The sequence below is a fragment of the Sturnira hondurensis genome, unplaced genomic scaffold (genome assembly GCF_014824575.4).
Source record: "Sturnira hondurensis isolate 20B ecotype Veracruz unplaced genomic scaffold, ASM1482457v3 Scaffold0002638, whole genome shotgun sequence".
Classification (NCBI taxonomy): domain Eukaryota; kingdom Metazoa; phylum Chordata; class Mammalia; order Chiroptera; family Phyllostomidae; genus Sturnira; species Sturnira hondurensis.
Window position 1 is genome coordinate 12,768,716 of NW_028075269.1, and position 128,089 is coordinate 12,896,804.

The following is a 128,089-nucleotide window of genomic DNA, read 5'->3' on the forward strand; positions in this document are numbered from 1 at the left end:
TTTAAATCCTAGTGCTCTCTGGATTTAGCCGTGTGGCCTTGGGCAAGCTTTTCTACCCTCTGAGACCATCTGCGTCATTGGGATGCTAGAACCTGTCTCAGAGTTGTGAGGACTAAATGAACTTTGTTATTTAAACTGGGTAGCACACTTTAAATAGTAGACATGGTGTGTTATGGGCAGTTTAAGGAACATTCGAGAGTAATTTTGCCTTCTGAGGATTTTTTTTCCTTTTACCTCTTCTACTTTAGAGTGCGACTCCCAGTCAACTGGGTCTGTGTTATTTGACTCGGTCCACGATGTACCCAGGAGTGGGATGCTGAGTCAGAGGTTTTACACATTCAGCTTTCGTAGATACTGAACTGCTTGGTAACAGTAACTGGTTTTCCAGAATGGTTATACTGTATGCATTCATGTGAGTTGTGTTACGAGCGTTCTGCGCTGATTCTGGTTTCTGGTGGCTTTCACTTGCATCTTGCAAGGGAGTGATGACCTTGGACACATCTTCATGTGCTTCTCAGCCATGGGAATACCCCTTCTGGGGAGTGCCTGCCTTGGCAACAGGCTTCGTTATTGATTTGTAGCAGTTACAGGCACTTTCTGATAAACACAAGTGCCTGATTTTAACTCAGTTCTATTTATCAATCTTAGTTCTACTTTTTTAAGTTCAACGATTTAGTATATTATTTGATGCTATTTATACCACACCCCTTGTAACACAGCTGGTCAATACACACCAGTTAGATCATTGCATAAGCTAGCTAGTTTCCTTCTAGTCCTGAGACTTGGTGAATCCACAAAACCTGGCCAGGTGGTTTTTGGGGGGTTCATTTTCAACACACCTCAAGAGGATGGATACGGATGTGTGGAGCTGCCGACACCTACGGATCTTTATGTAGCCCTGAAGGTGGAAGCTTTGGAGTGCACAGCCTGCACTAGGACAACGTTTCAGGGTCAAGGCTAAGTGGTGTGGTGACACAGAGGTGTGAGAAACCGTGGGGTATCGCCAGTGGAGGGTCCTGGGTGGCTGAAGTAGTGAACATGGATGAAGGTGGGTCACAGGATCGGTAGTAAGGGAAGGGAGACGAGGGAAAGGCAGAAAAGAAGGTTTAAATCTGCTAGCAAATGTCAAAGACTCAAATGCAACAAAAGAAGGTGTTTACGGGATTTTAACCCGATGACAAGTAGTTTCCTTGACTTCTCCCATTTTTTACTACTCATAGGCCAAATCTCATACCAACATTTTTCTTTGTAATAGAGGCACATAATACCTACCACATTTTTTCTCCTGATAGGAAATAAAATGGACTATTAACTTTTGAATAAGTATTATGTAAAATAAAGGGAATAAAGAAAACTTAGAACTGGAAGCAAGCACTGTGAAAAGTATATATCCCATGTCACGATTATAGAATTAGTCTAGCCTAAATTTCTCCTTTTCTTTGAGGGTTCTGTGTAGCTCATAGTGAAAGGTTCATTTTTTCAGGTAGAAATCTTGTTTGTAAATGACTGAAAACCCAACTTGGAGGCCTCAATGATAAAAGGACATTTTTGACTCATAACGGAAAACTCTAGAAAGAACATTGGCCTCGGGTTAGGCTTTTTCCAGCAGCTCAGATGGTATCACCAAGGACCGGGATTTTTTCCATCTCTTCCCCCTGCCTTCAGTACCATTTACTCCATCCTTCATTTATGTGCATGGTACACCTCCGTCTTGTGGCAGCTTCTCCATCTCCCTTCATGGGAATGAAATAGCTAAAGCAAGTGGCTGGTTGTCCTCGGCCACACTGGACACAGGAATACAGGGAATCTCTTCTACTGTCTCCTGCTGAAAACCTGGTGTTCACAACCTCTCATTGGCCCATATTGGGTCATGTGCTTGTGCCTCACTCAGTCACGTGACCAAGAGAGAGTCAGGGTCCAGCAGAGAGCGGGGTGTGGAATTGGTCTTGCCCAATCTGCCGGACTGAGAAGGGGGGAGGAGGGAATTCTCCAACTCAAGGAAAGGTGCTGGTGCCGAAGAGGCATCCAACGCCGGGAGACCTTGGAAGCTGGGGAGCATCCGGGAAGCTTCCATGAACGAAGAACAACCTGTGACTTAGGAGCCAAAATGCTAACACAGTGCAGTTCCGGAGGCAGCCGCCGGCGTCAGAAAGCCTGGCTGGGCGGTGGCTCCAGTGCTTGTCAAGTTAGCCAAACTTTCTGCGTCTCAGGTTCCTTCCGTCCAGTGCAGAAATGATTCCAGTCCTCTTGTGACTGGACGAGTAAATGAGGGAGTATTTTCAGAAAGGCTTTGGGCAATATAAAAAACGCGGACATGAATGTATGTTGTGTTTACTAGTAAAGACCATAGCAGGAATAAACACATCCCAAATGTGGCACTTCCCTTTAAAGTTTGACTTCTGAAGCTAGCATTTGGGCAAAGTAAAATTCTGGTGGAGCCCTCAGTAATAATGGTCGAGATTACAGTGTTGAGTGTAATACAAGTATTAACCACCACCATCTACCAAGGGCTAGAACATGCCAGGCGCCGTTCTACACATTTTTCACATATAATTTCATTTCATCTTCAAATAACTTCATGAGGTAAGCACCGTAATTATACCAATTTTATAGATGAGGACGCTAAGCTGTAGAGAGAGGTTAAGCAACTTGCCCAACATCCCCCAGGTAGCAATGAGAGAGCTGAGGTTCAAATTCAGGCAGCCCTGGATTTGAATTCCAGGTTCAAATCCAGATTCTAGAACCTGGGCTCCAAACCACTATGTGATCCACAGCTGAGAGAGTGGAAATCTGCCACTTTGCAAGTCAAGTGACAGAGCCAAGTTCACTGCCACCTTTGCATGCACTAACATATCAGTTAATGCAAGATATGTCAATAGACTCATTAGCCTGTGAAAATAAATACATGAATAAAGCGTTTATTCATGTTGGCATTTTTTTTCTTCTGGTGACTTGGTTCTTCAGCTTTGATCTGTGGGTGTGTGGACACGTCCCAAGCCAAAAGCATACTCGCGGGATTACAGTTTGTAGAATAGAAAGAGTTTGGAATCAACAGGTGAGAACGAGAGACCCAACCCAGTGACCAGCTATAACCGTTTCGTATTTCTGTTTTCTAATCTGTGAGGCAGAGATGGCGTCTTCTCCAGAGGGAGCATGGGGCCCAAATCAGATGGCAGCCAGGGCTGTCCTTGGAGAGTTGTCAAGCATTCTATAGATCTAAGACATTTATTTTCCTATTAATAATGCTCCCAGAGGCCATTTGTGTAGTCAGTGAATTATGGTCTATAAGGAACAGCTTTTAATATTGTCTGTATCCAAGGGATCGTGCTTTTAAATTTCCTTGGAGTCTGACCCTCCTCGGTGGCCTGATTTCCGTCTACGGAGATGTCTGGTCCAGCTGTCAGTACGAGGTAATCGGTCCCCTTCCCTGCTTGGGGGTCTACCTGGTGAGCATAAACTACTGTTTCATGGAGGTCCTTGAGGGCGAGGGCAGCCTGTCTAAGGGCACCCACACACCTCTAGGCTCTCACCCACGGGTGTACCTATTTTACTCCTGTAAAACCACCTGGTGTATTGTTAGTGTTCCATAATGGACGTTTGTCTGGGGGTGGGGGTTGTCTGTTTCCTTTGCTTTACTACCACCTAATATCTGTTATTTTTGCCACAGTAAAAGAAGGCTCTGTAATGGTTTGGGTGAGTTTAACCCACTTCTCTGCCAGAGGTGGTGAATGAGATTTGACTCTTAAGTGTAAGGCTATCGTCAAATATGGCCACTATGAAAAGTTACATAAATGTGCAATTCAGTAACATACTAAGAGAAAAATAAATTCTTGAAGTTCATCCCTTCCTAGTTATTTTGCTGCCTTTTGTTATTATCTATGCCCTTGAGACTATTTACGTCTGTTTTCTCTGGTGGAAATACTTTATAAGGCATGCTCTGTGTAACTTCGTGATCAGTGACATGTGCATGGCTGGAAATCAGCCATGGTAACAGGGTATTTAACGCTGGAGAACTGAGGAAATGGAGCAAATCAGGGCTTTGTCTCCCAGAATCCTTATATAGACCCCTCTCGGCTCAGGGGGTAAGGCCTGATTTACTGAAACCAATGAGTACGTTCCACCTAAGCCCAGAATTGGCAAACTTTACCCGAAATGGGCTGGACAGGAAAGGTTTTAGGCTTTGCAGGCCATATTGTTTGCCTCGGATACTCATCTCTGCTATTGCAGCACAAAGGCGGGGACGACACATACACCAATGGGCCGTGCTCAGTACAACTGCTTACAAAGGCCGATGATGGGCAGGATTTGGCCCACGAGGAATGGGTCCCCCGAGTTTATGGGGCCCCCATCTAAGGCACTAAATTCCCAAACTCCTCCCCCATCCCCCTTTTTTTCCTTAAGCATATCTAGCCTGAGTTTTCTAATACTTGTAACTAAAGAAGCCTTAACTCATCCAGGTTCTCAGTTTGTGAACAACTGACTCTGAATTTGTGAAAGGAAAACAGATCTATTACCAAAATAAGGGGTAACCCAAGTTTAGAATGCCAGGACAGAGAGCCTCCATTCACATGTCTGGGGCGGGGGCCGTTTACCGGTCCTTCCAAGGCCGTGCACCGGGGAAGCGGTTGTTTCTATAGGGAAAACCAGGGGACCCTGGGGCCTGGATCTACTCCGTTAAGACAGGGCAGAGTTCCCAAATCAAGCGTAGGCAGCAGGCACCCTGCACAGGAGGCTCATCAAAGGCTGTTTTGTGTGTCAGAGAAAAGCTCTCTTTGACAGAAGACCTGCATCCTGGTTGTACCCCTGCCACTAACGTGCTGTGTTGTCCTGGGCAAGAGAAGAAACTTCTCTGGGCCCTAGTTCTTCCAGGTCAGAAAGAAAGTGATTAATGAGGGATCTTTAAGGCACCACAGAGTGCCTAGTTTCGGAGGTTCTTTCCATGTGTAATTACCTTGCCTATTAATATCTAAGATGTAATGCTTTGTGCCCTGTGTGAGGGTCGCCTTTTCGTGCAGTCACCAACTGTGGGAGCTCCCTGCTTTACTCAGTTTCTGTGGGTATGAATTTCCACGCCCGTTACGGGTCCTACCCTGGAAAGTGGTGTGAGAGTCAGAAGTATGCACCCTACATACTTAGAAAGGCAGTTGTTTCCGAGTTAGATCAGCAGGACTGGATCCTTGTTTTGCCTGTTTCTTACTGGACCATCGAGCAGATTATTTAAACTCTTGGAATCTCGGTTTCTTCCTGTATAAAATGGGGATATTCATAGACCCCTCTCCATGGGATTGTTGTGTAGATTGATTGAGATACTGCATACAATAGGCTTAGTACAGGGCTTGGCACATGGTAGATAATCTGTAAGGGTAACTGTTTATTATTATTGCTTGCAATGATTTTATTTGGCTTTTAGAAATAGGTTCTTGATAGAAAGATCCTCCTATTTTTTTACTATTTTCATTATGAAATTTTTCAAAAGAAATTCTTTGGATTTTGATGCTATTGGCCCCTTTTAGTCATTTCTCTAAAACTGTTAGAGTAATATATGCCTATAGTTAAAATATTTGATTTTATAACCATTATAGTCAGATACTTTCAGTTACAGTAACAGATTTATAGTAGAAAGGGCATTTATTGGCCCATTAATGGCAATGTCATCTGAAATTTAACACAGCACCCAAAAGTGTCACAGAAGATTGTTTTCTTCCTCTCTCTGTACTCCGCCCTCTGTGGTGACCATTTCATTGTAAAACCATCCCCAGTCATGGCCACAGATGGTTGCTGACGGATTTAGGGCTAATGGTTTCTCTTCCACATTCTGCAGAAAGAGAAAAGGTCTTTCCCACAGCTCTCTCAGAAAAGCAAGAAAGTCGCTTCCCCATAGGCCTCTCACAAATGTCTTTCCGAGACTAATTTGCCCAGATTAGGCCATGAACTCCTTCCTGAAAGAAGCGATGCCCACAAAGGTTGGGCATTGCCGATGTGTGAACTCTCTGAGTGGCCCATGTCGTCTCAGAGAGCCACAGAAAGAACCGCGACAGGCACCCTCAGGCATGAGCTTCTGATGACATCGCCTAAATAACTTTAAGATCATCCCACTGGACTGAGTAAGGACTTCCAGAACTAGTGGAGAAGCTGACAGAGGGGCTGCAGCTGAAGCTGTGGTACTTGCCAGCTGTCTTTCATATGACGTGGACAGCTGGGGGCAAAGAGAAGAGTAGCTGGGAATACACCCTGGCATTAAATGAGCCTGGGTCTGAGACTCAGCCCCCTGGCTGTGTCATCTGAGTGATTTTCTTAACCTTCCATACTTAACTTGTTACTGACTCTAAATCCATTACCTCCTGAGCATCTTGCCAACCCCTCCATCTCCCTGGCCCCCTCTGACTTCATTCCACCGACTCTTATCTAAACCACAGGAGCCTTCTGGTTGGTCTTCTTCCTTCCACTCTTGTTCTCTGTTTTCAGTGGCATTAGCTCTGCCAAAGAGTTACAGAAAATCCAAAATAATGTGGCCTAAACACAACTAAAAAGGTAATCTTTTCTCCTATAAAACCTAAGTAACCCACTGCATACCCACTAGAATTCTTAAAAGTTTAAAGACTAAGCACTGACGAGGCTGTGGAATAACCGGCACTCTCATTCACGGCTCGTGGGAGTGTAAAACCCCAAACCCACTCTGAATAATGGGCTGTTTCTTATGTTGTCAAACAGACACCTGCCATATGACTCAGCTATTCCATTCCCAGGTATGTACCTGGAGAAATGAATCATATGTCTATAAAAATATTGGTGCATACATTTCCATAGCATCTTAGTTCCTAATGACCCAAGCAGTGAGCCACCCAAACATCCATCAGCTGGTGAATGGATTAAACAACTGGCCGTATATCCATAGGCTAGAACACTACTCAGCAATAAAAAGGAAGGAACTATTGGTACAACAACATGGGTGAATCTCCATATAATTATGCTGAATGAAAGGAGCTAGACAAAAAGAGTGTCTACTGTATGATTCCATTTACATCAAGTCCTAGAAGATTAAAACTAGTCTCTGGGGACAGAAAGCAGGTGAGGGGATGTCTCATGCTGGGAGCACAGGGAGAGATGACTTGCAAAGGGGCAGGGAAATCTTTGGGAGGCACAGAAACGATCTGAATCTTCATTATGTTGGTAGTTGCATAGATGTATACAGCTATCTGAACACACCAAATTGTGTACTTTCAATGCGTGCTGGGTGTGTAGAAAAACTGTGTATAAATTATACTTCAGTTAATTAAAAAGTGGAAGGACAGTCCAGGGCTGGATCCTTTTTTCCCATCGCTCCATCATACTCGACTTTGTCCTCCTGGTCTAAGACGGCAGCATGTGGTTTCTAGGCCGTAGAATGGAAGAAGGGACAAAGAAAAGAGCTAGGAATACAAGCAGTTTGCCTCTTAAGAGGGGGCCTTAAAAGGCCGTCCCATCTGACGGTTCTGCTTGTATGGCATTGGCCATAATTTAGTCACATGGACAGACTTAGATGCAAAGAAGTCTGGAAAATGCAGTCTTTGTCCCAGATGGTCAATGTCCATAGACCAAGGGGAAAATAGATATTGAGGGACAATCAGTTGACTTTAAGCTCTTCAGTGGCTTTCATTGCTTGGAGAAAAAAGTCCAAACTAACTCCCTGCCATGGCCTCCAAAATCCTGCCTAATTTGGCCCCAGCTTGTAGTTATACCTTACTTTCTTCTATTTCAGAGTTACGGCCTCTAGCCCCACTGGCCCATCAGCAGGCAGGGGTGCATTCATCGTTTCCCTCTGCTTTGAACACTTTTCCTTCCCTCTTTGCCTCGTTAATCCCTCTTTACCCTTCAGCTGTCCATTCATCCTGACTCCTCAGCTGAGGTCAGATCGCTTGTTTGTTTTACATTTACCTTCCCCATATAACACTCCTTACAGTTTGGAATTTTGTTTTTGTATGATTTTGTGATCACTGTCTTTCTCACACAGTAGATGGTAAGCCCCTCTTTGTTCATCCTTCTATCCAGGGTCTCACCCAAGACAAAACAAGCGGAGGGAGCTAAATACACCTTTACTGGGGGAGTGAATGAGTGAATGCATGTGCTTTATCTAGTACTGCTGATTGAAGAGGGGGCTAAGGAACAGTTTTGTAGTTCCCCTGAGCCCTGACTGCAAAACGACTCACTCACTAATGACCTCTGTTAGGTGTCAGTTTGGAAAGACTCATTAGCATTTCATTAGATCATTTGCTCTGTATCTCCATCTGAATTTGTGTTTTATTTTCATGTATACCTTGAGATCGTTTTATGAATATTGTCTGCTCAGATGGCAGGGTTGAGGAGTAGTGTTATGAAATGAGTAAAGTGTGAGGAAATAAAAGTTACTCTACAGTTCATTCCCTCCTGTTTTCCTCGGGGGGAAATCTGAGTTATTTAGGATGGGAACAGGCATGGTGTGCACAAGGCTCAGAGGAGGGCAGCAACATGTTGTCGTGTGCTTATGTTGCTCATTCACCTCGGAGGTGAGGCTCTGCTGATCTACTCGAGGGGCAGATTATTCTCAAGTTCATGGCATTTCTTTAGAGGCAGGTGCAGCATGGTCTGCCTCAGTGGGAGCTTTAAGAGGACAATTACAGGATATTGATAGATTCTGAAAAACAGGTTCTCTATAGTGCAACTCGTGGTTAGCCAAATATGTAATATGCAAAAGGGAAAACCACTGTTCTCTATGGATATTTTCTCATTCAAAGTTTCCTTGATTTATAAAGCTTTACCAGGATTAAGGTAAACCCCATTGGTGGATTTTCCTGTAATTTCCAAGTGCAAATACTCTGCCTTTAGCTTACACGCATCACACAACATAGTTCAAGAAACGAACGGAAGACATGAGAGAGAAGCAGAGGAGGAGGTTGCGGTTGAGCTTGGGGTTGGGGATGTACCTGAGCAGTTCTTGGTGAGCGTACCGGTCTGGAAACTCCTTGCTGAGGGCTCTAAATAAGCTGCCTCTGGCCCAAGGCATCCCAGGTGTGGCTCATTTTGTGCCACCCCTGTGGTTTTGGCAACGTCAGCCAACCAACCACTCGTTGCTTATTTAATAATGGATTCTTAAATTTACTTAGAAAGGCAAGCTCACTTAACTGTAAAATAAAAAAAAGTATAATGTCAGCTTCAGTGCATCAGGGATTTCTCTGTCCTGCTCTCTGGTGTTTTTCCTTAATGCCTAATACGGTACCTTATAGGGACTCAGAGAATGCATGTTGAATGAAGAAATATCATTGTCCTCAAGAGAGAAGCAACTATTTCTCTAAGATATGTTGTCAATATACAGCTATTAAAAATCTTTAAAAATGGTCATCTGCTTCCCACATAAAGTCCCCTCGCATGCCACCAGGCGTGTGTACCATGCACCACACGTTTCCAGGCCACAGAACAATGGTCACTGCAAAAATGATCTCACTCCACCATTTACTTATGGTCTTCCTCACTCGCCAGAGAGGTGTCATTGGAAATGGCCATCCAAAATGTGGGCGTCGCCTGCAGCCTGTCCCAACAGGAAGCTCTCCTAGGCTGGGCTGCCCTTTTCCTACGGGGTACCCCGAGGCTGGGCACTGCCACCCGGCGGCTTCCCACCTGAGTCTCAGCTGCCTCCCCGTGTCCCTCTCTTCCCTTTTGACCATCAAATCCTACTTCGCAGACCATCTCACCCACCCCTGTATTTCGTGGCCACAGGGACAGGAGGGAGTAACTGGGCAGACACTGCTGCTTGGTGACATGTGGCTGGATCGGGACCACCCACTTGCATTGTTTTGCCCAGTGTTTAATTTTTTTTTTTAAATTTGTGTGTCAGAACTTACAAGTTAGCAGATGTCCTATAAAAGTCTGGATTTTTGGCTTCTTAGGGGAAAACTGGAAGATTTTGGAAACACGGAGCCTGAGCGGCCACGGGCTCGGGCTGTGAAGTCCAGATGGGACGTGTTCTGGCCGCGCTGACACCGTGCCCTCCTGCCCGTCACCCAGTCACCCACGGCCACCTTCAGCGAAAAATGATAATAACAATACATGATGCCTATGAACACAGCCCTGCGTGTCAGGCAGCACTCTAAGTGCTTCCGTGGCCTTTCATTGTCATGGTCGGCCTTCGGAAGAGGTGCTGTTACTGCCCACTTTCCAGGTGAGAAAATTAAGGCCAGCACTAATAGTAGTGGAAGGGCCAGGACTCAGCCTCAGGTGTTGTGGCTCCTCAATCTTTGCTTTTAAGTACCATTCTACATCTCAGTCCGGCATTGGAATTTGTGTCCCTGGTCTAAAGGGAGAGGGAAGCAGGGTCCTGGTCCCTTGTGCTGCCTAAAGTTGACTCACTGGAAACACAACCCCACAGAGCTGAGTTCCTACACAAATGGCCTGGGAGCAGGGAAAGGCTGATTTTTCTCTTTGCTCTGATCAAAGTTGAACCTGCACCAGAGGGAATCGGGGCAGTGAAGGGAACCTGGGTGACTACCTAGGTAGTCACTACCTAGGGGTGACTTTGGAGCCGTCTCAGAGCCAGGTGTGGTGGAGCATTTCCCCTCTGGGAACAGAGGGAATTAATTCTACGGAGCCTGCATCCGACTCTCACTTGAAACACTAGCCCATAAACAATTGTGACCCCTCTCAATCCCAATTCTCTCCCAGGGTGGTGGGTGGGGATGAAACATGATGCCAGGCTGAGCAAGCATCTCAGCCTTCACCCTGGTGCCCAAGGTGGTCGCCCAGCCTGCCTGACCACCTCCCTGGGCTATGGCGTGAGTCCACGGGGAGATAAATGGAGCCTGCCGCACAGAGAGATTCTCGGGGTGGGGCGACGTGCCTGTGCCTCAGGGAGCTGAGCCCTTTCACTGGACCCAAGGAAGAGGCAGGGACAGTAAAGCCAGTTCAGGTGGGTGACGTCTGTGTCAAGATCCAGTGGGGAGAAGTGAGTGTCTCTGAAGCTATTCACTGAGCACTTCCCTGTGCCAGGTGTTGTGGATGCAAAGATGAACAAGCCTATGACATAGGATGGTCAGAAGACTCCAGACCAGGGTGCTTTGGAGAGTGAGGAACACAGGCTTAAACTGGGACCGTCTGGGCCTAACAGGGACATTTGGTCACAACAAGACCACTCACGACTCTGGAACTCCTGATTCTGAATCGGGCTGAGTGACCATAAACAAGTTCATCCGTGAGCCTGTATCTTGCTTGTCAAATGGAGGTGCTAACAGTCCAGAGTTCTTACCTCTCAGAAATGTTGTGAGAATTGTGTCAGATAATGTAGTGGCTGGAGGGAGCTGAGAACCCCCTGCCCACAGGGACTAACCTGTTTTATAAGCTGAGATGCCGGGTGGGCTTTGCAAAGTGAGAGGTGGTGCCCAATGGCTCTGGGAAGTCCAGGAAATGATACAGGCTTAGGGTGGGGAAGGAGAAATGAAAAGACAACTGGAGGAGGAAAGAAATTCTGGAGTAGCGATGGGAGGAGACAGTGAACAGAAAGTTTTAAGTTACCGCTGAGCGGTATACGCTGGGACTCAAGTCTACATGCCCATGTCTGCACAGGCCTTCAGCGGAAGAGCCAGTGCTCATGGAAGCCTTCTAGAGGTCCTGGAGGGTGCAACACACTCGAGGTGGCTGGTTGGTGAGAGCTGAGCCCCCCTGGTGAAGGCTCATTCTGTGGAGTTCCTGAATGCCAAGTGCTTAGCTTCCTGCTGGTCCCCAGGGAAGGCTCCACAAATCTTAGTTCCTGCTCTTATGTCCCATTGTTCTAATGTAGGCCAGGCTCTCTCTATCATCACTGACCTGGAAGTACAAAGCTGAAAACCAGTGGGGCAGACAGGACAGAAAAAATGCCCCATGAGGACAAGGGGGAGTGTTATAACGCTCCATTCCTAGAGCCGTCGAGGATTCGGCAGAACTGGCTTCCAAATCCCAGGCCAGCCTTGGGCAGCTCTGGAACTGGCTGGGCCAACTTCAGTAAGACAAGGGTGGTGTTCCCCCCAGACGGGTCGTTTGCAGAATGAGAGGAATGTTCATTAATCCTGTTACCTGAGCTGAACACTTTCTGGTTCAATTCCTCTGATAAAACCACCCTGAAGGGAGAGTTCTCAGAATACCAAAGGAGGCCTTTCTTTGGAATTCCTGAGGCGCAGTGAGACCTGGAAAGGGTGGGGTGGGGAGGGTGACCTCTCTGGCCCAGGAAACCCTGGATTCAATGCTAACTCTTCTCAGTATTCTGACTGCAGACCCTTATCATCCAGTCTTCTTGCCCCATTGAACAGGGCTGCATTTCAGAAAGGAATGGGAAGTTATAAATCCAAAAGAAGGAAGGGAGGAAGGAAGGAAGGAAGGAAGGAAGGAAGGAAGGAAGGAAGGAAGGGAGGAAGGGAGGGAAGGAAGGAAGGAAGGAAAGAGAAAAAGAAAGAAAGTCAGCTCAAATCTATAAGGAGGTACATGTAAAAATTTCAGAAGTCAGAATATGGAGTTAACTAGAATTTTTGCACCAGATTTAATAATCATGTCATTGCTGTGTGCCTACGTGCACCAGGTGCTATCTTTCTTGCTTTACAGGTACCCTGTTTGTGATTTACTCCGGAACACTCCCATGGCGACTGCGATATTTAGGTACAGTATTTGAAGTGACAGCCAATCAGCTGTCTGTCTGTTCTCGGGGGTGGTCGGCTGGACTCATGGCAGAAAAGCCTCAGTCTGGAAGGCAGTGCTTCGGCCCCCTTAGCCTCTGAGAAACACCACATTTACACGGTTGGCAAACTCCGTGTGAGGAATGGGCTTTCAACCGTGACGTTAACGGCATGTTGATAGGCGCAGTGCATATTAGAAAAAGGTTCTCAGGTACTGTTGGTAAGTGGTATTTGGGATTATAGATTGGCTAAAATGTTTTAGTATTTCGATCCCCACCCTCATGTAAAAAGTATGTAAGAATTCAAGTCTCGACTGTAAGTGGCCCTTCATCTAACCATTTGGAGAACGTCTTGGTTGTCTAAGCCCGGATATAAGGGTGACACAGGTGCTATCTTGCTTGCTTGCTTATCTTTCTTTCTACCTCTGACTTACTGGGGACCCTTACACGTGTGAAAAACGAGACAACAGGCCCCAAATTGAATGGCCATCAAACCATATCATCAAACCAAACCTTAATTACAGCTCCGGCTCTCCCAGAAATGGAATCTGAAGTCAATCAGTCGATCAGGAATCGCTTGATCAGCACTAGAGAGACCCCTTCAAGCCCCTGAAGGAAAGTGACCTTGAAATAACCAAGCGACTTCTTTGCCTGGCGTCACCTCCTTGTACCCGCACCCTTCCTTCTGCCTGCCAGAGTTTTTCATTTTGTACAGAGTCTCACAGCTCCTTTCTCTCTGCCAAATGGGATTCTTTGTGATCTGAGTCAATTTTTGCTCCAATACGCTCTTACAATTTTTAATATGCCTCAGTTCACCTTTTCACATGGGCAAGGTGGATAGTCTGAGCAGCTAAGATGGCAACGAGAAGGGACTTCAGCCGAGCGTACAGCACGGGTTGTCGAAGTGACACTATTCCTGTTCCCTTGTGAGTGTTCAGCAGATGTCGACAGTGTAGGGGGGGAACCCCTGTCCTCTATTATGTTAGCTTCAGGAGCTGGGTTATGTGAATTAAAGTGAGCAAAGACAAATTAACCAGAAAAAAAGTTTTATTTTATAGGTACACAAGGGATTTCACAAACAAGAATCGAAACTCCCCCAAAGTGCTTGGGCCTGAGAGCTTACACACCGTTTGAACAAGGCGGCGAGCTGTGGAGAAGCGGCCGGGCGGAGGGAAGCGGGTTTGGGCTTCTCCGGTTGTGAATTGTTGGAAGGCGAACATACGGGGAAACTAATGGGAGAGAAGGGGTGTTAAGCAGACAGAAGTCTTAGTATAACGCTGTGATGCAGGCATTATTCTCACCTCCACCCGCTGCCGAGGAAACACGTGTGGAGAGATAGAGACGCTCGTCCGAGGAGACGGGGTCTGAGTATAAACCTAGGTCATTTGATTATAAAGCCTGTGATTTTTCAGCATGTGGAAACAAGTTTTATGGTTTTTTCCTTATTTTTAAAAATATGTGGTAGTAGGAAAATTGGAAAACATGAATATGTAAAGTAGCCTCATTCGATCACTTGGAGAAAACCATGTTAGACTTTGGTGTTTTGCTTCCAGGCGTTTTAGATGCAAGTTTTATTGTTGACATTGTGCAGTGCTTATGGTTCTGTCTTGCTCATGATGTTAATTATAATGTTTCTTTATATCCTTAACAATTCTTTGTTAACATCTTTTCTTAGTTGTATGAATTTTTATTTTAAATTTATTGATTTTTAGAGAGAGAGAGAAAAAGGGAGAGAGGGAAAGAGAAACAGTGAGAGACATGGATTTGTTGCTCTACTTACTGACACATTCATTGGTTGATTCCTGTATGTGCCCTGACCGGGGATCGAACCCCCACATGTGGCGTACTGGGACAAGGCCCTGACCGCTGCGCAGCCTGGCCAGGGCATTCCGTAACACCATGTTCAGGTGAACATGATATTCCATCCTGTGGCTGTGTCATGCCACTCGTGGTCAGACGTGTACCTTCGTCCCGACTTTCTACTGCCATCAATAACAAGACGGCCATCTCTAAAGGTAGTCTCTGGTTTACATTTCTTACAATTTCTTCAGGACAGATTCCTGGAAAGGAAATTCCTGGGTTAAAAGGCAAGAATGTTTAATGGACATAATGAAACATTGAACTAGACAACCGCGTGCTCCGCCTTTGTAAATAGCAAAGACCAACATTACTTTCTGAGTCATTTAAAATCAAGATAAATTAAAACTGAGCATTTTGATTAAGAATGGGCTGACCAGCTGTTTCCTTAGTGGTATATTTAGTGCTACTTTTCTAACCAGTAGGGGGCAGCACAAACAAATACCATCAGAGATCCTCTTTGGCCATGGAACTTGACATTTTTGTAGCTTTTTTTTCTTGTTTTTTTTTTTTTTTAACAAACTTCCTTTGTTAAAATTTAGTAACAACGAAGTCATCAAATTTACAGGCAAGGGCCAAAGAGGAAAATCTAGTTGATTTGAAAGATTTACACTTTTCAGGAATGTTCTGGAAAACTGATCCAGAGGACACAGGGCTAAAGAGAAAAAGGTCTTTCTAATGCAGACTCGCACCAGAGGCTAGGAAAGCAGGCCCGGGTGAGAGCACCGGGGTGGGGGGAAAGAGTGCGGCTGGGCAGTGTGATTGAAGGTGGTGTTCTGCGTCCAGCGAGGGGCGGTTCAGGGCTGGGAAGTGAGTTTATCATCCCAAACAGGACAGCCAGCAGAAGGAGTCTCATGGCAGCCAGCCTGAGGAAGACCTGTGGAATGGCATGCACAAGGTCAATGATGCAAGGAAAGGAAACGTTGCTGAATCAGAGAGAGGCATGCTGTGCCTAAACTAATGCCAAAGAGCTGGCAAGCCTCTCAATGAGAAACATGACTGCAAAGTGCCTGGAGCCGGGTCACTGGCCTGAGAACTGTGTGCCACAGGCAGTGTCTTTAGGAAGGCTGTGCATACCCTGACTTCATGCAGAATTCATACAGAAAAACAGCCCCGGTTTTCTGGGGGAGAGATCTACCACTTTCAGGAGTCTGTGGCCCCCAAAAGATTAGGACCGAGTGATCCGTGTACACTCCCTCTACCTCCAGGATCAGAAGCACTCTCTGCCCTGCCCTGACTGGTGTGGCTCAGTGGGTTGGGCGTTGTCCTGCAAACCCAGAGGTTGCCGGTTCGACCTCTGGGCAGGGCCCATGCCTGGGTTATGGGCCAGGTCCTCAGCTGGGGGCAAGTGAGAGGCAACCAATTGATATTTCTCTGGCACATCAATGTTTCTTCCCCCCTCTCTCTCCCTCTCTTCCCCTCTCTCTAAAAAATTAATACACAAAATCCTTTGAAAAAGCCAACCCCCTTCTGCCCTCTTTCTCTACAAGTGGCAGAAAACCTTGCCTCGCTAGAGTGGTGGGCGCAGCAGCCTAAGGCCTGGCGGATGGGGGGCTTAGCAAGAGGAGTGGATGGGTCGGGGGACAGAGACTGGCTGCTCAGGGGAAACACTCGGGCACAGCAGAAAGCTGGGAAGCAGCCAGGGGCATCTTCCAGGACGAGACTTCCACTTGGAGACACGCGCTCTTTTCTAAAAGTTGAATTTCTCTCCCAGGAGTGTGGCAGCAGCCAGGCTGGCTCCAACGGCAGCCTGATGAGGCCTGTTGGCAAAGTGGGGGCTTCACGCTGGAACCCTGAGGATCTCTTCATTATTTCCAGTTTCTTCTGAAGGATTTAAAAAGCAGACATTTATTACTGTGCTGAGCTTAGTGGCAGAAACCCCAAAAAACAATCCGAGGGGTGTTTTTTCACCCACACTCCACTTCTGACAGCAACCATGCTAAGCAAGCTATTCTCCAGTTCTCAGCGGATAACACCTGGGTGTCCTACAAGTCAGTGCAATTCTGACACTAATTACCTGGAGTTAATTACCTGCAGTTGCCCATACCTCAGGTTAAGGGCTGAGTCCCACCAGATGACTCCCTCACTTCAGCTTACCAGTCACAGGTACCTACTGGGTTCCTGTGTTACCCAGACATCTGTCTGAGCTGGCTACACATTGGGTATTCTCACAACCCCTACCTTAGGTTCAGTAATTTGCTGTACAGGATCACAGAACCCAAGAAAGCACATCTTTACTTGCTATTACCAGCTGCTTACTAAGGACCAGCCCGATGGAGAGGTATGCAGGGTCTGGAAGGATCCCGTCCCTGTGGAGTTTGGGGTGTGCCCCCCTCCCAGAATGTGGGTATACTTACCAACCCCGTGCTCTCCAAAGCCCTTCATTTTGGGTTTTCACGAAGGTTCCATTACGTTGGCATGATTGATTAAAGCATTGGTCATTGGTGATTAACTCAGTTCCCAGCCCCCTTGCCCCCTCCGTGGAGGTCAGGGGGTAGGAGTGAATGTTCCAACCCTCTGATCAATCACATAGTTGGTTCCTCGGGGAGCCAACCCCCACCCCGAAGCTGCCTAGGGGCCCACCTATGGCGGTGCAGGGCCTGAGCCTTGGGGTGGGCAGCTTTGGGGTGGAGAGACTTGGGTTTGCATCTATCTCCTGCCGACCTTGGGGAACGTTTCTGAACCAGCCCAAGCCCCCATTTTCCCCTGGAAAGGAAAATATATAATAATATCTATTTCATAAAGTAATTATGAGAACCAAAGAAGTCAATACACATTTAACACTTTCTACAATGTCTGGCACAATAAATAAGTGCTTAGTAATGTTAATAGTCTGTCATTGTGGTTATTCTCATTATTTTTAAAAGATTTTATTTATTTATTTTTAGAGAGAGGGGAAGGGAGGGAAAAAGAGAGGGAGACAAACATCAGTGTGTGGTTGCCTCTCATGTGGCCCCCGCTGGGACCTGGCCCACAACCCAGGCATGTGCCCTGACTGGGAATCAAACTGGCAACCCTTTGGTTCTCAGCCCGTGCTCAATCCCCTGAGCCACACCAGCCAGGGCTATCATGATTATTATCGTAGTGGTTGTTACTACAGTAACTGCCAGGTTCCTCTTTTGGATATTCCTGAAGTTGTGTTTGATAGCCCCCCCCCCCCCTTAACCTTACAACTTTTTGCTCCATGGTCTTTTCTGACAAAATCATGGGTGTCAGTTTTTACATCTAGAAGACCGACTTTATCTTACCCATTGTCCGTATCTTATCTGGTAGATGATCCATGAAAGACCCCAGGCTGGGCACTAGGAGGGTTCCCTGCAGATCAGCCCTGGGAGGCGGCAAGGTTCGCAAAGCCTGGAGCTCCCCACCTCACCTTTCTTCGTGCCCACATCCTGCTCCTCCTTCAAGCCACTCAAGTCCTGCCTCTGCTGGCCTCTCCGATCTCTCCCTTCTCGGGACTTCTGGGTGCGTTTGTCATTGTTACCCTCTTGGGCCGGTGGTGCTATGCCCGACAGCCTTGCATCATAAAGGAATCGTTTCCTGTGTGTATGTTATAGCCACGGCAGAAAGTGAGACCTCAGAGAATTGGGGCTTTGTTTCCTGTGTGTTCAACTGAATACTTGTTAATAAGAAATTCATTGAAAACTAATAATAGATGCTAAATTCAAAGAGATTGCTGTGTGTCAGATACGGTGCTAGATGCCTGCATGTAGAATTACAAGGTAATGACATTACGACATCCTTATGAAGTAGGTACCAATGTTCCCAGTTCACCGGTGAGAAATGGGGTTCAGGAAGATAATTAAGTAGCTCTGGTAATTAAGTAATTCAGTACTACCCAAATATTTTAAAGGGCTGATTCTTTTCTCAGTCGGTGCCAAAGACACAGTAAGTTCGGAGTAAATATGAAGTAAAGTACCTCGGCATCCCTCTCTAATGAATTTGAGGTTTTAAAAATTCTTATATCTAGAAGCAACGAAGTTAAAATTAAAAACAGACCAAAACCACCCCCCCCCCCATCCCATGCCAACAAACCGTATGAACTTGTACTTGGCCCTTTTGGGCATCTGGTTACCAAACAGGCAGAAAGCCCACCTGGAACTGAACCAGGGTCAGTGAGGGAGGGGGGAGCAGGAGGCCTCAGTTGGCTCGGGTTTCCTGCAGGGAAATTCAGGCACTGAGTGTCCCGCTTCCTTCTGTCTATTGTTCGTAGGAAGGAAGGACAGGGGCCTTCTGTTCTTTCCCCAGAATCCCGTGATGCCCGCTCAGGCAGGCAAGAATATTGATTCCTGCCCCACCCCCCAAGACGCTCTCCGCATCTTCCCCCTCCCTGGGGGCTCCTGAAGGGGAGTGTGGGGTGGTGGCGGGGTGCAGCTTCCTTTATTTCCTCCTTGGTATGTATATGCAGTTTTAGTTTATCACTTAAAAAAAAAAACCTCATCATTTCTCCCCTGGCTGGTGTGGCTCAGTGGATTGAGCGCCAGCCTGTGCCACCGGTTCAATTCCCAGTCAGGGCACATGGCTGGGTTGCGGGCCAGGTCCTAAGTAGGGGGTGCACAAGAGGCAACCACACATGGATGTTTCTTTCCATCTATTTCTCTTTCCCCTCTCCTCTGTCTAAAAATAAAGAAATGAAAATATTTTTTAAAAACTCATCATTTTCGAACCCTACTCTATACAAGGCATCTTGGGGTCGTCCAGATGAAACGGGCTCACTCTTTCATTTAATAACAAGGGTAAAATACAGTGAGACCGGCCCATCCCCACAGAGGGTTTAGCAAGAGAGAGAGACAAAACCATTTCTGGCTCTGACCTCCTGCCCCCTGCTTTCTCGCCCTCACCCCCAGCCCATCCTGACCGATAGTGGGGGCTGCTTTTGGCTCTCTGCACCATTTAGCCCCCAGGGCAATGAGGTTCTATGGAGCGCTCTCCATATCGTTTTCCGTGTTTGGGGGTGGCTAACGGAATTAACTTCATCACGGGGCAAGCACACTCACCTGCAATGTAATAAAGTGGTTAAAAGCATACGTTTTCGCGTCAGACTGCTGAGGTACAAATCCGGGGCGTGCCTCCTACCCGCTGTGTGGTGTTAAGTCAATCACTTAACTTCTCTGTGCCTCAGTGTCCTCATCTGCAAAATGGAGATAATAAATAACACCAAGGGGATTGTTGCAGGGATGAACTGACCTAGGTGGAAAGCGCTTAGAACTGTGCCTGGCACGTAGTAAGCACTAGATGATCAGTTATTAGGTACCCGCCACAGACTCTAGGACACCTCTGCCTTTGACCGGGTCAGCATCGGCGCCTCTGGGGCCTGCCCCCGGCCTTACCTTGAAGAACAGCTGCTTTCATTTCCCTCCCGTATGTGATTACCGGGCTCCTGCAAAATGCGTATGGCTCAGGTTGCGAAGGAAAAATGAATTCTTGCTCCTTAATTATGGAAAACCCTGGAAGCTTCCTTTATTTCTGCTTTCTCATCCCAGTGTGAGGCAGACAACGTTTTACACCTAAAAGCTTATCACCGCATTTTTCTACACAAAGGATCCTACCGCTCCTCCCTGCTTCCCCATCGTTGGGACAATGGACAATGCCCCTGCCTGTGCTCGGAATGCAGAAAGAGCTGTGGTCAGTCGTATTTTAATAATACCTTTGCCTCTCTAGGGCAGGAAAAACTTCCTCTCTACCCTCTCAGGTCCTCAGGCTCAGAACTGACTGTACATTCAGCTGACGAATGACAGACTAACAAGAGAAAAGCCTACACGTTTTTGTTTGATATTGATATTTTTACATGGCAGGGGCTTTATAGAAAAGAAGTGATCATCTCAAAGAAACAGGTTCAGGGCCTGAAACTCCGTTTTATTTTTATTTTTTTTATATTTTATTTATTTATCTTTAGAGGGGAAGGGAAGGAGAGAGGGAGAGAAATATCAATGTATGGTTGCCTCTGCCGAGGACACACAATGTATCGTGTGTCCCCTGCCAGGAACTGGCCTGCAACCCAGGCATGTGCCCTGATTGGGAATCGAACCGAGATCCTCTGGTTCGCAGGCCTGTGCTCAATCCACTGAGCTACACCAGCCAGGACTGAAACTCCGTTTTAACAAAGGCGAGAAATTGTGGTGAAGGAGCTAGACAAAGGAAAGGGGTGCGGGCTTCTGGGTGGTACATTGTGAGAAAGTGACTAGGAGCTGCAGGGGGGACGCGAAGGGAAGGCAAGGGTGATGTCATCAAGGTCTGTTTGCACAGGCTCGTCTGGTTGTCAACTGTCTGTTGGGTAATAAGAACGTCTATTTCTCCCTGGTACCAGGAGGGCACCTTGCTCCTGGGAAATTTATGCTCTGTTTTTAGGCAGAAAGGGGGAAGTAGAGGGTGAGCAAAAAAGAGGCAATTCTGCTGACTTTGAGGGAACCCTCGTGAAGAAGGGTTCTGAAGCACCAGATGGTCCCCGAGGAAGGTGGAGAGAGCAGGAAGAGGAGAGAAAACACGCCTCAGGTCACATAGCACAGGCTGCTGGGAATCCAGGTCAAGCTCCGGAATCTCTCAAGGATTTAGCCCTGGAGAAAAGGAGGTGGAATTTCGTCCTGTAATTCAGGTGGCGATAAAGAGGGCCTAGGTGAAGAGAGAGAAAGAGAGAGAGAGAGAGAGGTGAGAGGTGACAGAAATTGCAGAGTAAAAGTAAAAAGAGGCAGTTGCAAAAGATTTTTGTAGGTAAACATAAAGCTTTACTTGGGATTGGACGTGAATCAGAAGGGTAAGAGAGGAAGGGAGGGAGTTCAGTTTTAGACTTTGTTAAAACTAGAGAATTGTAGAGCTACAAGAGCAGCTCACCCCGCTGAACATGCCTCTTTTACAGATGAGAAGTTGAGCCCAATCACTGCCTACAGCAAGTCAGATCTGTTCCAGGTCTCAGGGTCAGAAGTTACACCTCTGGATCCCCCAGCTGCACCCCCAGTTTTCCCCTCGTTCTTCCATGTGAACAACAAGGCAGTGCTAACTGTAAAGCAAATCATCCCTGGCCTGTTTCAGCCACCAAGACTCCAGTTTTAGGAAGACCAAACCCTTCTATGAGGTTTCCCAACCTCAGTGCTATTGACATGTTGGGCCAAGTAGTTCTTTGCTGTGGGTTGCTGTCCTGCATGTTGTAGGATGTTTAGCAGCATCTTTGCTACTAGATGTGTAGTGCCATCAGCATCCCCCTGCCCCTGGGTATAAGAATTAAAAATGTTCCTAGACAGTGCTACACATCCCCAGTGGGGTGGCGGTGGGTGTACCAAATCACTCCTGGTTGAGAACCAATATCTTATATCAATGTGCTTATTAGGAGTTCCACCATGGCTTGGGCCAAAATCCCATACAGTCTTAGAGGTTGAAGGTCTTCATTCATCAAGAATTAAATAGCTAATATTTTCCAAATACTCTTTAGACGGGTCATTTGTTCATTCCTTCAACAAACGTGTATTGCCATGGCTGGTGTGGCTCAGCGCAGTGAGTACGGGCCTGCAAACCAAAGAGTCACTGGTTTGATCCCCAGTCAGGGCACACACTTGGATTGCTGCCCAGGTACCCAGTGGGGGGCATGTGACAAGCAGCCTCACATTGAGGTTTCTCTCCCTCTTTCCCCCTGTCTCTATAAATAAATAAATAAAGTCTTTTTAAAAGAAAACATGTATTATTTAAGAACTAGGTGCAGGAGCTGTGGGTATCTTCAGAGAGGCAGGCGGATGAGAAAGCTTTCAAGGGTTCATAGAGCAAGTGACATGACAATGAATGATCATCCCTAAGATTTACAGAGTGTCACAGGGAATGGGAGAAGCCAGAGAAGGGCTCAACAGTTTGATGACACAGACAGAAAACCAGAGAACGTACTGCCACAGAGGTCCACCTAGGATTGAGCTGCTCAGAGCATGGACTTCAAAGTCAGGTGCACCTGGGTCTGAATCTTGGCTTAAGATGACTTGGGCAAATGATTTGCTTAACCTCAGTTTCCTTATCTGTAGAATGAAGGTAATAACAACACTCAGCTCATGGCTGTTTTGAAGATTCAGTAAGATAATGCATGTAGAGCTCTTTGCACAGAGCCTGGGCCTAGTAAACACCCAACAATCCTACAGAAGCTTCTCTAATCATCTCTCAGCTTATTCTACTGTTTTATAGTTAAGAACAAAGTCATACTCTCTGCAAAAGCACACCCACCACCACCAAAGAGAAGAGTAAGTCATGGGGTATTTATCTTAGTTTCAGCCAACTGATTGTCCCTTATCTGTGGCTTGTTGGTTGTATAAGTGCTTGGTTTTGAGGTGCCTTGTGAATATTACTAAATCCTTTCCTATGTGCACAAAAGCGATGAGAGTTTGAACGTGTTACTTATGAGAGATGTTTGCTCATAAAGGAAATGAAAGTAGAGGTCACTTTTTGAAATCGAAAGTCAGAACATGCAGAATTTTGCATGTGTATTTGAGGCAAAGCATTGGACACTGGGGACAATGATACATATAAAGTTCTTAGAAACATGCTTGGCACATAGTAGGCACTCAAGTAGTATTTCCAACATCATCTTCATCATCATTATCATGCAGAACAAAGAAGGACTCCTAGGGTATGTGAAAAACTTTGAGCTTATGCATTCTACGGTTACCAGCCGGAGGCAAGGAACAGCGACAAGCAAATTGGAAAAAAATCCCAAATATGTGGCTAGAGCTGAACATCAGCCTCAGAAGCCTCATGCAAATTTAGGAGCTGGCTGGGGGTTGGAGATGCAAGGGCTCAGCTTGCAGAAAGTGGAAGCTGCCTTGGAGATGTTTGTTGCAAGCCATGGGTGTTCCACGAATTTAAGGTTTGTTTTAATCTGTTCCTCATTAACATGATTCTCTGAGACCCTTATGGAAACCATCTGGGAAGGGAGTGTCATCATTTGCCTCAACAGATTTCCAAATTGATCTATTTTAAGGAAATACGCCCAAGAGAGGGGTGTATGACTGCAGCAAGGAGAAACATTGACTTCAGAGCATAAACTAACACCTTCTGTTCCGTGGATGGATATGTGAAGGGTGCTGCAAAATTAATTCTTCATGGTGAACTTAGATTTGCAACAACTCAAATTTATTGGCCATGTAATAGGTGCCAGATAACGTTCTTAACATATTTATGGACTTTCATCAAAACCCTATGAGCTGGGTACTTGGTATGTCCCCATTTGGTATATGTGGACGCTGAGGTACAACTTGCTTAAGGGATCCATCTAGTCAATTGTGCAGGTAAGAGGTGATCCAAGTGGCCTGGCTCCGAAGCCCTTGCTGTTAACAACTGAACTTCCAAATGGCCTTTAAACCCCTGACCTGTTTTTAAGTCTAAAAGCTTCTGCATTACGTCATCATATTGCGATCAGGGAAGCATGGTCACTGACATCAAGAAGAATTGCAACCAAGTCGAAGCCATTTGATTTCGAAACAAGCACATCGTTGACCCTTGAGTGGGTGATTTTGGAGAGCTCTGGGGAGGCTCGTGGAAGTCAAGGGGGGTGAGGAAAGGGAGGCCCCAGTGTATACACCACTTCCAGGAGTTTGGCAGTAACAGGCGATAAAGAAATAGAATTATAACTACTGGGTTAGCCAAAAGTTTCTTTGTTTTCTTTCCGTAAGATGGCTCTTAGTAGCTCTTAGCTGCCTTTAACTTCATTTGAAACAATTTTGTTAGATTGTATTGTGACAGCTGTCATATCAGTGTGTATTTTTTAAAAAATTAAAAATTGGTGAATTTTTGTGTAGCCAGTTTAATATGGAAGATGTAAGAGAATAACACAACATTTGCAGCATATCATATATTATTACTTCAAGAAAAGTAAAAACATGACTGAAATGCAAAACCAGATTTGTGCCGTGTATTAGAAAAGGTGCTGTAATGGATCACGTGTAACGAAAGTGGTTTGCGAAGTTTTGTGCTGGGGATTTCTCGCTCAACCATGCTCCATGGTCAGGTAGACCAGCTGAAGTTGAGAGCAATCAAATCGAGACATTCGCTGAGAACAATCAACATTATACCACACAGGAGGTAGCCAACATACTCCCAATGTCCAAATCAGTAAAGTTATTGGTGAAAATGAAAAATGTCTCTTTTATGTTATGGAAGAAAACGAAATAGACTTTGTTTGGCCAACCCGAGCAGCCAGCCACGTGAACGCTGCTTCTTCTCCCCGAGGTGATGAATACACATTGGAAGGAAGGAAAGGGGGCCTGGGAGAGGGAGGAGGGTGAGATGCTGAAAAGGGAGGGAAGGTGTTTCACAGGAACCTCGGGGAGGGGTGGCCTTTGGGGCACTTTTCAGGGGGTTGACGTCGGCTGGGTTTGGAGATGTTGGGGATTTACTTGTTAGCAATCCACCAATGAATCAGTGGTTACATTTTTAGTGATCTGGACCCACCCTGAACTGAAAGCCCATACTCTCCCAGTGTGGGTGGTTCATTATCTAGGTATTAGAAGAACTGGGTGTGCCCCCTCAGAGCTGCTTTATTGCATAGCTCTGTGATCTGGACACATACTTTTTATCTTGAGCCTCAATTTCTCCATCTGTGAAACCACAGATATAGAGGAAGGATCTTGGATCCTGTGCACTTGCAAAGTGGTAACTTTGAATATGAGTAGAAGAATGTCCTGCCATCTTAGATGAAGGATTAATACCCGTATTGTGTGGTTTTTATCATCGAGTAGGAGAGAGGCCACTGTCACTTCCCTCTATGCTAGAGATATTATTTGACCAGAATCGTAAACGGATCTGCTCTATATTTACAAACCTGTATTATGTTCACCGAAATTGTCTGATTTGTTACCAAGATTCTAAAGGCGTCATTTTAAATACTATAAAACCTTTAGCAGCCCCGTGCACATACCTGAGGTTCGGGAACATCGTGAGACACGGCTAGCTTGTTGCTGGAGAATGATGCATTGCCACCCAAATATGCAAGTGCACCCATGGGTAGCGAGATTATTGACCTCCCTAACAGCCTAGTTCTCAGGAAGGAGAACCAGATGGCATATTTGCATTGCCAACCATCAGTCATTAACAGCATCTAATAAGTAACCCCCTGGCTACCAGAACAATAAAACTCAACCCAGCACATGCAGAGAGTACCTACTATGTGTCAGATACCCAACAGGAAGGTGGGGACTCTAGAGATCAGTTTTGCTGATCAAAGCCTGTGACCACAATAAAAACGCAAAACAGGAAACTATGACAAGTATCTGACTATCTGGTGTGCGACCATTAGGAACACAGGGGTGCCACCCGTCAGCTGGAGGGGTGTGTGTGTCAGAGTGGACTGACAGGCTAGAGAAGGCAGGTTTTGTAGTAGGCACCCGTGGAGAAAACCTGCACAAGTGACGTTTGTATGGTGTTACGGCTATGCTGTTGCTCAAGACCATTGACACCTGATGTTCCAGCTGCTCCAACACACACACACACACACATCCCTACCTCTCTAGTGCCTTGGTGTGAACTCACGGCCCTCAGCCAGGCATTTGACTCAAAATGCACATAGTAACTACAGGAGCACTTCCCAAAGTGTGGGGCGGGGGCCTTTGAAGTTGCCCTTTGGGCCTGGGCAGTCAGTCACACGTAGGGTCCCGGGCTCAGTCCAATGCTCTGCTGCAGCTGTCTTGAGATTCTTGAGAGCTCTTGAGCAAGATACCCCTCATTTTCAGTTTGCTCTGCAAATTTTGTACCTGGTCTTTGTTGTTTGATACCCTTTCATGGGGTCTGTGAGCTCAAAACTATTTTAATACTACTACTACTCATATGTAATAATAACACATAGTTTGCCTTTTCCACTTTCATTCCCACACAAGTACACAGTGGGGTTTTCCAGAGGCTATGTGATGTTGGTATTGCAACAGGTTGAGTGCAGAACCGGATGTAAGAATCCAGCTGTTTTCTCCTCAGCCAGGTATTAGAGAGATTTCCCCCCCCCAAAAAAAAACCCTGCCCCAAAACAATGCCACTCTCCTCACTGCATATACTTTGCTTTTGGAAAATATAGTCTGTTTTTACAAAAAATATGTTAGTGATGTTCTTTGTTATGAAATGAATTAAATGATTTTAACTTTTCTCACTTTCAGTTTTTAATATAGTAAATAAGGATAGATAGAGGTCACAAAAACTGAGGGCTTTGGGGGGTCATCAATAAATTTTAAGAGTACAAAAGGTACCGAGTTCACGAAGTTTGAGAGCCACGGTTCCATAGGTAGGTATTTACTATTTCTACTAGAAGAAAAGAACCATTATGGACTGTGATCAAAAGATGCAGTGTGTTTATTTATACCTGTTATTAGGCAGGGCTCGCCAGAGAATGGAACCGTGAGGGCATGAGTATACATGGAGATTTATTATAGGGATCAGCTCACATGGCTGTGGAGGCTGAGAAATCCCACGATCTGCCCTCTGCCAGCCGGAGAGCCAGGAGAGTGGGTGGTGTCATTCAGTTTGCCTCCTAAGGCCTAAGGTCTTGGAGCACCCAGGTCCAAGGGCAGGGGAAGAGGGCCGTCCCTGCTCAAGCAGAGAACAAATTAGAAAATTCGCCCTTCCTCTGTTTTTTGTTGTTGTTATTGTTGTTCTATTCATACCCTCAGTGGATTGGATGGTGCCACCCACATTGGGGAAGGGGATCTTCTCTACTCAGTGTACCAATTCAAAGGCTAATCTCTTCCAGAAACACCCTTACAGACACAGCCAGAAATAATCAGCCCTCTGGGCATCCTTTAGCCTTGTCAAGATGCCACTTAAAATTAACCATGAGACTAGTTCTTTTATGTAGAAGAAGATATGTCTATCTACAAAAGGAAGCAAAGACCTAATCTTCCCCTTCCCCTTGAACTTCTGCACAATTTCCCGACGTGTCATCTAACACAATTGCGTTGTTTTCACTCGTTTTTCTCCTTTGAAGATGTTTCAGACTGGCAGATATGGGGTTGTAGCTGGCCACTGGAGCTTTCCAACATGGAGTGGCTGCTTTGAGAGGCAGCGAACACCTCCTCCTGCAAAGGGTTCCAGCGGAAGCCAGCTGCCCACTGTGGAAGGGCTGCTGGAGAGGATTCCAGCATGAGGCAGAGCGTTGGGCGAAGTGACCTGAGAAGTCCCTGGCCCGTCTGGAATGTTAGTAAACGAGGGAGTGTTTTCCCTTACCCCATTCAAACTCACGGCTGAAGTAGTAATGAATGTGTACGTACCTTAAAAGGGAAACAAGAAAGAGAGAAAGAGAGAAAAGATGTTCTGTTAGCACCAAAGTGGTGGAGTAGACACCAGAGACCCCAGACTTGCACAGGACAACGGGGGGGGGGGGGGGGGGGGCCCGCCGGAGNGGCCCAGCGGGAGCCTGCCCAGAGAACTTTCTCCTGGAGATGTGCGTTGTGCACGAGGAGGAATGAGGTGTGGGAGGGGCAGGATGAAGTGGGGATGGAAATGGTATGTTCTCCTTATCACTCTGTCTCACTGAGATTGACATTTTTTAAAGTCACAGATCCCTCTCTTCCCTTTTAGGGATTCCTGTCCTCTACTTTTAGCATCAGAGTGGTGACCTGCTTTCTCCCCACTTGCCTTTTGAAAATCCAGCTTGTACAGGAATGCTAAGGTGTTGGGTGCTGAGAGTTGAACACATTACCCTTGGGGAGGAAACAAGGAGATCCTGAAGGCAGCATCTTCCTGCGAAGAATGAATCTCCCAAGGAGGACATTTTAGGTGCTGAGTAGGCAGACTAAGACACTTGGATAGGTAGGTAGGGGTTTTCTAGCATTTCTCCAACCACGCCTATGGTTTTAAAGGGGTAATTAATTATGTCTGCCCTCCTTTCCTCTCTGTATCTGTCTATCCTTCTTCATTCCCATTTTTCCTCTTTTCTTCCACAAGCTCTTTTAAAGAGCCTCTTGTTTTACCTCAGGCATTGCGGAGGTATGGGGGATTCAGAGATCAATAATGTGGCATCACTGATGTCGTTAATTGGTGAGTGGAAACAAAGAGGCGAACTGATCGCTGTAACCGAGGCAAATGCTGTAGGGGAAGGTGTGCCAAGGCTAGGGCAGCCCACCTGGGAGGGAGGAGAAGGGCACTCCTGTCCTGGCTCCTGGAGGGGAAGTGGGTGTTTGTACTGGGAATGAGACAACAAGGAGCTCCAGGCTCAGAGAGGTTAAGTCAGGCCCCCAAGTTCACACTGGCACATTGCTGGGCGAGCGCTGATAGTTGGTTTCATAGCCTGTACCCTTGACCTAAGCATAAGCAGCTCACCTGGCAAAAAAAAAAAAAAAGAGTTGCCAGGAATGAGTCAGGACGTCACATAGCATCCCTTAAGTCGTAATGGTCCACAGAAAGGAAGGCAAACATGCATGGACCAGAGAAAAACAAGTCCGTTTCTTCGAGGTGCTGTTAACTTACATTCATGCCCCAAGTTACTGGACACATAGCAATTGAGCGCCTGCCCTGTGCCAGGACAGACACCGCTCCCTCGCTCTTGGAGCTCGCGTCTCTCCCAAGTAGCTGGGGACAGATCCTGAGCTAAGCAGGACTCACTGTTAATGGCTTAACATCATTTCTGTAGATGCTGTGGTTGCAGCTTCTCACCGCTTCCTCAGAAGACCTCTGCCCCTCCTCCTAACTAAAAACCCCCGACTCACATCTTCTTCCCCCCTCCTTTCCTTCCTCCGCTCCCCGCTCATCTGCAGTGCGGATGAGCTGTGAACCGACCCGCAGCAGGTTTCCTGCAAAGACGGAAGGAAGGGGACCACCGGAATAAGCGAGTACCTCTGCCTGCTCGGCTGGCTTGACAAAGGGATTTGGCTCTCTTTACCTGCCTGACGCTGGCTGAGAGTTTACTCTCCTAGAAACAGTGGCCCAGGGAGCCCAGCCCACCCCTCCCACAGGAATGCAGACTAACAATTGGCTATTAATTTCCAGTAGGAAGAACAGGAACCCATTCAGCCAGGAAATCTAAATTGAAGAGTGATTAAGTAATTCAAGCTCCCTGGCCCCTTTAACTCCCAGGATGGCAGATGGCTCTGCATTCCTCTGAGAAATCATTTAGCCACTGGTCTTGGGCTGGGTCTTCAGTTTTAAAGGAGGTCCCTCCCTGTTCCCTGAGGTGGTTAAGCCAGACCTCTTGGTTTGGAATCCTGCTCTGCCACTTTCTGTGTGATTTTGGGCAGATTGCTTAGCTCTCTATTTTTCAACTAAGACACGGAAAGAATGATAGAACTAATCTCACACTGTTTTTTGGTGGTATTGTGAGAACTATATTAGTTGATATTTGTGGTGTGCTTAGAATGATGTACATATTTTTAAGGGTTAAACTTATAAAATAAACATATTATCCAGCTGTGGGTTGTACTTTTTTCTGCCTTTTCCTGCTCTCAGGAATCTGTCGTTGGACAGAAGGAATGGATTTTGTNCCCTGTGTGTGATTTTGGGCAGATTGCTTAGCTCTCTATTTTTCAACTAAGACACCGAAAGAATGATAGAACTAATCTCACACTGTTTTTTGGTGGTATTGTGAGAACTATATTAGTTGATATTTGTGGTGTGCTTAGAATGATGTACATATTTTTAAGGGTTAAACTTATAAAATAAACATATTATCCAGCTGTGGGTTGTACTTTTTTCTGCCTTTTCCTGCTCTCAGGAATCTGTCGTTGGACAGAAGGAATGGATTTTGTAAAAAGGCTTCAGAGGAGGAATTTGGGGGCCATGTGGCCTCAGGTCAGATACCGACTCCACCCCTTAATTAGAGGTTGTCAGCTAATCTCTCTGGTCCTCAGTTTCTTTATCTGTAAAATGGGGTTGTGATCGTAGCTATTTCTCAGAATTGTTTCAGGGAATGAGCTGGGTCAAGTTCTCAGTGTAGTACGTGGAACATAGGAAGTACGCACTAAATTTCAGCTCTTATTTTCAGGCAGTCTGAAAAAAAAGTGCTGTATAAACACAGCAATTTTGATTACGCAAGTTAAAATAATGCCAAAGCTAACGTATGGAGCAAATGTGGCCCGAGTCTCAAGCCAGCCCCTAGAGTTACCACAACCTTGGCAGCGTGGCAAGGCGTGGAAGAACTCATCTCTTTTGCCTTTGAGTTCCGGCTCTCCTGCTTGCTAGAGGCGTGATGCTGGGCGAGTTAACATCTCCAAACCTCAATTTGTTTCCTTCCTCCCACCCTTCCTTCCTTTAATAAAGATTTATTGAGTGTCTACTCGGTGGAGGCACAGTGCCAGGCTTCCCTTAAGGGACAAGTCATGATGCATCCCAGGCAGGCTGTAAGAGTTAAAGAAGTCCCTGTCTGCTGGGAGATGAGCCTGGGACCCGGGACTCGTGTGCCCCGCTCATGCTGGTCTACTGATGTCCTCAGATCACATCTACAGTCGGTTTCCTCATCCCTTCTGTGGCTGGTTCTTATTCTTTTCCCCAGCCCAGATGAGGCTCTTGGGCAGGTCAGGGGAAATAATTGTTCAAGGTTCATCATTTTGTTTCTGCCATGGGAGGTAGGCAGGGATATTTTTTCTCAGTAAATTTAGGATGCTGTTAGTAGATTAGTCACCCAAGAAAGTAAAAAGAGCAGAAAGCACAGTCTACTGAATAGACTCAGTTAAGATTTACCCTTGACCTTATTTGGTCCTGGGCCCTTTTCAAAGCAAATTTGACCAACAAGCAGTTATTTTGTCTAGGACAGCATTTCCCCACTTGTAATCTGTGGGACACTAGATCCTAAACTGTTAATAGAATTCCATGGAAAGAAATGAAATTATTGAATGTTTTTTTTTTCTGGCAGACCACTTCCAAGTTCTTAATATATGAAGGCATATTATGCTATTGTAGGCAGTATTCCCATAAATTATTTGACTAAGGAACCCTTCTCCAGGAAGACTAACCACATCCTGTGGTATTACTCTTCCTCAGAGGCCAGTTTAAGAAATGTCCGTCTAGGAGATCTAAGCCAGACTGCATCGACGAAAGCCACGCTGAAACACCCAAACTCTAGTAACACGAGTATCGTATTTATAAGAAGTGAAACAGGTGTTGAGTGAGGGGCTGGTCTGTGTTCTTGTCAGACCAGAACCGCCCAGTTAATGCTGGGGAACAAACAGAGAGTTCTTTGTGAACGGCAGCCATTGACGTGCTGGCTTGGCTCCTCCTGACCGGGGGAAGCCACTCAGGCACTGCCAGGTACAGTTGTCCTGTGCAACAGAGCATCTTTGCTCTGCCCGCTTTCTACTGATGTGGAATTCTTCTCACTTCCCACATCCAGCAGGAAGCTTCCCTATGGTTGGTGGTTTGGGTGAGAATATTTATCTTCCCTCAAATAGCTCTGTGACTTCCTTTTCCTGAATGGGGAGCTCAAGATGACTAAACGTTGGGACGAACTTACAAGGGGAAATAACACCTTGTAGTTTGTGGTTATGTCTACCTCTGAGGAGTTGTATGACCTTGGGAAAGGACTAAACTATTTATTTTAGCCTCAATTTCTTTATCTGTAAAATGGGGATAATAGTAGCATGCATGTCTTGCTGTCTGAGGAATGAGATAGAGCTTGCAAAGCGCCTGGCATGGTGTCAGCACTTTGTACGTCTGCAATTAATGCTAACGTCATTTGTGATTGTTATTATAGAGTGCACATTTGTGTGTGTGTGTGTGTGTGTGTGAGAGAGAGAGAGGGAGAGATGATAGAGAGAGAGAGAGGCAGGGAGAGGGAGAGAGGAAGGAAGAGTGAGGCATACATAATGCTGAGGGTGTAATGGCAATTCCATCTTGCAAAGGAAGAGTTAGATTGAAATGGAAAATGAGTACATTTCCTACTAATGCTGAGTCTTTCACCTAAAAAGATGATTTATAAATGATGATTTATAAATGTGATTCTAGGTAGAGTCCCAGGGACCAAGATTATTGACTAAACACCAATATCTTAGTTTACACATCAATCTCTGGAAAGTGTAGGTAGTATGAGTCAATCCCCAAAAGCTTACTTTCCATGGGATGCACCTTGTGGGGGTATCATGGTGCCCAGGAGGCTGGGTGGGTGGTGACAGGGTTGTTTGGTGGGCACCGACTCTGAGGAAAGGGGCCCGGTTGCTGCCAGGGATTTTTCATCCGGCCGCTGGACGGTAGTCTGGATGAGCTCTCTGGACCAGAACCCTTTGCTGCTGCAGTGTCTGTCCCTTTCCCCTTGTTTCTCCTTTTCCCTTCGGTCACCTCCCCACTTCCTCCCTCCTCTTGCCCAACAGGGATAAAGAAGCATAAACTCATTCTTGCTTATTCCAGTTGCCGTTGTGCATATCCAATGCAGACCATCGTCTTATGTCATCACATTTATGGAATTAGGCTCCTTATTGTTATTTTATCTGCTTTTGAAGTAGGGAGAGTGTAAATGCCGTGTCTTTATTTTGGAATTCTCATTTGTTTCTATATTCTTAGACCACTTAAGTGAAGTCTACTTTATTTTCAACAGTATTTTTGAATACAAAAATACTTTTGTATATTTATTTGTATTGCAGTAATACAATAAATATTAGAGTATTGGGGATAAAAAGCTAAAATGTATGTGAACCCAACTGAGAACTGAGTACAATACTAGGCTTTACCACAAAATAATTGGGATTCATTGTCTAGGAAAACAAACATGATAGACAATAAACACACCAATCTCTTATTTTTAATCTGGTGCTCATTACTTTTCTATTGTCACGTTTCTACAGTGCCAAGCATTATGCCAAATATTTCACATAATTCCCTGGAACCTCATCTAGAAAGTCCCTGAACACCAGGCTGTGTCTGCAACGGAGATTCCGATAGATCCGGCAAGTGCCCACTGGGTCTAAACCAAAGTGTAGGTTTCTTCCCTAGAAGGAAATATCGCTTGGCTTTTATGAGGAGGGAAACCCATCCTGCTCCAGATGTCTGCAGGGTAAAGGCCAGCCTGACACGTACCCTACACCCCACTGTCTCGGGTAAAAGGGGCCTCAGGCCCCTCCCAGAAACAAGGCCAAGGGGCGTCACAACCATGGGGGCCAGGAAGAGGTCTCTCTCTCCCTGCCCTCTCCCTCTCCCTCTCCCTCTGTGTGTGTGTGTGTGTCTGTGTGTGCATGTGCACACACACACATGCAACTTTTCTGTTGTGAGATCCTCACTATCTGAGGATCATTCATTCATTCCTTCAGCAAGTATTTGTTGCGCTCCCCTGTGACATGGGCACCGTGGGCAATGCTGACAGGTAGTTTCAGCAGGATGGAGAGGATGAAAGCTTGATTGGAGAGGGTCGGAGAAAGAAAACGAAAAGAAGTATCAGGGACAAGGAAAATTCTTTCAGGTTGTTTGCACCACCTAAACCAGAAGGAGGGGTAGGGGGACATGCTCCCTGCTCCACTAGGAGATGGGGAGGGTCAGGGGACAGGGTCTGGTGCCCAGTGGAAGGTGTAGCCCCAGATTTGGCCCTGGCAGTTCCTCCCCAGCAACAGGAGGGAGGTAGAAAATGGCTGAAGGTTCCAGCAAGGGGGTGGGCACTGCAGTGCTAGTATGCATGTCTTAGCTCAGGCTGCTGTAACAAATACTACGGATAGGACGCGTAAACAGCAGCCGTCCATTTTCTCACAGTTGTGGAGGCTGGGAAGTCCAAGATCAAGGTACTGGCAGATTAAATTCTTTGTGAGGGCTCTCTTCATGGCTCATGGGTGCCACTTTCTTACTCTGTGTTCACACGACCTTTCTTTGGTAGAAGAGAGAGAGAAAGAGAGAGAGAGAGAGATCTTCTGTCTCTTTCTCTTTTTAAGGGGGCACTAATCCCATCTGAAGGCCCCGTTCTCGTAACCTCATCTAGCCCTAATTACCTCCCAAAGTTCCCTCCTCCAAATGCCATCCACTGGGGACAAAGGGTTCACCATATGACCTGGGGCAGGGACCACCAACATTCAGTCAATATCATTATGGACAGTTTTCGTTAGCTGCTTCTGTATTCTCACGCAAAGAAGGAAGGAAGCTTCTCAGGTGAGAGTGAGGATGTGGGAGGAAATTTTGGAATGTGGGAGCCAGAGGGAGAGTGAATAGATTGGAGACATTTATTGGATGTGGGTACAGAACAGCCGGGTTGTGTGCATTTCCCCAGCCATGTTTACACTGATGTGTCGGGGCCTAAAGATAGCGAATGCAATCCATCAAGAAGATCGCACCAGGAGGGCTTGGCTGAGGCAGCCCCAAACAGGATGCTGCAGCCGAGCCAGGTAGCCCCCACCCTTGTAGGCATCTCTTGATCACGAGTACTACCTACCAATTAAGATGCTGATCACGCGCCCACCCACCAACCGTCGCCAAGAGCACGCAGTGAGCATGCACAGGACAACCTATCAGGACCACTTCCCCTCTTCCCCGCCCTCTATATAACAGCCCCGCCTAAAATAAAATTTGCAGCTTGATCAGAATCCTTTGTCTTGCTGCCTTTCTCCGCACCTCTTGTTCCCATCCCTATACATCCGTTTCAGGTAGACTCGGGACCTCCGTTGACTGTTCCGCGGGACGGAACACTGATGCAGGCATTGAGTAGGAGAGCAGATGGACTGAACAACTCTGAATTAGCGAATCAAATGGAGTGAAGTGAGGAAGGAGCATGGGGGTCCAGGATGCATGCAAGGGAGTTAACATGATAGTGGAGTCTACTCTGGGAGAAGAGAGAAGTGAGGACATGAGAGGAATGAGAGGATGTGAAAAGGCAGTATAGCTCAGGGAGTTGAAGAATTATGGGAATCAGAGTCCTGGAGGAAGTTAGCTGGAAAGTTAGAGAGTGGGATAGGGTGGCAATAGGAAATGGTAAGGTCAAGGCTGACTGTGAGAGGGAAAATCCATGGTGAGTGTGGAAGACAAGGTCACCGGGGCAGAAGTTAAGGGTCTGAGGTGCCAGGATATTGAATAGGATTCTTTCTATGGACATTGAAATTACCACCAATTATGACAGGAGCAGTAGCTAAGAGCATGACCATGAACCAGGCATTAAAGCTTCAGGGGAAGCAGGGGATAACCCAAGAGTCGGCCATGACCACAACGAGGAAGGGAAATGAGAAGAATAGCCTGATGTTTCGATGGGGATTTTTAGGGAGGAACTGTGGTTTTCAAGTGGCATGGGGAGCAAGGAAAGCGACCACTCTGCCTCACAGTCCAGTGACATAGGGGCATTGGAGAGAAACTACCATCATCTGAGAAGAATTGTGGGTAAATTAGGGTTCGCTTAGAATATCGATTCTCAGAGTTTGGTTGGGGAACCCCAGGGGGCCTCTGAAACCTGTCAGAGACTTACATATCCCAACTATTTTCATGGTAGTACTAAGCTATTAGTTGCCTTTCACTCTTATTCTCTCATGAATGTACAGTGGAATTTTCCAGAGGCTATATATGTGTGATAACACAACAGATTGAATGCAGAAGTGGATGGGAGAATCCAGCTGTCTTCTATTAAGCCAGAAGTTAAAGATATTTGCAGAAATGTAAAGTAATGCCATTCTTCCCATGAGTTTGAAAAGTACATAGTTATTTTTCATAACATGTGTTGTGATCATTTTATTATAGTTATTTTAAAATTAATAAATTCATTTTAATGGTTAATTTCAAATCTGGTAGGAATTGGCAGATATAACCTACACAAACGGAAGCTCTTTGGGGTCTCCAATAATTTTTAAGAGTATCCTGAGACCAAAACACGTGAGGACCATTGAATTAAGGCATAAAGTCTAATGAAACATTCAGAACAACACAGGTGGGGGGTACAGGGTATTTTGCTGATGACAGATTATGAGTTTCTGACCACATACAACAGACGGTTTTGGAGGATGGGGAAGGGCTAGGAGACAGTTAAGAAAAGGGAATGCAAAAGGCTATGTGGTGATGACAGTCTGGGAGATGAAGGTAACTTTGAGCCTTGGTTTCTTGTGTTGCTAGGAAGCCAGGAGTACACTGAGCCAGCTCTTGCTGGGGGAGGTGTGAAGCTAGGAGACTGGCCAACTAACGCCATCACCAAGTCCCTTAGTTTCCGTTCACAAAGGGCCACCCGATTGGCACCCCTCACCGGCCTACTGCCAGGATCAGTCCCCGGCCACAGTTCCCAGGATGAGGATCTGCTGCCCCGCCCTGCAGAACCTGAGGTGTGTGATGACTCCTGGAGGAAGGAGTATAATATGCTTGGGCCTTCCCAAATGCTAGCTACAGTGATGAGGGAGAGTGATAACAGTTTTTTGGAACGACTGGGAGTATCTCTGGATGTTTCCCATTCAGTCCTGCCTCAGGTGCGGGGATGGATTGACTACATGCCGATCTTACATTGTGACCTAAAAACTGGGATACATCATTTGCTGTGAACATGTTCTGTCATCTGGATGCAGGGCCTTCTGAGAGATGAACTGGGCAATGCAATGCCAGCAGCTTTGGATGTGTGTAGCCGGATTCCTCCACCCCTGGAGAAAGTATGGAGATGGATCTACACCAATGGTTGGCTGGCGAAGGAGCTCGGCCAGAAGACCTTTAGGTCGAGTCTGACATATTGCAGAACCCCAGGAGATGCCATTCGGTGGGGTTCCGGTGACCGACGTGTCTTGCAGTTGTGTAATGCAGAAGCCCTGGTATGAGACCCTTCCCTGGGCGTTGCAACGTCTTACGGCCACACTGTTTCCTGTATCACCATTTCACCATAGTCTCAACTGGACAATTCACTTATTTATATTTATTTATTTATCAACAGGCCAATGTATTGCATTTAAAAACGTGTTTCAATGGGCCACATGTAGAGAATGCATGTAAGAGAGTGTTTATTTCCCCACCCTCATCCCAGAAACTGAGTACCTAAATCAACTTCCCTCTCTGCTGGATAATTCCCACCAGCCTTCAAAACCTGCCTTGTGATTTATCACCCAACTAAAAAGAATCAGTCAGATCATCAAATCTACAGAATTTCTCTTGACCTTGCACCGCCCTCCTATTCTTTTATAGCGAAACTCTTGAGAGCGTTGTTAGTATTCTCTGTCTCCATTTCGACTCTCTTTCTCTTCTCAACCCGCTCTGTCAGGATTTCTTCCCTTGCCACTTCACTGACAGGACCTTTACCAATGTCACCAGTGACCCGTATTTGGCCAAAGAAAAATCAATTCAGATTTGGCTCGAAATTCCGACAGCACTGGATGTACCTGACCAATCCTTCCTTCTCCGAACACCTTCTTTCGGGCAGCTCCTATATTCCACCCTCTTGGATTTCCTGGTCTCATTAGCAACTTGCTTCCTTTTCTTCCCCAGTTGGTTCCTTTTCTTTCACTAGATCCTCTGTTTTTCCTGGAATCTCTTCTCCATCCATAGTTACTCTCCAAAGCACCCACCGACTGCCTTGGTTTTCCCGCAGAAGTAATGCCAGCGAGTGTGGTTGGCAGGGTACGTGAACGTCTCACACGATATGGACAGCAATTTAACATTTCACCTAAAATGTCATATGGTGTGTGCTTGAGTGTGCTCGGTGTGTACATGCTTATGATTTGGTAATAAACGATTTTTATATAATAAACAGGGGATGTTGTTTTTGCCAGACCCTGTATATATGCTGAGAGGTCTGAAATGTACCTGTCTGGTCTTCAATGTCATCTCATATATTCAAATGTCTACTTGACATCTCTCCTTGGGTCTCAACCAGGCATTTCAGACTTCACGTAGCTAAAGCAGAGCTAGTGATTCTCCTAACTTCACTGCTCACCCTGTTTTTCCAATCCTGGTAAACGACACACCTGCATATACCATTGCACAAATAAAAGCATCACGCATAATTCCTATGTTTTCCCCACACATGCAACTAATCAGAAAGTCCTATCCTTTGCAGTTCCATAATGTTCTACAAACATAATTGCTGCAAGCCTCTTCTAAGCATCATCATCGCTTCCTTCGTTTACCATGGCCACCTCCTTAACAGAGCTGAACGCCCTTACTTTGGCCCTTTTTCTGGCTTATCTCCCACATGTCAGCCAGAGGGATCTCTCTAATACAGAAACCCGTCATATCACTTCACACCTAAAACCCTCTGGTTATTTCCCACTGTGACCAGACTTTTACCATAACTTCTCAGGTCTTATATGATCTGACCCTAACCTATTTCTTGTATCTCATCTCGAGTTTTCCTCTCCATCTGTCTGCCATTTTCAATCCTCCTGATCTTCTTTTTTTCCTCTCTAACTTACTAAGCTTCTACCTTTAAAAATATATTTTATTGATTGTGCTATTACAGTTGTCCCATTTCCCTTCTTTATTTCCCTGTACCCTGCACACCCCCTCCCACCTCCATTCCCCCCCACCCTTAGTTCATGTCCATGGGTCATACATATAAGTTCTTTGGCTTCTACATTTCCTATACTGTTCTTAACCTCCCCCTGTCTATTTTCTACCTGCCATTTATGCTATTTATTACCTGTGCCTATTCCCCCAACCCCCCTCCTCCACCTCCCTGCTGATACCCCTCCATGTGATCTCCATTTCTGTGATTCTGTTCCTCTTCTAGTTGTTTGCTTAGTTTGTTTTTGTATTGGTTTTTGTTTTGGGGGTTCAGTTGTCAGTGGTTGCTTGTTGTCATTTTACTGTTCGTAGTTGTGATCTTCTTCTTGTTCTTAGATAAGTCCCTTTAACATTTCATAAAATAAGGGCTTGGTGATGATGAATTCCTTTTTTACCTTGTCTGGGAAGCACTTTATCTGCCCTTCCATTCTAAACAAAAGCATTGCTAGATAGAGTAATCTTAGATGTAGTTCACTGCTTTTCATGACTTCAAATACTTCTTTCTAACCCTTTCTTGCCTGTAAGGTTTCTTTTGAGAAATTAGCTCATAGCCTTATGCTCGCTCACTCCTTTGTAGGTAACTGTTTCCTTTGTTCTCGCTACTTTTAAGATTCTCTGCTTATCTTTAACCTGGGCTAATGAAATTATGATGTGCATTGGTGTGTGCTTCTTTGAGTCCAACTTCTTTGGGACTCTCTGGGTTTCCTGGCCTGGAAGTGTATTTATTTTGCCAGATTGGGGAAGTTCTCCTTAATTATGCTTTCAAATAACTGTTCAATTTCTTGCTCTTCCTCTTCTCCTTCTGGCACCCCTATGATTCGGATGTTGGAATATTTAAAGTTGTCCTAGTAGTTCCTAAGCCTCTCCCCATTTTTTTGAATTCTTGTTTCTTCATTTTGTTCTGGTTGAATGTTTATTTCTTCCTTCTGGTCCAAACTAGTGATTTGAGTCCCGGTTTTCTTCCCTTCACTGTTGATTCCCTGCACATTTTCCTTTATTTCACTTTTCATAGCTTTCACTTTTTCCTCTATTTTGCGGCCAAATTCAACCAATTCTGTGAGCATCCTGATTACCAGTGTTTTGAACTGTGCATCTGATAGGTTGGCTATGTCTTCATCACTTAGTTGTATTTGTTCTGGTGCTTTGATCTGTTCTTTCATTTGGGCCATTTTTTTTTGGTATTGATGTGCCTGTTACGTATAAAGGGGCAGAGCTTTAGGTATTTTCCAGCAACCAACGTCACTGTGTTGTTGTGCTGTGTGTCGGGTAGGGGTCCAAGGGGGAATAGTGCCACCAGCTCAGCTCTCTGTTGGTTTTCAGTCACTTGTCCCACTACCTACAAGCAAAGTGGGCCCTTCTGGTGCTAATTCTGAGTGGGTGGGCTTGTGTATGTTCTTGGACCCTGTGGGCCTCTCCAACGAACTCTCCTGTGAGGCTGGGAGTTTCTCCCACTGACACCTCAACCCCCACAGGTGTTTACGATCAGTAGTTTGAGGCTTGATTTCCCCGTGCTAGAACCCTGGGTTGCATTGTCTTTTCTCGTTCCCCAGTTGTTCCTCCCAGTTCACCCACACTTAGATGTGGGGCCGCCCGGTCCAACAGCCTCAGCCTCCCCTGCTCTGGTCCTCCAGCCGCCGCCTTGCCATGAGTCCTCTCCACCCCAGCTGCCTGTCTCTGCCCTTCATACCAGTCTGGGTGAGTGTTTCTTCTTTAACTCCTTGGTTGTCAGACTTCCATACAGTTCAATTTTCTGTGAGTCGTGGTTGTTTTTTGTTTTTAAATTTGTTGTTGCCCTTCTTTTGGTTGTGTGAGGAGGCACAGTGTGTTTACCTATATCTTCATCTTAGCCAGGAGTCCCCATGACTTTTCTTGACTCCAGGCCTCTGTACTGGTCATTTATTGTTTGGAACGCACTTTTGCGCCAAAGGAATGCCACTCTTATTTAAACCCCAACTCCAAAGCTTCTTCCCTGAGAGACTATCCTGATGACTTTAAATAAAGTCCTTTTCTTCTCCTCCTCGTCACTCTAGAATTCCACTTTATCCTAGTCACGGCACAGAATGGGACTTCAAATGACGTCCTTTACGAGTTTGTTTCCGTATTTACTGTTTGCCTTCTGCCTGTTGACGTTGGAGACTTTGTGTTCCTTGTTCACGGTGGCACTCCCAGCACTTGATACTAATAAATGACCAGTCAGTACTTGGCAACCAAGGTAACTCAGTTTTCATTTGAGCTGGCAACCAACGCGCTGGTTTAGAACTGTGGAAAGGAATCACTGAAACTGGGAGAATCCAGGGGACATTTGTGTAAGGTTGCTAAAATTCTTTTCACATTTGAAAAAATATTTAATTAATTCATTTTTAGGGAAAGGGGGGAGGAAGAAAGAGAGGGAGAGAACCATTAATGTGTGGTTGCCTCTCACATACCCTCTGCTGGGGACCTGGCCTGAAACCCAGGCATGTGCCCTGACTGGGAATCAAAGGGGTGACCCTTTGGTTCTCAGGCCAGCACTCAATCCACTGAGCCACGCCATCCAGGGCTCTTTTCACATTTAAGCTTTGCTCATTCAAGTCATTCTCAAAATACAATCAGATCAAAGTGAATACCAGCCTCATTACAGTGGATGACAGATACTTCCCAAAGCCAAAGACAAAAAGGAGAATAAAAACCAACATACCAGAAATACCCCACTGTTACTAAGAAAAGGATGAAAACTATGTTTTGTTCGTATCCTCCAAAATTCTTCCAAAAACCCAACTTGAAGGTTCTCAGTGTTTGTACTGTGGAAGTTGAAAGGAGAGCAAAAGGAAAGTAACTCAGGTTTCATTTGTGGAATAGGTTTTCCTGCTGTGCCAAAGGTCACTCATTTTACACCCCTGGTGTTAGATCAGATGCTGAGTTGATTCCTCAAATGGTCCTGTTTTTATGGGCAGTGCAATACTGTTGATACGTATTGAGTGCTTATGCAAGTTCTATATTTAGATTCGTATTTCTCATGAGTAACTACATTAACTTATTTTATGACTGGAACTCTGAAAACCTGAAAAACTGGGCGCTTTAAGTCTGCACAGGCCTGGGGGACCTGCCGTCCCCCTCACAGCCTCTGTACCAGGCACCAGCAAAGGCTCTTTTCAGGGCTTCTATTTTTCCATCTACATAGAGGAGATAACTTATGGAAGGGCGTGATGTTTCCTTCACTGGAATAATTTTCTGACACGGTGCGAGACGTTGAAGTATCATGAAAGGAAGTCCAGACTGGAGATCAGACCTTGAAAGCCTTAATTCACCAGACATTTATTTCCTACCTATTGTAGGTCAGATCCTAAGGCGTTGAATGCTATGATTCTGTAAAACTGAAGTGAATTTCACTATTATTCAGAGATGGAAGTAGTAAATGAGACCAACAGGGAGTCTAGTGTAGTTCAAGAGCACTGAGTTGGGATCAGGGATCCCTGCCCTGTCTTTCTTGTTTGTGTGTAACTTTGGACAAGCACCCAACCCTTCCCTGAGCTCAGTCTGATAAGATTTGGGGGATGGAAATGTGGGAAGGGGGATGGGGTGGACAGGCATTGTTATGGGAACAAAGGAGAAATGGAAGGACAGGCCTCTGGAGGAGCAGGAAGTGGATGGTGGTCTTGATGCCCAGGCAGCCCCCCCCAGGGAAGCTTTCTGCTTCCCCCTGTCTCCATGCCCGCTGGCCTCCACTTTACCCCCGCATTTTCTTTTACTTCAGTACTGTGCAAATTATGTGAGTCCGAGCAAATCTTGGTTAAAAAACCTTGTTGCCATGGAGCTGGGGAGAAAAATGGTATGAAGCCCTGCCATCTTACAGCATAAGTTCTGCTTACTCATACCTCTGGCCCTTCCTGATATGCGCCAGCCTCCCTTCTGTAGCTGCACCAGGGTGGGAGGCGATGGGTGAGCAGGCTGGGAACCAGAGAGGAGGGAGTGGCCCCGCTTGTGGCGAGCTGGGAACGGAGGGCCCTGTCTGCAGAGGAGAGAAGTGCTTCAGCTCTAGTGACTGTGGCTGTGCGGGCCTGTGGCACAGCATACGGCAGGTTTTCCAAGGCGCGCTGAAAAATCTGTGTTTTTCATCAGAGATCTGAAGTTTTCTGTTTTTTTTTTTATGTATGAGCAATTATTTTAAAAAATGTTGACACAACAGCCCTGGCTCAGTGGATTGAGCATGGGCCTGTGCAGCAAAGGATCGCTGGTTCGATTCCCAGTCAGGGCACATGCCTGGGTTGCGGGCCAGGTCCCCAGTGGGGGACACGTGGGAGGTAACCACACATTGATGTTTCTCTCCTACTCTTTCTCCTTCCCTTCCTCTCTCTCTAAAAATAAAACAAATAAAATATTTTCAGAAATGTTGACACAACAATGGCAATCAAACTATATACATCTAATATGCATCTAGCTGGTCCTCCCAGACCTGTGGGATAATTATAGTAATAGTAGCTTAATATCTGTTGAATCCCAGCAGAGATTCTAAGCACTTTCTCTGTAGGAATTCATTAAATCCTCATAACAACTTTAGGAGATAGCTACCATGTTGTCCTCACTTTCAGGATTGCAAACTGAAGCATAGCAAAATTAAGTAATTTGGTTCCTATCCTCCAGCCAGTAAGAGGAGGTGGTACACAAACCTTGACCTTCTGACTCCTGGCTTTGGCTCCTAAGCCCTCAGCTGCCTGGAAGACGTAGCTCAACTCCCCTCCCAGATAGCTGTCTCCTCAAGCTTTTCTTTCCCCAGCACGTGCCTAGGGACAAGTTCTTTCATTGTACACGATTTCTGGGATAAGATTGAAAGTCTTTCCTTCATCCTAGGGTTTGTGCCAAGAAAACTGGAGCTTTCACTAATGTCACTGGGCAAGTGGGGCACCCAGAGCTTCATCAATTCTCCCTCCCCTTTGGGCCCACCCTGACCAAGGTCCCTTACATAGGCTTTCTAAGGTCACCATGCTCAAAACAAACACGATTTTTTCCTCTGTTTTGACTTTAAAAAGACACATCTTTTCTTCAGCAAATGTCACTGTGGTTTCAAAGCCTAAGTGTGATGTGTACGCGGGCAGCATTTTAAAAGTATTTCTTGCTCAACCATAGGGTGAAGTTACGCAAGCCAGTGAGTCCTGAGGACAGCTGCATCAAATTCTTAACACCTGCAAAAAAAAAAAAAAAGATCTGAAAATAATTTTACATTGTTTTTAATTTTGGGATTGGTTGGTTTTCCGTTCTTTCAAACTCTGAAGGACCGCCCATTTTATGAAACCTTCAGTGGAGAATTTGTGAGCTTTAAAAAGAGGTTTGCAAATCTAAGGGAGAGATTGCACTGAATTTGTATTTTCACGAATGCACTTAAAACAACTTCTGGGATGGGCCTGGGGTCCGTCCCTCAAAACAACGAAAGTGCCGGGCTCCAGTTCTCCGGTTCTCAGCCTCGCCCTGGGGCTTCTTGGTAGTGTTTCCTGTCGTGGGGGCCCGGGGGTCGATACCATCGTGGGGGGTGGGGGATCTTGTCTTGTGTGAGGGAAATGCAGGACCGAGCCCCCTTGACCTGTTGCATCCTCCCCGGCTTTTCAAGTCAAAGAGTTGGATTTCCTGAAATTGTTGAACTGGATGTTGGTGCTGGCGCCCCCTTTCCCCTTCGCCCCCTCCCTAGCAGGGCGCGAGTGGCTGCTGGGGAGCCGTGGGATGGAGGGCCGTGGGAGCCCTTGGAGAGAAACCGAAGCGATGAACCCAGGACAGGAAAAGTGGGAGGAGGAGGAGGAGGCGGGGGTGGAGGGAGGAGGAGGAGGCCGTGAGCTGAGCGAGGAGGGAAACGTGTCACCCTCCGGGCTCTGGGAGCTCCGCGCCCGCTGGGTTTGTTGACTCGCACTGGAGAGCACTGGAGGCTGGATGGGACCCTGCGGAGGGCAGAGCTACGAGAGGACCGAGGTGGGCGAGCTGGACGGAGCGTGGTGGGGAGCGCCACCCGTCTCTCCTTTCTCTCGGGTGAGAAAAGTTTCTCGGGAAGACCGGAAACTTTTTCCAGGGCTCTCGGAGTCTGGGGAGGAGGTGAGCTGCGGGTGTGCAGACTCCAAGTGACTCACTCCCGGGACCCGAGGGGGTGACTGGGGAAGTCTCCGGAAGGGGCAGAGTCGTTGGCTCAGCAGTGGCACAGGATTGAGAACAAAATCGCCGAGCACAATCCGGAGGGGCACAGGGAAACAGGGCGTCGCATTTGGGGCCACTGGCTAGAGACCCTCACGAGGTTGAGTATCTTCGGATTGGACGCTGCGGGCAGGCGTAGAGGACTGGACTCGAGAGCCCCTAGTGGGGAGGGCAAAGGCAAGCCCCGCGTCCCAGACTCACTGTGGGCGAGGCACCACTGTGGGCTGGGATGGGGCATGCCACCAGTCGTGGGGCCCACGCTGAGTCAACAGATCGAAAAAGAAAGTTTGCTTGTTTGTCTCTCTCATTCTCCATCGGCCTGCGGGACAGCCCCGACACAGCCCATCTTTTCCTGCTCTCCCCTTTTTTTCCAGAGGGAGGCGTGGAAGGCGAGTGCAGGGAAGGCAGCAGCTTTGTCCCTCGCGCGTGCGCGTGCGGCTGGACGTGCGCCGACTGGGGCCAGGGCACCGCGGGAGACTGGGCTGGGGCGGGTGGCCCTGGGTTCCTGGCAACTCCTTTCGCTTCATCTTTCCCGCCTGCCCTGCATTTGACCAGGTTTTCCCCTGTGCGCCTACTGTGTGCGCGCAGCGTGCTCACTGCACACAGGGGGCGCTCTGGAGCCCCCGCCCCAGCGCCTGCAGAGCCTCCCTTCCCAGCCTTCCTCTTAGGGGAGGCCGCTCCGGGGCAGAACCGGTTGTGTGCTTGGAAATAGTGCTTCAGATGTCGGCTCTGGGTGCCTCCCTGATTGCCAGTAGGGTTTTCCCTGGTTCTACCCGGCCCCTGCCCTCGGTCACATGCAGCCGTCTCTACTCCCGCGGTGCCAGGAACCCGCGTTTTGTTCGTCAGTAGTGAGGCAGCGAGTATTTATAGATGCCACGGCAATTCTGCGGTGCACAAGGTTTCAATTATGCCATAAGTCCTATAAGACCCGACGGCTCACGTGCGGCCGCTCAGCCTGGAGTCTGCTCAGAAGGCCAGCTTGGAAAAAGCTCCCGTCTGGAGGTTTCCTAGCCGAGGTACAGTTCTGGACCAGACCAGACATGCAAATGCCAATGACCCATGCAAAGGACCAAAGCAATCATGCAAGTTAAGGGTACAGATATTCCACATCTTCTGCCCTCCACCCCACGAAAGGGTGCTTGCTGATCGAGCTTTGGAGACTGCCCTTTTTGACCTCCTTTCGGTGATCCCGACCACCCTGCGTTGCAGACTTGACATTTCGCTGGCCTAAAATGTCACAGGGCTGCGCTCTGGTAAATTGTTGTTCTAGGGTGGGAGGCTCTGTTGATAACATGCAGCAGCATGTGAGTCAGGAGGGGAAATGGGGCTTGCAGAAACTAATTTAGCCACGTTTTAAATTTAGCTTGTGGTGTGAGGTTCCTAGTGCGACTGAGAACGGTGCTGCGCCCCTCTGTGGAACCTGGCTGGCCTGTCTTCTCCGTGCAAGATTAGACTGTAGAATCTGACCTAGGGTGCTGTGCAGAGCACCGAATGCAGCAGATAAGGGAAACAATGCCTGGTCAACTCACAAAGTTGCCTTAGGTTTTTCCAACAGCGTCCTTTCAGTATTTTACTGATGCTTCTAATAGCCAGAACCATTAGCAGTGTGAAAAAGAGATGCATTAGAAATAAATTAGTCCTTCTTCCTTTCTCTCTCTCTCTCTCTTCCTTCATCCTTCCTTCCTTCCGCCTTTCCTCCTTTCCTCCTTCCTTCCTTCCTCCTTTCCTCCTTTCTCCTTCCTCCTTCCTCCTTCCTTTGTCACATAATAGTGGCTCAATTATTGGGGGGGGGACTCTAATCCTGTTTTTAGAACCCTTTTAAGCTGCTATGTGAAAATTTCATGCTGGTCATCCGGAACTAAATCATAATCTTTTTTGTTCACTGATGATGTATGTGCAATATTTAAACCATTTATCAAAAGAAAATTGAATTTAGTAAGGACTTTGTGGATTTCTTAATGGTTTCTCTGTCCTAAGGTTTTGTGGTATGCATGTGCGTATTTCCCCCTGGCCATCCCTTTTGTACCGCCTTCGTACAAGGTAAAATATATCCAACTTCTAGAATTGCAAACTTTTCCCTTTTAATCTTTTTTTTGCAGAGCTAGGTCAGTAGAGAATTGATATGAGAAATAGAGTTTGAGCCCCTCTGAATGTTCCCTACTGTGTTTAATCCGTCATTAAAAGTTTGTTCTCTAGAGTTGCCTGTCTATGTGCAGAATGCAAATGCTTGTCAAAAACAATGCTTATAGAAACTATCATTTGTTAACCAGTTAGTATGAATTCATATCTCGGTTTGCTGAAATTCGGGAGTCAAATATTCTGTGGGTTTTTTATGGGAGATGGGGTTAAGAATTTGGCAACATCGAGAGTGTTACCCTCTTTATAAGGCAAGATCCCCCTTGGAGCCAAGAGGGAAGATGGGAGCATAGATGGTGCAAAGTGATGCTGGTGAACTTGAGTTAATTCACATTTTTCTTAGGGGCCGGGGACCTGAGGTTTGCTTTGAAACCCGAACAGTTAAATGAGCCAGCTTACGTATTGGGCAAATACTGAGAGCCAAGTCCAACCATGCTAACGCCATTTGAGCCTTCCAACAACCTGAGTGGTTAGATGGTCTTTCCTTTAAGATTCTTTCCTTTAAGATCTGAAAATGGAGGCTTCAAGAGGCTCTTTACTTTCCTGACCTAACACAGCCATTGTTACGTAAGCTCCTTGTTCCTTCCGGTACATTTTGATCTCTCACCTTGAAGGCCTTCCATGAAGCCAGAGTCAAAGTACTCAAGAGGATCCCAGGTGTTCGCCCGTCAGCTTCTGGATGGGAAGTTGATGGCAGAGCAGGGCAGCGGCTCCGAAAGGAGGGGGCGGGGCCTGGGAGGTGGGCGAGCCGTGGAGGCACTGAAGGGTCAGTCTGCATGATTCTGGTGGTAGCTATTCCACGGAAGATGGAGAGAGGCGCTGTAGGGAGTGCGATCTGGCAGGGGATGGCTGTCACATTCCAGAGCAGGACCTGGCGACCGGCCCGGTGTGCCAGCCGAGGTGCCCAGGGCAGGACAGCTGGGAAGGAAGTACCTTGACCTCCCTTGGCACGCCCTCTGCTGTGAAGGTGCCAGTTAGAATCCTCAGGTTGGAGTCGATAGAAATGTGGGCACCCGTGAAGCCTGTTTTCATTCTCACGGGACTCGGCCCTTGGAGGTAACATTTATCCAGTCACCCTCTTTAAACACTCTTTTCTCATGCTTTGCCCGTTTTGGGCCTTTGTAGATCAATTCTTGCATTTTATTTAGAGGAGAGAGAGAGAGAGAGTGAGCGAAAGTGAGAGAGAGGAAAGAAAGCAAAGGTTAGTGATTACCTAAATTGGATTAAGTTCTGTCTAGCAAGGGTTGAAGAAATATTGTTTGCTCTCTAATTACCATAAGCCAGGAATTTAAACGGTCTATTAAATTTGACTTCTTTTTTTTTTTTTTTCAATCCTTGATTGTTCCAGCTCCAACATAGTCTGGGATTTTGGAGGCTTTTTTTCTCTTCCTGAAATGTGTAGAGGATATTCTCAGCCTCTGTACCACCCTCTTTAAAAAAAATAGTGCATTTCTGGAGCAGGATAATAAGTATTATATATATTGGTGTCATTCAAAAGCAGAGGCTCACAGCTGGGTTCAGCTGGCCCTGTCCACCTCTGGGGAGCAAGGTGGTCAACAGGTCCTTCGTCAGGAATTGAAGGGCACCTCTGCGAAGCTTTTTGGGTGGAGTGTGGCTGGTTCATGAAAGGATAGGCCTAGAATGAACATCAGGCACCTTTACTCCGTGTCTGCACTTTGAGAAAGGATGTGAGTCTTCCTTATCGAAGTGTGTGGTGTGTGCGTTGTGGGGATGGGACTAGGCTGTGGTCAGTTGAGGCGTCAAGGGGGCGGGCCATCACCCCAAGAGAGCGCCTCATTGTTCTGACCCTGTTCTTGTCCCTGGTGTGCTGAGGGGTCAGCTGTGCCCAGAAGGGTTTGGAGAGCAATGAAACTCACCGAAAGATCTCTCTCTCTTCCTCTTTTGATTGTGGGCCTATGGGAAAACCTGGTCAACATCTCCCCCTGCTACTGCCCAATCAACCCGTTGTAAGTACCTGTGCAGTTTGTTTTGTGTAGAATCATACAGTATGTAAAAGCATGTACTGGCCTTGCTAGGCGTTCATTTTCTTCCTGCCCCTGCGTTTTAAGGTGTGGAGATTTTTGCCACGCACCCCTGTCGGTGTTCTGGTTCTACTCCAGCTGCTTGCCCATCACCAGTAACACCTTCAGTTTCTTGTTTCTCTCCTCACTGGTCCCAGAACTGCCTCCAGTTTTGTTGGTTCCTTTTGCCACTGGCTGGGTTCTGTGCTCTGTGGCAGGCGTCCTTGTCAGCAGTAAGGTTTCTAGCAAATACTAGGATTCAGGGACCGCTTTGGGCTCCCTCAGGCGTTCAGGAACTAGACTGTGTGTCAGCTTAAGCTGAGCCTGGGAGAATACCTGAGCGAATTTGCCTTTGTCTTTTTCCCAAGGACTGGGGCACAAGTCCAGCAGGGGCTGTGACGTGTGTCTGCATTTTTCTGAACTGAGCTGCCTCAAACCCTGCCACAACCTGTTCATGACCTCAGCTGCGTAAATCCTCCATGTAAACCCCTTTACACTTGCCGGTTAATTCTAAACACTGCTTTGGAACTGTCTCGGGATGGCTCCGCAGCTGTCTGCGGGGGAGACCCTGCCAACTGCTGCCGTCAGTTGAGAGGACTCTGCTCCGGCTTGTTGGCTGCTGGGGTCGCCACTATGGCAGCCGCACGGTCACGTTCACTGTAAAGTATCTGGGGGAAAAATTAGTGGGCGCCCATGGTCCTCCTTTGTGGTGTTCTGAGATACGTGAATAAAAAATTCTTTTGTTAAAAGCAATTGTTATTCTATTACAGTTGTCCCAATTTCTAAAAAAATTTTTTAAAGATTTTATTTATTTCTCTTTAGAGGGGAAGGGAAGGAGAGAGAGAGAAATATCAATGTAGGGTTGCCTCTCATGCGTCCCCTGCTGGGAACTGGCCTGCAACCCAGGCATGTGCCCTGACTGGGAATCGAACTGCGATCGAGTAGTTCGCAGGCCTGCGCTCAATCCATTGAGCTACACCAGTCAGGGCTAGTTGTCCCAATTTTTCCCCTTTGCTTTCCCCTGCCTGCCGCCCCCACTCCCACAGTCAGTCCCCACCCTGTTGTCCATGTCCAGGGGTCATTCATACATGTTCCTTGACTAGACCCTTTCCCTCCTTTCCCCCCTCATCACTCTCCTCCTTCCCTAATAGAAAATTCTTGACCAACAGGACAGTCATTTCCTTCTAGGCCCGTTAAACACCCACAAGGTCAGTATCAGCTTTGCAGAGAGGAGAGCTGTTGAAAGAGTTTGGGTGCTGGTCCCAAGTGGCGTCTTGGGATGACACAGCTCAGGGAATTGGGATCTGCAGTCTGATCTGGGCTCTGCCATGGGCAAGCCATGGGACCAGAGGCCAGTAGCTGGGTTGTTTTGGGTCTCAGTTTTCCTGTCTACAAAACCGTGAGGTTGCCCTGCTGCGGAAGTTCCTTTCTGTTCTAAAATTCTGGGTTGGCCAAGGGAGTGTGGCCTGGGTTCCGGCTCAGACCTCGTAGGAACCACCTGTGGATCTTATTAATGCAAAAATCTGACTCAGTGATGTTAGGTTGGGGCCGGAATTTCTAACGAGCTCCGAGGTGGTGTTAATTCTGCTGATTCTCAGATCACAGATTAAGGAGCCAGGTGCTAGAGTCTAAAACACAGTTTCCCAGCCTTGGCCGTGTTGACATTTCCAGCTGGGCGATTTGTTGTGGGGCGCTGTCCTGTGGGTTGCGGAATATTTAGCAGCATTCCTGGCCTCTACCCACTAGATGCCTGTAGCATCATCCATCCCCACTCCCCACAGTTACGACAACCCCAAATGCTTCTAGACGTTACTGAATGTCTCCTGGGGGAAGGGAGGGGGCGGCAACATCACCCCAGTTGAGAACGTTGGTGTAGACCTGTGTTTTCAAGCCTGGCTGTATATTAGAATCATTAGGAGATGTCTAGTAAGTGCAGTAGCCTGGAGTTCTTCTCTTTGAAATTCCGGAAAAGTAATGGACTTAAGTCCCAGTGCGACCCTCCAGAGCTGTGGGGCCAGAGTGCACAGGCTCCGAACCAGAAATTCTTCACTTCTAAAATAGGGCAAATAACGGTGCCTGCTTCATCAGGCTGTTGGGGAGATCAAATGAGATGACTTGACGTTGAACTTGGAAACTATGAAGTACTGTGTGGATGTTAGTGGTGAGTGTTATACCATAGGCCTCTGGAGTTTTATTGGTCCAGTAACTTTGTTTATTTTTCCCAGGACTGGGTTCATCTTCCCTTCTGCCTGCCGCAGTGGCCTTCACCCTCTCTCTGCTCATCATTCCTCCAGCCCTAGGCACGTTGTCCTGCAGTCACTCTAACCTGAGGGCCTCAGACTAAAGTCAGCCGGTGGGCCAGGCTTTGCCATCAGATGGGTTTTGTTTGGTGTGAATGGTGTTTTTCGAGTGTTGCCATCCACCCTTGGCCTTCTAACCATGGTCGTGTTCCCTGCCTCGATCCCCTCCCCTGCCCAAGACATCGAGTTTGCCATCCCTGCTTTTGGCCTTCCTGTCCTTCTCTTTATCTTTAATCACGGCCAGTTATTCTTCCCTGGTCCTCGTTACTGGTAGAACCATATCTGCCTCATCTCGGTGCCCGGGGGAGTAGGGACTCAGCAGATATTTGTTGAAATATGTTATGTTCATCCCATCCTGGCCTGTCACAGATAAAAAAGCGTATTCATTGAGCCTTACTTATGGAAGCTTGTTTTGCCTTCCCAAAAATTTCTTTTCTGGTTTCTAGTGTCCATCTTTTTTAGCAGGACCAGGCAAGAAAAATGGGGAACTCAGTTTTCAGTGGGCCTTCCATTAGTGCTGCCTTGTAACTGGAGAAGGTGACCCAGCCTTTCCGCCTCAGTCTTGTTGCAACTGCCCATCTTTAACCACAGCCCTTGGTGTCCAGTTGCATTTGTAACATTTGTGTATTTTCTGCAAGACCACGAGCCCCTTGCGGTGGGCAGATATTCTATTCTCCTTTCCTCTGGCATTGAAAGCACTTCAGTGGAACTCATGACCTCTGGGAAATGATCAGATCTGAGTGCCCATATGGCTTTCTGACCCCCTATCCAAGGCTCTTCTACCTGACTACGTGATGTGGGGAGAAGTTTCCTCTCCCTTCATCTCCTTTCCTTATGAAAAAGCATTTCATCCTCTTCCTGCAATTGAGAGAGTGCAACTAATTGTTAATAAGTAGCACATGTTCGTCTAGAGCACATTTCCCCACAGTTGAACTCGAGCCGGCTGCCAGACAGTAGCTTTGGGCTGCACCGTCCCCCACCAGGGTTTGAAATATGTTACAGGTCAGAGATGCAATTGCTCACGCAGCTGCTCACGTGATGGTCCATCAAACTCCCACTTGCTCGTGTCTGGACTTTTCAGTTCATCATCTGGTAGAGGCAGGGCAGAATCACCCTGGAGGGCGTTGATGGGCCACACCCAAATAATGTGCACTCCAAGAAACTCGACACTTTTTTTTTTGCCGTGTAGCTGAGTAAATGAGATGTGTGGTTATGCCTCACAGTTTTGCTTGACTGGTACCAAAGCAGGGGATTTTGCTGGTGATTACACAGTGGTTGCAGGCCCGGGTGGTGATGGTAATGTGATGAAATAATTACCGCTAGACGAGTCTAAATTGTCAGTGCTCTGAGTCCTGTGGATGGTTAGCCATTTCTGTCAGAGACAAACACTTGAGCTCACAGTGGTTACTCCTGCGCAACTTCGGACTTCAGACTCTCCTGTCTGCACTTGAGTGGAGTGCAGAGAAGGTTGTTTCATTCTTCCTGTTGAGCCTTTTCCATAGTCTAAACTTGACCCTTAACATTTTCTCCTTTGTAGCAGTGAGTATCTGTCCCTTGGCCAGCTTTTGTCTCCTAAGAGTTTTGAAGTTTGTCCTCAATCCAAACAAACATGCTGTGCTCTGCAGAAGGCGTCTCCCCGCCCCGCCTCCCCCCCCACCCCCCCCCCCTGCCACATTCACAGGCTCCAGTGGCCAGCAAACAGCCCTAGGGGTCACATTCAGTGATGCTTAGGTGGGCCCAAGCTCAGTCAGCTGTGAAGGGGGGTTTTCTGGTCCCTTGGAAATGGGAAGGCCGTTCTTTCCAGTGGCTTGGACGTCTGCATTTCGTTCCACCATTCAAGAATATTCCCGTGGCCCCTTTCCTGTGGCCAGCACTGTGCTCACAGAAGGGTACTGCACTGAACCAGGCAGGCAAGGTCTTCGACTTTGAGGAACTTACATGCTATGAGGAATAGTCAGACAGTGAGCACGTAAACAAACACGATGACTTCAGCTGGCTTGGTAAATGCCACAACGAAACAGAGCCTCCTTCCTGTAAGGGACCGAGTGCACTTGCTGCCTGTGCTTGCTGCCTGGACAAGGTAAGAAGCTGTTGGTGGTGTCCCCGACGGGAAGTCACGGGCGGCATTTAGCTCTTGCCCATGCGTGGGCAGCCATGAGGGTTGCCTAACAAGGGGGTTAGGGGCTCAGGTCCTGGAATCAACTAGGATCTGACTATGGGTACCTCTTAATGGCCTGACTTTAGGCGAGTTAATTCCCATCTCCAGTCTCGTCCACTGCAAAATGGGAATGATAAAACCTACTTCCATGGTTTAGGGTAGAAATGAGCTGAGAGGACAGGCGCCCACGGAGCCTTGCTGCCACCTTGACCATGGCAGACAGGCGGGCTCTGATGGTAGATACTATACATAAAGCAGCCATGTTAGACAGTTGATTTGCAAACTGGCTTCACTGCTCTTGCAAACCTACTTCTGACTTGGTTTCCATCCAATGGGCAAGGCCTGGTGTGGGGAGTTCAGATCCAGTTTCCCAGGCTGGCTCGGTGGGTCCTGTTTGCCGTGTGTTTCTTTTAGCCGTACCCTGGCTACTGCTGGCCTTCACAGGGTGAAGAGTGAATCTGGGTGTGTGTACAACGCGAAGAGGAACTGAGCACTTGGGGGTGGGGTAAGAAAGAGTGAGATAAGACAGAGCCGGCTAGTTAAGAGGCTGGCCAGCTGGATGATGTAGTAGAGGGGAGTGGAAACATCAGCGGAAGGTGCTGGGTTTGTGCTGGGCTACCTACTTACTCCCTCAGAGGTGCCCAGGCTCTCAGGTAGGGGCTGAATGCTTACCTGGCGATGCTGAGAGATCATCACGGCCTCTGACTAGGCTCTTGATTAGTTGTTAAGTCAGAAGCTCTAGGGAAGGGAAGGGACTTGCCCAAGTCCACAGTGGCTGGTTCATGCAGGCTTACATTATACCTGGCCGAGGCCCTGGCTCAAAGGTGGGACGTGGCTGGTGGCTGTAGCTGCGACAGGAGAAGATAAATGTGATGGACCTGCGACGTCAGGCTCCTGAAGTGCTAGTCAGCTCGGGGAATTAGGGGCCAACACTTATGGGTCCCGTGATTTTCCTTTTTTAAACATCTGGGTTTCTGGCTTTTCTTGGAAGATTCACATCTGGCGAAACTGGGCTTACATCCTGAGATGGTAAAAGCCAGATTGGACTGAGTCATAGTGTGCTGCCTTCTTGAGCCTGGGCGGCCTCACGCCCTCTCTGTGATGTTCCGGGCCTGGACCTTTGGGCGAATACATATTACATGGTGTGAGAAGGAAAGAAAGGGGTTCTTCCTTTTAGCTTCTGTTCTTATCAGAATTTATTTTCTGGCCCATGCGTCCTTACACAAGGCAGCTCCTTTGCAGAATAGGTGCTGAATAAATACATTTGTGTTGAATGAGTGAATGGACTGTAATTGATCGGGCACCAAACTTGGGATTAGAAGCCAAGTGTGAATCCCGAGTTCCTGCAAACAGCTGAGTGACTTCGAGCAAATCCTATAACCTGTATTTTTGTCTTTCTCTTTTTTTAGGGAGCAGGGGAAGGGGATTCACTGTGGTCTGTTCTTACTTACTTGAATAAGCAATACATTTTCATGTTTTAAAATTCAAAGGTGCAAGAAGGTTTACAGAGAAAATTCTTCCCCACGGTGTTTCTGCCACCCAGCTCCCTTCCCTGCAGGGAACCAGGGTTAGCAGTTTCCAGTTTGTCCTTTCAAAGATATTTTGTGCACACGTAATAAAATATGTAAATGCTCTTTTTTTTTTCATTGATGGAAGCNTTACTTACTTGAATAAGCAATACATTTTCATGTTTTAAAATTCAAAGGTGCAAGAAGGTTTACAGAGAAAATTCTTCCCCACGATGTTTCTGCCACCCAGCTCCCTTCCCTGCAGGGAACCAGGGTTAGCAGTTTCCAGTTTGTCCTTTCAAAGATATTTTGTGCACACGTAATAAAATATGTAAATGCTCTTTTTTTTTTCATTGATGGAAGCATAATGTATCCACTCAGGATTCTGCATTTAGCTATTTAGCAGACTTTCATTTGCAGGAGTGTCCAACACGTGACCCGGAGTGGCTGTGAGTGCGCCCCACCACAAGATCGTACATTTACTTAAAACATTATGGGTTTGTTTGGTTTTTTTGTCTTTTCGGTTTTCACTAGTGCTTGTGTATTTAATGTGTGGCCCAAGACAACCCTTCTTCTCCCAAGGTGGCCCAGAGACACTAAACATTTGGACACCCCTGCGAGTGTCCCTGGGAGAGCACCCCGACCGGTGCCTGGAGAGCTCTCGCCTTTTCGGAGCGTCTGCAGGATTCCCACACACGGGACACCGCGGGTTACATGGCTGGGCCTCTGCTGCCGAGCACTCAGGTTCTTTCCAACCCGCTGCTGGTATAGAGAAGGCTACCGTGAAATCCCTTGTTATGTAAGTCACGTGACATGCCTGGAGTAAAATTCCTGGAAGTACAACTGCTGGGTCAGAGGCCACAGTGTGTGTCATTTCAGTAGGTCTTGTCAGATCTCCCTTCGGGACAGCTGCCCCACACTGCTCTCCTTCCAGCAATGTGTGAGAGGGCCCGTGCCCCCCCCCCCTCCCCCGGCTCTCTGTCGCCTTTTGGAGCCTATGACGGTTTAGTGAAGCACAGTGTTGTTTAAAGATATCACTGCTAGCTACAGTTTTTTCAGGGGGTGGATACCCTTCTAGGGGCCAGGCCATGAACTAGGTCATCTCGTTTGATCTTAACAATGTGGAGAGCAGTGTCACACTGAGTGGACACATGAGGAAGCTGAGATGCAGAGAGTTCGAGTCACTTGCCCAGGTCACTGGCTAATACATTGTAGAAGCTGGATTTACACCTAGGGTGATCTGATTTCAATACAAGGATGTTTTCATATGGTAAAGCCGCCCGTGATTTTAGGTGTTGGTGTTCTCAGGTGACACGTACGTCCCTGTGTCCCTCCCAGTTATGGCGCCTCTCACATGGTGGGTTCATTTGCTCATTCATCAAATATCTGTGAATTCCTACCCTATACTCCCAGGGGATGCATCTGAGAACAAGATAGACACATTCTCTGCCCTTACGAACTGCACAAAAACAGTAAGAAGTCGTTCTGTAGGATTTGTTGTGGCAGATTGTGACAGGACAACAAAGGAGGTGAGGAGGGTGGTCTGTGGGGTGATGGGCCTGCCTCTGCGAACGAGTGAAGGACTGGTGATGAAAGGTGTGGGTCTGAACCTGGAGAAGTGGGTGGGAAGGATTTCACACAGAGGGCGCAGCATGTGCGAAGGTCCTGGGGCAGGCAAGAGCAGGTGGTGTTCGGGGAAAGGAAGGAAGACCAGTGAGCCTGCCTGCAGTGGTGGGAGGTGAGGGCGTGAGGATGGGGTTTGGGGATTTATTCTAAGAGCTCTGCACAGCCTGTGAAGGCATTGAGGCTCCAGGGTGATGTGAGGGTGGTGGGTCTTGGACTGTTGGGTTCTGGCCCCAGTACCACCTGTCACAAGCCATGTGACCTTTGACAGGTTACACTCCATTGGCACTCCATTTCCTTCTCTGTAAAATGGGGCCTGTAATAGCATCCTGGAGGTCGTGAAGATCAGACAAGGGCGTTCACACATTTTGAGTGCTACATACACACACGTGAAACATGTGGTCCGTGTTGACTCGGTACCCATGGGTACACATGTAATATGTTTCCCCAAAATGCGATCGGTGCACTCGGATGATTTCTGAGATGACCTATTTCACTGGCAATTTTGGGTGAAGACCCCCAACAGTCATTTTAAAGCCACTGAGAGAGTTCATGCTCTGTGTCTGCTCCATGACCGGAACTTATTGATTGAATGGCTCTGCCATTTTCGTCGTCGTGGTCGTCACCAAGAGAATTCTGGCTGCGGTTGGAAAGTGGGCCTACCTAGTGAAGTGACATTGTCTAAGTCTTGAAAGACGTGGCCCTTGGTTCCCGTGTTCCAGTCCCAGGGCAGAGTTCTGCGCTGGGGACCCTGACGCTGGGAGGTCCTGAGGGGGAGCGTGTAAGCCGGCTGCCTGCCTGGTTCCCCTGGGAACTGGCTTTTCCTCATTTTGGGGCGGTCACATCAGACTGTGCTCAGTTTTCTTTGACTTTGCTGTTTACACGCAGAATGGCTTTTTCCTGGAAGCCTCAGCGTCATTGTAAGCCTCCCACTTCTTTATTTTAAGTTGTGCCATTCATCTACTTCCCTTTTCAGACTCAAGGTTGGTGCATTAGTGGAATTCATTTGCATTTTCCACTGAGAGTTCCACCTCCTTCTGCCCGCGGGCCCTGCCCCCTGACAGTGCCCCTCCCTGTGCCCCAGCCTGGGCAGCCGGGATGAGAGAGCAACAAACACTGCACCGTCTTTTCCTCCAGGAAACACGTCTCCCGTGCTGACCATGCAGCTTCTCAAAGAAGCCCCTGCTGGGTGAGCCTGGGACAGCGTGTGCAGTGCTGATAACCCGGTAACTGCCACAGTGCTTCACGAATCTGGGACCCAGCTTTCCAGACAGTGGATGTGAACCCTTTAAGCGCCAAAAACTTAGCCTTTAAATAATTTCTGAAGCACGATTTTCTAAATGTTAACTGCATTGGCCCTTCAGAAGAGAACACCTACCAAAACACTGCCTTTTTTTTTTTTTTAAACAGACATTAGGCAAAGAACTTTCTGTGATGGTGATGATGGTGGTGGTGGCGGTGGGGGGCTGAACTGTGTCCTCCCCCAAATCTCTATGTTGGAGTCCTAGCCTCCAGCACCTCAGAATGTGAATGTATTCAAAACCGGGTCTTTGAAGGAGGGAGTGAAGTTAAAATGAAGTTGTTAGGGAGGGCTGTGACCCAGTCGTGAGAAGAGGGAATTCAGACAGACAGAGACACATCAGGGAAGCCCACACGCAGAGGGAAGACCATGTGAGGGTGCCATGAGATGGTGGCCACCTGCAAGTAAAGGCGAGAGGCCTCAGAAGAAACAAAACCAGCTGACACCTTGGCTGGTGTCAGCCTCTAGACCTGTGGGCAAATGAATGTGTGTCGTTTAAGCCTTCCACTCTGTGGTGTTTGGTTACGGCAGCCCTAGCAGACTAACACCGTGGTGATGGTGGTAATAAAAATAAGTAATGGGTACCATGGATCAAGTACTTCCTGCATACCAGGGCGATTTTAAACCAATTTTAAATCATTCCCTCCAACCCCATACCAATCCTAAGTCAGTTGCCCTGGTCCCACAGTAAGGGCGACTCTGGCACCTTTGCCCAAACCTCTACTGCACCTGCGCCTAGAACCTGCGTAGTTCCAGGAATCATGCCAGGCAATTCATAGGCAGCCTTTCTCGTCACCACAACTCTCCAAGGTATGTCTGGCTATTCCCATTTTTCAACTGTAGGGACTGCAGTTCAGAGTGAAGAGGCTGCACAGTGAGTGCCGTCATTTCTTGTGGCTGCAGTGACACAGTTCTACAACTTTGGTGGCTAAAAACAATAGCAATTTATTCTCACAGCTCTGGAGGTCAGTCGTCCAGAATCAGGGGGTCACAGGGCCATATATCCCTTCCAGTGGCTCTAGGGGACAATCCCTCCCTCCCTCCCTCCCTCCCTCCTTCCCTCCCTCCTTCCCTCCCTCCCTCCCTCCCTCCCTCCCTTTTTTTCCTGCCCACAGCATCCCAATTTCTAGCTGACTCTGGGGGATCTGTGTCTTTTCTTTCCCTGCTTTGGTGGCTGCCGGCATTCCTTGGCTTGGGGCTACATCCCTCCAGTCTCTGCCCCCCGATCTTCGAATCACCTTCTCCTCTTTGTGAACCTGTGTGTTTTTCCTCTTCCGTCTCTGGTCTCCTGCTGCATCCCTCGTACAGGTGATTGTATTTATGGGCCCACGTGGACCCTCCAGGACAAACTCCTTCCCTCAAGATCCTTAGCTTAGTCACATCTTTGCCATCTAAAGTAAAGTTCAGAGGTCCTGGGGACTAAGAGGTGACTCTATCTTTGGGGCACCAGTTTTCCTGCGCACCCCAGGCAGTGAGTGGCAGAATGGGCATTGATGCCAGGGTCTGTCTCATTCCAAAGCCTCTGGAGGCCACTCCTGCTTCGGAGCTCGAGGCCCAGTGCACTTTCTGGGCTGTGCTGGGGGCGGGTGTTCGTCTCAGTGTGGAGCGAGTCAGAGCTGCCCTTTGACCCAGCAGATCCACTTCTGGGAATGTGCTCCACACAGATGCTCACGTGGTTGCTAAGAAGCGCAGATAATGCTCCTTCTCTGCAGGAACAAAAAGCTGGGAACGACTGAAATACCCACCTGTAGGTGACTGGTTAAACTAGGTATGGTATCGCCTAAATGAAATAGTTAAGAAACCATTACAAATACTGCAGTAGATCAATATACAGTGATATGGGAAGATGACCATGACGTATTGCCAGAAGAACAATTTACCCATTTGTATTAAAATAATAAGTGTGCACATATGTATCGTTCTTAAAAATGAAATGACATTGAAAGTCAGCTCCTCGGCCGTGAAACCACTTTTGAAGGCCTCCGTAGCCGGCCACACGTGGCTGGTGGCTGTTACCTCAGACAGAACAGCTGGAGAATGTTTCTGTCATCTCAGAAAGTCCTGGGCAGCGCGTCCCTGCATGAGCACAGGGCCAGAGGGAGGCCTTACGCTTTCTATGTCATAGACTTCTGTGAGTGTTTACCCTTTTTATGATAAATAAGTAGGTTTGCTGATATTGGGAAAGTAGAAGCACACAGGATTTCTAAGGTAACATTCTATTTCTTAAGTTGGTGGTAATTATTTTATTCTCAGTTAAGGTGTATGTGTTCGTGTGTGTACAAACTCCTTTTTAAGCTTGTTTCATCATGGAAATATTTTAAAATGTACAGAGGGGAAAGGAGACTCGCCCAGCAGGGCGCACATGGCCAGCCAGGCCTGAGGTTGGGGGACGCTCAGCTGGGTCTGCTTCCTGGACCCAAAGCTCTGCAGCCTTGGCCACGTCACGTAGCCCGTTGGGACCTCAGTTTGCTAATTTGACAGAATTCCTGCTCGACCTGCCTTATGGGGTAGAGTAAGGTTTAGAAGGGTGATGGTGTGTGGAAACACTCCGAAAGAGAGGAACGCACTACACAGATGTGAAGGGTCAGTAAATACCGCCACGAGCTACCAAAGGCCTGCAGAGGCGAGGCCCCAATGCACTGTGACCACCACTGGGACCAGAGACCTCGCTCTTCCCCAGCAGTTTCCAGGTGTTGCTGAGCTCACTCACCGTAAGCAGGCGGACGTGTTGTCGTATTCCTGCTAATGCCCTCGCATGGAAATTTAGAAATAATTTGTTTTATTATTCCTGCTTGTTTTTAACAAGCAGTGATGTAGCATTTGCTGTTTGCCTTGCACTGTTCTAAGTGCTTTTATCCTCGTGCAATCCTGAGGTCGTCACTGTTAGGGTGCTCATTTCATGCAGGAGGAAGTGGAGGCTCAGAGAGGTTAAGTAACTTGCCCCAGGTCACACAGCTCATAAGGAAAGGATGTATAACTAGGGCAGGCCATGCTTTCTCCTTTCATCCCACTCCTCTTGCCCCCATGAATTGTGGTCATAGAGTCTCTTATGTCAGTTTATCTCAGGGGCATGGGATTTAAATTTTGATAGGAAATCTTGCGACTGAGTGTTCCCTGACTCACTTGGTCTGTTCAATTCTGATTTTGTGGTGGAGTTTGGTAGCTTGACTAAGGGGGAATGGGCTGTAGCATGAGGCCAGTCTGGGCACCTCTCCGTGACTTGCCACTTATTATTAGCTGTGTGACTTCTGGCAGGTTACTAACTTCACTGATTTTCCAGTGGGGTTTTGTGAGGCCTGAGCATGTTTAGCTTCTTTGTCATCCTGTCCGGCAGGCCGTTGTTGCTGTGCTAGGGTCTCTCCTTTCCTTCATCCTTGCCTCTCAAGCAGCACGCCTAAGCTTGAGGATACAGAGATGAGTAAGTCCCCGTGTCTGTCTTCAAGGAGTTTCCGGGACGGCCTGGGTCGGGGTTGGGGGCCAGATCAGGAGTCAGGGAACCTGAGTCCCAGCCCGCTAGCCTCTCCTATCTTGGTGACACTGGACAGGATGCCCCCTGTAAATGGGGTCCTGGGTTGGCAGCCCTCCAAGGCCCCATCCGTCTTGTCGCTTTCTGATTTGTCACAGTTAATTCAGGACACACCTGTGCCCGTGGGGCCAGCTCGGTAGAAGGGGGATGTAGGGCACCAGCTTTTCCCTTCTGGCCGCTCTTGATGGCACTGCCAGCAGCTTCCTCCTTGGGGTGCTCTGCGGAGACCTGTCCAGAAGTCGGGATGGTGGGCTTTGGGTTGTCTTCAGCCCGTCAGGGTCTGAGGGTGGCAGATTTCCGGTGAGAAATGAGTCAGAGGAAGCTCCTGGTTGTGTGATCCTCTGCAGCTGATGGGAGGCTGTGGGAGCTGCAGTCCTCGTGTCTTTTGGCTGAAAATTACCCTTTTTGAAAAAGGGTGACTGAGTGTGTGGATGAGGCTGCCTGTGTGTCTTGCTGGATGCGTTCGTGGCTTGGAGTGGGAGGCCTGGGGGGGACACCACCTGAGAAGTAGAGGGGACAGGAGCCAGCCCTGTGATCCCTGGTGTCACACAGCCTCCTGGAGAAGTGGTTGTCTTGGCAGGCAGCCGGAAGGTAAACACCCGAAGTGATTCACTCAGCTCACCTTTCTCCTTTCCTGTACCACTGCCACGGAGTGGGAGGCAGCTCCATCACCTCAAGTTTAAGATTCTCGTAAAAGGAGTAATATCCTGTAATTACACAGATGAGTTGCACTTAGCAGGCCCATTTAAATGGATTCTCTCTTTATAGTGTGGCCTTTGCTGGGCGAGTCAAATCCCCAAACCGGGCAGTTTAAGGATTCTGAAGAGACGTCCTTGGTTTTATGGCTTCTGTGCCGCCTTTGCTGATTTGTACAGCGCTTTCCAGATTCCAGTGGTGCTTGTGGAGTTCCTGAGACCCTCTGAAACTTGAGCAGGTGTGTTATCACGTCCCCGGCGTTCACTGCTAGATTTTGTCACTACTGACTCATTCTGAGAAGGGAGTGGAGGGACAGAAGACCGTAAAAGAAAATGGGGTGTAAGTCTGCTTCCCTTTAAATTTCACAGGTGGAGGGCAAGCCGTTCCTTCTTTGGCTCTTGGTCTTACAAGTTCATAGTCACTGTGATCATTGCCTACAGTATTGACAGCTGCCGACCCCTCCCACGCCCTCCGGTTAGATGGCCTCTGTGCCTGTCTCACAGCCTCATTCCTCTTCTGACCAGAGCAGCCTCCGATCGGGAGATGACACCTCGGTTTCTCCTTCTTCAAATGCTGCAGCTGGGGCTACAAACCCTCCACCCTCTCCCAGCCTGAAGGGAGACATTTATCTTGCAGCGTTGGTTCTGGGGACATAGCAGAGCTAGCTGGCGAGAGAGGTGGCAGTGAGAATACTTCTGGGCTAAGCTGTAAAACCCCCAAGAAAAAAGTGACTCTAACGTCTGTGGTGTTTCCTTTCGTTCTTCACTCTGATCAGCTCCCAAACTCACTTTAAGGCATCAGTTAGGACTTTGGGTTCACTAAAGAATAAAGGACTGAAATGACAGGTCCAGAGGTGCCGAGGAAGAAAGCGATTGTTGGTCTGAAAAGTTGGGAATTACAACTGGTCACGGGCATGCAAAGTGCACCATGGGGAATATAGTCTGTGTGGTGCCAGACGGGTACTGGAAATGTCGAGGGGACACTGTGTCAGGTACACGACTGTCTAACCACGAAGCTGTACACCTGAAACCAACACAGAATAAAATTGAAAGTCAAAAAAAAAAGAAAGTGATCGGTCAGGATGGAAGGAGACAGCCCTGAAAGGTATGTCACATGGTCTCATTTCAGGTCTTGTCAGTCCTGTGATGTTTTCAGCGCTGACAGCTGGGGACTGTCAGACTGGGATTGTGCCCAGTCTCACAACTTGGGAGTGGCCTCGTTGAGCCTCAAACCAAGGTTCACTGCCAAGCCATTGCCATTAACCAGGAAGCTATAAAGTTCCAAGAACTGCTCAGGGGACTGTACCCTTGAACCCAGTCCTGCAAGGTGAGTTAGATTTAGATAAGTGGAGAGGAAAAGGAAGGAATTCTGGGTAAGAGGAGCAGTAGAGACAATCAGAAAGCCCGGGAAAGGGAGTGAGAATGCCAACATGGAACAGGGCCCGCTGGCTGTAAGCTGCACAGGGCAGGGACCACAGTCTCCTGGGCCACCATTATAGCCCTAGGGCCTGAGTGAGGGCCTGCTGCATAGTAGGTGCTCACTAACTATTTCTTGTGTGAATGAATACACAAACAGATGGTTATCTTCTCTGTAGACCATGAGCTCCTCAAATGCAGGGACTAGGTCTCAGACAGATTCGGATGCACCAGTGGTTAATCAACAGTAAGCACTCAATAAATCAGTTCTGACGGGATGGAAGAGTCGATGGTGGGTAAGGGGTTGTGGTGGATGTGCCCGAGTGAAGAGGCACAGAGACGTTAGGAAATACTGAGCAGTGCACAGGGGCTGTCTTTTAAGGCACAGCATTGTGGGGGCCACAGAAATGCAGCCAGTGCCCGAACTTCGGTGGGTATGCCTAGGGACCACAGCCAAGCACACTTAGAAATCACTTTTCTGTAGGGCTGGTCTCAACTTGGCCCCATTGGCACGGCCTTCCTACTTTGGGGTGACCACACTGTTTAACCCAAAAGCTTGTGACTGGGAACCTGCAGGGTACAGAGGTTACTGGGGTGTCCCAGAGTTGTTTTTAGGATAGTTTGGCTGGAAAGTCCCAGCTAACTTCCGCTCAGAGGTGGGCTGCTCAGCCTAGGAGTTTTCAATAAAAGCTGCCTTCTCTTTTCAGATGTTGGCTGAATTTGTGGCTTTACCAGCACCTGAGAGCCTGAAGGCAGCAGCCCTGGGATAAGCCCTTTCTGTGGGCAGTCGGAACCTTCTGGTCCAGAGGAGAAGCCGTCCCTCACCTGGACTTATGACCCGCGGCTTCGTCCCCGGCTTGCCTATCGAGTTCCACAAGATGGGCTCCTTCCGCAGGCCCAGACCACGCTTCATGAGCTCTCCGGTGCTCAGTGACCTGCCCCGGTTCCAAGCCGCCCGGCAGGCCCTGCAGCTGAGTTCCAACTCGGCCTGGAACAGGTAAAGGAGGCAGCCAGGTGTGGAGGGGGCGGCCGGCCAAGGGCCAGAGCAGGTCCGGGGCCTGGCTAAGCTTCTGCTGCTTCTGACATCCCTGCTTCAGAAGGTCATGGTTCTAGAGGGAATTCATGAAGAGAGGATGTTTTCCTACAGAGAATATATCCATTTTAGAAGAGGCAGAGTGGACCCCTGGCGGCCTCTGGGCTAGCAGAGTCAGTTGACCAGCCCGAGACAGATGGGTTGGAACTTGCAGTTGCTGTTCATGCTCATGTGTCACATCCCCAACTCAGAGGACCCAAGGGTGGGACCATATACATAACCTCAAGTCCCTTCCACCTCTTTGGGGAGATAAGACAGGTATCTGTGAAAAGCTGAGCAGCGTAAACCAGAGATCCGTCACCTCACCAGTGAGTCACAGGTGGTTGGGAGAGGAGGCTCTAGGCTTGTTTTGTAAGGTGTCCGGCTGAGCTGTGCACACCAAGCCCTGAGTAAAAGAGCCGATACTTTGTCTTGTGCTCCTGAGGGCCACAGTTTTTCAAAACGATACACACTTACTCTTTGGATAAATTAAATGCATCATGATTCGAAAGCATTACTGACTCCTTTTAGATCAGCAGTTTGGATCATTATGGATTTTCTCAGTGAATGAGCAACACTTATGATGGGAAGGGAGAAGGGGCTCTGAAATATTTTGATGTTAACCAGGTCCATGTTCTTTAAAAAAGAGGCCTGGAACCCTTGGTAAAGACCAGCTTGTGATCAGCTCCTTGCTGAAATATTGGGCTGGGGTCCCAGAGAAGGCGGAGTTGAGACTTCACTGTGGCCCCTCAAGGGGTTAACTATACTGTCTGTACACCTCGTAGGGGTCAGGAGGGAAGGGGCAAATGAGGCTAGCACCAGGTGGGAGTCTTCTGAGGAAAGTACTGTTTTAAAAAAAGGGCAAAGAACGATCATTTCTTATTAGCCCGGGGCTGCCCTCTGAAGACGGCGCCTCCCACGTGAAGGAGCCCCAGGGTGGGTCGGCTGCTGCCTGCAGTAAACACCTTTACAGACCCTTTCAGGCCCGGTGGTGCTGACCTTGCAGTTTCCTGAGCCTATCCCACTGCCTGACCTTTACCATTGCCACTCCCCAGCAGGGCTGCCAGGGAGCTAGGTGAGGGTGGGTGACTGTCAGCCTGGCAGGGGGATGTCGGGGGAGGGGCTGCTTTGGGGTCCTCTTGACTTCAGTCTTCCTCCGTCTCCAGGCACCCTGGGAGGAAAATGATGGGTCCCAGGGATGGGAAACGTGGCCGTGTTTATGCCACAGGGTTTGGGCCCCTTCAGCCCCCCTTGGCTCTCGGCTGCTTGTTGAGGTGGCCCTAGGGAGGCAGATCCCCTAACCAGGGGTTTTCTATTCCCTGCAGCGTCCAGACAGCTGTGATCAACGTCTTCAAAGGTGGAGGCTTGCAAAGCAACGAGCTCTATGCTCTGAACGAAAATATCAGGTACACACAGCCCAGGCCAGAGGCCACTTCCTGTGGGCCTGCGCTGGGGCCTCAGCTTAAATTCTGTTTTCTGCTTGGTTCTTGTTGTTCCTTCTGTCAGTTCTTATGGCTGCTAAGTTCTTATTTATTTATTTTTAGAGAGTGGGGAAGGGACGGAAAAAGAGAGGGGGAGAAACATCAGTGTGTGGTTGCCTCCTGTGCACCCCACATTGGAAATCTGGCCGACAACCTAGGCATGTGCCCTGACTAGGAATCAAACCGGTGACCCTTTGGTGTGCAGGCCAGCACTCAATCCACTGAACCGCACCAGCCAGGACAAGGGTAGATGTCTTCTATCCTTGAACATGTCAATGAACATTGACTGTGTCCTGCTCAACCATTAGGCGCCATGGTAGGCAAGATACCTAGTGGTTGGAACCAGACTGTTTGGGATTTCATTGCTTTTCTTTTTTCTAAGTGACTTACCAACTTTTTTGTGCCTCAGTTTCCTTTTATGTGAAACGGGGATAGAAAATGTGTCTTCTTCCATAGGATTCTTGCATAGGTTAAATTGAGTTGTTATATAAACAATCTGTTAGAACAGGGTTTGAACACACTAAGTACTTGGTCCTGGTAGCTTTTAACATCAGTCTCAGTTACTGTCATTCCTTTAGGTTTTGGCAATACAACCCTCAATAAGACATGGTCCTTGAGGAGGACTTTTTCTTATAAGATTTTATTTATTTTTAGAGAAAGGGGAAGGGAGGGAGAAAGAGAGAGAAACATCAATCGGTTGCCTCTTCTGTGTGCCCCGCCTGGGGTCCGAATCTGCAACCTAGGTATGTGCCTTGACCGGGAATCGAACCGTTGACATTTTCTTTACAGGACAATGCCTAACCCACGGAGCTACACCAGTCAGGGCAGGTCCTTGAGGAGTTCACTGTCTTTCAGAATCTTCTCAGTAGAGTAGTGTCAACTTTTCATTCACTCTTTCATTCATTCATTCATCGCATATTTGAGCCTCCCTATTGGCCAGGCACTGGAGAGACAACATTGAGCAAAAACAGACATGGACCTTGCTCCCCTGGAATGTATATTCCATCTAGTAGATAATCATCAGTCAACCAATCACACCTACAATGCGTAGAAGTTCAGCTGTGACAAGAGCTGCCACACAGCCGAGTGATGAAAGCCCTTGTCATGACAACCCTGCCCTGCCAAGGAGGCGAGGAATGGTGATGTGGTGCGTCTATGGAATGAACTAGGAGCACAGGGCTCCAGGCAGTGGGAACTGCAGGTGCAAAGGCCCTGTGGTAGCAATGAGCAAGGAACTGAAAGAAGACCCACGTGCTCAGAGCACCAGAGGTTGGGTAATGGAGTGAAGTGAGGGCAGAGAGGCAGGCGAGTCTCTCAGGACAGGAGGTTAAATTCCAGGTCTTTTAATGTCCTGGTGTTCGTTCCTGTCTGGTGCGTTAAGTACAACACATCAAGGCAAAAGACCCAACCCTGGAGTGGGCAGAACAATAAACAAGGCCATTGTTCAGGTCCTGTTTACATTTACTCAAGACCCGTGTCAAGGGTCAATGAGGTATTGTAAGAGCTCTGCTTTCATTAAAACCTTTAAGCTCAGAAGTACACAGAGTTGTGTTAAAGTTCTACCCAGCTGCTTGAATTTCACATAATAATTACACGGATGTGGAAATGGTTGATAAATATTATCTAGCCCAAGTCCTCTTTCCACGCAGGAGGAAACTGAGGTCCCGTGAAGCTGATTGGCAGAGGGGAAGCTGGGCTCTCGGTTTGACTCTCAAGGACTAAGACTCTGGCCTCTCCTCTCCGTGAAGGTTCTTCAGCTCACAATAGGAGTATAAATAAAAACAGTGACTCAGGAATCTGCTAATTGTTCCTCACTTCAGGAGACCAATCCTGAAATTGTGCTTAAAATCCTTGTTCGTGGGCAGCTAGGGAAAATGCAGGCCTCCCCAGATCTCACCAGCCCTGCTAGTTAGCTCAGGGGCTGCGGACTCAGAAGCCTTCAGGGGCCAAGCAGGTCTTCCAAGTAGGTGAGGCCTGAGTGCCAGGAGGTGAGAGCTCACCCCCTGCCCAAAGGGGATTACCACGCCGAGAGCAGATTCAGTGATATCTTGTTGGATTTCTCAAGAACAGGCAACTGGGATTTTTATATGAAATTTCCTGGCTTTTAGATGTGGATAGATAATCCACATTTTCTCAAACATTGCTCCAGGCCAAACAAAACACAGCCGTGGGATGAGTTTGGACCACCAGGCTACCTGTTTACAGGGTCAGTTGTGGTGTGCAGGAGGGAGGGATGGCTGGCGGGTGTGTCGCATCCCGGAGTCTAGCGCCAAGGCCACGTGGGGTGAGGGGGCGAAGGGAGCTCTAGGAACTCCCTGGGAAAAGCTCTAGGCACCCTTCACCTGCATCACATTTGCCCGCTCACAGCCCCAGGGGGCAACCATTGTCCCCAGTGGTATATCTGCAAAATTGTGCATCAGGAAAACAAGATAGGCCCTGGCTGGGGTAGCTCAGTTGGTTAGAGCATGGTCCCCATATGCCAAGGTTGCAGGTTCAATCCCTAGTCTGGCACATACAAGAATCAACCAGTGAATGCGTCAATAAGAGGAATGAGAAATTGATGTGTGTCTCTCTCTCTCTCATCTCTCTCTAAAAGCAATAAATAAAAAGACAGCTTAAAAAACAACAAAATAACTTGTCTAACGGCATGCAGCCATGAAGGGTGGGGTCAGGATTTGAGCTCCTGTCTGACTTAGACACCCGTATTAGTTTGCTCAGGCGGCCGTAACAAATGCCACAGGCTGGGTGGTTAACCAAAACACACCTCTCACTGTCTGGAAGCTGGAAGTGTGAGGAGTGCTCTCTTCCTGGCTGTCATCTTGCTTGCCCACATGGCTTCCTTTTTATGTATACCAGGGGAGAGCAAGCTCTCTGGTGTCCCTGCTTAGAAGGGTGCCAATCCCGTCATGGGGCCCCACCCTCCTGACCTCATATAAACCTAATTACCTCTCAGAGGCCCATTTCCAAATACCATCTATTGGCAGGGGTGAGTGCAGGGCTTCAATATGTGAATTAGTGGGAAGACGCAATTCAGTTTATAGCAACACCTGTGCTCTTTGCACTACACTGTGTGTAGGAGAAAGGTTTTTGGAAGAAAGGTTAAGGGGATGGTCTTTAACTTTCTGCCATCATCTCTCCCATGAGCCTCTGAGCCCATCTCTCATGAGCTGTGATTCTTTTTTTCAATTATTGATTATGCTATTACAGTTTTCCTGATTTCCCCCCTTTGCTCCCCTCCACCCAGCATTCTCCCACTCCCTCAGGCAGTGTCCCCATCCTTGTTCATGTCCGTGGGTCATGTGTGTAAGTTCTTTGGCTACTCTGTTTCCTATACTGTACTTTACATCCCCGTGGTTATTTTGTAACTACCTATTTGTACTCACCTCTCAGCCATTCTCCCATACCCCTCCTCCCATCACTTTATCTTTAACCTTTGGCATTTTAATTATGATGTGTCTTGGGATGGGCTTCTTTGTGTCCATCTTGTGTGGGGCTCTGTGCTTCCTGGACTTGCATGTCTACTTCCTTCACCAAATTAGGGACGTTTTCTTTCATTATTTTTTCAGATTTCCAATTTTTTGCTCTTTCTCTTCTGCTTCTTGGTACCCTTAAGAAGCGAATGTTGGATTGCTTGATGTTGTCCCACAGGCTGCTTACACTATCTTTGTTTTTTTGGGCTCTCTTTTCTTCTTGTTGTTCTGATTGGTTGTTTTTTGCTTCTTTGTGTTCCAAATCATTGACTTGATTCTTGGTTTTGGCTCTGCTTTGTTTTCCTGTAAATTGTTCCTTATTTCAGTTAGTGTATCCTTCATTTCTGACACAGTCTTTTTATGCTGTTAAGGTCCTCACTAAGTTCCTTGAGTGTGGAACCAGTGTTTTGCACTGCATCTGATGGATTGCTTATCTCCATTTCGTTTAGCTCCTTTTCTGGAGTTTTGATCTGTCCTTTCACTTGGGCCATGTTTCTTTGTCTTCTTATTTTGGCAGCCTCCCTGTGTTTGTTTCTGTGTGGTAGGTAGAGCTGCTTTGACTCTGCATCTTGGTAGTGTGGCCTAATGTAGTGGGTATCCTGTAGGGTCCAGTGGCACAGTCTCCCCTATCACCCAAGCTGGGTGCTTGAGGTGTGCCCTTCTTGTGGGCTGAGTACACCCTCTTCTTGCAGTTAAGCCTTGGTTGCTGTTGGCTGATTAATGGGAGGGATTTACCTGGGCCATTCAGCTGCCAGGATTGGCTGTTCCCTCTTACCACCAATCTCTGCCCTCCGTGGAGGATCAGCTGTGCAGGGGCAGGGTGGTGGTGCTCCAACGTGGTCTGTAGCTGTCCATGGGGTACATGGGGGTAGGGGTTTTCCAGGTGATGCAGGTCAAGATCAGCCTCCACCTGTGTTTTGCCTGGGGCAATGTTTCCTGAGTTATAAAGCAATCTGAGATGGCTGCTACTTGTGCTGGGCTTGGAGATTTCCAGGTGAAGACAAGCTGTGAATATAGGCTGCTAGTTCTGAGCCTGGGGCTCGCTGAGGCCAGCTGTTACTTGTCTGAGAGGATTTAGGAAGTTGTAAAGCATGAGTCAATGCCAGTTAGTTATTCATATGGAAAAGCAGCTTGGGTCGGCCAGTAAGTTGGTGCAGCAGAGTTTCTGGGGATGTCCAAGGTGGGTCAAACAGTGTTAGCCATGTTGCTGGGATCTTAGATACAGTACCAGTTTGCTGGCTTTGTGGGAAGAGGGCCCTGAAAAGGGACAATGGCCTCTGTTCACCTTGATGCCAGACACCTCAGCCTCTCTCTGCACGCCACTGGTGCCCCTTAAGCTGCCTCCCTGGCTCCAGAGCCCAGAGGGAGTGGCTCTGAGCAGGTGGGTCTGTGTGTGGCTTCTTTAAGAGGAATTGCTTGGGGCTCCAGAAGTTTCTTCTACTACTCAATCCTTGCTGGTTTTTGCAGCCAGAAGTTGTGGGGACTTATCTTCCTGGCACTAGAACCCTAGGCTGGGGGGCCTGGTATGGGGCTGGGACTCCTCACTCTCAAAGTATCCCTCCCAAATTTTATCCACCCACCACACGTGGATGTGGGACCAGCCTGTTCCAAGTCTGTGCCCCTTCTACCAGCCCGATGGGTGTGATTTCTTTAATTCAGTAGTTGTCAAACTTAACTTGATTTCTGGTGGTGCTGGTGGTTCTATATTTCAGTCATAATTCTGAAGTGGTTTAGTGAAAAGGCGAGCCATGTATGTCTACCCACACCGCCATTTTGCCCGGAAGCCGCATATGCTATGATTTTTAACACAACCCTTGGCTGCTGGGTTTTGAGGGCTGCTGTATATTCCACTCTATGCTTTTGAGCAATTTCCAGGCTGATGGGAAATACCTATGGTTGGAGTTTGAAACTGACTGCTCAAATGTGAATTGAACCCAGAATAAGTCCAAGCTGTCCCAAACCAGATCTTCTCCTACCCGTGTTCTGTGCTGTCCGTGCCCTGGCCCTAGGATGGTGATTAGACTGGAACGTGAAATGTGTCCCAGTCCTCTACGTGATCTGGTCATCCAAGGAGAATCAAGTGAGCTGAGCTGCACATGTGTCCACATCTCTAAGTGCCCGCGTGGAAACAAACACAGCTGCCCTTTTTATAGTAATTAATATGCCAGGGGAGACATAATATTCTCTCTAGTTACATACAAATAGGCAGTTGGGTTTTGATTTTCCTTTTCTCTTCTTTTTCCATTTGAAAAACCTGTTTGCAGAATAGATCCAGAAACTCAGCAGTGTTGAGGCATGACCAGTGTGCGGTGTGCGTGCATGAGGGTGGGGAGCAGAGGACGGTAGGAATATAGGGATGAAGATATGGAAGGAGAGAAGGTAAATTATTCTCCAGCCCATTTTTTCTATCAGTTGTGATGGTTCTCTGTGCAAGAAGATCTGTGCCAGGTTTGGTAAAATTTTTTAACTTGTTAGGAGAGTAGCTTTTGGGTTCAGAGAGACTGGGGATCACAATGAGATGAACTGTGGGACCTGGGGCAAAGCACTTTGTTTTTCTAAGTCTCTTTTTTTCTTTTCATATAATGGGATAATAATAACATGACCTCACGGTGGTTGGGTGGACCAAGATAATGCTGAGAATGCCATTAGTATGGCACTCGGCGCATAATATTATCCCGTTATTGTGAAAATTTAGCAGTGCTAAAGTGATAAATGATGGTGAGTGCCACCCGTCATTTGGGTGGCGCACAAGGCAATGTGATGAACTTGCCCATGCACAGTATAAAGATTTCTCTAGCAGTTTGGATGAGGTGAGCTCACTTCAAACTAGACAGGTCCTGGAGGGGCCCCTCCAAGAATGTGCTGGACTTGATGTTGACCTTCGGGTGCGGCTCGGTTCTTCAAGGAGAGCCAGCTGTGTCTGTCTCCTTCCCGCAGAGGAAAGAACAGAGGAGACGACTCTCTCAGTTCTCCATTTTACTCAAGCCAAACAGTAATAAATATTGTTGGAGTGTTCACATCCAGTGTCAAAGCCTCACTCAGCCTCCCCAGGTCACCCCAGCCAGCCCGGACCTTCTTTCTAACTGTGGCGTTTAGCCATGTGCCCTGGGAAAAGTGGTTCCCTTTAAATACAGGGTGTGGCAGGAGTAGGTTTACAATGGTTTGCGTGGAAAATAATACAATAACTAATAAATAATGATACAAGGACAAACTCTGTGTTCCATGTAGTCACACTGTAAATCTACTTTGGCCCCACCTTGTATTCGCCAACACAAAGGATGGTCAGGAAGGTAGAAGTTTTTTGTAACTGGGTCCCTAAATGCAGTCATCACACACAATTAGTTCTTTTTTTCGCAGACATGTCATCAGAAATGAACTCCAGTATAAATTTTCGCAGAGAGACTCTGGGGTAGCTACGAGGAAGAACTTTGGCCTCAGGATGGTCAAATTCTAAAGCACATTATGAGATGAAGAGAAGGGTGGGGGGACCTTTTAAGAACAGATTCGTCAGGAATGTCACACCTTGAGAAAGCGGCAAATTTTCCCTGGATAAAAGTCAGGGCACTCGCTCCGTCAATAGGAAGACCATAAATCCAAGTAGTTTCTACTGAAACTGCCTGAGGAAGCAGGATGTGCACATTGGTGCATCCCTAGAGGCAAGGAAACAATGACCTTCCAAAGCAGATACAACCCAGTGAAACAGAGTGCGTGTGGTCTGGCCCTCCCAGCCTCCCATCCGGCTGTCCTGGATTACCCTCTGCCCTGGCCTGGGCTGGTCCCGTGTGTCTTCTTGACTCAAATTGTTGATGTGGTTTTAATGCCCCTCTCCTGTCCCCATCCTGAGGTGGCTGTATTTTGGCCATGGGGACAAGTCTGGGTTAGGGGTTTGGTTTCACGAGCTCTCCCATGAACAAGAGTGGCCGAACTCTGTGACACAGGAGCACACTCTTCCTGAACATTCTTTTCAGCCAACTGTTCTACTGAGTGTATGTGACCAAGAAGACTGAGAAAAATGTGAGGAACCTACGATTTATGGGTACTGTTTCCTATAAGAACTGGTGCAAGGAGGGTCTTCAAAGTGCTTTTACTTTTTTGATTGGCTAGAGTGTGTGTGTGTAGGGAGGGAGGGACCACTGATTTTCTTATTGATGTCTTTTAAAAACACTTTTTTATCTTTCCCCCAAAACATTTTTTCATTGCTTTGAGGGAGGCGGGGAGTATTGATGTGAGAGAATATCGACTGGTTGCCTTCTCGTATGTGTCCTGACCAGGGATCGAACCTGCAACCTGGGTATGTGCCAGCTGGGAATCGAACCCGTGATCTCTTGGTCTCCAGGATGATGCCCCAACCTACTGAGCCACACTGGCCAGGGTGTCTTACTCACGTGTTCAGTGGGTATTTGTGGACTGTTCTGCCAGGCATTGAGCCAGGTTCCAGGGTAGCCATTGAGGTGGGTGGTTCTCGCCCTTGGAGGGCTTCCCACAGAATGAGAGCGGGAAGCTGAGCAGGCCGTTCCTGTGTGGTGTTTTAAGTGGGGTGATGGCAGAATCCAGAGTGCTGGGGAAGTGAGGAGGAGGGACACATAATTAGCCTCGGGAGAAAGGGATGCCTCAGTTGAAATCTGAAGGAGGAGCAGGTAGGAGGCTGAAAATGGACTTGCCACCTCTGCATGCCCGCCCACCCCCTCGTTCTCCCTCGCAGCACTTTGTTTCCTTCAGAAATAAACACGCCCAGAGGTGAGGCTTTCCGGAAACCAGAGCTGCTGCGTTCTCTGCCCCTGGCCGGAGGCAGGAAACGGGCATTTTCCTTCTCCGTCCAGCCACCCTGCTTCTCTGCTCTTGCTGGGAGGGAGGTGTCATGGAGGAAAGCCCAGAGGTGTTCCAGGAAGGAGGAGGTGCCAAGAACTGTGTTTGATCGTTGACAGGTCTGCACTGAAACGTCCTCCTTCAGAGTGCGCTGGTTGCCTGAGCCCTCCAAGGGAAAGCCACCTCCGATTTTCCACCCCATCAAGGGAGTCTCAGAGACCCACCGCCGAGGGAAGGGCTGGGAGGAGATGAGAAGGTGGAGTAGACCAGTCTCAGTAAGATTCTGGGAGGTAATTAATGGTAATAGCAGATGTTAATAGAAGTGTTAGAAGGTAACAGAAGTTTTTCCTTTGTGTATTGTTTAGCAGGAGCCGTGCTTTACACATGGCCCCTCTTATAAAACTCGCCATATCCTCTGAGACAGCTGCTTTGCCCCTGTCTTACAGAGGGGGACATCGAGGCACAGGGTGGTGGACTGACTTGCCCAGAACTGCTAGCTCCTTAGTAGTAGAGCTGGGATTTGAACCCAAGCCTCCTGTGTTCTTAAAAACAGCACATAGGCTGCAACAGGTACACAGAGCTGGCATTGCCCATGTTAAGCCCTGATGATTTGGGATTATGGATGCATTGTAGATCATAGTTTGGAAGGGCCCTGATTTGGACTCTAGTCCAAATCCTAGAGCGTAAGTAAGATCTTCTCTTGTTTTGGTCCAGGTGACTCTGCCTATGTGTTGACACCTTTTGTCTGCTGTGGTTAAGAAACAGACTTGACTTTGAGGGGCAGGATGGATGGTTAGAAGGAAGTAGTAAGTCCAGAATCTCTGGGGCTGGTCCGTGTGGTGCTTGTCCTATACAATGTTTAGAAATAGAGACATTTCCCCTAAAAATCCAGGGATCTCTGGGAAGTTCACATCGGGCGATGCTGGACCCCAGTCTGGCCTGGTACTGGTCAGCGGGGGCTGGAGCGTGGCTGCTGGGAGGAGTTTGCTGTAGGCCCCTGGCCTGTGCCCACGGGCCCCAGTGGTCATGGGAGGTACCACTGGCTATGCTCCAGGTGCCTTAATTTGAGTTGGGATCTTCCAGTGTATGGTCCAGACAATACTCTGAGCATTGCCCTTCTCATCTGCAAAACAGGCATAAATCCCTACTTACAAGGCTGTTGGGGAACTCTCGACGCTGTGTGCCAACAGCCTAGCCTCTCGTGTGCACCGTAATTAGGAGCTCATTAAGTGCTCTTCATGTTTAGTTTTCTCCATCTTTTCACTGTCCCCACTGCCACCCACTGGGGTGCAGAAAGCAGAGAGGTGCAGGATATTAGCATTTTGTCTGAACCATGGACACCACCTTTGATGGGCTCCCATAGAATGGACCCAATAGGAGAGTGGTGTTACTATGTGTTGTTGCTTGAAACACGTCCTGTGGCAGGAGCGAGGAGAGTCATCTTTGGAGGATTTAACAGTCAGGTTGGACAGGTACTGACCAGCTGTGGCATCGGGCACAGGATCCCATAGGCTGGCCCCCTATCCTCAGCAGGATCCCACCAAGAGGTGAGGGCAGAGGGTCTGAGTACCTGGGATAGAAATTGCCAAGTGGCACAGAAATATTTATCAACCCATAGGCTGTCCCCACTTGCACTGACTGAACAAGCCCCATGGCACCTTGTCTCCAAGCAGCTTCCTTGTCCTTTGGGATTTTGCTGCCTTGGGTTTTGTCCTGTGTGCCGGGGACATCGTGGCTCCTATCTAGGTGATTTCTCTGTCGTTTCCGCTGGTTCCCACTCTCCTGCCCTCCTGTCATCCTTGCGCCTCTCACCCAGCTGGACTCCAGCAATGCCGCCTTGACCTTCAGGCCTGAAGAAGTGGGAATGTGGGTTGACAAGCCTGTGAGGAGCAAGACGGTGGGTCTGTGTAAAAACAGGAAATCTCGCCATCTGGGTGCTGTCTCACCCGGTCAGTCTGGGAGGGTCAGGGGATGAGATAATGCAGACCAGTGAGTGGTTCCCCATTTTTTTTCTCTTCTGGTCCTTTTGGCTTCTGACTGAACTTCACGCCCCGCTTCCCTTTAGGGTTGGGTCCCACATGAGTGTTCCTTTCCCATTTGTCTCAGGTCCCCACTTCCTTCTCCTTCTAGCTCAATGGCTGCTGCTGCTGCTGCTGGTGGTGGTGGTTAGTGGCAGAGTTCTGTTTCCAGATGAAGCCTGGCATGCAAGTCCAGGTGTGAAACACCAACTGAGAGCTGCTGAAGCTGGGATGTCGCTTGCACCACAGCCTCCAGGTCTCTGCAGTCTCTCCCCCAAGCTCTGCCTTGATCACCTTAATTCCAGCAGGGTGGCCTGGCCCCTGCTCTGTGCGCCCTTCACGAGCCTCACCTGAGTCCTTGGTGCCAGGTGAGTTGCTAGTCTGGCGATACCTTTAAGGAGATGCCGGTGAGCAGTAGAATGGACTTCTTAGAGTGTGGGCTTCAGGGTCAGACGATTGCCATCGTAGCCAACACTTGCCAGCCTGGCTGTGTGCCGGACACTATTCCAGGAATGAACTGGGCTAGGATTACCGTACTTTGCCTTGTATAATGTGCACCCATGTGTTTGGCCCAAACTTTCAGGAAAAAAAAATAATTTGTTTTAATTTTTTTAATCCAATTTTTTGTTTATATTTAGATACTTATTTTTTTATTATAAAGGAATTTTAGCACTTATTTTTGAACATATTGATATAAGAAATTTTATATGACAAATAATTACAAGATGCAAGAACGGATACAAGGTAAAAGAAATTATAAAAACAATTGAAAACATTTATATAGATATGGAATTACTGCTACCCATGTATAATGCACATCCTTATTTTTCCCTCAAAAATTTGGGCAAAAATGTGCGCCTCATGCTTGGCAAAATTCCTTTAGCCGTTGCAACAATCCTGTGAAGTGGGTACCTCATTATCCCTAAATTCCAGTTGAGGGGCCAGGCCCAAGGGGCTCACCTGGGAGGTGAACCGGCACAGGTTATTGCTCACCACTAGGGGACAGCAGTCGGGCTTCAGACCCCGGCAACTGCCCCCAGACCCTTGCAGTTGACAAGGCCCCTCTCTGCTGGGCACAGGGCCTGTGGGCACAGGGCCTGCCCTCCTCAGCATCCTCCCAGGGCTCATTTCCTTGCTATTACGCTATAGTTCGTTTACAGGCTTAAATGAGGAAACACACATACCATGTTGACAACGGTGCTCACTACTTAGAGGGTGCTCAGTAAACTTTCACTGGGGAAGAATAGTCAGGCCCCATCTGAAGAGCAGTTTGTTTTTCATTTCTTATTTATTTATCTGTCTGTCCATCATCTATCTTTGCTCCAAGAAGGCCTTACTTTCCTGTTTCCCAAGGAAGAAAGGTTGCAAGGGAGGCTGCAAGATGCGAGGCCCCTGAGGCTGGCAGGGACATAGGTCCTGGAATCGAGATTTTCATCTCCGTGCATCTAGGGGACCAGAAAGCACAGGCTCTTTAGTCCTGTCCTTTTTCTCCTGCTTCTCTCGTGTTCCCGCACTCTGCAGGCTGAGCTGGCTGGCTGAGTGAGGAAGCGTGCGGGGCGAGTTGTCCCCCTGTGATTTTAGGTCTCTGCATCTCTAATGCTTGGACACTTCGACCCCCAGTTTTTGCAGAAGATGGTGCTCTTGGGAGAGGGGCCCAATGGGAAGAAATCACAGTCTGAGATAAGTCCCATCCTTCCCCTCCAGCACCCGGCACCGTGGCTGATGCATCGTGGGTTTTCAGTAGAGTTATGATTCAGTGCGCTCATTCTCAGGGTCCTCATTCTCTATCAGTTGCTCTGCCCTTTTTTGGAGGGAAGCTACTGCCGAGTTCCCCCTGGAGGTGGTGCATCGAGTCAGAGGGGTGGAAAATCCCTCTTTCTCTCGGTTCGGCTAAGACCAGGGTAGTTTTTCAGAATTGCTTTTTCCTTGTAAACCAACTGCTAGCAGAATAAACACGGGGTATAGAAATAGAAAGTGGATTTTGCAGTATGATTCAGCTGCACTCTGTTCCCAGCTTGGCTGGGCCAGCTCTGCCCTCTCCTCACCCCTTCTCTCTCTGAGTTAAGTTCTTGGGTTACCCGCCCATGGAGGGTTTGGGCTGCCAGGTTCTCAGGCCTATGGGGTTCTCTGATACCCCTAGGACAGCCTGCTTCCTGACATTGTGCCCTTCATGGGAATCCCCTCCCCCAATTTCTTTTTGGCTTTAAGCCATCCAGGTAACCTTGGTGGCAGTTATTGTTAATTCAAAAGAAATGTGTAATGGTTTTGAGTAGGATTGTGTTTCTAGGGTACACACTCTTAAATATATAATGACCTATACAGTGAAGAATCTTCCTTTCTGGTACCCCGGAAACTCAGTTCCCTTTGCCGCCCACTCCCCCACCCCAAAGATGACACTGTAACAATTTTCATTTAGTCTTCCAGAACTTCTTTATGCCTATCTAAGAGATATTTCTGGAAAGCACCTGGGGATACTCGACCCTTTATACAAGGTCCATAGACAGTGTGGTATGGTGTCTGCAAGCCAGTGCCTCCTAACTTCAAAGAATAAAGTTTGCTAAGGGTTCTGTTGCCCTCCCTAATTTCCAGCAACAGCTCCAACCTCCTCCACCCTCTTACTTGGGGAGGTGAAAAGGAGACAAAACCCAGTGCATTTATACATAATTTTTAAAATGCATGTGTGTTGTGTATGTTTAAAAATCAAGGTGCTATATATTTCAGTGCCAAGGGCCTCCTGGAAAGCGAATCGCATAGATATGACAGAATAGCAAGTGAGAGCCGTTTGACAGGTGACTGTGTTGGTATCGCATAAGTAGAAATGTGTATCTTTCTCTTGTTCTGTGTCTTGCATTTTTGACTTCAGGAAATGTAGACCTTGTCATAGCATGACTCAGAGCACTTCTTCATTCCCTGTGTTCTCCCAGCTGCACAGAAATCCATGGTCTGAAGGAACCCTAGTTCTGCGAGCACTTCAGGGATGCATGTTCGTGCCGATTCCCGTGTTTTGCTGCAATGAAAGCTCTATACTCAGATGCAGTGACCTTGTCTACCCATAACCTGCTCAGACGGAAATGAGACGGGACTTTGTAGGGGGCAGAGGGGCCGACGGACTTGCCCTCCCAGGATAAGAGAGTGTTGACTTACATGATCAGATAAGGTCAACTCTGTTATGATAATTCTATATGACGATACCTAGTGGTGAAGGTTTTGAACTTGGGACTTGGTAAAAGGACAAACATGTGGTCCTCTTACCAAACCTGGTTATAGTCCACTATGTCTAAAGTATAGAAGGCAGATTCCCACACCTGTGTCTGGTCCCATCTCAGTAAAGGGCAAGGATCATTGTTATCAGTGTGGTGAAAGCCCTCTGGGTTCTGCTGCTTTATTCTTGCCCATCACCATCTCTCCACCAGAGTCCTTTCTGCTCAGCCTTTGTCTGAGCAGTTGCATCAAGTTCACTCCTTAGCGTCTGCTCTGTTATCAGCTGATTCCTACCTCCAGCTTTGTCTTCCTGTGACGCTCCGCAGAATTCTGGGTTGGCCACGGCCTGCTGTGGTCCTGGCTGCACTGTAAGGGGCCATGCCATCCCCCTCACTGCAGCCTGTAGGCTTTCCGCCGTGCCTAAGAGGTGGTAGGAGGAGACCTCTTGGGTTTCTCAGTGGGGTACTCCATGATGGAACACCGCTGTGAGATGTCCCTGGGCAGTCATCGCCTTCAGCCGCAGTTAACGATTGTTGCACTTGGGCAGATCCCTCTTCCACCTTGTTCCAGGAGGGGCTCCGTCGTTCTTGACCTCGAAGCCTACCCTGCCTCTGATCTCTTTCTCTCTCCATTTTAACTGACGTGTCTTCATGAGCCCACAGTTTTCCTAGCATGGGTTCCTGAGGACAACGATTCCATGTCATTGGTCTCAGGATTATGTTAGTTGCTCAGCATCGTGAACACTAAGATATGCCAGGGAAATAGGTAGCCCATAAATGGGACTAGTCTTTCCCCATTTTGATGAAGCTTCTTCACCTCTGGTTTGAAGACTTTGAATGGCCATGAAGGCTCAGTTGGGAGATGTCTTCCCTCAGAAGCAGCCTCCTGCCCTCCTGTCTCAAAGCTCCATCAGGGGCTACCCACTGGGTTTGTTTCTTGCCTTAAGAGTCTCCTTTAGCCTCAAACAGCCCTGATGGCTGACCTGCTATCGGTCCAGTGACTGATGCAGCCGTCTGTCTCCGTCAGATCTGCCCTCATCTGGGGGACTCCCTGGGTTCTCTTGATGGGGTGGCCTTTCAGGAACTTGCCATTCAGTTGGATCTCAAAATGTAGTATCTGCCACAGACACATTTTCTGTTCTGGGAAAAAGAAGGTGTTTTCCTTGCTCAACACATATTTGCAGCTGTGCAGGGCTCTTTCTGGTACAGAAATTTAGATTGTGGGTGTCTCTTTCTGCTGTCTCAATCCCTCCGTGTCTGTGTTCTGCACAGAACGCTATCTCACTGCAACTTCCTGTTTATCCTACACGTGGGAATGTGTTTCGGAGCTGGGGAGTTATACCCAGCAGGGTGTCAGAAGCCTTTTCCTCCTTAATAACCGTGGCTGGCTGGATGAGTAACTGAAACTGTTTGAAGTAATGAAGAGTGTACACCCAGGGACCTCACTGGGCCTGGGAGCCGGTTTTTCTTTTTCTTTTTTTTCTTTTTTTCGCTCCTTCACCTGGTTTGGATCAAATTAAAGACAGAGCAGGAGAGAGGGTCTCATGAATTGTCACAGGGCAAAAAAAATCTGGTGCCAATATCCCTATTTGAATTTTTTTTAGCACTTAAGACTCTTCAGACTTGTCTTGTGATTGTATTTATTAACATGCTACCCACCCCCCACCCCTCCCCGCAGAATGGAAGCTCCGTGAGAGCAGAGACGGAATCTGTCTTGTGCATGTCTGGGCGCCTGGGCTGGAACCGTCTGCAGCATGCAAAGGACAGCTCAGTCACTGCTGCTGGGATGAATAAGCCCCGCCCTCCCCATTGTGGTCCCCTGGTAGGGCCGCCTCAGTCCCTCGGGAATGGGCAATGAGTAGCCCCAAACCATGGCTCCAGGTTGAATGTCTCCAATGGATTTGGAGGAGGACGGGGGTGGGGATTATGGGAAAAGATGTTGAATTTTTACAAGGTCTGAGTTTGAATCCTAACTATGCCACTGACTTATTGAGGGGGCTTCTCTGAACCTCAATTTCTTTATCCACATAGGAGGGGTAATAATGGGCCCTCCCTCCATAGACACATACTTTTTCATCTTCGGTTGAAGAATGCATAAAAATGCATTTTAAACCATAAAGCCTGCAAATGTAGGGGCTTGCAAAATTGTGGTCTTTCTCTTCCTTGGTTTTTTGTTGGTCGGTGAGCTCGTTTCACATGCAGCGAGGGGCCCTGGCCTGCTAGTTAGGGTCTCCGGTGGCTGCCTTGTTGAGAAGGCTGCCTTTGTGAAGGAGGGAGTGGATCTCCCTGTAGGACTTTCATCACCCCAGTTCTCTGATAACGTGGGCAGCGCAGTATTACCAGGGCCAAGGAAAGTGCACCCTTCTGAGGCCTGGCCCTGGTCCCTGTCATTGGACAGCCCTTCATCATCGTCACGTCTCTATAACCTGGACAGCAGGAGCTGCGCCTTCAAGGGCTGCTTGACGGTGTTTCTCTTTCCCCAGGCGGCTGCTGAAGAGTGAACTTGGATCATTCATTACAGACTATTTCCAGGTAAGCTGGGGGGGGGGGGTCTGAGCACCTGTCATTATTGCGCATGTGGGAACATGTACCTAACAGGATGGCCAATGCTGTACACCTGGCCATTTGATCAACATCCAAAATTACATACCCAGGTTCTTACCGTGCCCAGGAGGAGGCAGGTGTGGTCTCTGCTCTTACGGAGATTATAGTCTTGGGCAGTGGTTCTTGGGCTTTTTGGTCTCAGAACCCCTTTATGCTCTTAAAAATTATACCTATTTGGATTACCTCTACTTACTTTCATGATACTAGAAAGTAAACCTGAGGAATTTGACAATATGCCTTAATTCATCAAACAATAAACCCATTACATTTTAGCATGAACAATTTTATGAAAATACAACTTGCATAATAGAAGAATAGAAGAGTGGCATTATTTTATATGTTTGTAAATTTCTGCCCTGGGTGGCTTCTTGGAAGATACCCGACTCCTCCTGTCTTCTTCCTGTTCAGTCTGCCGGGATGCCGTGTTGTTTCTGGCCGACTCCACAGTACGCTCACGGAGGACGCAAGGGGATGAGAGTCTGGTGTTATCAAGGAAATAGTTTCGACCACGTGGAAAAGGTTGGGGAGATCCCCCAGGGGACCCCCAAGCTGCACTTTGAAAATAGCTTTTCTAGTGAAATTCCCTCCCATACCTGTATATGGTATCCAACTGGGTTATTTCTGTGTACCCTTTAGCCAAGTTATTTCTTGTTCGTACACCTCTTGGTCTGTTCTGTTAGAGATAGAATTGTGTCAGGTGATCTAACATTTCTCCTGCCTAAATGCTGTTGCTATGGGTCAAATGAGGTCAAGGTTCCAGGTTCAGTTAGAAGACGGGGCTTCTAATGCACTGACACAGCTGCCTTCCCGACTCCACCCAAGGGCACATGGAGAGAGGTGCTGTGTAGCACCTTAATGCGGTCATCCTGCCTGCTGATTGGCTGACAGTGGTCTTGGGCAAGGTGCTTCACCTCTCTGTGCCTCAGTTTCCTCATCTGTAAAATGGGAATAAAAATATGACCTACCTTATAGGTCGCTGTATGGTTTATATGAAATAACACGTGTAAAGCACTCAGCACTTAGTATATTGCGGGGCAGCATATGAGAGTGGTCGAGAGCATGGCCCTCAGACTCAGGCTTCTGGGGTTCAACACCCACCATAGCCACTTGCTAGCTGTGTGACCTGGAGCAAGTTGCTTTGCCTCCCTGTGTTTCAGTTTTCTGTTTGGTAAAAACAGAGGTCACTGGACCTAACCTTATAGAGTTGTTGTGAGGACTAAATAAATTATTACTTGTGAAGTGCTGAGAACAGCAACCAGCACAGAGTCAGACAGTGGTAAGTATTCATTACATTTCTTTATGTTTGTATTTCTTTTTCCTTTTTAAAAAATTTTTATTTATTTATCTTTAGAAGGGAAGGGAAGGAGAGAGGGAGAGAAATATCAATGTATAGTTGCTTCTCATGCATCCCCTGCTGGGAACTGGCCCCTGCTGGGAACTGACCTGCAACCCAGGCATGTGCCCTGACTGGGAATCAAACCGCGATCCTTTGATTCACAGGCCCGTGCTCAATCCACTGAGCTACACCAGCCAGGGCTTATGTTCGTATTTCTTATTCTAAAATGTGATACACCTCTTTTCATGGGAAAGTGATAGAAAACCCTGTGACATTGTGGTTTCAGGTTGGTGGTATTCTGTATCCAAGGAGAACATACTTTTAAGACAGTTTAAAGAGGTTTTAGGTTTTAAAAACCACATAGGCATGCTTCTGTTTATTTCTTTTTATGATTCAGGAAACAAACTTTTATGTGACTGTGTGAGAATCACAAATGTCAGTTGTCACACACACACGCACACACAGTGGAAAACAGCTGCTCTGAACGGGGACACTGCGAGACCCCACAGAAGCCTGGAATTCAGCTGGGTCAGCTGCCTCAGCGGCTTGAAAGAGAGCTCCTGCCCTCAGAGAGATGGACAGAAAGATGAAAAAAGATAATTAGTCACAAGTGTGAATCACTTCAGCTGCCCTTGAATCAAAGGTCAGCATTGTCCTCAGCTCCCTTCTCTTGCTGCCTCTAATGATCGACTTTTCAATGCAACTACAGAGAAGTGGTTTTTCGATCAGTCTTGGAGAAGCCTGCCACCCCAGCCGCCTTCCTTGTTGACATTTAAAGTAGACAGGGGTTGGTGTGGTTTTGATCAGGTTTTAAATGTCAAGTCGCCTTTTGGCTTCAGGGGCTACCCTGAGTATGGGTGGGGAAGGGCACTTGGGTGGGGACTTGTTTATCAGAGGAGGCCCTGAGGTTTGCTGGGTGGTTAATGCTGCTTTCAGAGTATGCCGGGCACTTAACAGCTAATAACCACATGCCATTTTTCTATTGAGAGCTTAATCGGGGAGACTGCTTGGTGAATATTGAGTCCCTGGGCGTGGGGGCTGTGTCCTGGTTTTCAGAGTTTTGAATGGAGGTTTTCCTTGGTGTTGGGTATTAGCTGGGAGGGAAGGCTGCCTGAGACACTGTTCGTTTAATTGTAGTTTTCAGTCTCGTGCGAGCACAGAGCCTTTTATTATTTTTACCTGTGTTAGGTCCTAGGTACGTAGAAAGTACTAGGTACATAGCAGTGTCAGCAACGCATCTTAGGGGGAGTGGGTGGGCTTGTCCACCACTGATATGTGGGGTGTATTAGGTGGTCCAGGCAGCGGCATTGAACTACATTTCCCCTGCCTGGTGAGGATCCTTGTTTCCCTTCAGTGCGTCTGATGGTGCCCAGGAGGATCGTGGTTTGTGCCTCTGTCCCACACACTTCTGCAAGCCTGGTGGCCTTCTGTGTTTGAGGAGGAGAGAGCAGGCCTCCCATTTACTGTCTTCAGCCGGGGACACTATTTAACTAGGATTTTACAAACCGTTTTGTTTGTGTTGAGTTAGTTGATTGTTGAGTTGCACTGTATTTATGGCCAACAATGTTGCTGTTGTCTCCTTTTTAAACATCAATGCTCTTTAAAAGTGGGTCCGTTTTTAATATCGTATAAAAGGAATAATAGTGTAGGCAGCCCTGGCTATGGCCAAATCGTGAGGGCGGTTCAAGAGCATCTCAGGTTTGGAAAGCCCCATGCTGGGCGCTGCTTGAAAGTGGGCCGCTTCCAAAGAAGAGCAAAGAAGAACTATCCCCCTGAGCAGGGAAATCCGGGAGGGAAGGCTCCCAGAGGCCGGCGTTTGTGTTTGACTCGCAGAAGTGGTTTCAAGAAAGAAGTCAGCTGGGCTCTCAAGAGTTTGCTCCTCTGGCAAGGAGGTGCGATGGAGGTCTGGGACAGGTGAGGGACAGAACCTAGGGGTGGACAGGTAAGACCCCCAAGCCATGCGTGTGGCTGCTGGGGGAAGTGATGAATGGGCTGCCTGGCACTGGGCTTCTCAATGTGGAGCAGGATCAGAGGGTGGCCTCCTGGCCGTCTGCATTCGGCAGTGAAGCCCACCTTGTCCCAGAGTCCCAGCCTCGTATCACCCACCACTTACAAAGCCATCTCTGTGGCTCTGCTTTCGAAGGTGAACACAGTTCGCGCTGCAGCTGTAAAGACTCGCAGAAGGAATGTCTCCAGTGGAGAATAATGAAAATGCCTCAAGGGGAGGCGGGGGGTGGGGGTGGGGAAGCACGTGGAAAGTAGCGCTTATCTCCTGTCTGCACTCGGAGAGTACCGGCAGCAGGGATTTCCCTGAGACACCGGCTGGCAGAATCTTTAGCATTTCCAGCCTTGAGTTTTCTTTTCCTCTGTTTCAAATTGCGCCTGGGAGGAAAATGGGGTTTCTTGAGGAACTCTGTATCCTGGTGAAACCTCCAGGGATAATTGGTTCCTTACAGCTTTGGAAACCGGCGATATGAAGTGCTCTGCATTCTTCTGTCCTGTACTTGGGTACCTGGGGGGTTCAGGCCATGGCGACGGGAGGGTTTGCTCTTCTGGTGTTCTTCATTTGCTGACTGCACTGTGTTCACGAAAAGCTTTCCTCCAAGCGCAGAAAGTCCTGTGTCTTTTGGTTGGAGCTAGTTTTGCCTGATACAGAAATTCGGTCTATAGTCAGTGGCTCTGAACAAGGTGGCACTTAGGAAAAGGGAAAATGAGTTACCACAGTGGCCAATAGGTCATGGACCCGGTAATATTTGCTATAAATATTTCCATTTGCTGCTCATGTCAGTGAGAGATCCAGAAGGTCCGTGTCCCCTTAGCTCATGATTATCAGGGAAGAGTCACTGGGCTCGTGGCACGTGACAGAAAGCTGGAGGAAGGGACCCAGTGCCCCTGTTGCCATGGAGTTTGAAACCGAAGACCGTCCAGAGATCAGCATGCATCCACGTAGGTAACACACAGGACAGTGTTACCTGAAGACCCAAATGGATGGTAACAGCCTAGAAACAGGCCCTGGGCGAATAAATACATTTTGGAGGAACAAAGACCGGACTTGGAGGAATCTACAGTAAGTTGGGTAGAGAGATGATGGTGCTTTTCAAACCCATTTTAAATAGGGAGGAAAAGCTTCAGCTCTTCTTTGATCAGTCTGGGAAGGCTCCTAAACTGAGTGTTATTCCCAAAGTGGAAAAAGAGATGATGAGGTGGGTAGAGGGTCATAGGGGACAATTCACATATACTTTGAAGGTACAGTTGCGGCCGGTAGACAAAAGGGCTTTGAGCAAGAGGAGCTGGGCTCCGGGGAGAAGACAAGAAAGGTGAGAAGAGGCTGCATTTGGGATTTGGCCAGTACTTGGGAGAAAGGCACTGTGCAGGGAGAATGGGATGGTGCCAGTCAGGGTACTGCTGGATGGTCTGCCCACCAGGCGGGGGTCCCCTTTCAGCAGCTTCATTCTACTTACTCTCCCTGGCAATTACTTGAATTTTGTGCAATTATCTGAATATTTTTATTATACTTCCCAAATTTTATGAAGATACATGGAAAGATGAATCTTGACATTGATAACCATAGGGCTTCCTATAATTGAGATAAAGATAAAAATCAATAGGCCTGCTGAAATGGTAAATCTTTAGCCTCATTGGACCGAGGTTATTGCACATTCAATTGCTAGAGAAGGAACATGTAGGTACAAAGTACCGAAAATACATCAACCAAAGATGAGCTTCGACTATGAGGTTAATTAGGGATTTTATAGTCCTTTTTAGCTTTATGGGAACAACACCTCCTTATATCCTGTAAGTGTCTTGTTCCACGTGAGTACATGTCTTCAGGAACCCAGTACCTGTGAAATTGGGTGACTTCCTATGGACTGAGTCAGGAATCCAGGAGCCAGCGGGGGTGTGGGGGTGGGGTGGGAGGCAGGGATGGACACCTGAAAAGAGGTGTTTAAATGAGTGGGAATGTTCAGTAGCTTAGTGACCATGAGAAGTAAAGACTGAGAGTTGTTGGAAGGGCTGAGAAATATTGGTCCGAGAGGACAGCAAGGCTGTTGAAGAGCTACAGGAAGGACGGAAATAATGACACTAGTAACAACAGCTAACACCTTCGAGATTCACGTGCCCAGCATTGTTCTCAGCTGGTGGTCCTCAAAGTGAGGTCCCCTGAACCGGCATCTTCCATATCACCTGGGGACATGTTGGAAAAGCAAGTCGTCAGGCCCCACCTCTGACCAACTGACTCCGGCACCATGGGGGTGGGGCCCAGCAGTCTGTCTGAGCAGGTCCGCTGCGATTCCCATGCACACTCAGGTCTGAGAACTGCTCCGAGCACCTCCTGTACTAAGTCACTCATTTCTCCTGCTAGTCCCTGTGGAAGATTTTATCACTGGTTCACAGATCCTGCAACCGAAGCTCAGAGAAGAAGGTTAGCCAAGACCATACAACTAGTAAAACGCAGCGCAAAGATCAGACCCAGGCCACCTGGCTGCAGATGAAAAGAATTTGCATTATACTTTATTAGAATGCCCTTAAGGCATCCCCTGAAAACTCCATAGGAGAAAAATTTCAGTGTTTTGTTTTGTTTTTTGGTGAGGGGTGAGAGGGTGGTCCAGACATTGACTGTTTTCCTGCTTCCTTGTAAAAATAACTTTTTAGAAACCCACATTCACCTTTTAATAACCACTGATGAGGTGCTGAATGAAAAATTAGTATTTGTATCAAGTTGTTAATCTTCATTCTCCATCCGGGGATTTCTGTCTGGTCTCATCACACCCACACACGCACCAGAACTGATTTATTAGGGACTCTCTGGGCCCGGGGGCGAGTTGTGCTTATAAGACTTTTTGTGGCTTACCTAGGAAGGCATGAGAGTTCACAGGAAGTGTAGGCATCCTTAGAGATGATGGCCTTGCTTTCAAAGTCACGGGAGGAAAAAATGGAGGCGGCCCGTGACTTCTATCACTGGCCAACAACAGGAACTTTTGTAGACATCAGTGTTCCTGGCAGCAAATGCCTGGAGTGGAGTCGTTGGTTAATATGAGTTCTTGGTAGGCAGAGTGGCATGCTACCAGACCTCTCCAGGGTAGAAAAGAACATCTTAACTTGGAATTGAATCCCCCCCAGGAGCCAGGCATTCACTTGTTAGACATCACCTGTGGGTGGTGGAGATGAAGGCCCTGGAGAGGTGGAAGCTGGTAACAGCGGAAGTGACCCAGCTAGATGGGAGCTGGGTGGGGGAACCTAGTCACATGGCCGGAGATTGTCAAGCCAGCTGCCTCCAGGATCCGTGAACCTGAAATGGATCTCTGCTACTTTTCCCTGTGGGCAAGGGCCTAAGAAACTTCTCCCGTGGATGGGGCAGGAGAGTGTGACGGCTAAAAGCACCAGCCCTTCTGCCAGGCACCGTATTTTGCTGTGTATAATGCACACCCACATTTTTATACATGGGATTATTATACTCATGGTATATAATCGTTGTACACGGCAAAATACAGCCTGGATTCCAATCATTTCAATGCTTGCTAGAATACTTATTGGCTGTGTGACTACAGGCAAGTTACTTAACCTTTCTGAGCCTCTGTTTTCTTAGTGGTAATCTAGGTGAAATCCTGGTACTGGCTTCAAAAGGTTGCTATGGTTACCAAATGAGATGACATATGCAACGTGCTTGGTACATAGTGGGCAGTCAACAAATGATGGCTATTTGTATCTCAGTATTTTTTATGTTATCACTGCTGGAGTAAATCAGAGGACTATAATGGGGAAAAAACATGGGCTTTGGACCTGGACCAACCAGGGTGCACATTCTGGTCTCACATGGGCTAGTTGCTTCCCTTTGCCTCAGTCTCCTCATCTGTTAAAAGGGGATAGGATTGTGGCAAAGGTCAATGACACATGCATGAAGAGGGCATACTACAATGGCTGGCAAAGAGTAAACACCAGCAAATAACGCCATCATTCTACCCATTATCATTATCATCATCACCGCTAAAGCATTAGAAGTGACAGAGGACTGTTGGAGGTCTAGTAGCCTTAGCATTCACAGAATTTCTACCGTGTGTCAATTTCTACCTCATCCAGGAAGATGAGGGCAGCATCAGTCTCCCTGCCCCCCAGCCTTGTTGGTTCCCCATTTTCTTTGGTCCCTGTGGCGGGTCTGCAGAGGGGTCTGCGTGAGCAGAGGCACACTGTCGACAAGCCCCCGCACTGCAGCCTCCCGGCCTCCTTAGTGCCCTCCCCTGCCTCCTCCCACCCACCCTCTGTGATCACCCAGGATGGGCTGGGTCTTTCCCACCCATTGAAGGCTTTGAATGCCTTCCCCCAGACATCTTTGTTTTGTTTTGTGCGTTCTTCCTAGCTGAACCTCATTTTTGTGTTGGCAGCCCATTTTACGATGCCTTAGAAAAAAATAGATATGTTGGCTGTTTTTCATTTCCGGGCTTGTCTGCCACTTCATTAAAGTCTTGTGTGTCCCACGTCTAAGTTCATTTATGGAGTGGAGGGATGCATTAAGTAACAACGGCCCAGTTCCAAGTCCCAGATCGTTTCCTAGGTGGCTGCTACTTAATGTGCCCATGTTTTGGCTTGAAGCCTTCGAACTGGGGGAGGTGTGGGTTTGGCGCCGTGGGGCAGGGACTGGGACCAGAGGAAAAAGCTGGTTCTTCTCCAGCTCCATCACTGCTGCCCTGCTGCCAACAGTGCCCAGCACCTTCCAGAGTCAGGCATTTGTTGGGGGCTGGGAATACTGTGGGGTGAGGTCGGGGGAGAACAGACGCTTAGAAAGACAAACAAGGCAAGATAGCTGCCTGAGTCAGGGCTGGCTTTCTCTTCTTTTTCCTTTTAGGTCTCAGCAGCCTTAAGCCCCCTAGATGTGCTGTTGGTATGTCATTAGGTGCAGTGACCGACAGACAGGCTCCATCACTTGCAGGGCCCTGTGCAAAATGAAAATGTGACTGCTTTCCACGGGCCTGTGAATGGGTGACCCCCCGAGAGACTCACCCGAACAGTCTGGGTCCGTAGGTCATGCGTGCAGAGCCCCCCAACTGAGTCACCGGCACATGCAGCAGAGAGCTCCTGTGTAGTTGGAGAGGGCTGCACTGACCCCAGCTCTCCCCACACCAGTGTCTGGGCTCCCACCACATGACCCTGTCACTACCTCAGGGCTAGGGTGACAGTGATGGGGAGACCCTGCTGGGCCAGGCTCTAGGAGGTGGGGAGCAGGTGCCTTAAAGTCCCGGCTGGGAAGGTTGTAGGAGGCAGGTCCGTGAGTGAGCTGAGGCCCCAAGTCCCTGGCGGGTGCTCCATCACCCCATCAGACTGCATTCACAGAACACGAAGTCGAAGACAAAAATGTTAAGAAGTGTAGATGGAACTGCAGCACGTTAAATCCTAAGTGCAGGGCCCTTGGGAATGCAGGGCCCACTGGGGCATAGGGGCCCGGTGGCTGCAGATTCCCAGCAGAGATTGTTGGCTCAGTGTGAGACCAGGTGGGGAAGGAGGCAGGCCCCAGGCCAGTCCACCAAGAGGGAGCGTGTGGGAAGGGGCAGGGGTCCACGGGGTAGGCGGCAGGGCTGTGGGCCAAGCTGACCCACAAGGTCCTTCCCTAACAACTTATGCTCCGTCCACAAGAGATGACAACTCTACTTACTCAACTGTAAAGTAAACAAACTACCAAATCTCAGGAGTCTAAGCATTTTCAACATGCTTTTGAAAGGTGCCTTAGTTCCTTGGGAAATGGGTTCCCTCAGATATCATCAAAATCACACGTGACTGCTAGCTTTGACCACGGCACTGGGGAGAGGGGAGAGGTGATCTTTAAGGCTCCTTGAACCCCCAGTTTTTGTTACTCTTATTTCGGTCTAAGCTACAGAATTTCCATGCTGTGTATCATGAGAATTTTTAAAAGAATGTTTCCTTTACCATATACACAAATACCTTCTTTTCCTTGGGGGGTGGGGGGGGGGGTGGGAAACAAACCTTTTTTCCCCAAATGTCTTCCTGGAGGGAGAAGAAATACAATGAAAGGAAGGAGAGCCTTGGCTATTTTAAACATGGATTCCTTAAAGTGTACAGTGTGACTTTCATCAAACGAAGTGAATGTCGCTCGGATTTAAGGACACTCTCTCACTAAGTCTCAGTTTGGTGCTGTGGTGTTTTCTTGCTTTCTGGCCCAGAACTGCTGGCATTCATTTGCTTGGCTAGGAGGTGGAGAACGTGGGTAGAGTTTTACCTTTATCACCTCTCCGTTCCGTAATCCTTCTGGGAAATCACTTTGATTTAGGGTTTTATCTGCCATCTTGAAACTAACTGGTGACCAATCTTTAACATTAGGCCATATCTTGTGCATTTTAGTAGGGCCTATGACATTTTTTTTATGTATATTAGTCACAAAGGTGACCGTGCCTTTGTTAAAACATTTTGTTATTTCTTATGTAGTTCTGTTTATTACACACTCTCTTTACTCTCCATTCCTTCTGTGAAGAGAGTTGGGCCACGAGAGCAACTATTACCACTGTTCACCAGTGATTACTAAGAACATAAAATACTTGGTGTGTGTCTGTTTGTAGTGATTAATTCTTATAAGAACTTTATGGTTCCCATTTTACAGATGCGGAACTCAAGACTCAGGGAAATTAAGTCTAAGATCACGCAGCTGGAATGTGGCCAAGTTGGGACTCAAACCCCAGCCTGACGCAGATTTCTTTCCACGCTGCCATTTCATGCCCTCACTACAACAGGGCTTTAGGGTTTTATAAAACAGGATACTAAGAAATGCATTAAGTTTTGTTGTAGGATACACACCACCTTGAGCCTCCCCACTCCAGAAGGGGAGGCACCAGCCTGTTATTGCTCTCCGAGCTTCTGTGATTGTGGAAAGGATGTTCTGTGTCTTATGGGACCAGCTGGAGCCTTTTGAAGGAAGGAAGGAAGGAAGGAGTCTGGATGGGGAGCCTTGACAAAAGGCAGGGAAGCAGAGTGGAAAGAGCCCTGCTTCTGGAGCCAGGAAGACCAACTTTGTCTCCTGTGGGCAAGTGTTTACTGCAAACACCCTTACTGAAAAGTAAGGGTCAAGGCAACAGCCCGATAGGGTTATCGGGAGGGTTGGAGATAAATGAGATGAAGGGTATGAACCTTCTAGTATACATAGAATGTGTAACTGTTGTTAGTTGCAATTGCAATGGGATTAAGTCTTACTCTCTTTCTACAACTTTCCCGTGCACACACTGAGTGGCGGAAATGTACTCTGCTGCTTAAGATTTTGCATACAGTCTCTTTCAGGCCAGCATGAGATACCCTAAATTTATCTCTTAAAAGTTATTATTTTTGCATAATTGTCTCAATGTTCTTTTTTCTAAGTTTAGATTAAGGAATTGGAGGATATTGGGTGTCCGTGTCCATATCCATCTGTAGAATTCAGCCAAGCTTGCAACATGCCTCTTCCATGGCTGGGAGGGTGGGGGTGGAGGTTGGGTTTGGCTCATGTCTCACTCTTTTGCTATAGGATGTCTCACTGTCTTCTCCTGAAGCCTTGGCCTTCCAAGGGGAGACTAAAGTCTTCTGAAACTTGGAGGCGTGATGAGCTCACAAGTGCCCAGAATGCTGTGCCCTCACCCATTGGAAGTGGAAGAGGGTTGTCACACTGCACAGTAGCTCAACTCTTGTGTTCTTTGTTCTCTTTTGGCAGAACCAGCTTCTTGCAAAAGGACTGTTGTTTGTGGAGGAGAAGATTAAGCTGTGCGAAGGCAAGTACAAGGCTGCCCTCATAGAGCAGGGTCCCCGTGACTCAGCCTTTAATGTTTGGACAGCTGAAGTGCTTCTGTTCAGAAGCGGCAGGCTGGGAGTGTGTGATTCACACCCACCGGTGCTTCTCCAGCTAGGCGGCGGGATTTCCATTTGAGTCAGCCACTCGGGGCAATGCGAGCTGGAACTGTGTTTTGCAAAACAAAGTGGACTGGGGGTAGTCTCTTTGGAGACCTCGTTTGAGGGGGGTTTTGGCAGGGGTGTGTCCTGGTGGTCCCCTTGGATGGGGGGAACTACACTGTAGATCCCGTCATGCTGCTCTGTCTCGTCTGATCCAGGCTCTTTCCTGTCGGCCTCTCTTGTATTCCTTGTGGTCACATGTGACCGGAGGCCTGTCCCTTTGGGAGGCATTAGCAGACACCCACTTTGGGGGGTATGATTCGATAGGCAAAGGAAATTTTTCTGGCTGTAAAAGGTTTTTAGAGCCCCGCTGACAGGACAGAGTGGAATTGGAAGAGGGGTCCAAAGGCAAGAATCCGCCAACCCCATGACACCTCCAGTCTGTCAGCTCCCCCCTGTGTGGGACCTGCTCTTTGCTGCCACCTACTCCTTGGGTGACTTCTGGCAAGTTTCTCATTTCTCTGAGCTTTGGTTTTTTGTTTTCTTCAAAATGATAAAATGCGGGTAGAGATGGGAGGCAGAATAGAGTACATGACCGAAGCAGCACCATACCCAGCCCGTGGTGGGTACGCAAACTGCTTCCTTCTTTTTTTCCCACTCCAGCCTAAAGACCTTTACCTGTAGGTCACACTTACTTCTAGACCCAGACACGGCAGGCCTTAGATCAGCCCCTTCCTTCCCGCATTCTCTGGGAAAGAGACTGGCGTCCAGTGTAGTGTTTGCTAGAAGGATGAAGTGGGAGAAAAATGAGGAGCCAACACTGGACCTGTAGTGGCCGGCAGCGGCAAGTGCTCAGCAAACCTTTGGAAGAACGGAGATGAGACATTTATCTCTCTATCTGAGAGCTGACTGAACCTGTGTGGATCTGTCTATGCGAAGACTCTTCACCCTTATAAATGCCTGCTAGCCCCAGGCCTTGTTCATAAGTGACTTGCTTTGACAAGCCCTTAGTGGGCCCTCTGCACTTTGGGGGCAGTCTAGGTCACATGTGCAGAAGGTGGCCGCCTAGGGAAGAGGGAGAAGAACCATGGTCATGGCCACATTCTTTGTCTGTAAGTCATTTGGGGAGTTATTACATGCTTGTGTAAATATGGAAAAATACCAGCTTTATGAAAAGATACTGAGCAAAACCAAAGAGCTGAGAGCCCTTCAAAAGGAAAGTTGGCTGTCTCTCACCCCAGCGACACTCAGCAGATACATTCAGAGTGAAACCTCAACAATGGAGCTAGACAGGTAGACCGTGGTCACCCAGGGTTCTGTGTCTCTGCCCCAGAGTGGCCAGAGGACACTGGGCCAGGGTGTTCTCTCTGGGGCGCTCAGTCCCGGGGTCCGGATTTCAGGGTGCTGGGGAACCTTGAAGGGTTTATCATATCTTCAGCCAGAACGTCTCTACTTTATTCTACGTATTGCGACTCCAGGAAAGGTTTTGTTTGGATAACAAGATTCTCTCACTATAAAATATAGTTTGGAAAGTGACTGATAGGATCCATCCTGTTGCTGAATGAACTTCACTGGTTGCTAATGTACGCACACCCAGGCTTGCGACTGCAGGAACGGCAGAGGCAGGTCCCACCCATGTGTTGGGCGTTTGCGGGGTAAGGCACATGACTCTCAGTCATCTGCTTTGGTGATCTCGACTTTAAAGAAGTTTCCCATTCCTATTCTCCATACCTCTGATGATCTAAACTCCCATAGTACGTTAGAGGAGAGTTTTCCAAGACAGTCACCTTTCTGCCTAAACCCCCTTCCTCTTTGCAGGGAGGTAAGTCCTTGACGTGTGGACTGTTTCTGCAGATGACCCCGCCTCCTGCCTTTAAATCTTTCTATCCCACAGCTACTCTGCTTTGTTACTCGGTGTCTGTCTGATGTTCTTTTTCTGAACATATTCCAAAACCTCCATGACTCTCTGAAGTTTGCAGGCAGCAATTACACCCAGGTGCCCACCTGCTGCTGGGTCGAAGGATCACCTCCTGTGCCAGTGAGCTTTCTGTCTTGGGGTGAAGGGGAGTAAACAGGCACCAACACCAGCCATCAGGATTCCCCTTCCCTTCCTTCAGGTCGGGAGGGCCTCCGCTTTTTGTCTTCGCTATGGAAAACGCGTGGGGTAAGGGCTGTCAGCTAAGGACCTGGAATAGCCTTCTCTCCTTTGAGGTCCATTAATCCAGGTGATGGGGTTCACCTCGATTTTAGGATGACCTAACATTTCAGATGGTCCTTTTGACTTCCCTGACTCCTCCCTGCAGAGAGCTAGCATAGCCTACGTTGGCAAAGAGGATCCTCGACAGATTGATTCAAACATTTGTTGGTCATCAGCTCTACACCAGGTGCTTTCCTAGGTGCTGGGGACACAGTGGTGAACGAAACCATCACAGGGTGATAGGCCCCCGTGGAGCTCACAGCCTGGTAGTGGAGAGAGATACAAATCAGATCATCCCCAAATACAACACTGCGGCCAGATCAAGTACTAAGAATACCATTCCATCCACACTAGGGGGATTTGACCACTTTCCTATGGCAGTGATGTTGGAGCTGAAACTGCAGAGATAGATTGATGTACGTTAGGCAAAGAGGAGGGAAAGAACAGTCAGGGCAAAGCGACTAGCACATGCAAAGGCCCTGTGGCACGAAGGAACATGGTGAGTGTGAGGGGCTGAAATAAATCAACATCATGGGGGCCCAAAGGCTGAGGGGATATAGAGGAGGATGAAGACACAGGAGGAAACAGACTCTGCCCGGCCACGTTGCTCACATGATGGAGGTTTTCTTTAAGCAGAGGAGAATGTTGGAGCTAACCATTAAGTCTGGTTCTGTCCTGTCCCATATTCGGGTTAAAGGTTAACCTCCTTCCACTCACCAGTCCAGGCATTTACCAAAACCCCTATACACGTATTATGTGCCATTCGTTCATTCATTCTTTCAAAGATTTCTCGAAGTTGGTTTAGCGATGTGTCTGGCACCAGGCTAAGCACTAGAAAGATAATGGTGAGCACAGAAAGGGCCCCTACACTCACTCCCATTCTCGTCAAGACAGGGAAGGAAAATGAGCGATTCCAGCGAAGTGTAATTAGCACTTTGTGAGGTAGAGTAGCAGGTGTGATGGATTTGCCTTTCCCCCCGAATACATTTCGCTCCGACCTTTCCACATCTGCGCGTCTCTGGCCCTGCTAGCTACTCGTCATGCCCTTGCTCTTCTCTCCCAGCCACCGCTTTTATTGTCTATTAAATTAATAGACGAAAGATGTTAAAATGAATCTTCCTAAATCACTTCAGTGGAACTGGCAGCATTTTGCCAGCTGCGACTCTCAGTGTCTAATCTTGGCTGACCCAGTTTCTCTGCCTCAGACGAGCAATGACAGTGCCCCATCGGCTCTATTATCTAGGTCATCGAACAGCAGCCACAGTGCATCCCCTCTCTGCCGGCACCCACCTCTCCTGCAGGCGCGGGGTTCCTCGCACAGCCTTCCTGTGCGAGGGTGGCATTGGGTGACCTGTGCACATCTAGTCTGGGGGTGGCTTAGGCTTCCTGATCCTTGGGGTGGGAGCCTTCCTGATCAGGGTGTGGGTCCTGTGCCTTGCAGGTGACCACTTCAGAAATGCCGCCCTCTCGGTTACCGCGAAGCAGTGGGTGGAGGTGACAGTTTCCAGGCCCTCTTTCCTCCTCCCTCAGTTGACAGCTCAAGTCCAGAATAAGAAGTCTGTGTCCCAGTGATTAAAACAGCAACAAGCCATGTAAAACTGTGCACGTGGTCTGCCCAGGTCACGCTGGTCGAGAGTGGGGGTCTGGAATCCCAGTTCTGCCTCTGGCTGTGTGATTTTGAGCCACACGCTTGGCCTCTCTGAGCCCGTACATGGGGTAATGGAGTCTACTCATGAGATGTCATAGATAAGTAGTTTAGCATAATGACTGATGATGTTGTAGCCGTTTTTGTGATCCTAGCAGTTATTATGTGATTTTCAAAATTCAGCTCCCTTTTCTGGTTTGGGGGTAGAAGGCACATTTGCATAGATTTGGTCGAGTCTTTGCGTCCAACTCCGTGTTGAATGTAGTCACACCTAACAGACCAAATGGAGGTAATGAGATTTCTTCCCTGCGCCCCGTCTCCCCTGCTCCATTGGACATGGAGCTGTCTTCTGGCCTCTCCTAGGCCAGAAGTAATGACAAGTTCTTTTCTCTCTTTCTCCCCTCCCATCTTCTCGCCCTTATGTAGGTGAAAAGCGCATTGAGGTTCTGGCTGAAGTCTGGGACCACTTCTTCGCTGAGACTCTCCCCACCCTGCAGGCAATATTTTATCCAGTCCAGGTCAGTCTCGCTGAACGGCCTCAGCTTGACCTTTGCCACCTGGAGCCCCCCGGTGCATGGGGGAGAGCCAGGAGGTTGGGGCCTGAGTCGGGTAAGGACTTGGGGAGTCTGCAGGGCATTCTGGTTCTATATTTAGCATTTAACCTCAAGGAAAGAGGAGGCCCCGCAGAAGCAGCTGTCCATCTGCCTTGGACACCCTCTTAGAGGTTTGGAGCTTTTCTGTATATTCTTGGAGTGGTTTGCTTCCCGTGGTTTTCAGAAGGAGAAAAGGTGGGGAAAGCAGACCTCTTTTCTTTCCCTTTCACCCCCCTTTCTCAGAGGCACGATGTTAAGCACGTTTCCTGTTGCTCCCGCACTGTGGGAAAGGAACGATGTTCCTCGCCCTCCATGAGGGGTTCCCGAAGACGATACAGCCCAAAGGACACTGGACTAGGGGTCTGGTTGGGTTTGGGTGAATGCTTTTCTCTTCTCTGAGCAAACCTCCATGTCTTGCAAAGGGAGGAATTTAGACTAAAAGATGAGAGGCATCCCTCTCATGTTCTTACCCTGTGACCTCAGCTTATTCTACCATCCGATCCCCTGCTGCCCTCCTGCAGGACCGGTCAGTGCCGGGTCAGAATGGACATCCCCTATGGCAGGTTGAACAGGAGACCACCCTCTCCAAAACAGAAGTCTCTGCCATGCACCTGCGCTGCCGTGGGCTCACTGCCCCACGCCTGCCCAGGGGTCAGGGCTTCGTCTCTAAGTGGGTTGTGTGGGAGCAGGAACTACCTGGTGCCAGAGGGCACGACCCATGTTCTTTGTTTGCTACAAATGCCGCTTTAAAGGAACTTGGGGTTCTTTGAACTCTTTCTCAAATATTTAAACATTGGGGGGCTATGCCTACAGCGTCCATTTCCCATTCAGGACCTGGCCCTCACCCTCACTCTGTCCGGCGTCCCCATGAGAGGATGGGTAGCATGTACATGGCTAGGCCAGCCCCCTGGGCCCGCAAGCTTCTCCCTTCCCTGCAGTAGTCACTCCTCGGCCAGCAGCGGGTCTCAAGAAGACAGTGCTGGCGGGGGGGGGGGGGGGGGGGGGGGGGGNGTGGGGCGGGGGGGCGGGGGTCGACAGATTTAGCAAATGAAAACACAGGATGCTGAGTTAAATTTGGATTTCAGACAAACACGAATAATGTGATGTTTGAGACATATGCTAAAACGCTGTCCAAATTTAACCGGACAGCTTGTGTTTTATCTGGCAACCCCCTTGAAGGGAGTTTGTAGTCCTGGGTCTCTGGTAGGACCAGCTGGGTATGGAATTCCCGGGTGCAGGCACCCAGGCGGGTTTAGGACGGGGAGTGTGGGGTCTGGGTGGGCATGGTCCTGGGACCATCACCAAGGGCCAAGGGCCCTCTTAGGCTCTGGCCCAGGCAGGACCCCAGTTGTGCAGGGCAGAGCCCGCTGCTGCCCTCCTTCTCTGGGGAAATGGTGAGATCTGGCAACAACTGGCGTAGCCCCTGTCCATCTCCCCCTGATTTCCCCAGTGATGCTGTGACTGGTCCAGACACCCTACTTTCAGAACCCCTGCCTTAGGGGTCCTCACTACTCTCAGTCGCACCCCCAGAGGTGTCTGTGAGTCCAGCCAGATCCTTGGATCTCACAGGTCCCTCGTCGGACAAGTGTGGTTCTGAGTGCCTGCCCTGTGCGAGGCTGCAGAACTTTGCCTGCGTTTTTCTGGCTTGTAAAATAAAAGGGCTCCTGGAGGTTAAGTGAGGGCACAGATTCCTACGGGATGAGTAGTCAGTGCCGAGTGCTGGAATGCGGTGCGAAAAATGGAAACTGTAGGACCTTGGAAAAGATGGCGGGGGGTGTGGACCGCTGTCAGGGAAGACGGTCTGGAAGCAGGGGTTGAGCTGAGCCTGTAGGGAGTGGGTGGTGCTGTGTGCGCCTCTTGGGGCTGCAGGGTAGGGGGTGCAGAGATGGCCAAGCACTGTTGCCTGTGTTTCTGCAAACCTTCCTAAGGTGTTACAGGAAATGCAGAACTTAAACCTTGGGAGCCTTGAAGGGTGGGAACCTATGTCCCATTCGGTAGGGTAGTCTCGAATGAGGTTTTTGTCTCTACCAAGAGCAATCGATCTTTTGTATGTTCTGTGTATATATGCGCAAAGGAGAGCCTTGGAAGTGGGTCCTTTCCCCCCCTTTCTGTCTGGGTAGACTTCAGGAGCTCCAAAATCAAGTAGTTCATGTTCGAGATCTAGCGCTACGTGGGGCAAAGGACTGTCACTCTGGGCTCTAGGATTTTTCACCTGTGAAGTGGGTTTTGTGATAGCACCTCTCTCAAAGGGTGGTCGTGGGCATCAAATGTATTATTTACCTGAAGACTGTTTCGAGCTGTGCCTAGCCCACAGACAGAGCACAGGAAGTGTCAGTCCTGGGATTCTCTCTGTGCCGACCCCACGTGGTTGAACAAGCCCCTTTCTCCTACTTTCCCAGTCACTTTTCTTCCTGAGTTACTTGCGCGTATATAAGAGTCTGACAGGTCTCCCATTTTCCTCCTTTGCCTGGCATGTGACTGGTGCTTAAACATTTAACAGATAAAGTGGAGGAAGCAGCCTTGGATGTGAGGAGGAGGTGATGGCCTTTCTCTTGTTTCCCCCATTGTGCGCTCTTCTCCTCCTTTCTGAGCCCTCGTGGTCCCCGTGACAGGCATGGCCCCCCTTCTATGTATTATCTTTGCATTACTGAGGTGGGCTGAGTCAGAGCTCTCATTTTGAAGAGTGGGGGCCAAGTCTCTGATTTTTTGGCAGTGCAGCCCCCACACCAGGCCTTGCAGACCCCCTGTCCTCTCCCATCCTGGGTGCTCTACACCCCACGTGGTTGATGGCGAGTCCCGTGAGCTCTCCCCTCCTGACACTGCCTCTTCTCTCCTCCAGGGCCAGGAGCTGACCATCCGCCAGATCTCCCTCCTGGGCTTCCGAGACCTGGTCCTGCTCAAGGTGAAGCTGGGCGACCTGCTGCTGTTGGCCCAGTCCCAGCTGCCCTCGTCCATTGTCCAGATGTTGCTCATCCTGCAGGTGAGGCCCCGGAGAAGACGCGCCCCCAAGGCTCAAAGAAGAAAAGAAGGGACTAGGGGAAGGAACCAAGTGCCCAGAGTACTTTAGCTTCGTGTAGTGTCCTTTAGTCGCTTATGTTCCTTTGTCACTGGGCATCTTCAAGGTCACTGAGCATCTTCAAGGTCCCTGGCGCTGTGCTGGGACCCCAGTGGGGAGGGAGCAGCAACGCCCTGTCACTCAAACAGCGGACACCCTTCTCTCCTCTCCTCTGTCAGGGAGTCACAGGTTAGGAACAATGACAAGAACCTCCTGCATTCTAGCTCAAGCCAGACCAGGACTCCCTGGAAGGTTCCTGGGGCAGATGAGCTTCCCAAAGGACTGCAACCAGAGGGAGACCATGGTCAAGCCACAGAGCCTGTCTTTCTCCACTTACCAGTCTCCACTTCTGTCTGGCCCACCTTGGTTCTCTGATGCTTCCTCTCCTGGCCTTGCGGGGCCTTGCCTGGCGTTGCCTGGCATTGCCTGGCCTCTCTTGGACTCGGCCTTTCTCTCTGCAGAATTGCATTCCATGCTTTGGTTCGCACCTGATGGAACGTGACATCTTATAGCTCCTGTGTTTCCATCAAGAGACAACCCCAGATGGCTGTCTAGCATCCCTTTGTCCCAATTCTAAATCAACAGTAGGAAGATGAGCTCACATTTGCCGCTTCCTGCCAGGCAGGGGCCAAAGACTTTGTTAAACGTGTTGTTCTCCAAATCAAATAACCCAAATGACCACATGGTGAGGTGGGCACTGTTGTGGTCCCATTTTACAGGTGAGGATAGTGAAACTCAGGGAGTTTACGTACTTGCCTGAGGTCCCTTGGCAAGGTGGTAAGTTTCAGAACCACGGACACTCGGGGAAAGACGTTGATTGCTCCAGCTTGGGCTATGGAACTCCCCGCGGCACAGCCAGCTATGACCTTGAGTGGGATCGAGGAGTATAAACATGACCTCAGCGATCCCAGACCTGTGGATGGGAGTGCATACTTCTCAAGAAACAGGGCTTGTGGGCTAGGGACACCCCTCCCCCCCCAAGTAGGTGACAACCATCCTTCACCTCTGTACCAATTCCAGATCCTGCAGTATCAGCTCTGAGCCCGTCCATGGGAAACAGTTCTATCCTCCTCAGGCAGCCTGTGGTCCCAGGTGGTCCTCTCAGCAGGGGTCGGACATCGGCCTTGGGGCCCCGATATCTCCCTTCCCCTTTGGCCGTTCTCTTCCTGTTCTCTAGTTGGACATTCTCCCCCTTTCCTGAAATCAGAGCCAAGGAAGCGTTGCCTCATAGGATGAGAGTGGGCGTAACTGGCTGGAGTGCCAGGCACAGTATTGTTATGTCGGGGAAGGAGAGGGAGAGGGGTGGACAAGTGTGTGTGCGGTTCGTGTCTGAGGAGCAGAAAACAGAGCTTGGATCCCGAATAAGGAACCTAGAATATGGGTTCCTAGGGGTTCGGAGAGGAAGATTGGGAAAGTTGGGTTTCCACCCTCTCATTTCCGTGTGTAATGTTTTAGGGATGAAAGGTGGTTCCTCTTTTGTTGTTTTGTTTTTTTTGGGGGGAAGGGGAATTGGGGGAAGGGTTCTTACCTGTAAACAGTAGACCAAGAGGGCCTTAATAAATGCCAACATTGTAGGCCCTGTGCCCAGCAACCCAGCAGCCGTCTAAGAAAGCTGTCATCGTCCCCCATGGAGTCCCTAAAAATGGTTAGTCTGCTATCCTGGGGGAATCATCCTTCTTCCCCCTTGGCCCCCACCCCACTTTATTCTCCACGGGGCAGCTTCAGCGCTTCAGCGATCCACGGCGATCTCGGAAAAACAGCCCAAGTCTGTACCCTGGCCTCCGGCCCCCTCCCCTCCCCGGCCTCACTGGAACCTGGCTTCCCAGCTGTTCAGCTGTCCGGCTACACTGGCCTTCTTGGCCTTTCCCCTGTTGTTCAGGGACTTTTGTGCCCCAGTTCCCTCCACCCAGAAAGCTGGGTTTCTAGTGGCCCACCAGCCCCCTCCGGTCAAGGCAGGTCTGTATGTCTTCTGCCTTCAGCACGAGGCACAGTCTTGGGCTCATAGTAGGTGTTAATTAAACATCTGTTCAGTGAATGAGGGCACTGGGTAGTAAGAGCTGGAGTAGGAATGAACCCAGATCTCTGACCTCAGTCCTCTTGGTGGTGACCCTCACACAGGGATTCCAGCCTTGGTGGGAGGAGTATATGTGGAGAAACTCTGGTTGTGACAAATTTCTGGGAAGTCAGGCAAGGAAATAGTCCCTGTTTTCCCTTTTCACAGATGAGGGGAGGTTCAGAGAAGTGGCCAAGTAGTCCACAGTCACATCTTAATTTTTAAGAGATGAATGTGTCACTCATTCCTCAGCCCTTGCTTTTTCTACCTTTCCACTCAGCCTTTCTGAGCTACCCCCGCCTCCCCCACCCCCTGCCATCTTTCAGGAGACTTGGGAATGCCTGTGAGCTTTTAAGATGGTCCCTCTCTAACGTGGAGCTTTGACATCGTTTCCCTGGGACCCTCCTGGGACTGGTTCTAGAGGCCCACGCCCTTCCTCACTCAGACCTACAGAGCCTGGGGCTAGGAGGGTGACAGGGACACACGCAGTTCTTTTCCCAGTCGAGGTCCATCTTCCTGAGCAGGAAGGACAGCAGCTTCTGGTCTGAGCGGAACTTGCATGTTGCACTGCCCGGGGACTATTCCTGCTGCAGGCAACTTGGGCCCCCTTCTCTCCCCAGCCCCCCACCTTCCACAGCTCCATGAGGTCTGGGCCAATTTTCCCTACCTGACTCGGCTTACAGGGCAAAGAGCCATTTCTCAGGCCTTGCTCCCTCCCTTTTCCAGTGCGCTTCCAAAATGCCCCTGGTCAAACCCCCTCCCTTTCCAAAACACACAAGGGGCTCAAAGTTTTCTGCCACGTGCAGCATGGCCCCGTCCTCAGGCTGTCCCAGGAAGGGGCTGAACTGGAGACTTTGACCAGCGTGGACTCTGATTCCTCCTGGCAGGTGGAGGCCGGTCCTGAGATCACCAGGAGGCACCCTGTGCCTTTAAAGCTGCCCCCCTGCCCCCACCCCTGCCACCCCAACCATCCTGGAGCCAACAAGGGGCCAAGTCAGCCTGCTTCTTTGGAAGCATCCACCTCACCTGGTGAGGTGGCCTGGGGGATTGGCCCCTCCGCCTTTATTGCCCGACCGCCTCCCCCTGCAATCCCTGAAAACCCCAGTGCAGGGGTGGGTTCTCACTTTAAAGGGAGGGGGATGCAAAACCCATTCCACTTTGAGAATCCGACAGGCAGCTTGCTGGGCTGGGGACAACGCCCACGGATCCCTGTCTCTGCTCCCCTGCAGGCCCTCAGTGTGAGAGCGTAGCCTGGAGTCCTTCCCCGTGGTCAGTGGAGTCCCCTAGGAGTCTGCTGGCTTTTAAGGAAACCATGGTTACTTCCTGGCTCCTCTCCGGGTCTGACTGCTGTGCCCATTGTTTTGGCTGCTGTTTGCTCTGGCTTCGGCTCCGAGGCCTCTGGTCATGCTGGGCTTCTGAACTGACTTCATCTCGGTGCTAAACCTACATCTTGTTCCACAGTGACTCCCCCTTTCTTCTACTGTTCTGGACGTTTTCATGTTCTGTCCCCTCTCTTTTCTAGCCTGTTAACAAGAGTCAGTGAGATCTGTGTGGAGCCAGACAGCCTGGGTTCCAGTCCCGGGTTTTTGCCAGTTACCAGCTGTGTTTTCCTGGGCAACTTGCTTAAACCCTCTGGGCCTGAATTACCTTGGGTGTGGAATGGAGAGGAGAGGGTCACTGTCCTCGGGTTGTTGGGAAGCCTCTGTGCTTGGACACATATCACGTGCCTGCCTGCTGAGTGTGGCGCAGTTACTGTGACAGTGAGGCTGGGGTACCATGGCTGGGACCATGCCCCAACCTTGGAGCTGGGGTGGGGACCGCCCTGACCCCACTGCATTGGTGAGACCTGTGCGAGAGGCACCATGGCACCCACCGTACACAGTTCTGGTCACAGTGACCCATGACAAGTGCCTTGGGCGTCAGGCCTCAGTTTCCTGCATTGCAGTCATGCTTGAACGTAAGAGGAGGGCCAGCCAGCCGTGGCGACTTTGACTGACATTTGCCTCTCTTGGGTGTTTGTTTCCAGAGTGTTCATGAGCCCACAGGCCCAAGTGAGGGTTACTTGCAGCTGGAGGAGCTGGTGAAGCAAGTGGTTTCTCCTTTCCTGGGCATCAGTGAGGACCGCAGCGTCTCGGGCCCCACGTACACGCTGGGTAAGGGGCACAGCTCTCAAGCTGCTGGGAGCCTTGATGATCGCACCATCGCCGGCTACATTGTACTGGGCCCCGATCATGGGCCAAGACGTTTGCTTCGGGGGCAGGCCCATGCGGAAGTGTGCCTGTTGACCCCCTCCTGCTTTCCGGCTGGCCCGTGTCTGGGTACCCTCCTCCCCCGGGACTCAGTCTGTGCCTGGGTGGCGGTGCTTGTCTGGTCCGCCTCTCTGCTCAGTAGCTGTGATCTTTTTCTCGTGCCTGCCGCGTTAATTTTTCCTGTACCTGATACCAGAAACTGGGCGATACGCCACCACTCCCACTCGAGTGAAAACACCCCCCGTGGCCGTTGCCTTTGAAAGCAGCTGGAAATGGGAAGCCAGCTCCGGCCCATGAGGCCCGAGGAGATGCAGCTGCTGCTCCCCACTGTGTTTCTGGAGGTGCCGCCGGGCCTTCACCCCAAGGAAGGAAGGGGGCTCCCGGATTTGGAGACCAGTCCTGCCAGGGACTGTCGTGGGGCCCAGAAAGTTAGCCTTCCTGAGTGTCAGGCCCTGCGCTAGCCACCCCGGGGGGGGGGGGGGGGCAGGCTAGAGATGGGTCGGGGTAGCTTTTCATCTCAGTGAAACCTCAGTCTGGGTGGGAAAGTGGCTCTGTGACAGGGCTCATCATAAAAGACAGTTCTCAGTTACCCTCTGAAACAAAGGCTCCCCAGACGTCAGGATGTTTTGTCAGCTATTCTGTCTCCAGTAACTGGCATGTCTGGTATACAGTAGGCACTCAAAAATGTACGTTAGATGGATAGCATCTGTACCCTGAGGCCAGGGTGACCAGCACCCACATAGGTGCAGAGATGGAAAGAGATTCCCCGAATTTAGAACCTTTGGCCCCCTCTCCTTGCTGGAATGGAGCTGGAGCTGAACTTCAAAGCCAAAAGGAGAGGCGCAGCCCCGGCGAGGCGCCCGCCCCTTCCCGGGCCTCTCCGCTACAGAGAGAGGCGGGGCTGGCTGCAGTCTTCACAGCCCCATCATGTTTCTCTGGAGACATCAGCTTAACCACAGCCACCGCAGATCGGAGGGTGCTGGCCCCAGCCCGCTCCCTCCCTCCCTCCCTCTCTCCCTCATTCCACACGGGAGCTGGAACCAGCCTGAGTGGAAGCCTGCCCTCCTTGCTGTGACTGGTTGCCATGTTGCTGTGCCCTCCCTGGAGACCAGCTTCCCGCTCGGGCTCAGCCCACTGGTCACCTTGAGTGGGGCAGGAGGACCCAGGCAGATGGCAGGACGCCAGCAGGGTTTGGGGGGCCCTGGCAGGGATTCCATCCATCGTCGCTGGGCCTAGAGCCAGGACCAAGGGTAGATGCGGGAGTTTGTTCAGTGAGGACTCTAAAAGGGGTGTCTTCAGTTCTCCAGCGAAACTGGTAATACGTACTTTGTCAGATTATCGAGCAAGGGCCTAAGGTTTTATTCTCATGCCAAGGCCAATCCTTGCCTTCTAAGGTGTTGTCTGAGTATAGGGATAGGGAGGAAGGAAATGACCCTGTATTGGTTTGTTTTTCATTATTAATTCAGAAAACGCACACTAAGGCCCTGTTCCGGGCACCTTGTAAGGTGCTGCAGGTGCCTCCGTGAACAAAACTGACCCGGCCCCACCCTCTGCGTGCTCAGTCCAGTGAGGAAAGCCACAAACAACAGATGATGACTCATCAGGGCACAAGTGCTCTGTGTGGGGAAGTACAGGGCCAGGGGCCCCATGGCAGGGGGTCTTTACCTAGACAGGAAATCAGGGAGGGCTCCCTGGGGGAAGTGATGGGGAAGAGATATCTCTGATGGGACCTACAGGATGCATATGAGTTAGCTGAACGGCTAGGAAAGGCAGACTGTCCCTGAGGCCAAGGGCAGGATCCCCGGGAGGGCGCTGGGGTGGGGGCAGCGGTTGCCGCATTTGAGGAACTGAAAGAGCTTCGGAGCTGCACTTTGCCTGGTGGCAAGGGCGGCCCCGGGCACAGGCAGCGTCCTGGGCCCTGTGCTGGGCGGGCTGGGCACTGTGCTACCGAGTGGGCACCGCTGTTCCCATTTCAGAGGAAATGAAGGATCGGGGTCACTTGGCTATTGGAGCCAGGCTTCTGAACCCCCAAACTATCTGCACTTTCCCACGAGTCCCACCTCACCCCCTCACCCCAGGAGGTGCGTCTTCCCTCTCAACCCCAGCCCAAGAGCTGTCTGAGACCGGACACCTGCCCTCAAACCCCTGGGTGTGGCAACTCTAAGACGGCCACAGCGGTACCCTTCCTTACCGAGACAGCCCCTGCCAGACTGAGAGGCCTCTCTGGGCCTCTGTCTCCCCCTCTGTAGAGTGGAGACAGTGACCTTGATCCTGCCCGAGGGATGGCTGTGTCCAGATGACCTGCTGACCTGCTGACCTGAAGACTGAGGAGATGCATTGGACACGAGAAACCCCTGTACCCTCAGGAGAACTCTTCCATCATCCCCTGGGGCCTGGCCCGGGCTGGGAGTGGTCAAGGGCAGCTGGCAATCACCTGAAAAGCCACCGTGTAGCAAACACCTGTCTCATTCCAGGTGCTGGGCCAGGCGCTTGGCATGTACTCCCTCCATCCTGGCACGACCAGCAGGAAGTGGGGCAGGGGGTGGGTACCACGGTTACCTCCATCTCTGCCTCATTAACACACATCCCCAGGGTCACACAAGCGGGAAGGTGGCCAGAACCAGAGAGGTGGTCTGATGCTCCTTAGGAGTTTGATCCCGGGATTCATGGGAAAACTCTGCCAGCCAGGCCTGTGGGCTTGAGGGATAAGCCTCGTTCCCTGGACACGCAAGGCTTGCTTCAGAGAGAAAAGATGAGTCTGAGGCCGTGTGGAGTGATGTGTGTGTGTGCATGTCTCCCTCCAAAGCCGTCATTTTCCCCGGCAGTGGGGAAGAGAGGGATGGTAATGAATCCTTAAATAGGCCAATTTGTCAGAACCCAGGCCCCCATCCTACCTTTCCAGAAATCCCCGAATTTTCCAAGCCGCTGCCCCAGCTGCTCACAGGGGCAGCAAACATCTTGGGCTCCATTTCTCCTGCACAAAAGCCCTGGCCTCCCACACCGACCCCCCACCCCCGCACCCCTCATTGTGTCCCCAGGGGGAGGGCCCTTTGCTTCCAGATACTGTAACTTCTCTTCCTGACAAGTAGGCATTCATGGGCTTTCAGGTGCAGCGGCCTGGAGAGGGTCGCCCACAATGGACTTGGTGTGCAGGGGTCACAGTGCCTGCATTGTGGCCGCCACTCCGGTGGGGCCAGGCCGGTGAGCCATGGAGATCAAAGGCCTGGGAACTCAGGCCCCAACAAAGGGCCGGAGGACCGCCTCACCCAGGCTTTTTTCTGTCAGGGGTGTGAAAGGAGCGTGCAGGGGGGAGAATGCCAGCGCTGGGCGGCGGCGGGAACCTGGTGCCTGAGGAAGGAAGAAAGGCTGCCCTCGCCCCATCCCGTGCGAAAGGCAGGAGGAGGAGGCGGCCCCGGGTTGGGTGCCAGCAGAGGGGGTGGGTCCCTTCCCTGCTCAAAGGGCACCATGGTGAGGGAGGGACCCTTTTTCTGAAGCCCCAGGGGATACCAATAGCTTCATCTGTCCCTTGGTGGGAGGTTTCCTTCTCTGAGTGGCAGGACTGCGTCTCCCCTGGTGTGGAGAAGTGGGGAGAAAGCAAACAGCAGCAGTGTGGGGAGCTGTCCATCAGGCCTGGTGTCTTTGAAGGCCTCCCAAGGGCGCCCAGTGCGGGCTGACCCCACTGGGGACACAGCTGGTGCGCTTGCCTGAGGGTTGCATCTGCAGTCTGGCGGGAATTCAGCAAGGAAGCATATCTGCCCAGGGGACTCGACACAGCCCTGGGGCCCCTGTGGTCTGGGTTCTGCCCACACCCGGTCTTGGGAACCAAAACATTTCAGCCAGAAAGCAGAAGGAAGGGCTGTAGGCCTCTCCGGTGACTCATCATGGGGAAGGCAGGGAGCTGCAGTAAGGAGCAAGGTGGGGCCAGCTGCAAACGGAGCTGGGCCTTGGAAACTACAAGGGCTGCGCTTCAGCTGTGTGGCCTGGAGTAAGTTACTTAATGTCTCTGAGCTGCCAAGGGCTGAGTGCAGAGAAGAAAGGAATTGCCCTGCCTTAGGGCAGGACCCAGGCAGAGCTGCTATCTGCCACATTATGTGCCCCAGCTAGAGGTGGCCTGGCCCCTGGGGAACCATACCAGATGAGGCACTGTGTTGCCTCCCCCTCCCTCTCCTGGACCCCGGACCACACCCCAGCACCAGCCATGCTGTGTAGCCACGGCCTGGTTGTTTGTCGATCTGCCCCTTACACTATGAGCTCACTGAGGGCAGGGTGCACATGGTTCCCCTTGTAGCCCAAGCCCCAGCATAGGCCTGTCAGTGAGTGAGTGGGTGGCCGTTCGGGGTTCAGTCTGTTAGTCACTCTGAGAGGAGCAGGCCCATCTGAAATGATCCTTCTGTGGGACTCCTTTGAATCCCCACGGTGTTTTTGTGAGTACCTCTGCCTTGGCATTGGCCATGTTGACCTATTTGAATAGTTGTCTGTGTATGGGCCTCCCAGGGGTCACAGGCCAGAGCTCCACTGTGGGCCCTGGGCTTGAGTTCTGGTTGCATCACCGACTGTGACTGTAAAGTTATGTGGCATCTTAACCTCAGGTGCCTTTTCTCCAAAATGGTCTCAAGGAGATTATGTGGGTGAAGCATATCCTTTCATGATCCAGAACCCAGCACATAGTAGGTACTCAGTTAATGATTGTGCTTTAGACAGCTCCCCGCCCCCCCACACACACATCTCAGCACTGGGCTCAAGGCCCTCTGGCAGCCTCGGATCACATCCATGTTTCTATTTCTCCTGCAGCGAGCAAGGTGTTTTGCACTTTGTAGCTCACGGAGTGTTTCTTGTGGTGGGGGGAGTGTGCAGGAGTCCTGGGGACCCCCTCCTCAGGCTGCCCACCCTGACTCTGGCCCCAGCTCCCAGCCGCAGCCCCACTGGCCTCTCTTGTCAGGTTGCAGCCTGCCAAACCCTCCAAGGACTTTGGGCTGCTGGACTGTCAATGTCAGGGGGGTGGACAACACCCAGGTGCCCATCTGAGACAGGTTTCCCGTCTCATTCTCCCCGGCTGAGGTCCTGCGGGCACCATCAGGTGCATTCCCATTTCTCCTGGGGGGGCTGCTTGTGTCTGCCATATACGTCTGTCCCCCCTGCCCTCAACTTACCCGTGCCCTGGGCCCGCCTTCCTTCTGGCCCTTTCCTCTTCCTGCACCTGCGTGTGGGAAATGCTCACCCCATCTCCAATCAGGCTGGTGGGGGAATTGGGGCCGCAACGCGGGTTTTGCAGTTGCCAAGCTGAAGTGCTTGCGTTTAATAGCAGCAAGAGAGAAATGAGTTGTTCTCAAGGGCATTTTTAAAGGATGGTTCTGTAATGGGGTCTCTGCTTCTTTGAACTCTTCTGGTGCTTCTGTTTTATAGGTATTGATTTTGTGATCATAAAAGTAATACATGGCTATTGTAAAAGTGTGGGGACGTTATAGAAATGTGTGGCTTCGGAGAAAACCTCTGCCACTGGCTGGCGTAGATTCTTCCGTCTTGGTTGCTCCCTGGCATTTTGTAGCCTATTCTTTCTTCCTCGTCGATTAAGAGATTTTGACCCCCCCACTGTTTCCTCCTCAATTACAGCCTTTGCTGGCTTTTCTCTTGCAGCCAGGCGCCACTCCCGGGTCCGGTCCAAGGTCGCTGTCCTGAACTTCGCCTCCCCAATGGCCACCATCAGCCGGCCACTGAATGAGATGGTCCTGACCCCTCTGACGGAGCAAGAGGGGGAGGCCTACCTGGAGAAGTGTGGCAGCGTCCGGCGGCACACGGTGGCCAACGCCCACTCGGACATCCAGCTGTTGGCCATGGCCTCCATGATGCACCCAGGCTTAGGCGAGGAGCCTGGTGCCGAGGACAAGTGCCTGCTTCTGCCGCCCAGCTTTTCTGCACCTCACCGCCAGTGCTCCAGCGAGCCCAACATCCCCGACAGCCCCGACCAGGTGGAAGAGGTGGCCGGGGGCAGCCAGGAGGACTCAGAGGCCAACAGTGCTTCCCTTGGCTGAATGCCCACCTCCAGGACATCCCAGCTCCTGCCTAGCAACCAGGAGAAGGACGGTTCCATCCTATGAATCACCAAGGGGCCCTTCCTCTGGGCAGTTGCTGCCCCCTGTCTTTCTGGGGACAGGCCTAGCCTAAGTGCCCTAGGGGAAACCTAGTGGTAAGCCTCTCCGTTTCCGTGACTGTGACCACCTCTTTGCAGCCACACGGACCCAACTGCCTAGTACTCACTTGCTGACTTCCAGCCTCGCCTGCCTGACTCGGATCCTCCTCTCTGGGCTTTCCCCCCTCAGATGCTGGACTGTCCAATGGTCCCGACGACGCATCCCAGGGCCCTTGGCATTGGCATAGCAGGAGGTTATCTGAGCGGCACCTGAAGCCAGCAAGGGTGTGTTGGCTTCCGGAGTTCCCCTTCCGGTCTGCGGAGGCAGAGGCTGGTGGGTGAAAAGTGCCTCTCCTCCCCTGTGTTTGTGGTGGGGAGGGAAGATAGAGAGGTAGCTTTGGTAGCCCCTACCTACCAGGGCTCTGGGAAAGTGCCTTCTGTGTTCCGGTTTCAGAATTGCCGGGAAAGAACTGCCCGCTGGTGGTGGGGTCCGTCCTCACCTACACCCAGGTCCAGGAGGGCCAGAAGGCAGGGGAAACCTGGCTTTAATTAAGCCTCTGTGTTTCCCCCTCAGGCTTCCTCCCAAGCTCAAGGAGCTAACCTTCCTAGTGGAGCAGCCGACGCCTTCATCTCTTTTACTTTGGCAACTGATCATTTTCTGGTTGTTGTGGATGAAGGGCCGGCTGATGCGGACCGACTAGTGTGTTCCTGGATTTGACTTGAATTTTTAAAGTGTGCGTCGTCTCAAAAACAATTCTTTGCAAATATTTGCACATAGGACGTTTCGCTGCTCCTTTCTGATGGGGTGTTTCTTCAAGCTGAGAAATAAGCAAGCCCTCCAGGGAAAGGAGACGGGTTCGGGGGTGAAAGTGGTCCGTGGTGGGCAGAGGCCGAGAACTCTAGCAGCTGGATTCGGATCCAGAATGGCCTGTGCGTGCGAGTGTCGTGGTTTATAGGAGAAGCTGCAGTGAGGTGGGGAGACAGCTTGCCTTGTGGGCAGAGGGTTGCAGCAGATGGAATGGCGCAGTGCTTTCCAGTGGAGGGAGGCGGAGAAGATGTGCATTCCCTGGCATTAAAGAAGAACCGGGATGCGCTGGGAATCTCTGACATGGGAGGTCTCCAAATGCGGCTGGGGCAGTCGGCTTTGGTGTCGCGCTGCCTCCGCACCCTGCTTCCCCAGGTCTGGGCTTGCTGTCCGCCTCGGACCTCTGTTCTCTTTGAATTCACCTGTGGGCCCCACTCAGGACAGCTCCAGAAGAAAGAGGAGGCTTCCCGGGACCCTTCTGGTCCCCTCTAGGTACCCTGTTAGGCTTGGAAGCTTTGTGAATAAAATCTAGAGACGTGAGTCAGCTTGGCTTCCACTGGTGGGCGGAGGGGGGGAGGTGGCTTCAAGGGCAGAGGACAGTCACGGCGGCTCCCGAGGCTTTGACGGCCTCTCCCTTCTGGGAGGAGATCTGAAACAGGACCAGAGTTGTGCTTTTGATGGCTTGTGGTTGGGACATTGTATCTAATGAGTTGGTTTACGTTCATCCTTCTACGAGAGTGATGGAAGGGAGAGGTTCAGAGAATTTCGAACAACTACATAAAATCTTGGCGTATGTGTTAGATAAAGTCCACGGATTGACTAACACGCATTAGCAAATGGAACATCACTAGGTAACAACCTGACAATTTATTTAACTGATGGCTTCTGTCCTGTGGTACACTAAGCACTGGGGACTGGTATTTATCGATCCAGGCAAAGTAATTAATGATGCTTGGGTTTGGGTTTTATTTTTTTTAGTTTACAACATTAGCAATACACGTGCTTTTAAATGCCTTTCCCGTACAGCACATGACCCCGATGAAGACGGCAGTCACTCGGTCAGATGTGTGAGCTCTTAGGTTTAGGCGGGGAGTGCTGGGCCAGACCCAGCGGACTTAATTTTGCTGGTGACTGTTAGCTGGTTCACAGCTTCACCTGGATATACATGCCTGAGGTTTGCACAATAAACAGTTCAGACTGTGCATACAAAAATTGTGTTCGTGTTCACGGGCATTTTCCCACTGATTCTCCCTTCTATGAGATGAAGACTCATTGTCGGGGTTTCAGCTAGGACGTCTCTGTGGGTGAGGTTTGATGACAGGAAGCCATCACGACCCTAAACTCTCAGTGAGCTCACAAACCCAAACCCTTTCGTGGTGTCTGTTTCCAACACAGATTCAATAAACGTCACTTCGTACGCGTCACCTACCCTGTGCCCACGTGTGGTGCCTTGATGGAATTTGCGAGCGCAGCGGCCCATTGCGCACCCTGTCCTCACGCTCCCTGTCCCCACTTTTCCCGCTCCCACGTCCCCCTTTCTGCTGCCTCTCCTCCCCAGGATGAAACGGCAGCCTCACGCCAGCCAGTCTCCCTGGGTTTTGTTTGCATCCTTGTTTGGATTGGCAAGTCATTTCCCGGAGAAAAGGCCTGTCTGCAGTGCTTGGAAAACACAGAACAAAGTCTGAGAAGGCAACACCTCTTCTCACACAGGCTCGGTCTCTTCCCGGACTGTCTGAGCTAGAGGTGACACTTATTTACTCATGGACTGTCTCGGATTCCCCTGCGGTTCTGTTGGGTGGAAAGAATGTGCACTTCACTCTTGGCGTAAGTTGTCCTAGGGTGGCCGCAGCAGCTAAGGCTGAGGACTCTGGAGGTTTGGCACAAGCATCTCAAGAGGTGTGACCTGAACTGGTTGGAGGTCCTGGAGGACGTGGAAGGGTGTGTGTGTACTTTTGTTGAGTCTTCAGCAGCTGTGACTACGGCAAGTGGCCGCGGAGCAATCTGGCTCCGTAGATTTCATGTCATTGGTGCGCCCCTGTCTTCACTCACCCATCCCCTCGTCTACCCATCACGGGTTTGCGGAGCTGCCTGTCTGTAGGCACTTTCTTGGGCCGGGGATGCAGGGATGGGCGTGACCAAGGTGCCTCGTGGTTTGGAGCTTACCATCTAATGAGGGGCTAGCAGTCAAGCCAACACAGGAATTTCAGGTAACGGACAATACCAGATGAAATAACGTGGCAAAACGCAGTGACTAGAGGGTGACCTCAGGTGGGGTGTCTTGTAAAGGTCTCTCTGACCTTGAGCTGCCACCTGAGGAATATGGAGCCAGCCTTAGAGTCTGCTTTCATTTTCTGTTACTGCCATAACAAATTAGTAGCTCACAACAACACATTTATTATGTTACGGCCGCAAGTCTGACCTGGGGCGGCGCACTGGGCTGAGATTGGGGTGTGGGCACGGCTGTACTCCCTTCTGGGGGCTCTAAAGGAGAATCCACTCCCTCGCCTTTGCCAGCCTCCAGAGGCCTCTGTGTTCCCTGGCTCCCGGCCCTTCTCCCCATCTGTGAAGCTAGCAACAGCGGATTGAATCCCTCTTACATCCATCACACCAACCCACGTTCTATTCTACCTCCCTCTTCCACCTCTCAGGAGCCTTGTGTTTCCATCGGGCCCATCTGGATAATTCAGGATGATCTTCACCTCAGTTTCTGTGGGCACTGCCTGTGCTGTGCCCTGTGCTGACATTGCTCCTGGCAGTAGAAAGGCCAGCCACACAGTGTGCTAGGGACCCCAGGGGAATGAGGTTGCATTCGGCGGTGGGTGGGGGGCGGGCTGGTCTCAGAGCCCAGGGCAGACTAGCTTGCCTGGCCCAGAGGCCTTGGAGCCCCGCCTCCACCCACCAGGGCCTGGACTCCCACAATGACTGTGAGTCTTGAGACCCTCGCTCAAATCTCTCTTATTCATCTCATATGCCTGTCAGGCCCTCATTGCCCCATTTGGACCCCTCCGACTTGGTACCAATTTGCCTGCAGACTTCATCTCTCCCTGTGGACATCTCCAGCTGATTTTTTCCTAAAATGCAGCCCCTGCTTAAGACTTCTCCCTGGCTTCCAATAAAATCTACACACCTGAGCTTAACTTCAAGGTGCTTTCCGAGCTGACACCCACCTGCCTTTCTAGCCTCCTATGCCACCCTGACTGCTCACTGTCTTGGAAAACTGCCTTCTGCCTTCACTCCCTCCCTCTCTGGGTGCAAAGAGTCCCTTCTATCTCTACACATTCTCAGGCGCTGTCCCAGAAAGGCAAGGGTATGTAGGGTTTCTGTTTGCAGGACCTGGCCTAGCAGAACAGTTTGAAGTCGTGTGTGGAATGAATTAGTGGGAAAGTGATAACTCTGACCTTCACGCCTTCCCTCCCGGGTATTTACAGAGAGGACCTTCACCCCCTTTCCTCTCTCCTCAGGCAGGGACCTTCCCCATGCTGCTCTCTGAGCATGTTCCAGCTGAGGCTGTGCAGACAGTTGACCCTGTGAGCGCAGGTGAGCCCGGGTCTGAGTCCTTCTTGCTCCAGCCAGTGGCTGCCATGTCCCTGCAGAGAGCCACCCGGGGTCCACAGGGCCTGCTTTGCTCCTGGGCCTGTCTCCTTTCTGTCTAAGATATTCCTCTGGGGCTAGAACATGTGCCTGAGGGAAGGAGGGAGCCGGGGCTCTGTGGTCTGCAGCAGGGCCATCTCTTTGAAGGAACCCTCCTACCGAGAAGGACTAGGAAGCCCTGGCGGGCTAGCTCAGTTGGTTAGAGCATTGCCCAGATATGCCAAGCTTGGGGGTTTGATCCTTGTCAGGGCGGTCAGCGCATGTATAAGAAGCAACCAATGAATGCATAAATAAGTGGAACAACAAGGTAATACCTCCCCTCTTTCTCTCTGTCAATAAGTAAAAAAAAAAGGAAGTGTCCAAGGCCTGATTGTGACCCTAATTCCCCCCTTCACTCAGGATCCAGCACGGGGGAGACTCACCTTCTGCCGCCCTGGTGTACCAAGCACTATGGGCACAATCCTCACAACAACCCTGTGAGGCAGGCATCACCCCCATTTCACGGGTTGGGGAACTGAGGCATGGGTTCTTCAGGTGGTGGAACTGGGACTCAAGCCCAGGTTCTGCCACCCACATCTGGTGGTCCTCCTTGCTCTTCTGTGAGGTATCCTGGCTTGATAGAGAATAAGGAAGCAGGACAAATTAGGCCAGGGCTCTAAGGTGAGCTGGGGTAAGAGAGGAACCAGGCTGCCTCTCTGTTTTTCTCCAGCCACTTCTAGAAAATCTCATGGTGCAGGGAGTGGGGCGGGGGCACTCTGGTGTCCTATACTGTTCCGTCCCGCGGGACAGTCAACTGGGGTCCCGAGTCTACCTGAAACGGATGAATAGGGATGGGAACAAGAGGTGCGGAGAAAGGCAGCAAGACAAAGGATTCTGATCAAGCTGCAAATTTTATTTTAGGCGGGGCTGTTATATAGGGGGCAGGGGAAAAGGGGAGGTGGTCCTGATAAGTTGTCCTGTGCATGCTCACTGCATGCTCTTGGCGGCGGTTGGTGGGTGGGCGCGTGATCAGCATCTTGATTGGTAGTTAGTACTCGTGATCCAGGGATGCCCCCAAGGGTGGGGGCTACCTGGCTCGGCTGCAGTATCCTGTTTGGGGCTGCCTCAGCCAAGCCCTTCTGGTGCAATCTTCTTGATAGATGCATCCGCCATCTTTAGGGCCCGACACTATACGGCAGGTTTCTTATATGGAAAAGATTTCAGTGTTTTTTTTTTCTTTTCAAGTGAATAAGTTGAAATTTGGCTTTAAAACATTATATTTTAATATGTTAAATAATCGCTTAACAAATAATATAATTAGTAATCTTTAGAATTAATATTCAATTTAAGACAAAGTTAAAAAACTTTAGGTTTTTAAGTTTGGCTTATGAATTTTATTATCTTATAAGTCGAGCTGATTTTTGCAATATCATTGGTGGAGGCTTTGACTAGTACCTGGGCCTATTTACTAGCTCAGCTCAGCACTTCAAAACACTAAATTGAACATATTTCTTGAATGCATTTCTAAATTGAACATATTTCTTTTTTTTTAAGATTTTATTTACTTATCTTTAGATGGGAAGAGAAGGAGAGAGGGAGAGAAATATCAGTGTATGGTTTCCTCTTATGCGTCCCCTGCTGGGAACTGGCCTGCAACCCAGGCATGTGCCCTGACTGGGAATCGAACCATGATCGTGTGGTTCACAGGCCGCGCTCAATCCACTGAGCTACACCAGCCAGGCATATTTCTTTTTTAAGTGCTTCGGTTTTTCTGACAACATGCAAAATCTTCCCAAATCCTAAATTCTTATAGGAAGTAATAAATTCAACTCACAAATAAGGCAAACTTTAAATGTTCTTATTTGCTCCTGAAACTTAGATGTCGCCGTAAACAAAACCGCAAGTCTGAACTAGTTACCGAACTCCACATTTGGAAGTGGAGGCTCACGACTGTCTCCCGAATGGGCCTTATTGCCTGAAGTATCACTTGTCTTTTAAACACCAACAACACACAGATTCCTTTCTCACTGAAAAAAATTCCAGTCCTGTAGTTTTGTTCCTCTTACATCTTTCTATACTGAAGCCTAATCTTCCTGTGTGTGTGGACAGTTAAGCTACTGTCTCTCAGCTTCAGGCATTTCCCCGTATTTTGGGATGCTGGAATGGGAGGTTGCAGGCTACATTCCTGCTTTGTTAGCTGGTCCCTGTGAGCTCTGCCAGTCGGGGGCGCTAGAGGGAGGCTGGTGGAGTGAGAAGACGCCTCGGTCAGCGTTGCCTGGCAGGGATGAGTGGCTCCGGTAGCAACAGGTGGTTCTGTCTGCAGCTTTTCACAGTCCCAGAACGAGCGTCAGCATCTCCCGTGGCTGGCCCGGCCCCTCTTCAGAAGCCTGAGTTCTTGCTCTCAGGGACACTCCTCCACCCCCTGAACTTCATTCACCACCAGCTCACCTTTTTGTTTCCCCACATCTAAGGGTGGCAGTTGCTCCCTGTCGTTACCACTTTCAGGATTCCTCTGTGTCTCCACTTCGCCATTTTTAAAAATATATATATTTTATTATACCATTACAGTTGTTCTATTCCCCCCTTCATTCCCCTCCACCCGCACACTCCCTCCCACACCATTCTCCCCCCCTTAGTTTATAACCACATGCTCAAGTTCTTTAGATTCTATATTTCCCCTACCATTCTTGCCTCCCCCTATTTTCTACCTACTGTTTATGCTATTTTCTGTGCCTTCTCCCCCCTTCTCCTCCCACTCCCCTGTTGCTAACCTTCCATGTGTTCTTCATTTCTATGGTTCCACTCCTGATCTAGCTGTCCTCTTGGTTTGCTTTTGTTTTAGGTGTGGTTGTTAATAACTGAGTTTGCTGTCCTTTCACTGTTCATATTTTTATCTTCTTTTTTTTTGGATAAGTCCCTTTAACATTTCATATAATAAGGGCTTGGTGATGATGACCTCCTTGAATTTGATCTTATCTGAGAAGCACTTTATCTGTCCTTCCATTCTAAATGAAAGCTTTGCTGGATAAAGCAATCTTGGCTATAGGTCTTTGGATTTCATGACTTGGAATACTTCTTTCCAGCCCCTCCTTGCCTGTAAGGTCTCTTTTGAGAAATCCACTGACAGTCTGATGGGTACTCCTTTGTACCCATCAGAAGTGTTCCAATTCTCTCCTTCATTTTAATCATGGCTAATGTGATTATGATGTGCCGTGGTGTGTTCCTTCTTGAGTCAAACTTCTTTGGGACTCTCTGAGCTTCCTGGATTTCCTGGAAGTCTATTTCCTTCACCAGATTGGGGAAGTTCTCCTTTTTATTCATCCAAAACTTGATTCCTAATACCAACAATTGCTGGTATTAACCACTCTGTTAAAATGATGGATGAGGCTTTTGACCCCTGAGTAGACCCTGACCGATGGACAGGGGGTGAAAACTGCATACTTCCTAAAGAAGACAATAACCATCCCGGCGAACTGAGGTTGCTCACGACCAGAAATTTCCTTTGCATGTGAGACCCAGAGCTGCAGACATTCAGGGTGATTCTTCTCACCCCCACCCATCTAAACTAGTATTTCAAGTAATTCTGGTAATTCCTGAGATTACTGGGGAAGTGAACTCAGTTCTTGTCCCCAGCAGCATCTGGATGACTTGATGGCTGAGTCGATGACTTCATAACCTAAAAAGTGCTCTTGCAGGTGGTTGTCTTACGCAGGTGCCTGGTTCTTCACTCTACCCTCAAAAGCACACCTTCCTCACCAAGCCACTCATTAAATTGACTCTAAACTTCCTTGGTCTTTGCCCTACGTTTGATGACCTTTGAGAAGAATCCTAAGCAATGTAAGTATCTTGAATCTTAATAGGCTCCAGGATTCTTTCATAGTCTCAGGACCAATAACTTTTAAGAAACACCTAAACTTCTGTTTCATATCAGTGAGATGTCTCAGATAGTTTCGCCTGGGATCCATCTTATGAGGTCATCCCATTTTTTTGGTAGACTGATCTAGGATCAAGTCAATTGCCTGTCAACAAAAACCTTTGCTGCCCATTCTAAGGTAGTTTGAAGACAGGCTCAATAAATGGAAATAGCATAAGGCTTCTGGTTCTGGCTATAGGGGAATGGTTTGTCTCAGATTAATCTTCCTGCCAAAATACTTACACAAGTTGGATGAAATACACAAGGTAATTGTTTGAAGGAACTGGAGAGCACCCAGTGTAGGCAGGATTCAGGAGGCTGTGATCCCTAAGAGAAGGGAAATGTATTTGGCACTGTTCACGTTCATCCTGGTTTCTCCTGAGGGCATTTTGCCAAGTCACTGGTGGGGGTGGGTGGGGGGAAGAACAGTGATAGCAGACGCAGCAGCCTTTCTGGGCGGAGATCAGAACGCAAGGCTGTCAGAGTCTGGGACTTGAAGGGGGAATGATAGAGAGGACTTAATGAGAAAGCTACTTACTCTTCGCGTTGTTGGCTGACTCCTAAGCTGAGGATGCGGCGAGAACGCCAGGAAACCTGCTGGGAAGCTAAAGAGGTGAACGGATGTCAGCTGTCAAGGAGACAGAGGTTCAAGTCCCACTGAGGTGGAGGGGTTTGGTCCACATCCTGGGCTTTAGGGTAAGACTCCAGAAAGGTGACTCTAGGAATCAAAGTCCTGCTCAATAGAAAGATGGTAGACAAAAACACAACTGTATCCATAATTACATTCAATGTAAATGGACTAAGTGTTCCAATGAAAAAACAGAGATAGTCACACCAGATTAAAAAATAATGTGCTGTGTGTAAGCTACACTTTAAATGTCGGGACACCAAAAGATTAAAAAAAAGATGGGAAAAGATACATGCCATGTAAACCCTAGCAAAAGAAATTTGGTGTTGCTAGTTTAGAGGCATGCGAATTTCACAATGATAAAGGGTGATTCAAAAGAAAGATACACAGGATAATACATAAAGTGTCATTTATTGGTCATCAATTATATGCCAAACACCACCCTAACTATTTCACATTCATCGTTTTGTGTGATCCTCTGATGAATTTTATCAAGTAAATGTTATCATCTCCATTAGGGGAGGAAACTGAAGCTTTGAGAGACTGAGAAATTTGCCTAAGGTCACACCACTAGAAAATAATGGACAAGATTCAAACCCGGTTCTGTCTGACCTCTTGCCAAAGAGCTTTTAATCGCTGCTCTGCTTTCTAAGTACCACACTGCCCATTGGAGAGGACCCCTGAGGGCACAGGAGAGGACATTCTGTGGGGACTCCAGGACCCCTGGACTGGAAACCCTTCAAGAAACAGATTGACTCCGTTACACATGTACATGCATCACACACATGTACACACACCTGTGTAAATGCTTTGCTCTTCCCTATACATGATCCCCAAAGGTTTATGGATTAATAATAATAATCCACCTTCCAGTTTATGGATTATTGAAGCCCGACTTCTTCAAATTTCTTTGTGCAAGTTCTCAAGAATATGGTCTGGTTTAAAGAATCATGTATTTGCCCCTGATCCAGTCAATTGGCGAAATGCCCCAGAAAAACCAGGGGGCACTATTGATCATTTAACCTTTCTCCTCTCTTACTCTGTTGCCATTATGGCCACTCAAATCCTTTTTTGTTGTAGACCCATCTGCCTACTGGTTCTAGGAATTGTATCTCAACTCCCTGTGGCTAAGGGCTAGTGACAACTTTTGGAATGTCAGCCGTAGGAGACAAAGCTTGTCTCTGGTAGCAAATTCTGCTTCAGTTTCCTCTCCTTGCCCCCAAAGCTTGGTCAGAAGTCAATAATGGGTAAGACCTCTCACAGCGGGGGGCAACCTAAGCCAGACACCATCACTTGGGAGGCCTTCATGGAAGGACTTGGGGGGCTGCAACAAAGAGGAAGCAATGGACTCTCGCCCCCCGCTTTGACATAGCCAGAGTCCCCATGTTCTCTGGGAGAAGCGCTTCCTGGCTCTAATGCCCTTAAGCCTGAATACCTGTTGGGGAGAGGTGCAGCTCTTTGCCTTGCTAGAGCGAGTCCTGGGGAAAAATCTGGCATCATAAAGACTTCCTGATAAACCTAGGAAATCTGCTCTGCTAAGAGTGTTTTCATTCATATGTTAAGGGTTCAAGCAAGAAACCCTAAAACTCTGTTCCCGACAGACTGACTCATAATAAGCCCTCAGATTTCTTTGAAATGTTATCTACTGATTGATCCTTGCTGCCTGTATTCCTGGGTATTACAATCCAAAAAAAGGAGGAGGGATCTCGAGGCCTTTGTCTCCCCTGAGAAACTGGCCGCTGCTCACTTCTCCTCCCCAAGCAGATCACAGCATGTCTCAGTCATATTACTCTCATCCATGGCACCCCGGGGGGACTTTTGAGGAAAGTCGCCACCACACCTTTTTATGGCCAGTGACTGGGTGACCTTTGAAAAGTTACTGAACCTCTCTTTTCTTCTTCTGTAAAATACAGTTACTTACACCTACTTTGCCGAGAAAAAAAAGACACATACCCATATACATACGTACATACACATACATACATGTAATGCATTTGCATCCATATGGGTTTATTTAGGCTCTTTCTGAGTAGTAAAATCATGAGTGTTCATAGCAGCATTATGCATAACAGCTCCAAAATGGAAACGACCTAAACACCCGAGGATGGGTGAATGGGGTACACAAAATGAGGCACGTCCACATGGTGAAGTTCTATTTGGCAATAAAAAAGGAACAGCCTACGATACACACTACATAACGGACAGACTTCAAAACAGTATGCTGAGTGAAAGAGGCCAGATGCAGGAGAGCACATGCATAATTCCATTCACATGAAATGTGCAGCAAATGTGAATATATCAAGACAGAAATAGATTATTGGTTGCCTGGGGGAAGAAGAGGATGAGGATTAACTGTAAATGGGAATCAGGTTCTTATTGAGGGGATGGAAATGCTGTAAAACTGATTTATGATTTAGTTACTTACAAAGTTACTAAAAGTCTTTGAACTGTACACCTAAAATCTCATTTTTTATTTTTCATAAACTTTTTTTAACCTTTTTTTATTGTTGTTCAAGTACAGTTGTCTCCATTTTTCCCCACCACTCCCCACCACCCCCAGCCATCCCCACTTCCCACCCTTGATCCTACCCACCTTTGGTTTTGTCCATGTGTCCTTTGTATGTTTCTGAAAACCATTCCCTTCCCCACCCCATTATTTCCTCGCACCTCCTCTCTGGTTACTATCAGTTTGTTCTTAATTTCAATGTCTCTGCTTATATTTCACTTGCTGTTTGTTTTGTTGATTAAGTTCCTCTTATAGGTGAGATCATATGGTATTTGTCTTTCAGCTGATTGACATTTCATTTAGCATAGTGCTCTCCAGTTCCATACATGCTGTTGCGAAGGGTAGGACCTTCTTCTTCCTTTCTGCTGTGTAGTATTCCATCACGTAAATCTACCATAGTTTTTTGATCCATTCATTTACTGACGGGCACCTAGGTTGCTTCTAGCACTTGGGTATTGTAAATCGTGCTTCTACGAACATTGAGGTGCATAGGATCTTTTGGATTGGTGTTTCAGGGTTCTTAGAATGTAATCCCAGCAGCAGAATTGCAGGATCAAAAGGCAGTTCCATTTTTAGCTTTCTGTGGAAATTCCATACTGATTTCAACAGTGGCTGCACCAGTCTGCAATCCCACCAACAGTGCACTAGGGTTCCCTTTTCTCCACATCCTCTCCAACACTTGTTGTTTATTGATTTGTATATGATGGCCATTCTCGCTGGTGTGAAGTGATATCTCATTGTGGTTTTAATTTGAAGCTCTCTGATGGCTAGTGATGTTGAGTATCCTTTCATATGTCTCTGGATTCTCTGTATGTCCTCCTTGGAGAAGTATCTGTTGAAGTCCTTTGTCCAATTTTTATTTGGGTTATTTGTCTTCCTGAAGTGGAGTTGTGTGAGTTCTTTGTATATTTTGGAAATCAAACCCTTATCTCAGGTATCATTGGCACATATGTTTTCCCATATGGTTGGTTCTCTTTTCATTGTAATTCTGTTTTCTTTAGCTGGGCAGAAGCTTTTTATTTTGATGAGATCCCATTTGTTTATTCTTTCCTTTATGTCCCTTGCTCTAGGGAACACATCAGAGAAAATATTGTTGAGTGGAATCAGATTTTCTCGCCAATGTTCTCCTCTAGAACTTTTATGGTGTCACAACTTATAGTTAAGTCTTTTATCCACCTTAAATGTATTTTTGTGTATGGTGTAAGTTGGTGATCGAGTTTCATTTTTTTTCGTGTAGCTGTCCAGCTCTCCCAACACCATTTGTTGAAGAGGCTGTTTTTACTCTATTTTATGCTTCTGCTCCCTTTGTCGAATGTTAATTGACCAAAGAGACTTGAATCTACTTCTGGGCTTTCTAATCTGTTCCATTGGTCTATGTGTCTGTTCTTATGCCAGTACCAGGCTGTTTTGATTACAGTGGCCTTGTAAATACAGTTTGACATTAGGTATTTTGATCCCTCCTATTTTGTTCTTCTTTCTTAAAATTGCTGTGGCTATTTGGGATCATTTAAGGTTCCATATAAATTTTTGAGATGTTTGTTCTATATCTGTGAAATGTGTCATTGGTACTTTAATAGGAATTGCTTTGAATCTATAAATTGCTTTGGGCAGTATGGACATTTTGATTATGTTAATTCTTCCAATCTATGAACATGGTACATTCTTCCATTTGTTTAAGTCTTCCTTAATTTCTTTCTTCAGTGTTGTGTAGTTTTCTGAGTACAGGTCTATTACCTCCTTGGTTGGGTTTATTCCTAGGCACTTTATTTTTCTTCTTGCTATATCAAATGGAATTTTTTTCTTGATTTTTGTTTCTGATATTTCATCATTGGTGTACAAAAATGTCTTTGATTTCTGAATATTGACTCTGTATCCCACTGTTTTGCCAAATTCACTGATTAGGCCCAATAGTTTTTGGTGGAGTCTATAGAATTTTCTGTGTACACCATCATATTATCTGCAAACAATGACAGTTTTGCTTCCTCCTTTCCAATTTAGATGTCTTTTATTTCTTTTTCTTGTTTGATTGCTGTGGCTAGGATTTCCAATACTATGTTGAATAGAAGTAGTGAAAGCACTCCTAAGCAGTGAACAAGACATCCTTGTTAGTGGGAAAGCTTTTGGTTTTTGCCCATTGAGTATGACATCGACTATAGGTCTCTCATATATGGCCTTTATTATGTTGAAGAATGATCCCTTTAGTCCCACTTTGTGAGTGTTTTTATCATAAATGGGCACTGTATCTTCTCAAATCCTTTTTCCGCATCTATTGATATGATTATGTGATTTTTGTCATTCCTTTTGTTTATGAGATGCATTACATGTATTGATTTGTGAATACTGTAACATCCTTGCATCCAGAGGATGAATCCCACCTGATCATGCTGTATGATCTTTTTAATGTATTGCTGGATGTGTTATGCCAATATTTTGTTGAGGATTTTGGCGTCTATGTTCATCAGTGATATTCACCTGTAGTTCTTCTTTGTTGTGTCTTTATCTGGTTTTGGGATTAGGATGATGCTGGTTTCATAGAAAGAGTTTGGGAGTCTTCTGTCATCTTGTTGGTTTTTTTTGAATAGTCTGTAAAGGATTGGGGTTAGCTCTTCCTTAAATATTTTGTAAAGTTCTCCTGTGAAACTGTGTGGTCCTGGGCTTTTGTGTGCCAGAAATTCTTTGATTACTGCTTCAGTTTCCTCAGCTGTTACTGGTCTGTTCAGACTTTCTGATTCTTCTTCATTCAGTTTTGGAAGATTGTATTTTTCTAGCAATTTGTCCATTTCACCTAGGCTTTCAAATTTCTTGGCATATAGTTCTTTGTAGTAGTTTCTTACAATCCTTTGTATTTCTGTAGTATCAGTTGTAATTTCTCCTCTTTCATTTCTGATTGTGTTTTATTGGGTCCTCCTTTTTTTTTCTTGTGAGTCTGCTTAAAGGCTGGTTGATTTTGTTTATCTTTTCAGAGGACTAGCTCCTGGATTTATTGATCCTTAGAATTGTTTCTTTAGTCTATATATTGTTCAATTCTGCTCTGATCTTGGTTATTTCCTTCCTTCTACTAGCTCTAGGCTGACTTTGTTGTCATTCCTCCAGTTCTTGTAGATGTAGGGTTAAGTTGTTTATTTGAAATGTTTTTATCTTTTTTAGGTAGGCCTGTATCACTATGAACTTCCCTCTCAGGACTGCCTTCACTGTGTCCCATAAGTTTGGGGTTGCTGTGAGTTCATTTTCATTGGTTTCCAGAAAATGTTTTATTTCTTCCTTGATCTCATTCTTAACCTGTTCATTGTTATCTCCATGAATTTGAGTGTTTTTGAGTTTTTTTTCCTTGAGGTTGTTTTCTAGATTGAGTCCCTTGTGGTCAGAGAAAATTCTTGACATGATTTCAATTTTCTTGAATTTGTTGAGGCTTGTTTTGTGTCCTATTATGTGGTCTGTCTTTGAAAATGTTTTACGTGCATTTGAAAAGAATGTATATTTTGCATCTCTGGGATGAAAGTTTCTATATATATCAGTTAAGTCCATTTGATCTAGGACATTGTTCAATGCCACAATATCTTTGTTGATATTTTGTTTGGAAGATCTGTCCATTTTTGACAGTGGGATGTTAAAATCCTCTATGATAATTGTGTTGCTGTCAATATCTTTCTTGAAGTCCTCCAAGATTTTATTTATGTATTTGGGTGCTACTATGTTGGATGCATATATGTTTATAATGTTATGTCTTCCTGATGGATTCTTCCCTTGAGCGTTATGAAGTATCCTTCTGGGTCTCTTTTTGTGAACATTGTTTTGAAGTCTATTTTGTCTGATATGAGTATTGTTACCCTAACTTTATTTTTCTGTCCATTTGGATTATTTTTTTCAACCCTTTCAGTCTGTGTAGGTCTTTTGTTCTGAGGTGGGTCTCTTGTAGGCAGCATATGTGTGGGTCATGTTTTCTTATCCATTCAGATACCCAGTTTTTTGACTGGAGCATTTAATCCATTTACATTTAAAGGTGTTATTGATAGGTACTTATTCATTGCCATTTTACTTTTTTCATACCTGTGTTCCTCTCTCTCACTCTTTTCCTTCCTTTTCTTAAAACAGTCCCTTTAGCATATCTTGCAGTGCTGGTTTGGTGGAGGTGTATTCTTTGAGCCTTGTTTTGTCTGGGAAACTCCTGATTTCACCTTCCATTTTAATTGAGAGCCTTGCTGGATAGAGTAGTCTCGTTCGCAGGTCTTTGTTTTTTGTTACTTGAAATATTTCTTGCCATTCCCTTCTGGCTTGTAGTGGTTCCATTGAGAAGTCAGCTGCTAGTCTTACTGGTGCTCCCTTGTATGTAACTTCCTGTTTCTCCCTTGCTGCCTTTAAGATTCTCTCTTTGTCTTGGAATTTTGCCCTTTTAATTATGATGTCTTAGAGTGGGCCTTTTTGGGTTCCTCTTGATTGGGACTCTCTGTGCTTCCTGGATTTGTGTGACTTTCTCTGTCATCAAATTAGAGAAGTTTCCCATCATTATTTTTTCAAATGGGTTTCTATCCTTTGCTCTTCTTCTTCTTCTCCTTCTGGTATCATTATTATACAGATATTATTATATTTCATGTTATCCTGCATTTCCTTTAACATCCCTTTGTTCTTTTTGAATCTTTTTTTCTTTTCTTGCTCTTTCTTTGCTTTTTTTCTACCTTGTCCTCCAGCTTGCTGATTTGATCCTCTGCTTCATCTAGCTTGCTTTTTATTCCTTCTACTGTGTTCTTCAATTCAGAAATTGTATTCTTCATTTCCTCTTGGCTCTTATTGATAATTTCTATTTCCTTTTTCATGTTGATATAGTTTGCAGCAAATTCCTTGTAGTTTCCCTGTAGTTTTTGGTAATTCTCAGTGAGCTCATTGAGCTCCTTTATGACTATTGCTTTGAACTCAGTACCTGGTAGTTGACTTGCATCCATTTCATTTAGCTCTCTTTCTGAGTATTCTTCCTTTTCTTTTGTTCATTTTTTTCTTTATCTTTCCATTGTGTGTGAGACTCTTCTTGTTAGCCTCTGCTTCTTAAATTGATCTGCTCTGACTCCCTGAGTTTGTGGTGTGCACTTCTAAGATAGGAGACCTGTGAGATTCAGTGGTGCAGTCTCCTTGATCTCTTGAACTTGCTGCTCTTGGGATGACATTTATGCTGGCTGTCTAGATGTAACTGGGTTTTGATGGTTGTTGGATTGTTCTTTGGTGGGTCCTTCCCTCCAGCTGGTTGACCGAGGGTCCCTCTGCCCACCATGTCTTGTATGCTG

The 128,089-nt window shown here is 48.4% G+C and overlaps 1 protein-coding gene across 7 annotated transcripts; it reads left to right on the forward strand.

Moving 5' to 3' along the window:
- Positions 1–44,597: 44,597 nt before the first annotated feature.
- Positions 44,598–113,627, forward strand: PRR5L (proline rich 5 like). 7 transcript variants are annotated; one of them, XM_037040522.1, is made up of 10 exons: positions 44,598–44,788; positions 63,344–63,541; positions 64,338–64,627; positions 66,028–66,108; positions 82,161–82,209; positions 93,300–93,357; positions 97,744–97,835; positions 100,750–100,890; positions 105,045–105,171; positions 110,902–113,627. In XM_037040522.1, the coding sequence occupies exons 3-10, from the start codon at positions 64,464–64,466 to the stop codon at positions 111,294–111,296; spliced, it is 1,107 nt and encodes a 368-aa protein (XP_036896417.1). In that variant the 5' UTR covers positions 44,598–44,788; positions 63,344–63,541; positions 64,338–64,463; the 3' UTR covers positions 111,297–113,627. The 7 variants fall into 7 exon arrangements, with proteins under 7 accessions (XP_036896417.1, XP_036896418.1, XP_036896420.1 ...); XM_037040523.1 differs by having other exon boundaries at positions 44,598–44,731; XM_037040524.1 differs by lacking the exon at positions 44,598–44,788 and adding an exon at positions 44,796–44,851.
- Positions 113,628–128,089: the final 14,462 nt, after the last annotated feature.

Bases quoted from the DNA above. Each gene is read 5' to 3' on its own strand.
- PRR5L (XM_037040522.1), top strand. From the start codon at position 64,464: ATGACCCGCGGCTTCGTCCCCGGCTTGCCTATCGAGTTCCACAAGATG. The intron at 66,109-82,160 runs GTACACACAGCC...CTCTTTCCCCAG, and splicing joins GCTCTGAACGAAAATATCAG to GCGGCTGCTGAAGAGTGAAC. The intron at 100,891-105,044 runs GTGAGGCCCCGG...GTTTGTTTCCAG, and splicing joins AGATGTTGCTCATCCTGCAG to AGTGTTCATGAGCCCACAGG.